The sequence below is a fragment of the Peromyscus californicus genome, unplaced genomic scaffold, assembly GCF_007827085.1.
Source record: "Peromyscus californicus insignis strain IS unplaced genomic scaffold, ASM782708v3 Scaffold_24__1_contigs__length_46423439, whole genome shotgun sequence".
NCBI lineage: Eukaryota > Metazoa > Chordata > Mammalia > Rodentia > Cricetidae > Peromyscus > Peromyscus californicus.
This window is the reverse complement of record NW_026294535.1, coordinates 39,494,080-39,595,763: the sequence shown is the minus strand read 5'-3', so window position 1 is coordinate 39,595,763 and position 101,684 is coordinate 39,494,080. Positions and strand designations below refer to the sequence as shown.

The following is a 101,684-nucleotide window of genomic DNA, read 5'->3' as shown; positions in this document are numbered from 1 at the left end:
ATAGATTTTTCACTTAACGTTACTGTATGTGCCCACCTAAATTTGAGAACATAACCTTTAGTGGGGAGGTATAATATTCTACTATACTGTAGCTTACCCAGTCTTCTATTTTCCCCCATAGGTTACTTTTATTTTGTTAGATGCTTAGCCAGGAAAGGGCTTTCTGAGGGGGTTTCCTAGCTCCTCTCCTGATACTCTCTTATTAATTGTGGCTGGCTGACAGACTGAATTGCGTCCTTAATTTGCTCTCCTGGTGTGTCGTCTGTTCACCCTTAACTGTGAGCCTCGTGAGCAGGAGAGATGGTTCAGTGGCTCAGAGCACTGGTTTCAGGCTAGGGAGGTGCCCCACTGTGTTAAGGCATTTGCTGCCAAGCCTGATGAGACTTGAGTTCAATCCCCAGGCCCTGCATGGTAGGAGAGCACCAGCTCCTGCAAGCTGTCCTCTGACCTGCACAAGTGAGCTGTGGCTTGTACGCACATTCATAATAATAATAAATAAAAGACTAAAAAAAAAAAAAAAAAGACAGAGCAGGGGTTGCTCTTCCAGGAGACCGATTCAATTCCTAGCACCCACATAGCAATTCACAATCATCTGATCCCCACTTCAGTGGTAAATTCATCTTCATTATAGTGTCATAGTTCAGTGTGTCTGTCGTCCTACACACACACACACACACACACACACACACACACACACACATACACACACACAAATGCACATTTATTTACATTTATTATAAGTGTAAATTTATATAAATGTACAAATAGGCCTTTGGACTCTTGTTAGCATGCCTTTAGGTTACTATAAATGTCTATGATTGGTGAATTAAAAGATAGTCCTGATTGAAGGTTTGGTGCTGATTCTAATTTTTAATTGTGGTTTGAAAATACATAACAAAAGCTGGGTGTGGTGGCAGCAGATCTCCGTGTTTGAGGCCTGACTGGTCTACATAGAGAACTCTGGGCCGGCTAGGGCTACAAAATGAGACCCTAGCTCAAAACATAAAATCATAAGGGGTCTGGAGAAATGGCTCAGCAGTTAAGTGTATTGCTCTTGCAGAGGACCGACCGGAGGTTGGCTCCTAGAATCCATGTTGGGCACTTAACAATCCCCTCTAACTCTAACTCTAAGGAACATGGCATTTACACATAAATACTTCTTTTTAATGAATAACAAGATTCACTGTTCTAAGTGTTGTATACGATTTGGGTTATGAGTATGTTCACAGTGTTACACAACAGCTATCTAGAGTGTTTTTATCTCATAAAACTAACTCTATACCCATTGGACAATAACTCCCAGTTCCCCCACACACCCCCATTCTGTTCTATGGCCGGTACCATTACACTTCTGTTTATATAAATGTGAATACTTCAGATATACCTTGCATAAGTGCACTCATGTAATATTGCCTCATTTATACTGGCTCACTGCATTAGCATCATGTCTTTGAGTTTCAGCCATGTTACATATAGCACATGATAGAATTCCTTCTCTGTAAGACTATAATAATATTCCTTTGTATCTATAGATGTTGCATTTTCCTGAAAATCTATTTGTGAATGGACATATGTGCTGCTTCAGCTGGCTGCTTTTGCTGATAATGCCTCATGACGTTATGCACGCCTCTCCTCAGGGCCTTGCACGTAACTCATCAGGAAATATACCCGGAGTAGGACTGATGGGTCGAGCCTACGGTAGTTTTATTTTTAGCCTAGCTCGGTGGTGGGAGGCTTGCCTAGCAAGTGCAGAGCCTTGGGTTTGGTCTTCAGCTCAAAAATAGAACTAACAAACAAAAAGAACACCAACTTCAGCTGCATAGAGAGAGATCTCTGAACGGAACTCCCAGGCTGCAGAGCTGGTGGCCGTGAACTGCTGTGTCTGCTGTAAGTGTGACCCCTCTTTGGTGGCCTGTACAGAGAAGTGACCTCTATGGGGATACTGAGGCGCTGCTGGTCAATTTCCTGGACTGCCGCACCTCGTCTCTAAACGTACCACTTGCATGCTGCCTTCATATCTTTGCCTCTCTGTTCTGGTTTATTGGTCCTTTGTGATTACGTGCACAGTGGTCAGGGATGAAGATGGGAACTCATCCCACAAGTGTCTTGTGCTCATCGGTTTTAGTTATCTGGGCTGAGGAACACCAACTGAGAAAATGCCTCCATCAGATGACCTGGAGACAGGTCTGTGGGACATTTTCTTCATTAGTGCTTGACGTGGGGAGGGCTCAGCTCACTGTGAGTGGGCCACCCCTACGCACGAGATCCTGAGTCCTATAAGAAAGCAGGCTGTGCAAGCCATGGCGGGCAAGCCAGTATAAGCAGCACCCCTCCATGGCCTCGGTATCAGCTCCTGCCTCCAGGTTCCTGTCTTGAGATCCTGCCCTGCCTTCATAACAGACTAGGACTGTAAACTGACATAAATCCTTTCCTCCCCAAGTTACTTTTAGTCACGGTGTTTTATCACTGCAATAGAAACCTAAGTAGGACATTGCCCTACCCTGTTTCTGGGTCAGGTTAAATAAACACGGCTTGTCTAAGAAGACATCATCGCATGCCCTGATCAAATCATGTCCTAAGTGGCTCCCTTACTTGCAAGATAACTGCCCAAGATTCTGCTGAGGTGAATAGACTCCAGGGCAATATATTGATAAGATCAACTCTTTGCCAGGCAAATGAATACTCCTGTCTCCTTTCTCTGGCTACGAAACCTTTCCTGTAGAGTCTCCTTATTCCTTCTAATGATTGCCTTTTGTGAATCACCCAGTCTCGTGTACAAAGAAGCTAGCCACGCCTTTTCTAGAAACTGTTTTTGCAAAGTGACCACCTCCAACTTCACCCTTGCTTAAATTCTGACTTTTGTCACTACTTTCGGATTTTGTAATTAAACAGTGTCTGGAGGAAGGGGGCCTCTGAAATTTTCCTTTGTTGCCTTGATATTTCTTACAGATGCACTCTAATGGGAGAAAGACCTCCATTTCAGAGACAAAACTATTCACTCTCTCTTGGATCAGCAGTATGTCCTTTTTTTTTTCCTGTTTTTTTTTTTTTTTCCAAGACAGGATTTCTCTGTGTAGCTTTGGAGCTTGTCCTGTAGACCAGGCTGGTCTCGAACTCACAGAGATCCCCTGCCTCTGCCTCCCAAGTGCTGGGACTAAAGACGTGTGCCACCACTATCCAGCAACAGTATGCCCTTTAAGGCATACGTTTTTGTGTATGCATGTTCCTGAAATGAAAATAATAAAAGAAGTGTTCCCTCTCTTTGGTCATGGGGCCAAATAATTCCTGAGAATAATATCTGTTCTCTGTAATGATTCCTGTTTATGACAGTAACAAGAAATCCACAGCACCCACAGAGCAATTTCCTTCAGAGGTGGTGCTCCTGGTTTCCACCTTGAGCCCAGGAACACCTAACGCTGAAGGAGGTGAGTTCCGATTCCATGGATTCCCATTTCATGAGAGGCTAATTGTTGTGAATATGCCACTGTGTCATTAGGAATTGTCCTCGTCGTTAAGAACTGCAGCACGGTCTGTGTACTCAGAGCTCTGGGGCCTGGAGGGATCTGTCCACCTGAGCAAAAGGAACTACCCAATACCAGGATGAGGTCATATAGGCAGGGAGTGCCCAGGAAGAAGGAAGTCAGCAATGTGGAGTCTGGTGATACACACACACACAAACACACACACACACACACACACACACACACACACACACACACACACACACACACTGAAGTCTAGTTCAGAATTGGGGACTCAAAATTACATACAGAGGGGTGTGGAGAGATGCCTCAAGGGGCAAAAATGCTTCCTGAGCAAGAATGAGGACCTGAGTTTGAATCCAAGCATCTGCTTTTAAAAAGCCAGGCATGGCTGCTGTGCCTGTAACCCCAGGTTACAGGGAGAGGGCAACAAAAAGATTCCAGGAGCCGGCTGGCCAGACAGCCTAGCCAAAATGGCAAGTTTCAGGTTCCGTGGGAGGGAATTAGGTGGAGAGAGAGACAGAGCAGGTCACCAAACATCCTCCTATGGTCCTCCATCCACATGCTCATGGGGCCGCATATTTACCCACACCCGTGTACACACACGCACGCACCACACACACAGCTTCCACGCACAAACACGTTACGTTTTTTTTTTTTTTTTTTTTTTTTTTTTGGTTTTTCGAGACAGGGTTTTTCTGTGTAGCTTTGCGCCTTTCCTGGAACTCACTTGGTAGTCCAGGCTGGCCTCGAACTCACAGAGATCCGCCTGGCTCTGCCTCCCGAGTGCTGGGATTAAAGGCGTGCGCCACCACCGCCCGGCACGTTACGTTTTTTTGTCAAAACATTTTCAGCACCCTAGGGTTTTGCTTTCTTTTTTCCTTCTTTCTCCTTTTTGTTTTGTTTTTGAGACACGTCTCATTATGTAGCCTTGGCTGTCCCGAAGTTCACTGTGTAGACCAGGCTGGCCTCAAACTCATAGACATCTGCCTCCCTCTGCTCCCTGGCTGCTGGGATGTGAAAGGTGTGTGCCAGCCGGCCCGGTTTAATAATCTTCCTTTCTTTTAATTACTCTTTTAGATATAAAACTGACGACAGGACAGTGCATAAGTATGGGCAATCACTTATTCCCGAGAACTCACTTTTAGGCGGCATCTTGCCTAACTGGGGCCACTTTCAGACAGGTAGTGTTAGGACGAGAAAGCTGGCTGGAGAGATGGCTCAGTAGTCAAGAGCACTTGCTGCTCTTGCATAGAACCTGGGTTCACTTTCCAGCACCCACATGGTGGCACATAGCCATCCACAACTCCGATTCCAGGGGATCCGATGCTCTCTTCTGACATGATGCACATACGTACATGCAGGGAAAACACTCATAGAGATAAAATACAGTAAGTAAATCTTTAAATATTAAAAAAAATAGAGAAAGCTAATTTTTCCTGAATTGTAGGTTGGCACCAACAGAGACTAGAAGATGAGCAAAACTTGCCTTGAATGGATTTTAAATTATTAGAATACAATTCTGTGGTTATATTTGTCTTTGGCAAAAGAGAAGGCAGGCGATCAGGGTTTTTATGTTCAGATGTTCACGTCATTACATCGAGAACCCACATTGCAAGGAATTTTCAAGACTGGCTATTCCCAGGTGTCTGTAGCCCCAAATCTCTACAAATTTGTTCTTTTTTCTTTCTTTTTTTAAAATTTATTTTTCATCCTGGCATGATCAGACTCCAGACAACCTGGGAATTGAACCCAGTTCCTCTGGAACATCTGTCAGTACTCTTAACCGCTGAGCCATCTCTCTCCTCAGTCTCTACACATTTGTAAGATGGGTTTCAGGGGAAATTTCTTTATTTATTATCCTTGACTTAAAAGAAGCTTACTTTGCTATGCTATGTCCTAACTCACAATATCTGTTTGCCTTTGAATGTACTGAAGGCGACACTATAAAAAAAGCTCAATATGTTTGGATAATATAGCCAGGAAATTCAATGAAATTCCTCATGTGTTTGGAAACCTATTAGCCAGCCAAAGAATTAAGGTCCTTCACTCCAAAGAATGGGAGTTTACTTTGGTATACAGATGATCCTATTCACAGTCTCATAAAATTAGAATTTGATAAAAGAACTATTCAAGTTTTGTTTCTGAACGTTTCAGGACAAAACCCATCTTCACGGAAAACTCAAATATCTCCCAAAAGGTAAAATATTTAGGACATACACTAACTCTAGTTAGCAGGCTCTAGAGTCTAGGTCAGTGGTTCTCAACCTTCCTAACGCTTCAACCCTTTAATACGGTTCCTCGTGGTGTGCTGACCCGCAACCATAAAATTATTTCGTTGCTACTTCATAACTATAATTTTGAAACTATTATAAGTTGTAAATACTTGATATGTAAGATATCTGATATGTGACCCCCATGACCCCTCCTAGGGGTCATGACCCAAAGGTTGAGATCCACTAGTCTAGATTAATGGACTTTGACCTCTGGAAGAAAGGAAGCCCTCTCAAATATAAGACCATGTGCTTGTTAAAAGACCCCCCAATCGATGTTCTGTAAGGAAGCCCAATAAACTTATTAGTTCCCCAGAGTGGGATCTACTTTGGTGGAATTGTGCCTTAGTTTGTGGTTGGAGCCTTAAAGTCAGGGTAGACATTGCTTCTGTCTCCTCTTGGGAAGGACTTTTAGCAACAGCTTGACATGATGACTTTCAGAGATAGTTACGTATCTGTTGTTGTTGTTGTTGTTGTTGTTGTTTCATTTCCCTGGTGCTAAGTTTAAGAATGTATTTGAGTGAGGCTGTGTTACCACAGGGGAGTTGAGGACAAATGATTCACTCATGTCTAAATATCCTTAACTATCACATTCTGGGCTGCGTAACTGTGATGGATGAGCTAGCCTGCCTAGGCAAAGTGATGTCAGGACCAGTACAGTTCTGTGTATATAAGCCCGGTAATAGCTGAAGAAGATTCCAGAATGCCTGACGTCATGTATTGCAGAAGGCATGAATATTTGGACGGTTTAGAAGCTTGTACTTCCATCTCTCCGCTGATATTATATTCTTGTGTTTATCTCATAATCTCAATGTGCAAACTCAAGTAGTGGCTATGGCGTAACACGTCTGTTAATCTGCAATGTCCACTGGTATTTGTCAACGTGGGGTTTTATGGGCAATACAAGTAGGGTAGTGGTAATTGAGACTGTTGCTGTGAATCGATCACTGAGAGAATAAATTGAAGAGTGCAGAGAATGGAATTCTGGGAAACACCAGTATCTAAGATGTAGGTGGGGGAAAAAAAAGCATTAATGATGTTCAAACCTGAAGAATTGAACAAATAGAAAATTAGGTTGGATAACAATTGCATGCCGTCCTTCGGTCGAGACAGATGTTTCAGAATGACAGTAGACAAGTTTCTCTGTTAAAGGTGAGTACTTCCTCATTGTGAGACAGATAAAAGTCCAGGGACTAGTGGCAGCTAGTGGGTGCCTGGGGAGGGGTGTCATGGGAGGGGTGTCGTCATTTTCTTCAGTGATGAACCTACAAGAAAGTAGCCTATGCTCATACAAGCAATTTTAATTCAGACACACACACACACACACACACACACACACACACACACACACACCCGCTATGAAAATTAGAGAGAACTTTTTGGGAAAAACGTTTCAGCAGAGGGAGAAAGAATGAGAGACTCAGTCAGGGTAATGGGGACAGAAATGACTAAAACTTACTACACACTTGTATGAAACTGTCAAAGAATAAATAATTAAAATAAAATATTCATAAAAGCAATCAGGAAAAAAGGTGGACTTCCTATTTTCAACGAGATGAGTGAATATAAATAAATTTAAAAACCTACCTCACTGATAATTATGTTTGGAAGTCAATGAAAAACTTCGTCCGAGTGATGACCACTAAAGAGTCTTTATTTAGCTCTGGATAGGCAGAGGCAGATGGATCTTTGTGCGTTTGAGGCCAGCCTCATCAACATGGTGAGTTCCAGAATAGCCAGAGCTACATAGTGAGGCTCTGTCTCAAAGAAAAACCAAAAATTGCAACTTGATTTCCTCAACTCTACAGAGATGTTAAAGATGAAAGAAAATTATTTTCAGTCAATTGTGCCAAAGCTATTCATAATAAAACCTCAGACCCTTGTGTCAGAATCTGTATTAGTGGTTCAGGTCCTAGATTATTTCAGAAAAACCCCTGGCCCCTCAAGAGTCGTGTGTCATGGATTTCATCTGAGTGAGTTCCTCTTTCTCTCCGGACACTGAGACTTGGAAACACAAAGCTTATACTGTGAAGCTGCTAAACTTCTCGCAAGTTGTACAATGGACACAAAAGATGAAAACTAGTATCCTGGGAGTTCTCCACTTCTACCCCATCTGCCAACTCTCTCCTCCTGCTGATGCAGAAACAAAGCTCTCACCTCAAAGAGAGTTAAGACCTAGCTTGTTCTGAAGCCAGATATAAATGACCAAGACCAGGAACATAGATGCTTGCCCCAAATACCATGATCCAACATAGCAGAATTTTCATTAAGATTTATAGTAACAAAGCAAAGAAAGTCATAAATCATGGTATTTAAAAAAATGCATTGGTGCAGTGGTTGTCAACCTTCCTGTTGATGTGACCCTTTAACACAGTTCCTCAAGTTGTGGTGACCCCCCAACCATAACACTATTTTCATTGCCACTTCATAACTGTTATTCTGCTACTTTTATGAATCACAATGTAAATATCTGTTTTCTGATGGTCTTAGGTGACCCCTATGAAAGGGGTCGAAATTCAGAGGTCGAGAATAGCTTCATTAGTGGCAACACTAGGTAAGTGAGTTACAGCAAAAGAGGAAAGCTTCTGTTACTCGCCTCAGACACTGGCTGATAGTGATCACCTGTGGGTTGCTGGCAGTTAGGAATCTGGTGGCACATTCCAAAAAAGGTTTTGCTTGATAGTCAAGTCACAAGGATGTTCGGTCAAACAAAGATGACCACAAATGGCTGTTGGGGGTGTGTGTGTGTGTCGGGGGGTGGGGTGGGGTGGGGGCAGATAATCAAGATAATTTGGTTCCGGACCGGCAACATTCCAGTTCCTCACAACCAAGGAGTTCCAGTCAGTTTTATAATCCTTAACACAGACACAGCTTCCTTCCCTTCCAATTTCAATCCACACAAACTGGCTTTGCTCATCAGAACAACAACCCGAAATTACTTTTTGCTTCCTGCTTATTTTGCAACGGAGAAATGTCTTGGGTTAAAAAAAAAAAATAGACAAACCTGGATCTTTTGAAAAAGCACACAAGTAGCTTTTGCCTTATATTTATGTGGCACTATCATGTACCAATTACCGTATATAGTGTACCAGGCATCATTCTAGGCGATGGAGACACACCAAGAAATAAGGGGGCAAACAACAGAAACAAAGCGAAATAAAACACATAAAAGGGAAGTCCAACTTGCTTGAAACTGTCGGCGAAGAAAAACAAGTGTGTGTGTGTGTGTGTGTGTGTGTGTGTGTGTGTGTGTGTGTGTGTGTGTGATCTTGTCTCGTAACAGATAAGGGGGAAAAAGGGGGACTCCTCCGCAGTTAAATGAACCAAAGGCGCTTTGTACAACTCCGCAGGTCCTCAGGGAAAAAGGTAGGAGCAAGAGGTTGATTTGTGTTACAAGGCGGGGAGATCCAAGGCGGCAGAAGTGAGGGAGGGACGAGACAAATTCATTCAAAATGCAGCAAATATTCATAAGCAGGAGAGAATGGAACACAAAAGCATACGCACAGAGAACCCCCCACCCCCCCCACCCCGAGGAGGAGCATCCCCAGCTCTCTCCAGGTTACCCCCAGCCAGGGCAGAGGAAGCAGGACGCGCCTGCGCAGCTGTGCCGGCCACCTGCGTGGACGCCGGGGGGCGGGGTCCTGGCTCCCCAGCTGGAGCTGGTCCAGGCTCCCGGGCTCCGGGCCCCGCCCCCTCCAGCGGCTCGCCTCGGGATTGGCCCGGGCGGGGGCGGGGCCCGGAGCCCGGAAGTGCGGCTGACGTGTCCGGGGGACCGCGCTCGGAATTGTGGGCGACTCGGCTAATGGCGTCGGCGAGTCTGGGCAGCCGGGGAGGGCATCGCTGACGCTTCTGGCCAGCTCGGCCGGTGACGCCCGCCGTGGCCGGGCCCCGCGGCGGCGGGAGGGACCTGCCCTCCTGGTGGGCTCCCGAGCCGGTGCCGGTGGAGCCTCGCGGGGCGGCACGGCGGCGGCGGCGGCGGCGGCGGCCGGATCTCGGCGAGCAGCCGTCGGTGGTGCGGGGCGGCGGAGGCTGTCGGGCACGCCTCGGGGGCGCAGCCCAGGCCCGGCCGTGCGCCCGCCGAGCCCTGGGCTCGGGCTGCCGCGGAAGGCGGAGGGGCCGCCGGCTCGCTGCCCGCCTCCCCGGGAGCTGACAGTGCCAGCTAGCTTGGTCGTGCGCTTCCCCGACCGCCTAGGACCTGGGGGGTGGGAGGGGGAACCATGTCCGGCACCAACAGCCCCGAGGCTGTGAAGAAGCTGCTGGAGAACATGCAGAGCGACTTGCGGGCCTTGTCACTAGAATGCAAGAAGAAATTCCCACCTGTCAAGGAGGTATGTAGGCTTCAGACGACGTCAGGGGCAAACGCAAGCGAGCGAGCGCTCCCGGGTCCTATCAGACCCGTTGCTCCATTCCCCCCAGCCCTATGCCTAATTTTCCATTCCGCCAGCAGGTTTCAGTCGGTGATTGTCTGACCAATGAACGCGCTTTGTAAGTTTCCTTTGAGAGTTCTAAGGGGATGCGATCTCTTCCTTTCTCCTGTCGTGTTTATTTCGGAATGAAGTTCCTGGAGTGAGCCGATTTGGTGAATTGAGTCAGGTGTATGGCTGCTAAAAATTAGAATCCGCCACTGTGGCGGAATCTGTGCTCCACACGTACATGTACATAATGTGTGTTTATCACTCACTGGGAAACATTTCCTTCTTGACTGTTATTCAGCTTAACTCTCTGTCTTAATAAACTAGAGCACATAATTTACCGCAAATGGTCAAGGCCTACAGTAACTGTCTTAGGCCGTCTACAAGCAATATTCTAGTGGGAAGCTTTGGTTTGGATTAAAAACAAATGCACCTGAATATAGCTTCTTGGGTCCTTGAGTTTTGTTTTTGTTTTGTTTTGTTTTGTTTTTTCAGCCATAGAATAGAGTTAAAATGTGCTTTTATAAGATTATGGGAGGCCAGGCGTGGTGGCCGAACTTTTCTTCCCAGCACTCAGAGACAAGCGGATCTCTGTGAGTTAGAGAGAGGACACCAGGACAGCCAGGGCTACTTAAAGAGACCTTGACTTAAAAAACCAAAATGATGATGATGATGATGATGGAAAATCCCCAAAAGAATATCAGTAAAAAAAGCTCAGCTTAAAATATGCTTATAAAACTTTCCAAATACTGAATTGAAAATTTTAATTTAATCACTATTTAATTCAGCCATCCCTGACCTTTTTTTCCTCTTAAGATTTTCGTTGAAATATTTTAAAAACTGTGTCCTTTCACATTTTGGAAATAATGGCGTTTAGGGGGCTGGAGAGCTAGCTCAGCGGTTAAGAGCACTTGTTGCTCTTCCAGAGGTCCTGGATTGAACTCTCAGCACTGACATGGTGGCTCACAACCATCTGTAATTCCAATTTCAAGGGATCCAACCCCCTCTTCTGGCCTCTGAAGACACCAGGCATACACATGGTGCACAAACATACCATATAGGCAAATCGCTCATATACATAAGACAATAATGAATTGTTCACATCTTAGATGGTCTTTTAATAAAAAACCTGGAGCAAGATGTCAGGGTGAAAATTGAAAGATCAGAGAATCAGAGCAGTAAGCCACTAGTTCTAACCTCTACAAAATCCTCAGCCTAAAGAGAATGAGTTCCTGTTTGCTCATGCCTTATATACCTCTCTCTGCTCAGACATTCCTGGGATTAAAGGCATGTATGCTTCCCAGTACTGGGATTAAAGGTGTGTGCCACCACTGCCTGACTTCTGTGTCTAATCTAGTGGCTGGCTCTGTCCTCTGATCCTCAGACAAGCTTTATTAGGGTACACAATATATCACCACAATGAATAAATCTAAAAAAAATTAAAAAATAAGAAATAATGTAGCTCAATGATGCTGTAAAAGTAGTTAATTTTTATTCCTAGTGAATATTGCTTAGCATACCTGCAGTTTAACATACTATTTACTATTAAAAATTACCAAGTGAGTTCATATTTTTCCACTTAAAACTATATTTATCCTTATTATAAAAAGTTTTATAATTAGAACTTGACTGGTAAAGTTTATAATTTAGACTTCTAAGGAATCTTTAACTTTTCTGTGAGTGACTTGCAGAACCTGTCTTCAACAAATTCCAGTTTCTTTAATGAGCTGCTACTCAGAATAAAGACCAGATGTATCACTTTGAGGAAGATACTATGTTTTATTTCAGATAACCACTAATTAGCTTTGGTGTTTATTTCTTTGTTGTTTCTATATCATTTGTCTGTTGAAAGTTATAGCAAGTAATTTTAAAGAATTAGGGTGTTTTACCAGGTGTTATGGGTCACACCTGTAATTCCAGCACCCAGGAAGATGGGCATGAGTTTGAGACCAAACTAGAGGCTATGGAGTGAAATCCTGTTGAGACATCTCCTCCCCTGAACACACACACACACACACACACACACACACACACACACACACACACACACACACGAGACGGGGTTGGGGGGGAGGGAGAGAGGAAGAGAATTTTTATTGTAAAAAATTTTCTTGTTTTGAAAACATCAAATCCTAATTTATTAAGAACTGTGACTTGCTGGGTGGTGGTGGTACACACCTTTAATCCCAGCACTTGGGAGGCAGAGGTAGGCGGATCTCTATGAATTTGAGGCCAGCCTTGTCTACAGAGTGAGTTCCAGGACAGGCTCCAGAGCTACCCAGAGAAACCCTGTCTCAAAAAAACAAACAAACAAAAAAAGGTCTGTAATTCCTCTGTTTTGTAGGCCTCTGGGTTACCCTAAGAATTTAGCTGCTACATACTGTGGTATTTTTATTGGAAAAAAACACTCAACGTTCCAACATGTAACTTACAAAGTTCTAGAACTCACTCTATTCCTAATCCCGGCACTTTGATTGATTAATTTTTATTTAATCACTGGCCAGAGAGCTCCACAGTAATTGCTCCTAGCCTTTGCAGTAATGGCAAGAATCATTGTGACTGTCACTAATAGTGATCTTGTCTCTGGTTCATGTTCCATAAGGATATGCTGAGTGAGAATTTTTACTTGGTTAAGGGCACTGCTGCCCTTCCAGAGGCCCAGGCTTGATTCCCAGCACCCATGATGACCCTGAGCTCTCTGTAGCTCTAATTCAAGGAGACCGGATGCCCTCTCTGGCCTTCCCCAGCACCAGGCACACGAGATGCACACACAGGCAGACTCGGATTGTCTGTCAGGCCTGCTGATAAGCACCTTTACTACGGAGCCGTCTTTAGGCTTCTCCTCTCTGTACTGGCATAGACTTGGTAAAGCATAAATGACGAGCCGTGTTTCCAGGCCGTGTGCTTTCAAGCTTTTTGCTATTCATTGGCACTCTGGCTAAGGCTTGTGTCTAAACCAGAGGTTGGTTCCCTGGGGCATAGTTCTCCAGTGCAGAGTTCTTGTTCTGTGTCAGTTGGTGGCTGCTAAGACCCGGTGACAGAATGCCTTTTATTGCCATGGGAGGGTTTTATGTGTGTTTGTTCTTTCGTTTGGGATCTGAGGCTGAGGTCTTGGCTCTCTGGGTGGATTTCGACTTCATTTTCAGGACCATTCACAGTGAAGAATGGAGGTTGGATAATGTAGCCATGCTTGGCTGTGAGCTGTTTTGGTGTAGTATTTTTAGTGCACTGCTATTTCCTCCTTGGTAGGTGTTCTTTCTCTCCTAAGTATAATAGAATAAATTCATGCTTTATATATTGAAATACATAAGAATAGAGACAAGTACTTAAGTATTTGCATTATGCTGATTACTTCATGGCACTGTGCTTTGATGACATAGGAATAAAAGACACTGTCTATGACTTAAAATCATCTTGAGTCCTTTTTCTCTCTCTTCTGTGAGATAGCTTATTGTTAACCAAGTCCAAAGTAGATTGTGCTAATAGTTAAAGTCTAGAGCAATTATTAGTCTAGTAAGTGCAAAACATGGCAAAAGCAAGCAGAAATAGAAACTACCTTGATTTTCATGAAGTTAACTGGATTAAATAAAATATAACCTTTACAACATACCACTTTAAATATTTTATAACTCAGCACACCCAGACTCTAGCATTTAGAAGGCCGAGGCAGGAGAATCTCAAGTTCAACACCAGACTGAGCTACATCACAAGATTCCATCTCAGAAGAAAAAGGAGCCAGGTGTAGTGTGACCACAGCACTTGGGAGGCAGAGGCAGGCAGTTCTGAGTTTGAGGCCAGTCTGCTCTACAGTTTCAGGCCAGCCTGGGCTACATGTCAAGACACTGTCTCAAAGAAAAAAGAAGAGAATAAAATAAATCAGTACTTCATTTTACACATGAGGAGGTTCAGAGGGGCTCAGTAAGATAGTAGAGCTGGGATGTGGAGGGACTGGATGTGATTCCATGTGTACCCATCTCTAAATCCCCTCTCCCCATCACAGCACCCCACAAATGCCGCTGTTCCCATTACCTGACCGTGTCATTACTTTCTGCTGCTGACCGTTCCTTCCCCCTTGAAGCTTTCTCATTTGATTTTTGTAGCACACTGTTCATGTGTCTCCCGTCTCGGGAGTCCTGTTCTTTATGTGTGAGTGTATCCTGGTTCGTCTTCAAACCTTGCTTCGTGCTCTTCCCTGTGTACTGCCTGCTGCCCTTGCTATTGGCCTCAGCATGATACCAGTGGCTCTCTCTGTGCCGTGCATCCTGGTTTCCTTGTGAGCTTACATCTGTGTTTGCATCAGCCCGTGTGGCACCTTTACCAGAAGATCTTCCGCACGGTGCACATGCAAAGAACTTCTTGTCATGGAGCTCTGCTCTGTTAAAACCAGCCCTTGCTCCCCAGCCCTTTGACTTGTTACTGGTGGTTCTCACTGTTACTTCTCCTACTCCTGACTGGCTGGCTTTTCTCTCTCAATGCTTTCTGTAATTTCTGGATTTTCTTTTCTTCTTCTCTATTTTCTCATGTACTATCCCTACACCAGATTTTAATTTTATGTCTGACTTTTGATGCATATCAATGACGTAAGCAAATTAAATTAGCACCCTTAGCACTCACTCAGAAACTCTTGGTTGCTACCATGTGATTATTAAATTTCTTGGGATGGCATTTCATACCTTGTTATCTTCCTAACTTTCCTCTCTGGCTTCCTCATCCTTACCCACTCTATTTAGGCAATGATCATGTGATCACGTGGAGTCTTCAGAGGTGCCCTTGCTTCACCTTTCATTCTGAGGTTACTGTTACTAGTGTGGAATTGACTCCTCCCCCCCCACACCCCCAGTTAGAATTCTATCATGTATTAATCCTACCTGAAATCCTTCCCAACCCGTTTATCATTTAAGTGAACTAAATTCACAGGTAATTTTCTGATTTCATTCTTCGTCTGCTCATTCATTCATGAGATAATTTTAAACACTTAACTCTGTCCAAATGGGAGCTGGGTGTTGGGTAAAAGCTCCTCCCAGGCTGAAAGCCTTCTCTGTCTAGTGCGTTCCTCTGCATTTTTTTTCTTTTTTAACTTAAGCTTATTGTGTAAGCTATTTCCTATAACTCTTACATTTTATCTTCTATTATAGTTTTGAGTTTTTCCCCCTTTTATAAGTAAATCCTAAAGGATCTCTATTTCATCTTATCTATCTTTCTAGCCAGTGCTAACTAGATCCTTTATTGAAGTTTAAAATTTTAGGAAAAGGATGGGAAAGAGAAAGGCATACCACATGAATATTTTTAGCCATCTACATATGCCCTGCTTTCCAGTCTTCCATTTAACATATTAAAGAAAGTCTATTTCTTAGAAACCATGGGTTTGGAGTAAAATGTCATATGTGGTTTTTGAAACCATAGTTGTAGACTAGTTGAATGTCATGGAAGAATATTTTATTTGTTTCAAAGTAGTAATTCTTTTATAAGCATATTGTCCTCTAGGGGATATTCTATATCTTTTCAATACGGCTTAGTGTGTATTTGACTTTGCGTCTTAGCATTTACCTGACATGGAAAAACTCTCCAGGGCATCCCCATGCTTCCTTTGTGTCTCATGAATACTTTGTATTATCTAAGTTGACAGTAAGTTAAATTTCACATTTTTTCACTTTCATTTCAGTGGTGTGGTCTATGAATAATTAATTTGGGATTCTGAAATTTTTGTTCTAATTTTAGATTGTTTTTCTCATGAGTTGCAGAAGATATATTTATTAAAAGCAGAAGCATGAGTTTTTATGATAGGAAGCAGCATGTAAAGCCACTTGTTTTTTAGACAGTCATGTATCCCAGACAGGCCTGGAACTCCTGATCCTCCTACTTCCATCTCCCGCCTGTTGGGATTGTAGACATGTGCCACCATGCCTGATTTATAAACCTTAAAAAAACTAATCAGTAGTACTTGTAGTAATTGGCATGTTTATTCCTTCTGTAGCATACATTGTTTCCTTCCTTCATTGGTAGTCTACATTCTTCACCCAGAACCTTCTGGATTTAGATGAACTAATTAATTCCTATTCACTGAGTGCTCTGGTTTGCTTAATCTAGTTTGAATAATCTCTGATAAGTAAAAAAAAAATACCACTGGTAGTGGGTAACTCCACCAATGCAATAAGCCAATCAAGATTCAAGTCTAAAGTCTCGATTGTAATCTGAGCAAAGCATTCCCAGATGATGTCAGGGGAAGAGGGGACCACCAGGCTACCACCAGGCTACTTCCAAGTGGGGAGCCTTAAATACCCTGGGGGTCGGGGGGACGGGCTGCTTGGCTGGCTTTCTTTGGGTGGGATCTGGAATAGGAGGAGCTGATGGAACATCTGGATGGAGCTTGGAATGGGGCTCTAGCTCGAGACTCCCAACATCCCCCACTTTGGGGCTGGAGAAATGGCTCAGTGGTTAAGAGTACTTGTTGCTCTTGCACTTAGGTTTGGTTCCCTGCATCTACATGGTAGTTTACAACCACCTGTAACTCCAGTTCCAAGGTTTCCAACACCCTCTTCTGACCTCTGTAGGTATACATTCTGGCAAAACACTTACACACATTTAAAAAGAAATTTCACCTCTCCCCGATGCTGCACAACTCACATAATGCTAATGCATACTCCTAGTTAAAAACGGGCTGGGGCTTCTATGTCAGAATCTACGGAAAGAGACTCTGCTCTCTTTGTAGGTAGTGTCATAGGAATTCTGAGGTGTTGAGTAGCTGCAGTTCTTTTGTTGCTAAGATTGGAGACAGCTTGAGAATGAACCCATCACACAACAGGCCGGAACCAAGAGGAAAGTGACAGAAATAAACTAGATCTGGTAACCTTGTGAATCTGGGGGTCAGAGAGCCAGTAAATCCCCTCCTCTTTCCCACTTTTTAAGTGGGTTCCAATTTCCGTACTATGTTAACTTTTCATTTAGAAACCTTATTATATAGCTACTTCTTTTAAAGACAGTGTGGTAAGCATTAGTAATATAAGGGCTTTTACTAGACTAACAGCCCTACTACTAAACAGATAGAGTAACATTCCCAGTTGTATAACAGATATAGTAACATTCCCAGTTGTATCCCCTGGAACTGGAGTTACAGATGGTTTTGTTGAACTCAGGTCCTCTGCAAGAATAGCCACTGCTCTTAACTGCTCACTCATTTCTCCAGTCCTGTTTGTTGTTGTTTTGTTTCAAGCTAGTGTCTCACGTGTAGCCTAACCTGGCTTAGAACTGGCTGCGGTCCAGCCTCTTAGTGAGTGTAGGGTTAGCCACCACACCCAGCGGAGATGCTTTCCTCACACCTCTAAGCCTTTGTGAGTAGATGGAGACCTGTCTCTGGAGACCTCATTTTCCACATTTTCTAGATTAGGTAGGCTATGCTAGGGTTAGTGGGGCATGACATAAGACTACAGTAGTTGGGGCCAGGGGACCTTGATAGATGTGTTTTGCAAATAAACATTTTTGTAAAAATTTCTAGCAATACATGTTATCAATGAGAATAATAATTCCAAGTACTTTACTGGATAATAATTTAGTTGTAAAAACTGGAGAATGATGAAGTAGGTCTAATATTAATATCTAAAATAGCAAATAGCCTTTTTTGGTGATTCCTTGAATTTAGGGATGATTTTTTTTCTTGTTCCCTTTGTGTGTGTGTGTGTGAGTGTGATGTTCATGTACGCTCATGACCTGAGTTTAGATCAGAGCACCCACATTAGGTGTCTCAACAGCACTTGTAACTCCAGCTCCAAGTGACCAGTGCTTTCCTCTGGCCTGTGGTTCCCCAGAAACACACACACACATGAATGAAAGGAAATAAATCTTTAAAATATAGAGAGGAAGAAATAGGACTGGCCCCGTTAGTTTAAGGCGGTGCTTGGTCTCGGGGATTTGGGGTTTGAGGTGGAGAGGGGAGGTGTGCGCAAAGAGGGCAAGAAATCTTGTTCTTCTCGTTGGTTTTCTTGTCTGAATATGGAATTCGGTACAGTGCTCAGGTGTTCCAGGTCTGCCTCAAGGCAGAGCGGGGCATCAAGTAAAGCGCAGTTTGCATGTCAGAAACCCAGATGACTGCAGTTTGTTATGTTTCGTGCATGTCTCAAACTGGACTCTAATGTTTTAAGAATAAAGATGATAGTGACTATTTGAGCTTTTCATTTTGTTTTTATTTTTCACACCATAATTTATGTTTATAATAAGTTTTATTTTCTAATTATTTTTCTTTCTACAGGCTGCTGAATCTGGAATAATAAAAGTTAAAACAATAGCTGCAAGAAACACCGAAATTTTGGCAGGTAATTTTTTGCATATAAATTCAATAATTAGTGACAATTTTACTATTAGTTAAAGTAGACCCTTAAAAGAAAGCCATCAGTTTTTTGTAGCATCATCTTTCTGTGCCCTCATGTGTTATTCATGATACAGGACATGTGACTGTCCCTAAACTGTGAACTGGTTACATCTCCTAGAGATGAACACTGTGGCGCACGCCTTTAATCCACCAGCACTGGGAGCCAGAGGCAGGGGGATCGCTGTGAGTTTGAGGCCAGCCTGGTCTACAGAGAGAGTTCCAGGACAGCCAGGGCTACACAAAGAAACCTTATTCACAAAAAACTAAAAAAAAATTTAAAAAATGTTTTTTTTTAATTAAATAAAAACTCCTTGAAATGAGAAGTCTAATAAAAGCTACCAGTTCCTTAGAGTGAAGAATTTTCTTTTTAAGAGATTTATTTATTTGTGTGTAGTATTCTGCCTGCATGTATGCCTGCACAATAGAAGAGGGCATCGGATCCCGTTTTAGATGGTCGTGAGCCACCATGTGGTTGCTGGGAATTGAACTCAGAACCCCTGAAAGAACAGACAGTGCTCTTAATCCCCATGAATAATTTTCTTACTTCACCTATTTTTAAAAATAATTTATTTAAATTTATTTTATGTACATTGGTGTGGAGGTGGCAGATCCCCTGGAACTGGAGTTACAGACAGCTGTGAGCTGCCATGCAGGTGCTGGGAATTGAACCTGGGTCCTCTGGAAGAGCAGCCAGTGCTCTTAACCACTGAGCCATGTAGCTGGAGTTTTCCTGCCTGGCCCACAGTCAGGACAAATCTCTCTCACCTGCCAGTCCCACAGCCGCTCAAACCCGACCAAATAAACACAGAGACTTATATTGGTTACAAACTGTATGGCCATGGCAGGCTTCTTGCTAACTGTTCCTACAGCTTAAATTAATCCATTTCCATTAATCTATGCCTTGCCACGTGGCTCGTGGCTTACCGGCATCTTCACATGCTGTTTGTCATCGTGGCAGCTGGCAGTGTCTCTCTGACTCAGCCTTCCACTTCCCAGCTTTATTCTCCTTCTTGTCCCGCCTACACTTCCTGCCTAGCCAATGGCCAATCAGTGTTTTATTTATTGACTAATTAGCAACACATTTGCCATACAGAACATCCCACAGCACTTCCCCCATTTTTTTTTCAAAAAGGAAGGTTTTAACCTTAACAAAGTAAAATTACATATAATTTGGGAATTTGGGCGTAGCTTCTCTTACTACTTCCTGCTGGAGGGGGGCGCTGTATCTTATGGGGAAACAAAGAAAATTTTAGGATTATGGAATAGTCCATGAGGCTGTATTGTCTGAGCCAGATGCCTTCAAACTGTTCTGGATGTTGGATCATCTGGGCCATGGTGTCATCAAAGACCTTTCAGGGGGTCTTGGCTGGTCAAACCTGATGTATCTTAATCTGGAACAAATCCAAAGCCTCTGGCTTTCTGTGGAAACAAAAGCAGAGTCTCCTTTCCAAAGTAACATATCCTTATATTCAAATTTTGAAGGCAAGGTACCTTTAAAATATACATTTTGGCATAACTCAACAGCTTTTACAATCAAATGTTTTTCTGCAGTTAAAAGTCCCAAAGACAACACAATGCAGATTCTCTGTGTAATATCCATTTTTACGTGGCTTATTTTTTATACTACCTTTACTGTCTTTTTAAAGACTTTATTTTTTAAAACTATGTATTTGTTTCTATAACTCTATATATCACCTTTTTTGTCTCTTTCAAGCCTACATATCTTTTTTTTTTTTTTTTTTTTTTTTTAAAGATTTATTTATTTATTATGTATACAGCATGTATGTCTGCAGGCCAGAAGAGGGCACCAGATCTCATTACAGATGGTTGTGAGCCACCATGTGGTTGCTGGGAATTGAACTCAGGACCTCTGGAAGAGCAGTCAGTGCTCTTAACCTCTGAGCCATCTCTCCAGCCCCGCCTACATATCTTTTACACACATTGTAAACTATTACATCTGAATCTGTCTTATTGTGAATCTATTGCTTTAAACTGCAGCAGCTGTGGCTGCTGGCTCCACCCACCTCAGCGTCCCAGCATGATGGTGGTTTACCACGAGCTCTGGGAGCTACCGGGGGTCTATGCTTTTAGCCAAGCAGCAAGTAGCCCAGAAACCCTTTTTTGTTTTGCACTAGCAAAGGCTAAATCCACCATGTAGCTTAATGTGCCACTTGCAGAGGCCTCATTCCCGCCATACTGCAGGTCGAGCACGCACTCTAGGAACCCACCAGTAGCTCAAACAGGCAGCTGCCGCTCCTCTGAGAGAGACAATTAGGAAGCTGTTTTTAGCTCCGTTTTAGAATCTTTTTTTCTCAGTTTTTAGGTGGAAACTCTTGCCACCACGTTGGACGCCATTTGTAGCTGGAGTTTTCCTGCCTGGCCCACAGTCAGGACAAATCTCTCTCACCTGCCAGTCCCACAGCCGCTCAAACCCGACCAAATAAACACAGAGACTTATATTGGTTACAAACTGTATGGCCATGGCAGGCTTCTTGCTAACTGTTCCTACAGCTTAAATTAATCCATTTCCATTAATCTATGCCTTGCCACGTGGCTCGTGGCTTACCGGCATCTTCACATGCTGTTTGTCATCGTGGCAGCTGGCAGTGTCTCTCTGACTCAGCCTTCCACTTCCCAGCTTTATTCTCCTTCTTGTCCCGCCTACACTTCCTGCCTAGCCAATGGCCAATCAGTGTTTTATTTATTGACTAATTAGCAACACATTTGCCATACAGAACATCCCACAGCAGAGCCATCTCTCCAGCCCCTTACTCCACTTTTCTTTCTTCCCACCCCTACCACTCAGCTGACACACTTTACCCCTAGAAAGTATTCACTTACTATTTCTGCGCTGTATTGATTGACAGGTTGGTGCTGAACACATCCTCCAAACTGTTTCTGTAGTAGAATGAGACAGTTTATAAAGTAGTGCTGTGTACATAAGTAAAGACATACATTCTGAGTCCTGGGACCAAGACCGTCATCGGGAGATAGCAAAGCAAGAACACGGAGAGTTGGCCTGTTTCGTGTCTCCGGTCTTTATTGGACTTGGTTTTCAGGAGGGATTTTTGAGCTTCTCTGTGACATGGCTTCCCTTTTCCCACCTGCTCTTTCCTCTGTGGTCCTTCTGTCCTTGCCACAGTAATGATGACGGATGAGGTGGACTGAAAGTCTTCTAGGGGAGTGTCATTGTCTTACTTGATGGCTCGGCAGAGAAGGATGCAGAGGTCAAGGTCTTGCTGAGCATCGGATGGGATCTGAATCCGGGGTGTTTGCAGAGTGCCAGGGTTTTCTCACTGCCTACCTCTCTCAGTGCTCCGTGTTCCACCACTGCTTGCTTCCCGAGGCCCACTGTCTTCCAACTCCCTCGGTGCCTTGCCTCTCAGCTAGCATACGAGAAAGGCAGTCTTGGTCACACAGTTTAAATATTATACTCTAACATAAACTTGAAATTTAAAACATTAAGAATTCCTAATTTAGCTGGGTGGTGGTGGCACATGCCTTTAGTCCCAGAAATCCCAGCACTCAGGAGGCAGAGGCAGGCAGATCTCTGTGAGTTTGAGACCAGCCTGGTCTACAGAGCGAGATCCAGGACAAGCACCAAAACTACACAGAGAAACTCTGTCTCGAGGAAAAAAAATAAATAAAATCCTTATTTAGAGATGTCATCCCATTACCAAATGAAATAAAGACCTTGGAAAAGAGTAGATCTCCTTTGGGCTTCTCAGCTTGACTAGAAACTTGTCGTTAGGGTTAGTTTTCCTAAATCGTGTCTTTCTCCCATAGTTTCTCCCTTGTTATCTAACAGTTTATTAAAACTACCAAGTAGTTTGTGACACTCTGACAGCAGGGATATGCTGTCCGGGTGTGTGGAGGAGGGTGGCAGTGTGCAGGGTAAACGCAGCTGTATGTGTTTGGGACGGGAAGAGTGGGCAAGTAGGTTTTGGGAGGTGCATGTTGGGTGGGCTGACAACTTATTCTCTGTGAAGAAGTGCATGTTTAAAGGTAATTTATGACCTGGAGACTTATTACAGTTGAATCAAAGTATCATTGAAAAATATTTACCTTTGCTAATATCATTGCTTATATTATAACAAATCCTTAATAATTCTCCAACAGTAGTTTTCATTGATCTTATAACTGATAGAAGAACTTCAGAGAATCACTATGTATTCTAGTATTCTATACAGAGTGAAATATCTCGTTAATTAAGCTGAAGGAAGAATAAGACATTTTAGAGTCATGGAGATGGCTTCGAGGTTGAGGTGCTTGCCCCAGGCCTGAGGAATTTGGTTCCATTCTTAAGACTCACGTGGTGAAAGGAAAGAACAGACTATTGCAAATTTTGTCTTACTTCCATATGTGTGCTGTTGCAAGCACAGACCCCTACACACACACACACACACACACACACACGCACACACACACACACACACACACACTTATAAATAAATGCAATGCAATTCTTAAAGAGTAAGACATGTTAATATATAGCTAGATTCTTGATTACTTTGTAATACATGTAGCCATATTTCACATCACAGATCTTTACACTTTGATCTCCGTATTCTCCAAAGCCAGCTATTAAAGGAGATACATTAACATTTAAACTTCACCTTAGCATTTTTAAACCAGTTGGTACCTACAGATAGAGACAGATACCTTGTCATTTTGAAATCAGAGGTTCTTATAGCTGGTCAGTATATAGTTTCTAAATTACCTAGTTAGTTCAGAATACAGTTAATACTGAGAGAATGTTTTATTTTAATTCCCTGAGAAGTTTTTATTTCTTTATAAACCATGAAATTATGAGATACTAATTTTGTCCTGCAACAAATGCCAGTGATTCCAAACAGTTGAGGGCAGGCCAGTGAGCCAGAATGTTGAGTCCCATCTATGTTTCTCTATGTTTAGAAACCGTGAAGAGCTGTGGTGAAGATAGAATTTGGATCATCAAACCTACTAATGATGCCAGCACCATGTCTAGTCAGCTGTAGTTGCTTAGCTTCAGGGGAAGGTGACTTGCATTTCAGGATCGGTCTTCTTTGCCTTACCTCCCGCTCCTTCCTCAGCATCCTCTTTAATGTTTACTTCTCTTTGTTTTCACTGCTGACATGAGTGGGAATGCTATGCCAGGTAATGTCAGCACTGGTCACACGCGGAGATCTTTATCTGCTCCTTTCTTAGAGCCTCGAGGATGAGAGAGAACAGCGGAAAGGTTTGCAGTTATAGCCAAATGCGTCATCCTACCCTTGACTGCTGTGTGACAAATTATTTAGTATCCTAGATTATAAGCTACTAGAAACCAAGAAGGCACGTGTAACCTACAAATTATATATTCTGTTTTTAGTGTGTATTTTTAGCAGGAAATCTACGAAGTCATAATATCTTTAAAAGTTATATATTTAACTCTTAACCCAAACCCTAATAGTTACATCTATCATGTCTGCTTTCAACTACTGTCAGTATACATGTAAAAACTTAATCATTATCTGTGATTTGTGTTCATTTCTCATAGTTTTTTCTTATCTTTTCCTGTCTACATAGCCTTAATCACTAAAGAGTCTATGAGTAGAAATGAGTAAATATACTTCAGAATTTTTTCTGACATAAAAAGTAATTTATTTGTTTTAGTATAGTTTTATCAGTATATGCATTTGTGATGTCTTTAAAGTTTTTTATTTTATGTGTATGAATGTTTTACCTGCATGTATGTATATGTACCATGTGCATACCTGGTGCCCAAGGAAGCCAGAGGAGGGCATTGGATCCCCTGGAACTGTAGTTAGAGGCATTGTGAGTCACCATTTGGGGAACTGAGCTGAAGTCTGAACTGTTGAGCCATCTCTTGAGCTCTATACTTGTCTTACATCTGTAGACTGGGTCATGCAGCAGTGTAGTCTTAATAAGGAAGTCATTGCAGAGACTCACAGGAGGAAGAAGATGGCTGCTGTCCTTCCTCCGTGGTCTCCACTCACGGCGTCGTTCATCTGTTCACTCTTCTCGTTTCCCTTTGCCAGAAACTTCCCTTCTAAGATGACGTCTTTCTAGAATTGGAGCCAGCATCTCGTTCTTCCTTAGATTGTATTATTTATCACATTACATGGGAATACTAAATCCCTCCTTAGTGTAGGCTTCAATTGCATCATGTAATGTAACGGAGTCTCTTAGAGTTGCCTCTAGTGTGGTGGTTTGTTTTTGTTTGTTTGTTTGTTTGTTTGTTTGTTTGGTTAGTTGGTTGGTTTGTTTTGTTTTGTTTTGTTTTGTTTTCTCTCTGTAGTCCTCACTGTTCTGGGACTCCCTTTGTAGACCAGGCTAGCCTCAAACTCAGAGATCTGCCTGTCTTTGCCTCCCGAGTGCTGGGGTTAAAGGCGTGTGCCACCACTGCTTGACTTCTAGCTTATTTTTCTAACATTTTAATTTATGTTACAATTATTTTAAGTGCATAAACTTTGTCATCTTTAGTTTATAAAAACTAAATAACAACAAATATAGGGATATCCCCTACACACATAGGTTTCTTCTTTCTTTTTTGGACCTAGTATCTTGCTGTGCGTTAATCTGTTATAGTCTGGTACTGTGATACTGTACACCAGATGCCAAGATGAAAATATATAAGGATTGTTAACAGCAGCTTAGGGGAAGCACCTAAGCAAGTTTGGAAATCTAAAGCTGGGTCATAAAGCCTAGGGAGTTTTAGCCAGACAAATGTAGTTTTGGATGGCTTAACAAACTCATGAGGCCTAAACCAGCCTGATGTTACTTGGGTATGCACGGGCATCATCGTCTGATCATAAAGTCTGAAAAACGACTTTCTCTGTTCTCATTGCCTTCGGACTTGTTGTGAAGTCCCCCATTGTCAAAAAAGGCTCATGTGGTACTAGTCAGACTGCTATGTCACAGGTAGATGTAGCTGGAAGAAAGGCAGAACTGTTGGTAGTAAGTGTGGACAAGATTTAGGGGCCAGATCTTGATGCCTAGCACTGGTTTTAAGAGCAACAAAAGAAAACAAAGTATGTGCTGTTTAGTGGATTCCAGAAGTGCAAAGTCTGACTGCAACAAATCTTACTGTCCTGAGATTGCTCACAGCATTTCCTCCAAGAACTACAAGATCACTGTGGGAGGAGCAGCCCTGCTGGTCTCACAGTCGCCACCCATCCCTAACAAAGAAAATGAAGATGCCTCATGCACACTGCATCTGTGCTTAAGTGCTGGGGGGTGTCTGCGACCATCATGGCCAGCAGAGGAAGGATCAGTGGGAAGCAAAAAGGCAGTTCAGTCCAGTACAACTAAGCAGCTGGTATGGGTTCAAACTTCGGGAGTTTAGTCCTCAGTAGTTTATTTCAGGTGGGTTTAAACACAACACAATTTGGTGAAAACTTTGCTGGTGATAATTAACTCAATCCAGTGTGCACCATAAAACTTAAGATGTGACTACAGCAAACTCATCCTATGAAGCTAACACTACCCTGGCTAAGAACTGCACATAAGGATCAATGAAAACACTCTTGTCCAGTTTCTCTGGTGGACATAGAAGCAAATGTTCTCAATGAAATATAAACCAAATAAACAAAGACTAGAAGGAACACATTTCAACCGAATTAAGGCGATCTGTGACAGTCTTAGCACCAACACTGTGCTAACAGTTCCTCTAAAGTTGGGAACCAGGCCGGGATGCCCGCTCTTTCCTTTCCACTTCCATTCAATCAGTATAGTTCTCAAAATCGTAGAGCAAGAAGCCAGGAGAAAGAACTAAAAGGGATACAAATAGGAAAGAAAGAAGTCAAAATAGCCTTATTTGCAGATGCCATGACTTTATACTAAAATGAGACCCTAAGTATTCCACCAGAAAACTCTCAGATCTGGTAGGAAACTTCAAAGTAATAGTGTGGGGAGTGGAGGAAGCTTTGAGGGGATGTGTAAACGTCAGAGGAGTTAGGAAGGTTGACCAGTGGGTGGTCAAAGCGACAATGGTAATTCTTCTCCCAGAAGACCGCAGTGGGACTGCCTACACTCCAAGACTGCCCAGCAAGACTGTGACTAACCAGCCATACCCTGTGCTGTTCATAGTAAACACGCAGAGGTTCCTGGTTGCTACATACTTGGTGATGCTCCGGCAGAGTGACCATGGCCCATCTGCTCCCAACTTGTCTGTCTGTCCTTCCTTCCCTACAAATTCCCATTCAGACACTGATGTCTTGCTGTTTTGTTTGTTTGTTTGTTTTTGTTTTTGAGACCTCACTAAGTTTAACTAAGCTCCTCTGTATGACCATGGATTTGGAACGTGGTACGCAATGGAAGACATCATTGCTGTCCCTCCTCCAGAATCCGTCAGGAGCCAGTACTTCTCCATGGAGGGTAGGGGCACGTGCACCCCTCCCTAAGCCATGCTGGACTTTTGACAGGCCCAGTCTTTTTTTTTTTTTTTTCCTTCGGTTTTTCAAGACAGGGTTTCTCTGTGTAGTTTTGTTGCCTGTCCTGGAACTCCCTCTCTAGACTGTAGCCCAGGCTGGCCTCGAACTCACAGAGATCCGCCTGGCTGTGCCTCCCGAGTGCTGGGATTAAAGGCGTGTGCCACCACCGCTTGGCAACAGGCCCAGTCTTGTGTGGGCTATTGCAGGAGCCACAGATTCTGTGTAACAGCCTTGCCTGCGCTGGCTGTGCCGCCATGCCCAGAAGGCGGCATTTAGCAGCCCTTTCACCCTAGAGTCCTCTCACTTCCTTCCTCCCCATCTTCTGCAGTGATCCCCGAGCCTTGGAAGCAGTATTATAAGTGACCTGTTAGGACTGCGTACTCAACAGTCACAGTCATGTCTCTGTATTCACTGTCGTTTGTTGCATAGAGTGGCTGGGAGTGAGTAGCATTTGTCGGTAGTTATAAATATTTGGAAGATGGCTTAGCATCATGACAGATGAGCTCATCAGCAATAGCTAAGTTCACTGCTAGGCCCCAACTGGATAATAAAATGTGGTACAGAATGCACAATGAAATTTTGTTCAGCTATAAAGAGAAATGAAACTATAAAATTTACAGGTAAATTAATAGAGAGGGCCAAGACGGTCAGAGTACAGAGAATGAGTGACTGTGACATCCATCCCTAAATAACACTTATGTATCACACCCTCTTCCCACTGCACTCAGGAAACATTGTAGAAGAGGAAGAAGTACTGTAAGAACCAGGGGTTGGGGAAGGCTGTTGTGAAAATGTCCTCTGGAAACAACAGGGCCGTTGTACTCATGAGCTCTCAGTGGCTGTGGTTGTCAGCATAAGATAGATGTACATAGGATCAAGCCAGTCAGAAACCTCACATGGCTGCAGGAGGGACTCAGGAAGCCCCACCCTACCTGAAGGGTGTGGGCAGTTGAAGGCGCCATACAAGCTCAGTGTTTTTCAGGGAAGTACTCTCTGTTCGGTTGCCCATGCTCCAGTGGGTGCTCTTACATCCAGGACATAAAGACAGCGCTGATTTGAACCAGTGGACTATGAAAAGAGGTATGAAGTTGGGAGGGGAACAGGAAAAGGGGGAATTTAGGAGGAGTTGGAGAGAGTGGAGGGTTGATATTATCAAAACAAACAAAAACAAAACAAAATGTTGTATACATGTATGAAATTCTCAAAGTCTTAATTTAAAATGAAAGAATATAAAACTAAAATTTATTTGACAGGATACATAACTATTGTAAAAAATATCATGGATAAATGTCAAAAATACTAAGTAAAACAGGAATAAAAAAACTAACCACAAATTGCAAGTAAATGGATGGAAACTAGAAAAAAATTGTATTGCATGAGGTAACCCAGCCTCAGAAAGACAAATGCCACATGTTCTGTCTCTCCTGGATCCTAGCTTCAGATCTTTAGACTTGTGTGTTTAACCTGAGGTGTCTGCATAAGGCGCTGGTTCTCAACCTTCCTAATGCTTCGACCCTTTAATCCAGTGCCTCTTGTTGTGGTAACCCCAACCGTAAAAGTATTTCTTTGCTGCTTCATAACTGTTATTTTGCTACTGTTAGGAATTATAATGTAAATATCTGTGTTTTCTGGTGGTTTTAGGAGACTCCTGTGGAAGGGCCACTCAACCCATAGATTGAGAGTCGCTGGCTGGTATAAGGGAACTAAAAAGAGTTCATTTGGGTGGAGGTTGCCTTAAGGGAGGGAGGATAGCTGAACATAGATGATATGAAAACAGATGAAGAGTTTGGGGAGTGGGGTGCAAAGCGGACATGGGGAAGAAAGAGATCAGGGTGAGCACAACTAAGGCTGCATGAAAAACCCATATGGAAACCTGCCGCTGGTAAGGCGGTTGGAAAACAGCAGTTGGGAGAGTCCGAGGGAGATTCCTGAATGTCTAGGTACCATCACTTCTAAAACCCCCAGTGCCAGGCGTGAGGAGCTCCTTATGAGTTGTTTGTCAGGGAGTCCACAGAACAACACAAGCTCGTGCCGCTGGCTCTGCTTGCCCACCAGAGCTGGTTGATAACGATGGTGAAATACCACACACTTCGGTTGTGATGTGTAAGGAAATCAAGTGGAGCTGAGCTGGACGCTTCTCTTCTGGCTAGCTGTCATAGTGCAGGAAGGTGCAGCAGAGGCTGCTGGGCAGAAAAGTCATCCATGGTCTCATCCTGCTGTGACTCCTGCAGTCCAGAATGCCAGTCTTCCAGGCAGGACATAACCTAACGCTGCTCTAGCGGCACGACTGTTAAGGGTGAAATCAACTCTTCTCTGATTGAATTGGAGACTTGCTCCCTCCGAGGGAGTTCACACCTGATACTGCCAACACCACAAGAAAGAAACAGTGGCTGAGGTGATTTTCACTTTCAGTGGTGATTATCAATGACTTTTCTGAGTTCTTTTGAAAAAAATGCTTATGACTCAGATATACATGTAGTTAATTAGTGAGTTTTGTTTCCTTGAAAACAGACTCCTAAGTTTAATGTTCTCTACTTAGAATTCCATGTTACTTATTCAGTTTCTCTGAATGTGACAAACTTGTTTTATTTGTCTTTTTTTGCCTTTAAGCAAGTTTTTAATTTCATGTAATAAATTTAATTGGTTAATTGAATTCAATTATATGAATTCTATATTTTTGTTGCTACTTTAAAACTTGTAGAGTTGGTAGAAGTTAATATTTGGAATAAAAGTTTGTGTATTCAAGTAGTTAATTTAAAGCTCTCTTTCCATAATAAGAATAATGCTATCGTTGTTAAAAAAAATGTGTTTATTTCTTAAAGAAATTAGAGCTAATTCATAGCATATACAAATAATCTAGAGTGCTAGTGAACTGTGGAAGACATGATGTACATAGGATTTAATAATTCTTGCTGCTCTATAATACGAATTCTTATTATTTCCCTCCTGTACAACATGAAGAAATGGTAATTTCTGAACTTGTGAGAATCCATGTCCTCAAAGAGTATCTGGCAGGTGGGGAAGGCCCCCACAGTTCCATGGTAGAAAAACCTGGGAAGCCTTTGGTGAGGTGGAGACTGTACTGTCTGAAGTACTTGAACTCTTGTTACTTGTTTCTATTTGAATGTTTATTTTACATCAAAAGAATCGTCATAGATTGTAAATATGTAGACAAATATTTTTCCTTATGACTAGATCCAATAATTTACCTTACATGTTTTCTGAATCAAGCATTAAAAGAAAACAGCTCAGAAGTTGTGCAGCCTTTCCTAATGGGGTGTGGGACCAAGGAACCGAAGATCACTCAGCTGTGCTTGGCCGCCATTCAGAGACTCATGTCACATGAAGTGGTGTCTGAGGTAGTGTGAAGAATTTATCTGAACTGCCTATTCAGAGTCGTAGCAATGGCTTTCATGCGGATGGGTGAAGCATGTCTGATGTGTACTGTGAAGCAGGTTTATGAAAGCAGAAAAATAACTTAAAAATAATGTTAGCATTAAAGATTAAATATATTTCATTGAGTTACCTGTAACCTAAGAGAGCATTGTTCAGTAGTACACCTGCTGATTTTAGGATCAAGCCAATTTTCAGTGTCACAGAATAGTTATTTAATATAGTTCATATTTTAAAATGGAGATTATCTGAATTGATAATGTGTTGCTCATTAATGTATTTTGTTTCTATCTGATTTGATGATGGAAAATAAGAACAAATATTACTATGAACATCTTCTCCATCATCTCTCAGATCTGAGTTGATTTTGTGCTCCATCTTCTGATTCACAGACTGCTGCTGGAAACATAATTAACATGCTTTGGCAGCTGATGGAAAACAGCCTTGAAGAACTTAAGCTGCTTCAAACAGTTCTTGTTCTTTTAACAACCAACACAGTAGTTCATGACGAGGCACTGTCCAAGGTAAGGAACATATTGAATTGGTATTTATAAATGCTTAGAGGTAGTGTTTGAATAAGCTGACTAAAAGAGAAAGCCTGGTGCCTTGGAATGAAGAGCAGCTAACTTCTCCGCAGTGATTGTGATGGAGCCATCCGTGCCTCCACATTAGGGGGCATCACCTTGTGGTGCTTGACCAACCTCTATAACTATAGGATTTATTTTAGTATGCTACCTTGTTGAAAATGAAATGTTTGCTGCTCAAATTCAAGTACCAACGTATAATACAAAATCGATCAGCATGAAAGCTCCTGTGTGGCAACATGATGTGCTCTTAGGTTGAAGTACAGCGTGATCGTGCCATTTAAAAATGGAATGTAAGAGCTCTGGAGAGATGGCTCAGTGGTTAAGTGGTTAAGAGTACTGGTTGTGCTGGGCAGTGGTGGTGCATGCCTTTAATCCTGGTACTTGGGGGGCAGAGGCAGGTGGAGCTCTGTGAGTTCTGGGACAGCCAGGGTTACAGAAAGGAAAAAAAAAGAGTACTAGTTGCTTTTGCAGAGGCCAAGGGTTGGTACCCAGTACCCTCTCTGGCCTCCTCAGGCACCAGGCTCTCAGGCAGTGTACTTACATGCAGGCAAAGCACTCAGACACATAAAATAAAAATAAATCTTTTAAAACTTTTGATATAAGTTGATAAGGCACAGCGTTTTATATTTTTCCAAGAGCGACATATTTTCAACTATTAAACTCTTAGAAGATCTTTGTGATACCGGTGTGCACAACCATTTCTTAGAGTTTGAATTTCATGGTCCATGAACCATAAAAGAGTCACAGGGTAGAGGAGAACAGTCACAGGTGTCTGACAAAGGTCACACGTGTTCTTCTAAAGAGCTTTAAAGTATTATCTGGGGCAGAATAACCTGGTGAAGAATTGACAGATTCTCAAGACACTTCATGGCAAGGAGCTCAGCGACAAGCTGATGCATGGCGACAAGCCGATGCATGGCAGAGGCTCCTGACCTCCGTTATTTGCCGGTGCCATGAGAACGGTCATCACAGCCATCAGGACAGTGACACTCTGTAAACGCCACCAGTCCAAATACTGCCGAGGACAGAATAGTTCTGAAATCACTCATCAGAATTACAGATTGTAAGTCTACTTTAGAAAAGTAGCGGTTTCTTAAAAATAAATAAACCTGGGTTACCCTGGGACCTAGCCATGCCATTCAAGGTATTTATTCAATGTAAATGAAAATGTCTTCACAGAGACAAACTTATAGTTGAATATTCATAGCAGCCTAATTCAAAGTAGGCTAACTGAAACTATTCAAATGTCCGTCAGCAGATGAATGGTTAGGCGTAGGTGGAATCTCCTCAGTAATAGACAGGGAACTCCTGCTGATACACAGGACAGCACACACACACTCATGAATAGGGTTCTAAAGGAAAGACGCCAGACCATAATACATGAATATTTTATATGAAGTTGTAGAAAATGCTGAGTGGTCAATAGTGGAAAAAACAATCAGACAGCTAGCTCTCCATGGGCAGGGAGAGGAAGAATGGACCGTGGAGATGATGCACAAGGAAATGCTGGGGTGATCAAAATGGGTCAGGGAGAGGAAGCAATGGACCGTGGAGATGATGCACAAGGAAATGCTGGGGTGATCAAAATGGGTCAGGGAGAGGAAGAATGGACCGTGGAGATGCACAAGGAAATGCTGGGGTGATCAAAATGGGTCAGGGAGAGCTCATGAAATGATATGCCTTTAAGGAGTACAACTTAGTGTATAGAAAGTTTCCTAAAGTTGCTTTTTAAAGAGAAAAGTGTGGCACCTTTTTAATAATAGTACACTTTTATTTATTTTAGTTTAGTCATTGACATAGTACTTCTCTAACGATTTAGTGATGGGATAAACATGAATACTTGAAGCCGGGCGGTGGTGGCGCACGCCTTTAATCCCAGCACTCGGGAGGCAGAGCCAGGCGGATCTCTGTGAGTTCGAGGCCAGCCTGGGCTACCAAGTGAGTTCCAGGAAAGGCGCAAAGCTACACAGAGAAACCCTGTCTCGAAAAACAAAACAAAACAAAACAAAAAAAAACAAAAACAAAAAAAACAAAAAAACATGAATACTTGAGCAAGGCATTCTGGGAAAATAAAGCATGACACACTATTGTGCACATTAAATGAACCACATTTGGAAAGACACATTTCAAACTGTTTTGGCTAATCTTATTTGGCTGTGGACTTTTATAGTTTTATTTTCTAAGAAGGTGGAACTTTTAGAGTCTAACTGAACAACTTCTTTTACCGTGTCCATCTGATCGCTAACATCCGTGCTCCTCAGTCTGACTCACACTGAGGAATTGTTTTGCAGGCCATTGTTCTTTGTTTCCGACTCCACTTCACCAAGGACAACATCACAAACAACACAGCTGCTGCTACGGTGCGGCAGGTGGTGACCGTCGTCTTCGAGAGGATGGTGGCCGAAGACGAGCAACGCAAAGGTGACGTGTGACCTGGCTCCTCCTGTTTGCGAGCGGGTTCTTATGTGCAGGATTGAATTTTCACTCATCGTTACCTTTCACCCTGTGAGCTGTAATGCCCCAAAGCTAGAAAATTTACCCGGTATAGTCCTTTGGAGACAAATGGACTGGTGCACACCTGTCACCCTAGCCTCAGCAGGACCCCAGGTTTGAGGCCAGCAAGATACAGTCTCAAAGAAACACAAAACACCCGAAAACTTATACACACATATACACACATGATATAACTCATACATACATACAGTGTGAGAATTAGCTCTTGTTTTCTACCATGTGGATCCTTGGCATCAGCCACCTTTGCCCATAGGCTATGTTATCAGCCCAGAGAATGGTACACATCGTATTAGTGGTTTTTGTTTTGTTTTGTTTTGTTTTGTTTTGTTTTAAATATGCTGTGAGCCCGGAAAACCCACTGTAGCTGATTCTTAGCTGGCGCAGCCCATGACTCACGGCTGCAGTGGCAGATCAAGAAGTTAACCCTTCGGAAGCTGGTAAAAGGCAGAGGAGATGGTTATGTAGTGAGCTTTATGTTGGATGTTTATTACAGATTTAGCGGTCATGTGATAAAGGGGCTAAAAATAAGAGACCGGGAAAATCAAATGTGTAAATAAAAATAATAAGCTTATTAAAATGCATGTAAGAAAATGAAGAGTGATTCTTATGGTACTCTATATAAAAATATCAGTTTTTCACTTTGGAGACATAGTTCTGAAATTACTAGATTATGGTTGTATGGAAAGGATGGATTTTAAACAGGGTGTATGATTGTTAAAGGTCATTATGAACTCCTGTTCCTGGATTATGGTTGTGTAGAAAGGATGGATTTTAAACAGGATATATGATTGCTAAAGGTCGTTATGAGCTCCCGTTCCTGGATTATGGTTGTGTAGAAAGGATGGATTTTAAACAGGGTATATGATTGCTAAAGGTCGTTATTAACTCCTGTTCCTGGATTGTGGTTGTGTAGAAAGGATGGATTTTTTTTTTTTTTTTTTTTTTTTTTTTTTTTTTTAAGAGGGCACCAGATCTCATTACAGATGGTTGTGAGCCACCATGTGGTTGCTGGGAATTGAACTCAGGATCTCTGGAAGAACAGCCAGTGCTCTTAACCTCTGAGCCATCTCTCCCGCCCGAAAGGATGGATTTTAAACAGGGTGTATGATTGCTAAAGGCCGTTATGAACTCCCGTTCCTGGATTATGGTTGTATGAAAGGGATTGATTTTGAACAGGGTGTATGATTGCTAAAGGTCGTTATTAACTCCCATTCCTGCCTATTTTGATTGCAGACATAGAGCCGCCAGTGCTGGTCCAAGGAAACAGTAACAGGAGGTCTGTCAGCACCCTGAAGCCTTGTGCTAAAGATGCATACATGCTCTTCCAGGTATTTTGGCTGACAAAAGTCATTTCTATTGAAGCATGGAGTTTGTGGGGGGGAGGGTTTGTTTTAGAATTTATGTCTGATATAATTTTTAATGCAAAAATATTAACTATGTCAAAATTAGTATTCAAGTATTTCTAAAGACTGAAGAAAGACCTCTGCATCTGCTGTATGCCTGACCAACATGTCAAATGCTGTGACTCACTGTAAGGAAGTGAAATTAAACTTGGAAATGGAAAAATAGATATATTCGGGATGATTAATTCTACAGAAACATTCCCTTAATGAGAAAAGTTTAAGTAATAAATTTACTGTCTACTTAATGTAATCTGATACACAAATACCTTACATGAGTTGGCATGACTAGATCATTCTAAGCAGAGTAAGACTAGGAGTTTATTCTTTATTAAAATAACATTAATGCTTGTCTATAGTTATCTGCTTATTGTCTATAGTTACATGCTTCTATAGAGGTTTGCTAAAATCTTTTGAATGTATTATTTATCAAAATTTGAGTTACTGATGCTTAATTTTTAGGAAAAATAGATTTGTTTTGCTTCAGTTTTATAATCTGTGAGTTGTGGAAAGCATATTTTATTGTATACATGATATTGTTTGATTATTTCCCAGGACCTTTGTCAGTTGGTTAATGCTGACGCCCCTTACTGGCTAGTAGGCATGACTGAAATGACTCGGACATTTGGCCTTGAGTTGCTAGAGTCAGTCCTCAATGACTTTCCACAAGTCTTTCTACAAGTAAGCCGATTGCTATTATCTTGTCACAGAATTAATGTTAGTTTTTCATAGGTATTGGTCAAGAAATCAGCATGTCTTTTTCCATGTTAGAAGATGCAAAGACATAGCCTTGGGCTTTAGACCAGACTGCTTTGTGAGATTTGGTTGTTCTTTCTATGAGAGTTTAAGGTACATTTTTCTTGGTGGTGTTTTTTGTTCTTTTTTGACAAGGTTTTACAAGTGTAACTGCCTCAGTCTCCTGAACACTGGGGTTACAGTCATAATTTTGATTTAGTGTTTGTCTGTCTCTTCCTGTCATCCTGTCTTACTGTCTTCCTGTCTGTCTCTTCCTGTCTTTCTGTCTGTCTCTTCCTGTCCTCCTGTCTGTCTCATCCTGTCTTCCTGTCTTCCTGCTTTCCTGTCATCTTGTCTTCCTGCCTTCTTGTCTTCCTCTCTTCCTGTCTTGTCTTTCTGTCTTCCTGTCTTGTCTTTCTGTCTTCTTGTCTTTCTGCCTTCCTGTCTTTCTTGCCCCCAGCATTTTAAAATTTTATTATTAGAATAAATCTTAGAAACTTTTTTAGACAGACAACTCACAATTGGAGTTGTGAAAGTAAACCATTTCTTTTTCTTTTCTTTTTTTAAATTTACATGGGTGTTTTGCCTGTGTGTACATTTGTGTACCACATGCATGCAGTGTTCATGGAGGCCAGAAGAGGGCATCAGATCTGTAACAGGAGGTACAGATGGTTGTTAGCCACTATGTGGGTGCTGGGAATCAAACCTGGACTCAGAATCAAAATAAAAAATCAGAATCAGAGCTGGTGCTGTTAAACAGTGAAATTACCTCTCCAGCCCCCAAAATAAGGCATTTCTTAAAAGAACCTTCTTGAAATATTTCCAATTTGGGTTTAGTCCATTTAAGAACAGTGCACATTTCAAACCTGTGTGTAAATTATGACAAGGGCCACATGAGACCTTACTGCTGACTTATTGGCAATGTTCAGATTCTGGGAGAGGGGCAGGCATCATACCCAGTTGTATCCCCAATCGTGAGCGTCCAGTCTCTAACTGACGCTCTCAAACCCAGATTGCACAAATGGTGCTAGTTAAACTCTCAGGGAAACAAGCAAAGAAAAGGAAAAACAATGACTATGGGAAAGAGGTTTGTAAGGAAAGGGGAGGCATGGCGAAGGTAGGAGGGAAGGAAATAGGAGAAGTTGGGAGAGTCAGCAGAAGGCAGTATATACATTATATACATTATATACAAGTTGTCAGAGCAAACTTAGTAAGAAAAACGTAACTCAGTAAATTAGATTATTTACGATGATTCCATTTTTTTTGTTAGTGTGACTGTGCTTTAGAAGTATTACCACAAACTAAGTCAATTCCTCTTTTCCTTTGCAAATAGCATCAAGAATTCAGTTTCCTCCTCAAGGAGAGGGTGTGCCCGCTTGTGATCAAGCTCTTTTCTCCAAATATAAAGTTCAGACAAGGCTCCAGCACTTCCTCTTCTCCAGCACCAGTCGAAAAACCGTATTTCCCCATCTGCATGCGTTTGCTGAGAGTGGTGTCTGTCCTGATCAAGCAGTTCTACAGCCTGTTGGTAAGTGTTGGCTTCCAGACACGTTTGCACATGTTTGCATGCAGTGGGTGCTAGCGTCCTGTCTCTCTGACAACTCACAGGAGGGAAGACTCACTCTTTGGCTCGGGATTTCAAAGGTTTTGGTCCTTAGCCAGCTGATTGTATTATTGGGGCCTGAGTTAGGCAGACATGTCGTGGTTGTGGGGATGTCACAAAGGCTGCTCGCCTCATGGGAGCCAGGAAGCAGTGATCATGTCTATGGCCTCGGGCCTCCTCCATCTCCCCGTTTATTCCATCTGGGTCCTGGCTTTGGTTGGAGGTGTCACCCACGTGCAAGGTGAACTCTCTTCCTTAGTTAATCCTCCTCGGGACCCTCACACAGGTACCCAAACGTGTACCCCATGAACACCCTAGGTGTTTATTAATTCAATCAAGTTAACAGTGGAAACTAGCATCAGGTCGTTTTTAGATAAAACACTCTCTCACACACACACACACACACACACACACACACACACACACACACATTAGAATATTATATATGTTAGAATACATATATATGTGTGTGTGTGTATATACATACATACATATATATATATATATATATGCACCTTTTAATTGTGTATGGCAGTGAAGATACAATGATGCTAGTACAATTTGACGTTGCTTCCATGATTGCTGCCGAGGCATTTACTGTTCCAACGCCATTGCTTTTGTGCTATCAGATCGAGTGTTAACTACATTGAAGAACAAGTCCGAACAGTGTTATGAAACTGTCTGACCTCCAGTACCCCACACATGGTCTCAGGCAGCTCCAAGGTGCTCCACAACCACTTTGTCCCCACTATTCACTAGCTCATCTTTTCAGGTAGCTCAGAGGCGTTATCGTCAGTTAGTTCTCTTCACGTACGGGAGTGAATAGAGGAAACTACTAAAAGAAGTTTGCTTCTTTTAACTCTGACCTGGGTCCACGTTTGCCTTTTGGGTCACTAACAGTGTTTGCATCGATCCTTTTTCCTTTAAGGTGCCTTAAGGAGTTTATAAAAATTCATCAATTCTAACTTAAAGTGGCTACCATAGCTCTAGTCTGACCTTGATTTCTTGCCTTTAGGAAGGAAAGAATGGGTTTTTAATTATTTATCCAATTTAATCTTTCACTTTTTTTTCCTTTTTTTCTCAAGACAGGGTTTCTCTGTGTAACAATGCTGGCTGTCCTGAAACTTGCTCTGTAGTCCAGGCTGGCCTCGAACTCACAGAGATCCACCTGCCTCTGCTTCCCGAGTGCTGGGATTAAAGTTGTACGCCACCACACCTGCTCCCTTTCACTTATTTTTTAATTTCACTTTTTGTGTGTGTTTGTGGTGTATTGTGTTATGTCAGTGTGTATGGTGTGTGTGTGTGTGTGCAGGTCAGAGACTGACATGAGGTATCTCCCTCTGCCTCCCTCTACCTTATCTTTCGATAAGGATCTCGCACTGAACCTGGGCCTAGAAAATCCGGCTAGGCTGGCAGCCTCCCCATCCCCAGGGATCCACCTGTCCTACCACCCCAGTGCTGAGTAGAGACATGACGTGAGCCACTGCACCCTGCTTGTTCATGTAGGTACGGGTGATTGAACTCGGGTCCTCACGGCTCCCTCGGCAAGCACTGTACTGACTGAGTCAGCTCACTGGCCCCACCTTCACTCCTTTACTGACGTCTTTCTAAAAAGATTTGTCACTGACAGATGCTAGTGGTCGCCGTGAGTGCATGATTCTGTCAAACATTTACCTGATGTCTGAATTTCCACCTGCGTAATTTTGACTGTTTTCTTTTCTAAGACAGCATCTCCTGTACCCCAGACCAGTTTGGAGCTCATTGTGTAGCTTATGATGACCTTGAACTCCTGACCCTCCTCCATTTCTTAGGAAGTTGTTGCTGCTTCTGTTATCCTCATGGTTCTGTCCTGCTTTCAAGCACCTATTGAAGATACTGAAAGGCATTAGAAAACACCAGTAGCTAAGGCCTGGGACTAAAGGACTTCATTTATTTGAGTCACAGTCTCACTATGTATTCCTGGCTGTCCTGGAATTAGATATGCAGACCAGGCTGGCCTTGAACTCACAGAGATCCAAATGTCTTCCCTCCTGATTGCTGAGGCTAAAATCTTGAAGGCTATTTTATTTCCCCAATTTCTTGCCTCATTTTGGGGCATCCACAGCTGAAACATCAGTTCCTAGCTGCACTCAGCAAGAATCCATTTGATTTAGTAATTTCAAAGTCAGTTTCACTTTTACCTTCCATAGTTCCTGCTGTTTACCTGACACAGGAGTAACCATCTACCTTTACACTGTTCATTTTTGTTCATCATTCAGTCGTCATGCATGTAATGAGTAATGGGTGGTGTGCTTTAGCCAGTATTTATCTTATAAAGAAGTTGTTAAGAATAAAGTCTGCACTGGAGGCTGGAGAGATGGCTTAGCAGTTAGGTATACCTTGTGCTCTTCCAGAGGACCCAGGTTCATTTTGCCGCATCTGTATGAGAGCTCACGATTGTCTGTGACTCCAAGTCCAGGGGATCCGATGCTCTCTTCTGGCTACTACCGACAGCATGCATGCATGTGGTACACAGACATACATGTAAGTAAAACACTTATACACATAAAATTAAAAGACAAGAAAAAGTGTGTCACTAACAGCAGTGAGAACTGGTGCTCAGTAAAGCCGCAGCGGGCCTGTGCTAATGCCTCACCTGCCTGCGTTTGTGTGTCTGTCAGCGGCTGCAGGTTTCTCGTTGTTTTCCTGTTCTCTTTTGGTTTGTGAGACAGGGTCTTGCTGTTGGAGCCCAGGCTGGCTCCTCCCTCTCCTTCCTGAATGCTGGGATTTTAGACTTGTACCATCACACCAAACTGCCTCTTTGCTGTTTAGGCATCCAGTTGTCTGCACATGCAGCGTATTGCTGAAGGACGGATCATACATCTGTTGGCAGTTTGCAGGACTAGAGATGGCAAGACACTGTACTACATTTTCCAGAAGTAAGGGTTACAGGTAGCAGGTCTGTTAGCAGATCATCAGTGCTACAGGTATAGAGTTAGAGAAACTGTGGTTGTTTCCAGCTAACTTTTCTCATTCTCCATTTTATCCCGGTTACTGTTAAGATGATGTGACAGTGTTATTATCATTTCTTTTTGACTCAATGAAATGTTTAAAAATCCTGTTCTTTTTAGGTAACCGAGTGTGAAATATTTCTGTCACTTCTGGTGAAGTTTCTGGACGCAGATAAGCCACAGTGGCTTCGAGCTGTTGCAGTGGAGTCGATACACAGGCTCTGTGTGCAGCCTCAGTTGTTAAGGTAAAGTTACAGCAATATTCTGTTAGATGGCTAGCTTGAGAACCGCTGAGTTAAGAAGAGCTGAGTACCTATTCGAATGTTTTAGAGAGGCTTACCAAAGAAAATGGTGTGTTTGTGTGTATGCCACACCAGGTGGAAGCTTGGGAAAGGACTGGGAGAGATCAGTTACTAAGCAAATACAGTCAATATTTATTTATTTTTTTTCTTTTTTGTTGTTGTTGTTGTTGTTTTGTTTTGACTTGATTCTAAGCCTTTGTCTCTAATCCAAATTAGAGAAACCACTCAGGTGTGATGAGTGACACCAAATATGGGATTGTAACTACTAAGCAATATTATTTGCTTTTAAAATGTGCATATTATGTACATTAAAATGCTTTTCCAGAAACGTTTAAAATTATTTCTCAGGTCATTTTGTCAGTCGTATGACATGAAGCAGCACTCCACCAAGGTTTTCCGCGACATCGTGAACGCGCTGGGGTCTTTCATCCAGTCCTTGTTTCTCGTCCCTCCGACTGGAAACACCGCCACAGCCAACCAAGCTGGTAATGTGCAGACTTGTCTTCATTTTCTCTCTTGGTTTACAGTACTCCCTGTTAGAGAAATCTTGTGCCTCTACAAACTTAAAGCACCCAAGTACATCGAGAGTAAAGATTTTTAAAATATTAAAGATTAATTTGACCATGGAAAACTTACCATGGAAAACTAGTTTATTTTCTTTTCCAGAATAGATTTTCTTCTCTGATATACTTTTATTTCCTTTGATTTCATAAGGGCGAATGTTTAGATGCTATTCTTCGTTTTAGAAAAAGTCTTTGTTGGATTCTTTTAGAGAGTCTGGACTCACGTGATTTGAGTTTGTTTGGGAATGAGTGTATGGCTTCTCCTCTCCCTCTATCGTCTTCCACTGTGACTGAGCTTTTACTCCCCTTTCCAGAAGAGCTCTAATATAAAGTAGTGAAGAGTGTGGTTTTCTCTCTTCTTACGACTGTGTATGTGTTCATACATGTGCAGGCACAGGCCCGTGTATGTGTGTCTGTGTGTGGATAGGCCAGAGGTCAGCCTTGGTGGTTATTCCCCAGGACTGTCCACCTTGTGTTTTGAGAGAGTTCTCTTACTGGGACCTGGGGCTCGTTGCGTAGGCTGGGCTGGCAGGCTAGCAAGTCACTGGGACACGTCTATTCCTGCAGCTTTGTTGTGGGTACTGGGGAGTGAACTCAGACACTCCTCTGTCTGTTTATCCATCAGTTTATTCATATCGGAGCTTCTCTGTTAAGTTGCTGGATGTTGTTCATTTACTATGAGGTTCAGTATAAACTAACTTTCACTATTTTCTTTGAGACATACGTATAAAACTGTGGTACTTAGGACCAAACTGAGGTCCCCATGCTTTTGTGACAAATGCTTTATCAATAGAGCTATCTGCCTAGGCTCTCTAGTAATTTTTATATTTAGAAAATGTAGTGTTTTAAGGGAATAAACTCTCTGGGTAGAAGAGAATTACGAACGTCATTTGTAGGTATCACATTGTTTTGATAGCACTGGGTCTTTATGTCTGAGTAGGAGTTGGAATTCATTGACTTGTAATCAACTCCTAAATTGGTGTCTTTGCTTTTCCTCCTAATCTAACAGGAAATAACAATGCCGGCGGCCCAGCCTCAGCACCAGCTAGCTCAGGAGTGGTGGGGATAGGTGGGGGTGTCACTCTGCTGCCAGCGTTCGAATACAGAGGAACTTGGATACCTATCCTGACGGTCACAGTTCAAGGCAGCGCGAAAGCCACCTAGTAAGTAGGAGCAACGTTGTTTTATGATGAATAATACCACTGAAGATGATACTTAAAACACTTCTGTCTGGACTATATTTCACATTGGTAATACATTTTGGAGCTTATTTTCTTTTGTCATATTCTAAGAATTTTAATCAGGACTAAATTTTGTTTTCTTCTATTTGTAGGCTGTTAATAGCATTATAAAGCAGAAATATGACTTACTTACCTAAGAATTGACTCAGTTGTCATACATAGCTTCTTATAAATCATGTATATGACATGATTTTTAGACCTCTTGGTCATAGTTCTTCCAGAATTGAATTCCCTTTGGCAAATTCATCTTTATTTAAACTAATTTCTTCAATATATGAGATGGAAGTTGTTGTATAGGTAAACTTCAGGACTCTCTATGAGAGAGAAATTAGTTTCAATATATAGGAAGTCAGTGAGGTCCTTTTCTCTTCCGGTTATTCTAGTCATCGTGTTTTATTCAGCAACAAGAACAAACTAGGACGTGTGTTAGGTCTCTGTCATACACGGGTGTAGCTAGAGTTTTTCTGCCTGGCCCACAGTCAGGACAAATCTCTCTCACCTGCTAGTCCCACAGCCGCTCAGACCCGACCAAGTAAACACAGAGACTTATATTGCTTACAAACTGTATGGCCATGGCAGGCTTCTTGCTAACTTTTCTTACAGCTTAAATTAATCCATTTCCATTAATCTATACCTTGCCACATGGCTTGTGGCTTACCGGCATCTTCACATGCTGTTTCTCATCGTGGCGGCTGGCAGCGTCTCTCTGACTCAGCCTTCCACTTCCCAGCTTTATTCTCCTCCTTGTCCCGCCTACACTTCCTGCCTAGCCAATGGCCAATCAGTGTTTTATTTATTGACTAATCAGCAACACATTTGCCATACAGAACATCCCACAGCACACGGGATCCGCTGTTTTAAGCTGTCCTTTTGCACAGGCTGGGGAGCACACTAGTGTGACATTTTGATGGAGTCACTTCACTTAGTTTTTAATAGTGCTTTTGGTGTATCTAACAAGCTGTTGCATAATCTATCATAAAGTTTTATGCCTGTATCTCTAGGAGTTTTGGAATTTCTTTTACATTTACATCATTGATTCATTTCAAGCTAGTTTTATATATAAGAGATAGGGGTCTAACATCTCTTTTTCTTTGGATGTGAAGATAATTATTCCAATACCATTAATTCTTTCTAGTTGAACTATTCATTCTTTGTGTTGTTAGCTCGAGAAATAAGCATTTAGAGGGATTCAGAACCATAATTCCTCATTTGTCCTGATTTAGAACATAAGATTTATTGTCTTGCCTTCTGAACAATTTCTCCAATGTAGAAGATTTGAGCCTGACACAGACGTCCCTCAGTGTTACTTTTACTGTTGGCCGACTGACTCTGAGGCCACATGTGATCTGGGTATCTCAGTTATGTTTCTCTGATGTAAAATCATCTTCCTCTTTGTAGATTGTTTTGTTTTATTTATCATTTATGGTACTTTATTTTAAATGTAAGAGTTTGAGAAGCATTGTATTCTGTCTTCATATATTTTATGCTAGTTTTTCTGTCTCATATCAAAAAATAGTGAGGATATCAGTACATCTCAAGGAGAGTTATGGTAGCAGCCAGGCCTTCATTTTTCTAGTCATTTTTTTACATAAAAGAGAATACATTTGTGTGTGTGTGTGTGTGTGTGTGTGTGTGTGTGTGTGTGTGTGTGTGTGTGCGCGCGCGTGTGTAGGCATATATGTGGAGGTTGGAGGACAGCTTGCAAGAGTCGGTTCCCTCCTCCATTACGTGGGTCCAAGGGATCCAACTCAGATCCTCAGGCTTGGCAGCAAGCACCTGTTATCCACGTAGCCATTTCTCCAGCCCCTCTCATCAGTTTAAAATACTGAAGAGGGAGCCTTCTCTGACTGAAGCAAGCTCAGTAATGTCCCTTTATTTTTGTCTTCTGTTAGTAAGTTTTAGAGTCTACAACTTATGGAAATAGCTTTCTATGTTATCTTTCCTGTGTCTTCTCATTAGTGCCTTACTTTTTTGTGATTTCAGCCTAGAGATGCTGGACAAAGTTGAACCTCCAACCATACCAGAAGGCTATGCCATGTCTGTGGCATTCCACTGTCTGTTGGATCTTGTCCGTGGAATCACCACTATGATCGAAGGAGAGTTAGGAGAGGCTGAAACAGAGTGCCCTGCTGTCCCTGAAGGAGCAAACTCACAGTCTTCAGAGCATCGAGATGGGCAGTCAGTGTCAGACCAGGCAGATAAGGAGACAGGTATGCACATTCTCTACCTGTCACTGTTACTTTTCAGTAATGTGAAATAGTGTTCCTGTGTTATCATTTACTCTCATTCCCCGTTATTAGCGCTTTATCATGCTGATCTTGCCTTCTCCTTGTTTGTGTACATGTCACTATCCTTTCTCCTGAACTATTTGAGATTAAGTTCCTGACAGGATGCTGCACCACCCCCTAACACTTGGATGTGCATTTCTAAAACTGCCGGTCATCTTCCCCATTCTGATGCAGTCACTAGCAGAAATCAGGGTCAATCGAGTATTTCATCTCCATCTAGATCTTATCAAATTTGTCAGTTGTCGCAGTGTTTTGCTTTTTTTTTTGTGGTCCCTTGTTTGTTGAATTTATTGCTATATGTGGATATTTTCCTACAATGTAGAACACTGTAGCTGGAAGTTTTCCTGTGTCCCGCCTGGTCTTGTAGCCGCTCAGACCCAAATAAACACACAAAGGCTTATATCAATTACGGATTGCACGGCCATGGCCAATGGCTCAGTTTTCTTTCTAGCTAGCTCTTGTAACTAAACTCAGCCCATTTCTATTCATCTGTATGTTGACACTTGTGTTCCGTGGCTTTACCTGTTGCCATTACATGCTGCTCCCTGGACAGCGGGATGGCGTCTCCCCTGCCTCTCCTTTCTCTCACTATCTCCCTTGGATTTTCCCACCTGGCTCTTCCTGCCCTGCCATAGGCCAAACAGCTTTATTTATCAACCAATCAGAGCAACACATATTTACAGTGTACAGAAAGGCATCCCACAGCAGAACACCGTTCTTTAGTTCTTGTTTTATATGACCTTGACATTTTTAGAAGGATATATCCCAAAATGATTTGTTCATTTCTAAGATTAGCACAGGGCAATTATTGTGTTTAATTTAGCTACTGATTTGATTTATCAATATGTGAAGATGCAAAAATACCAGTTTGTATCATTTTTGGAGATGTTCACTTTTGAATAAAACTAGATTTTTATTGACTCCAAAGAATTATAATCAGTGGCCATCAGTTTTTGGTGTGATGCTCAGAGTGAGGCTTTTGAAGCTGGATGATATTCTTTTGACATTTTGGATGTTCTCTTGGTGCTCCTTATAATTTAACACTACAGAATTTTCTGCCCTGATCTCAGATGTTTCTTGTCCAGCCCAAATGTCAGTCAGTTTTCCAAGGAGCCCTGGTGGATAGTATTGAGACTGACAGTGGGCACGAGGTGTGCTTCTTGCTACTTGGCAAAGAGGTACATGTACCACAAGTCTGGATTTGAAAATATCTGCTTCCTTATATTAAAGGCATCACCCCAGCTTCTCTAGTCCCCATCCATTTCTACAGAGTCAGTTTTAACTTTACATATTTGTAAATCCTATCTCCAACAATGAGGTACCCAATGCCATTTTATTCATGTGTTGACTGACTTGCTTGATTCTCAACAGATATAACAGTATTCTAGCTGAGCAAGTATTTTAGATGGTAGTCTGCACTAATTTCCAGTTGATCTCACAGATGGACAGTTTGGTCTATTGAAGGGATAGGGAGGAGGAAGTGGAGTTATGTATCTTTAAAAAGATATTAGTTAACTGAGGTATTGAAGTATCTTTTAATATATTTTTTGTTGTTGTTGTTTGTTTTTTCGAGACAGGGTTTCTCTGTGTAGCTTTGGAGCCTATCCTGGAACTCGCTCTGTAGACCAGACTGGCCTCGAATTCATAGAGATCCGCCTGGCTCTGCCTCCCAAGTGCTGGGATTAAAGGTGTGTGACATCACCGCCCAGCTAATACATTTTGTTTTGTTTTGTTTTTTGAGACAGCGTTTCTCTGTAGCTTTGGAACCTATCCTGGATCTCACTCTGTAGACCAGGCTGGCCTCTAACTCACAGAGATCTGCCTTGTCTCTTCCCCCTTGAGTGCTGGGATTAAAAGTGTGCGCCACCACTGCTCTAATACAATATATGTTTTAAAACAACTTAACTTTCAGACTTTTTATTGTGAAACTATCACAGATTCTGCATTTTCATCATTTGGATATTTTAGATATTAGTGTTTGTGTCTAATAACTGGGTTGTTAGTAGAATATTTGAATTTTATAGATGACAGTTGATTGTAGCAGGCATAACATGATTAAGTGTTGTGTTTCCTTTTCAGTTAGTAGAGCTGTTTGGGAAGAGATGGTGAGCGCCTGCTGGTGTGGTCTTCTCGCTGCGCTCTCCCTCCTTCTTGATGCCAGGTACTAAGTCTTCGTAAGTTTTCTGTTAGGTCATCGCAGTTCAAACCAGCACAAAAGTTCATTCCACTTGTCCGCAGAATGTATTTCCTACCTGAGTTTTCTGTATGATTAGAACTTTGTTGCTTATCTTTAATTTCATGCGCAGTATTATAATTTGTGTGCACACTGTCATGATGAAATTAGGATAATTACCCTTGCCATCGCTGTATCATTTCTTAAAAACGGTGCTTTGTCGCTCCCCCTTGGCGCCGCGTTTGCTCTGAATTCCCACAGGAATTGTCATCATGCTTTAATCCAAAATGCATTTTCAGATTACAGAACCCTTGTCGCATGCCACGCCTTACCACGGCTTCTGCAATGATGATATTTGCTTGATGTTTCTCCTGAGATTTAACTGATTTCAAGATGTTTGATGACAGGTGTGGTAGTTCCTGCCTGTAATCCCAGCACTTAGAAGGCTGAGGCAGGTGAATCACAAGGAGTTGGAGGCCAGCCTGGACTACAGACCTTGTCTCAAAACAAAATAAATAAATAAAGTGCTTGGTATTTTCAGTGAAATCTTTAAGTTCCCGATCTTTCTTCCAGCTGTGTGTGCATCACAGCACATAGTTCTGCTTTTTAGATATCCGGTTAGTAGGTTAAAATTGCATGCTAAGTCTGTTGGTTTTAGCTTTCCTTAAAACCTCACTGACTATGTAAGCCCACATCTTGTTTTAAAGTGTAACCTAAAATAAATTAATCAGATAAACAAAATGCTTTATCTTTTCAGCACAGATGAGGCTGCCACCGAGAATATTTTAAAAGCTGAACTAACTATGGCTGCTCTGTGTGGAAGACTGGGCCTTGTGACTTCAAGGGACGCTTTTATCACTGCAATCTGCAAAGGCTCCTTGCCTCCACACTATGCTCTCACCGTGCTGAATGCCACCACTGCGGCTACACTTTCCAATAAATGTAAGCGGTAAACTGCACAGCTTTCTCTCTGTCTAATGGGATGACAGGAAGTGGGAGTTCAGGCCCCCGCTGTTCTGTGCATTGATTGTCGCCTCTGGCAGCTAGCTTCCTGCCTTCCTGTTCTGTCCACCTCTTCAAAACAGTTCTGTTTTGGTTTGGGTTGGTTTTGATTTTGATTTTGTTTTTTTTTGAGACAGGCTTTCTCTGTGTAGCCCTGGCTAACCTGGAACCGTCTGTAGGCCAGGCTGGCCTTTAACTCACAGAGACCCACCTGCCTCTGCCTCCCAAGTGCTGGGATTAAAGGCGTGCACCACCTCCTGGCTAAAACAGTTCTTTCATCTCTTTAAAAGGGAAGAGAGAAGATGTGACTTGGGGTCACTGGGCCTTTATGTCTCTCCTCCCATTGTGGCCATTAGCAAACATCCCCTCTTTTCTGCTCTGCACTGAAAAAAGGGTGGAGAGAAGAGGAACATAGCGATAGCAACTTTAAGTCATGATTATGCAGAGAAAATAGTGTAATTCCAGCATTCCTCTGTAAACTATAACACATTGTTGAAGTGATGATTGCTGTTTTTCTATTTCCAACCACTTACATTCTAACCACTAACATTCAAAAATCAATTTTCTTGGCTAATACCTTGAAAACACTGTTTATTTATATGTATGTATATTTAAATGTAATATAGCTTACATTTAATATACATATATTTCAATGTGACACTCAGATTTCACACTCAAAATTTATTTGCCTTTAACTAGAAAAGTACACATAGATACATGTTTAAAATAGTTAATGTGTCCTAATTCTGTTTTACTTATAAATGAGCTGCCAAGTTTAATAATTTTAACAATTTATGTAGAAATTATTTCATATTTGCTTCTTTTAGTCTTTACACCTTATGAGTTTTCAGATGTTTGCATGCATCTGGATAAATAGTACTGCTGCTTAATTGTTATGGTTGAACTTTATTCAAATTAATGTTTTATAGTATAAAACAATATAACGTTACCTTGAAAGAACTGAAAGCAGTATCTTGCATTCAGGCTTTCCTTTGTGTTCTAGCATATTCTATCCAGGGCCACAGTGTCATGATGATAAGTCCGTCTAGTGAATCCCACCAGCAGGTTGTGGCAGTGGGTCAACCTCTAGCAGTCCAGCCTCAAGGAACAGTAATGGTAATGCAGTTGGGGTGTTGGGGCTTAATTTGGTTACCAATGAACGATCAATGAGACTGTCATACTTTTTTTTTTTTTTTGTACTTGCCAAGTGTTATTACTTAGTTTCTTTTACCTGGAGGATGTTCCAGAACAAACTAGTTATCTATTTTCTTGACATTATCATAACCAACATAATAATACAACTTCTTTTGCACATCTGTATGTTTATGTGGTGTGCATTCACATGTGTATACATATGTTGGCACATATGTATAGGCCATCAAGTGTGTACATGTGTTTGTGTGTGTCTTCCTCTGCTGCCCCACATTATTACTGATTCAGGGTTTCTAACTGTCTTGAATGAGGAGCTCTCCTGCTAGTTTGGGTCGCCCAGTCTCCATCTCCCCATGGCTGGAGTTATAGGCAGGTCACCATGCCCTCCCAACATGTGTGTGGATTATTGGGATCTGAACTCTAGCTCTCATACTCACATGGCAAACATTTTACTCAATGAACCATCTCCCCAGCTCTGATAACACAACTTTAATTAAGCAAACCATCCAAACTTACTTTCTTAGTCTTCTTGGCTTTTATTTAAGACAGTCTCTGAACATGCTGCTTTGATTTTGAAGACTCTAGAGCAGTTGCTGCAAATCTGTCTTTTTCCACATAGCTGACTTCCAAGAACATCCAGTGCATGAGGACTCTACTCAACTTGGCGCACTGCCATGGCGCTGTGCTCGGGACATCGTGGCAGCTTGTCTTGGCAACTCTGCAGGTGCGTTGTAGCGTCAGGTGCTAGACTGATGGTCGCTAACAACTGAACATGCCTGTTGGTCCTGCAGGCCGGCCTGATAAATAGTGCAAAAAAGGAGACGATGAGAAGGAGTAAAACCAGGAAGTAATGGACTACTTATAATGCCCTATCTACTGCTTCTGCATGCTATAATTATTTTATATGAATGGTGCTAATTACTTTGATTTTAATTATTAGTAAACTACCCATTTTAATTTTTATTGCTAGATATTGCTACTGATTTTAGTTATTAGAATTTTTATAATTTTATAAACTTGTTTTAATTGTCAGCATCTTGTATGGATTCTGGGACTAAAGCCTAGTGGTGGTGGCGCCTTGAAGCCTGGAAGAGCTGTAGAAGGACCTAGTACAGTAAGTGACAGCCCTTCCTATCCAGTGGGCGCTTCTTAAAATGAGCTGGCTTTCTGGAACCTAGGGCCTATGCTGAGACATTTTGCTCAGCCTTGGTGTAGGGAAGAGGGGACTGGACCTGCCTCAACTGAATCTACCAGGCCGAGCTGAATCCCCAGGGGAAACCTTGCCTGGGAGGATTTGGGGGGAAGGTTGGGGGGTGGGAGGAGGGAGGACAGGGGAATCCACGGCTGATATGTAAAATTAAATTAATTATAAAATAAAATAAAAAAAACAAAATACAAACAAACAAAAAGTCACACTTTACATTTGACTTGGTCTTTCCTTTAGGTTCTAACAACAGCAGTGATGACAGATTTGCCAGTGATTTCCAACATACTTTCAAGGCTTTTTGAAAGCTCACAGTAAGTCTGTGTTTTAAATCGACAGCCACATTGTTCCTAGCTGTATATTTGAGATGAAATTGTCTTTTTCCTTTTCATTTTAGGTATCTTGATGACGTATCTTTGCATCATTTAATCAATGCACTTTGTTCCTTATCTCTAGAAGCAATGGATATGGCCTATGGAAATAATAAGGTGTGGTGATTTACATTTCCTTCTAGTCCTACACGGTGTATATGTGACCTTAGTGCTTGACTGGCGGCACTGGTGCTTTGGTAACAGTGGCCTGTCAGTGTTGACCATTTGTAGAAGGAGGAATGAAGAGGGCATGATGTAGCTTGTGATCTGTCGAAGTATATGATAGAATTTAAAATGATGTCCCTTTTTTCTTATGTGCTGAATAGTTTTAGTATTTTATAAATAATGCAACCGAGTTTTTATAGCTAGCTTTCATAAAATATCTTGATAGTGTTTGTATTTGGCATTTATGATTTGGGTAATGCGAGATTGCGGTTAGGAAAAGTGTGTGGCAGGTTTGGGTGACTGTGCTGTGCAGCCATCACAGGAATGGAAAACCCAAAGCTCACTCTTTGTTTCGGAAGCCAGCGAGTCTCCCCACCTCGAGTTAAACGTTTTCATTGCCCATCAATTAAGTAGAATAGGACTTCTTTCAGGTAAGTGTAGAACAGTACTTCTGATACTGGCATTCACGAACATCCCTTTCCATACTCCATTTTTTCTGTGACATTTATAAAGCACAGGAAAATTTGAGTCTAGTCATATTTTAGAAATTGTTATTTTAAATGAACTGTGTTTGAGGCTAACAGCATTCAGTAGTAAAGTACTTGCCTACACTGTGGGAGGCCTTGGGTTTTATTCCATTAACACAAAAATAAATACAGAAAAAGTGAATCAGAAAATAAGAAATAGTTATTAGTTGAGAGAGTGACTCATGGTACTTGTCTAATGGGCATGAGGTCCTAGCACTGTAAAACATGAATGAAGTCCTTTGTACATTTTGAAAATGGTATGTGTATATGTTCATTCATTCAGGTGCCCTTAGAATCAGAAGGTAGTAGTGTGGCTAAACTGCAATCCTCTTCAGGAGCAGCCAACACACTTAACCAATGAGCCATCTCTCCAGCCCCCTTTCTACATTTAAAAATAAGTATAGTTTGATCACTTCCAAATATATAAAGACAATTCAGTTTTTTTGTTTTTGTTTTTGTTTTTTTTTTTACTCAGAAAACCCCTACCTGTGCCTCTATGCCTCTAAGTTGAGGTATACGCCCTATTTTCCCCCCAACAATTGTGCAGTTTTTTCTGTATCAGATATTTTTGAACCTTATTTATTTGTATTTTATGACCATTAGTGTTTTGCCTACATTTTGTGTCTGTGTGAGGGTGTTGGATCCCCTGGAACAGGAGTTACAGACAGTTGTGGGCTGCCATGTGGATGCTGGGAATTGAACCCAAGTCCTCTGGAAGAACAGCCAGTGCTCTTAACCACTGAGCCATCTCTCCAGCTCCGACAATTCAGTTTTTTAATAATAACTATACAGCCTCAAACTCTGTTGTCTCCGAAGTTCTTAATTATCGTTGTTGCTCTGTGGCTCGTCTCTTCTCTCCTGGAGCCGAGCAGTAGCTCAGGTGGTAGAGTGCTTGCCGTGTGTGCACGAGACCAGACTGTCCTTGGCATCACACAAAAGCAGGTATTGGCGCTGCACACCTATAATCCTGTGCTTGGGAGATGCAGGCAGCAAAATCTGAAGTTCAAGTCCATAGTCAGTTAGATCTGACTATGAAGTCCAGGTTAGTCCAGGTCAGCCACAAAACAAGCAAGCAGAAGTTCTTACTAGGGACAAGAGAGTTAGCTAAGAGGTTAAGAGCACTGGCTGCTCTTCCAGAGGACCCAGCTTTGCTTCCTAGCACCCACATGGTGGCTCACAACCATCTTTAACTCCTGTATCGAGATCAAAGTTCTTTTCTAGTTTTCTTGGGCACTGCATTCACATGATGAACAGACATATATGCAGTACCCAAAGACATACAAAAATAAAAATAAGGGGGCTGGAGAGATGGCTCAGAGGTTAAGAGCACTGCTTGTTCTTCCAAAGGTCCTGAGTTCAATTCCCAGCAACCACATGGTGGCTTACAACCATCTGTAATGAGATCTGGTGCCCTCTTCTGGCCTGCAGGGATATGTGCAGACAGAACACTGTATCCATAATAAATAAATAAATCTTTAAAAAAAATAAAATAAAAAAAAAAAACAGAAAAAGTTCTTATTAGAGTATGGTTTATATATCATATATCTAGTTAACGACATGAACACTCAGGTGTTTGAAATATGTTTTATTAGTTGTTCCAAATCCAGGCAAGAATAACATTAAATACAATAGTAAACTAATCAGTTTATTGATATCTTGAAAAATGTTACATCTTGAAATTAAATTTCAACACAAAACTATAATATTTTAATAGAGTACCAGATGAAATCCAAGCAAATCTGCAGTGCTTTGTGAATTGTTTCTGTTTGATAAACACATCATGCTTATTTACATATCTGACACTTGACTATGAGATATAAAGAAAATAAGAGGTTTCCAGTTCAAAAGGGAATTGGAGACTATGGAATGAAAATAAAACTTTTATAAAATGTGTAAGTCAAAGAGTCCTGGGTTCTGTTTCCATCACAAAATAATATTCAAGTATAAGTTTCATAAAAATATATAAGATAGACTTTAAAAATGTCCGACATGGACAAGACATCCTTGTCTCCCTTTTTTGCTGAACTATATCTCTAGTCTTTCTTCCCAGTAGATTTGTTATAGTTCTTAAAGAATCCTCAAACTTTTTTTTTTTGTTTTTTGGTTTTTTTTGATGTTTCAAGACATGGTTTCTCCGTGTAGCCCTGGCTGTCCTGGATCTCGCTTCGTAGACCAGGCAGGCCTTGAACTCACAGAGATCTGCCTGCCTCTGCCTCCTGAGTGCTGGGATTAAAAGCAAGTGCTATCACTGCCCGGCAAGAACCCTCGAATTTTAAAGATGCTAACTGCTTAGGGGTACATTCAGAGTGCAGAGCATCAGTTTAGGTGGCGATGCAGACTCATTTTTTTTTTTTTTTTTTTTTTTTTTTTTTTTTTTTGGTTTTTCGAGACAGGGTTTCTCTGTGTAGCTTTGCGCCTCTCCTGGAACTCACTTGGTAGCCCAGGCTGGCCTCGAACTCACAGAGATCCGCCTGGCTCTGCCTCCCGAGTGCTGGGATTAAAGGCGTGTGCCACCACCGCCCGGCCGCAGACTCATTTTTAAAAGGCCAGTTCCTTATCTATATATAGTATATAGATGACCATGGTTTGTTTTTTTGCTTTTTTTAAGATTAAACTTTTATTCATTATGTTTCATCTTCTATTTGAAGGACAAAATCTAAACCTAAACTCTTTTTTAAAAAGTCTCATATTCTTGCATGATTAGTTTATTGCAATATTGGAAAAATTACATTAAAATATTTGAGTAGAAGCTGGATGGTGGTGGTGCACGCCTTTTATCCCAGCACTTGGGAGGCAGAGGCAGGCAGATCTCTGTGAGTTTGAGGCCAGCGTGGTCTACAGAGTGAGTTCCAGGAAAGGCACAAAGCTACACAGAGAAACCCTGTCTCGAAAAACCAAAACAAAAAACAAACAAACAAAAAAAATAGAGTAGAATATAAAACTCATGGAACTTGAGTTAAAGCTTCTTTTGTAAAAAGTCTTTAGGTATGAATCCAGGACATCAGTATGTTCTTGTAACTGCTGCAGATGATTGTTGTGTATATCCCGTTTCATGAAGAGGAAGGAAAAGTAGTAGTACAAGGAGTCCTCACTTGGGAAGACTCACCTTCACCATGTACTTTCTGACATGATCTAGTTTATATACTGTTCTCTCCATTTCACACATCAAAAATTTCAGTAGATACTGTAGTTGACATAGTCAGTGACCTAATCAAGGTGAGACAGCAGGCATTTAAAACTCGTTAGGTATCAGTCTTACCCTTCTACCATAGTTCTCCATAAACATGAACCTTCTACCATAATTCTTAGGGGACCTATTAGATTAGCTCATGTACCAGTTGTCCTAAAATCTCAGTGTAACTTAATTTACAGCTTCCATTAGGAAAGAAAAAGATACTATTAAACATTTTTCATGTTACAAATGTTTTCAGTACCATAAAATGTTAGTATAGAAATTCTTTTTAAAAATTGGATTTGTAGGTCTTTAAGGTCTATAGCTTATTCACATTTTGTGCCAGTATGATTTTGGGGTAACTTGAAGAGCTGTTTTGAGTGGCAAAAAGACTTGCCTTATGGCAATAGGTTCTGTTATATCTACTGCCGACTTTATATAGAGAGACTAATCATAACTTAATCATAGTATTGTTCTATTTTATTCACAGCTAGTTCTCAGAGTTCCTTTAACATATCAAAATGTAATATGTTTCCTCCTTAGGAACCATCTCTCTTTGCTGTTGCCAAACTGTTAGAAACTGGTCTAGTTAATATGCACAGAATAGAGATTTTATGGAGACCTCTAACTGGCCATCTGCTTGAGGTGAACTCTCTTTCTTAAATGCTGTTTATTTCTGCTGATAAAGGTGTGTCCATTGATCTTATGATTCAACATAACGACAGACTGCCTCTCCCCTCCCCTTCCTTGCCCCTTATATTTTAAGACTGTAGTTGTGCAGTAACTAGCATGGGGAAGGGTTAATCAAATAAAAATGGTAAAGGTTTAGCTTGTGAAATACCATGTTATCAGCTGTCTGTTGGGAATGGTTTCCTTTGATGACAGGATCTTGATTCACCCAATTTCAGGTGTTTCTGAAAGTTTGAAGTTTGGGATGAGAGTGAGTCACAGATAGACCTTGTTCCCAGGTTTGCTACAATGGAGGTAGCGTGAGAGAAAAAAAGCTGTTTTGCTGCCACTAAATCATAGGTAGTGAGAGAATTTTATCTAGCTACATCTCTTCTTCCACTTGCAGCCTTGATAATTAGCTGGTGTTTAACTCCAGCTGCTTCCGTTGGTACAGCGTTTGGGGGCCATAGTCATTTAATGCCATTTTAGAAACCTGAGAAAGAGAACTATTCTTCCTAAAATTTTACCCATTTTATTGGAATTAAATTTATCCATAAAGGATATGTGCAGATTTCTCTATGATTAAACCATCTTATCAGGTGAGATTAGGCTCAAGACAGTGTGCCAACGGTCATATCAAATGTTCAAGTCCTGGGTTCAGTCCCTTGCACCAATTTGGGGGGACTACAAAAGCAGCAGCAGCCAACCCTTGGGCGACGCTTGCTTCTGTTTCCTCTGGTGACGTAATTCCTGCAGTCGTGGACTCCTTCCTCTCCTGTGACTTGTTTCAGTTTCATCTTTTGTCTTTTGTCTTTCTCTCTACTGCCTCCCCTTGCCTTTATTCAGAAGGTAAGCTTACAGAAAATTCTGGATATAATTTTTCTTTTACTCTTTACTGAATATATGATATTTTTAAGTCGTAAAATGTCTACAAAGCTGTAATATAGCATTGGTTTTCCTGTTCTCAAGTTACTGCATGTTTCTTACCTGACGTATACAATGAAATGTAATCTTACCGTACGTACATTTCTCCAGGTGTGCCAGCATCCAAACTCTCGAATGAGAGAATGGGGAGCCGAAGCCCTGACGTCCCTCATTAAAGCGGGGCTGACCTTTAACCACGAGCCTCCACTTTCACAGAACCAGGTAAAGACGGTGTTGAACGATCACTCGCACATGTCATTGTATGTCAGGGGCATCTCCTGATACTGTAGTGTAAATCTTCTTGGGTGAGGCAGGGCCTGAGGGACCCCGGCTGGCCTCCCGTCCTCACCTCCCAAGTGCTGGGATTTTAAGGTGTGTGCCACCAAGCCAATATCTAAAACAGAATTCTTAAACAGTATTCTATTTGACTTGTGGGCTGTGGACTGCTTTTCAATGCTAACAGTTTTAGGATGGTCTTCATGAAAACATTTCCATGATGCTGAATGAAGTTAAATTTCCTGGAGCTATTCTCCAGTCTGCAGATAGCCCTCTTGAAGAAGGGCTAAAGTTTCTCTGGGGCCTCCTCTGCCTGTCCCCACCGCCGCCATCCCTCACACAGGGACTGAGCAGGGGCAGAAGCAGCGAGTACAGTGAAGCAGGTTGTGGTATGGTGTGCATCTGCACGGGGGCGCTTGTTGTGGAGGCCAGCGGCGGATCCTGGATGTCTTCCCTCACACTGCCACTTCTCTGGTGAGACGGTCTCGGTGCGTCTGCAGCTCGCCACGCCAGCCACACTGCTCTGTCCACCCCACCAGTGCCAGGGCTACAGATGACTGTGTGCCGGCCTCTCTCTGTGGTGCTGGGGTTCTGAACTCAGGTCCCCATGCCTACCCTGCCAGGCTTTTACCCACGAGCATCTCCCCAGCTCCAGGAAAGCAGATTCTATTTGTAAATCATTTTCATACGTTCAGAATTCTCCCTTGTGCTTATTTCCTGTCCTTTCTTTACCGTCCATGTATATTTTACAGTTTGGTTTTGAAAGTTCACTGAAGTAACACTGTTTCAAGACCGAGTAAAACAAGCAGCTAATAGCTATTACCATTCCCTTATCATCTTACTGTCCTGTGAGTGTGTTCTGCAGTGAGCTGGGCACGCCGTTGTTGAATATAGGCGCTAGCACAGCATCTTTGGCACCCAGACAGACCTGTGCTCTTGTGGGGCTGGCAGTTGAGTGCTTCCTGTTTCTGTGCTACGGCTTGAAGGGTTTGTCTCGTTTGTTTCCTCTCTTCCTGGTGCGAAGGACTGAGCTGCAGCTGTGCCCGTGCTGGGCTGTTACGGCTCCGGCTCCGACACTCAGCGGCAGCCAGCGCTCTCGAAGCTTGAGGACAGGCTCTCGCTGGAGTCCTGCCATCTTTGCCTCCTGAGCACTGAAACTGTGGACACACGCTTCCAAACCTGGCTCGGATTGGAGGCTTTAAAAATATGTAAACTAATGACTGACAAAATGGCTCAGTGGGTGAAGGGGATTGCCATTGATTCTGAGTCCCTGGATTCAATCCCCAGGCCTACGCGGTGTAAGGAGAGGTCTGGCTTCCACAAGCTGACCTCCACATGTGTGCTGTGGCACATGCTCATGCATACTAAATAAGTAGTAATAAAACCGTTTAAACTCACTTTCTATACGCTTTATTATTCTCAGTGTCTGCTCAACGCCCAGTGCACAGTGAAAACTTAAGAAGTATTTGTTTAGTAAATTAACCACATAAAATAAAAATTGGAGAGAAGAAAATTAAAATGAAGTGCTTTTTAGATGCTGAAAGGGATAAAACAGAGTACTTTTTATCCCAACAAATTTTATGGCTTAACAATAATTCTTATTAAAGCATATAATTTCAAATTTTTATAGTTTTTTATATCATACTTGAGAATTTTACATCTAATTACATGCTATACGTATATAAAGTAAGTGAAAGATAATACTAGATATTGGGAATTGTTTTTTTTTTTCTTCAAATGTAGCTAAAGTTATATTTCTTTTGGTGATGTTCATCTCTAGTAGGTCTAAGAAGTAAGGTAACTCCACTTTTATTTAACATACTGAAGATTGGTTTGTTTTCCCCCTTTACTTAAAAGCAGAGATAAGCCTGGCGGTGGTGGCGCACGCCTTTTATCCCAGCACTTGGGAGGCAGAGGCAGGTGGATCTCTGTGAGTTCGAGGTCAGCCTGGGCTACAGAGAGAGATCCAGGACAGGCACCAAAACTACACAGAGAAACCCTGTCTCGGAAAAAAAAAAAAAAAAGAAAAAGGCAGAGCTAAGTGACAAACCTCCAAAGATTCCTGCTGGAGAAATGCTAGCCTGTGTTCTGTTAGTGGGAACCTTTGTGTTTACTACAGTACTGTGAGTGGAGCTGAGTCGACCTCAGAGGGAGCAGCAGAGAAAAGTGGTGCACTCTGCAGTCCCAGCACTGAGGACACTGAGGTGCACGGTCACCTGACCCAAGGCTTCTAGACCAACTGAGGCGGCATCCAGTCGGCATTGCCAAAGGACCAAAGTGAGGCGGGCCGGCTGTGAGGAGGCCGTCTTTGCTCCTCCTGTCTTCTCCTAATTCCCTTCTTGTCCCTTCTAGAGACTGCAGCTGCTTTTGTTGAACCCGCTAAAGGAGATGTCCAGTATTAACCATCCGGATATCCGACTCAAGCAATTAGAATGTGTGCTGCAGATTCTGCAGAGTCAGGGGGACAGTCTCGGGCCTGGATGGCCTTTAGTTCTTGGAGTCATGGGAGCAATCAGAAACGACCAAGGGTGAGTGTTGGAGATGGATGCCCAACATGTAAGAGAGTCAGAAGGGGTCCGTCCTGCTCATGTCCAGGATTTACCATAACCTACCATAAACTATTAGCGCTGGGAACGCTCAAGTATTGTTTTGCTTTTAAAAGGATAGGAGATATGCTGTTTTAGGACATTTATATTAGATATAAGATCTTATTATAAGATAAACAAGCCAACCTAACATAACAGATCTAAAGGACCACATATATTAAGAAGTCTTAAAAATTGCTTTAAAATGACTTTATTCATTTGTTTCTTAAACATTTATTCTGTTTAGTATATCCCAAATACTGAGCTTCTCAGCTGTTGTGAGTACACAAATAAAGAACCACTACCTAGAATACAAGTGGACTACAAGTAAGAAAGCACTTTACCACAAAAGAAAGCTCTGGTGGTAAGGGTGGAGCCAGAGCTATAAATTCTTAGAAATGACTTCGTGTGCTTTTAAAAGCTGTTTGCATTTACCTTGAGTATATCTGGGGGGCATTTTAGGGGAGTGACATAATTTAATCAGATATGCAGTTGACAGAAGTAGTGACAGGTGCTCTCTTAGAAGTAAGAGATATTGGAGGGATTACAGTGGACTCTGGAGGCAAAGGAGAAATGGCAGTCTAGAACAATCCTCAGGTCTCTGAGGGAAACTTGTGAATGTGATGCCATTAGATAAACAGGGAATCCAGAGGGAACGTTTGAATGGGATTTAGGGTTTTGCTTAATTTAGGATAGAACACCAGTAGAGCGGATTAGCAAGTACTGGATATGTTTGTCTGAGATTCTGCAATATCACACACACAGTCTTCTCTTAGTGACAAGCATAGTTGAGGTTTGGTTTGGTTTGAGACAGGGTTTCTCTGTATACCCATGGCTGTCCTGGAACTATCTCTGTAGACCAGCCTGGCCCTGAACTAACAGAGATCTCCCTGCCTCTGCCTCCCCAGTACTGGGATTAAAGGAGTGTACCACGATGCCCAGCTATTGTTGAGTTTTATATTAAAACTATTGAGAAAAAACGGGGGCTGGAGAGACGGCTTGGCAGTTAAGAGCACTGGCTGCTCTTCCAGAGGTCCTGAGTTCAATTCCCAGCAACCACATGGTGGCTCACAAACCATCCGTAATGAGATCTGGTGCCCTCTTCTGGCCTGCAGTCATACATGTTTATACACAGTAAATAAATAAATCTTTAAAAAAAAAAAAACTATTGAGAAAATTAATAAAACTAGTAGAGAAAATTAATATTTAAGCATTTGTAATAGTAAATTTCTTTAAAAGTATAACATATTGGAATGATTAAAGTAAAAAGGACCAATTTACATCAAGTTGAAGTTGATCTTCTCAACTCAATGCAGTTTACAAAGTAGGATGTATCCTATAAGGATGAAATGAATTGATATGCGTTCAGTACTTAGAAACTCTATAGCATATTGGAAGCTTGATAATTAGTAATTATTATTTTTCCATTACATTATTTGCCACTTGTTCTAGTTTCTTTTCTATTGCTGGGATAAACACCATAACCAAAAGTCACTTGAGGAGTAAAGCATTCTTTGGCTTAACACTTCCCAGTTATCGTCCATCAGGAAGTCAAGGCAGGATCTAAAGTAGTAACTGGAGGAATTCTGCACACTGGGTTGCCTTCTTCCTTGTTCAAATTCTAGAGTAAAAGTTAGCTTGTTTGAGATTATTGTAGGTGTGTTTTCTCACACCTTTCTTTTAAATGTGCATTATCTGTTTCTTCTGTGTTTTCAGAGAATCACTAATAAGAACTGCCTTCCAGTGTCTTCAGTTGGTTGTGACAGATTTCCTACCAACAATGCCTTGTTCTTGCCTACAGATAGTTGTAGATGTTGCAGGTAGCTTTGGACTTCATAACCAAGAACTTAATATTAGCTTAACTTCAATAGGCTTATTGGTAAGTATCATTGCTTTTCTTTTTTTTTTTTTTTTTTTTTTGGTTTTTCGAGACAGGGTTTCTCTGTGTAGCTTTGCGCCTTTTCCTGGAACTCACTTGGTAGCCCAGGCTGGCCTCGAACTCACAGAGATCCGCCTGGCTCTGCCTCCCGAGTGCTGGGATTAAAGGCGTGCGCCACCACCGCCCGGCTCATTGCTTTTCTTATGATATCATTTTTAAATGACAGTTATGCAGTAAGCAGTGACTACTTAAAAGTGCAAACATCCTCCACAGGGAATTAAGTAATCTCAGAAACAAACCATCAGTAGCAGGACATTTGCATGTTTGCTGCTATACTGAGCTTTAAAATTCGTGAGAGAGGACTTAGTGAGATAATCAGCATAGATGTATAAAGGAGGCTCGTGATTTGACGTTAGTGTGCAGATGTAGGGATCTTAAATAACTTTAGTAACATTTTATTATTAACTAATAACTAGTTAGACACAGGAGACAGCATATGATAGTGGAGGCTCTGAGGACAGGCATGTTTGTATTGGTTATTGAATTATTGACACGTGAGTCTTATTTTACATGTCGTGAGTATAGAGGTAGTATATTAGGGTATTGCAAGTATTATACATGAAGTAAATATGAAGAGAATTGCCCCCAATATTTGTAGTTTATCTAAGGAAATTGGACTCTCTTATCTGTTGTTAAAATTCAGAAAGTTTATAAAGCCGAACTTAAATTTCTCTCATAAGTTAGTTAAGTACTATTTGAAGGTAATTGTTTAAAATCTTCTAAATGCTATTATAACTCAGAAGTCCCATAAAATTGGACTTTAAATGTCTCACACAAAGTAAGTAAGTTAGTGTTTTTCTATAAAAAAAGAAGTGAGCATGGGAGAGAGTGTAATCTGTTACATACAAACCTGTTGCCAAAGAGCAGCTGTTAGTTGAGGGCTCAGTTACCCCGACACCCTCCTTGACTGTGTTTCCATCATTGGCCCCATCATTAATTCACATACTTTACTATCGTTGAGAATGAGGTCTTTGGTGTATGTTAAGCAGTTCTTTTTGTATGAAATTATAAATTATTAAGTGATACTAAGGAATTTTGTTGTGTTGCTAATGTATTGTTTTATAGTTAACAATTATAATGACTAGGTACTATGTGTATCAACACATTGAAATTCATTATTCTATATATAATAGAAAATTTTCATAATAAAAAGTACAGGACATTAATAAAAGTTAAGGCTAAGACAAAATAATTAGCCACATTTTCTTGAAATTTGAGACACTAATAAGAGAAATATTTTTATTAAGCCTATTCTGAAGTTTAAACAAAATTTGTGATTAAAGTTACATTTTTATACTTTTCTTTTTAGTGGAATATTTCAGATTATTTTTTCCAAAGAGGGGAAACTATCGAAAAAGAGTTAAATAAAGAAGAGGCAGCCCAGCAGAAGCAGGCGGAGGAGAAAGGCGTGTCTCTAAATCGGCCATTCCACCCCGCACCCCCATTTGATTGCCTATGGCTGTGTCTTTATGCGAAACTCGGGGAGCTTTGTGTGGACCCGCGCCCTGCTGTGCGGAAGAGTGCGGGCCAGACTCTGTTTTCCACGATTGGTGCGCATGGGACCTTACTGCAGCACTCAACCTGGCACACGGTTATCTGGAAGGTACTGTGAGGTGGTTTGGGCTGGTGGCTTTTAGTTGACATGTGTTTTTACAGTACACCTCCTCTTCCAAGTACATGAGTCGGCTTTTTAAAGAGTCATTCCCATGAATTTGTCATTATTTTTACTCTGTGTGTGTGTGCATGTGTGCGCACACGTGTGTGTGTGTGTGTGTGTGTGTGGGTGGGTGTGTGTACGTGTCTGTGTGTGTCTGTGTCTGTGTGTGTGTCTGTGTGTGGGTGTGTATGTGAGTGTGTGTGTGTGTGTATGTGTGTGTGTCTCTGTATGTGAGTGTCTCTGTGTGTGTGTGTCTGTGTGTGTAAGTGTGTGTGTGTGTGTATGTGAGTGTCTCTGTGTGAGTATGTGTGTGTGTGTATGTGAGTGTCTCTGTTTGAGTGTATGTGTATGTGAGTGTGTCTCTGTATGTGAGTGTCTCTGTGTGTGTGTCTGTGTGTGTGTGTGTGTGTGCGCACACAGGAACATGGGCACCCACAGAGACTTGGGGTTTCTGTCTCTGCCCCTCTTCCACTCTGCTCTTCCTGGTGAATCAGCCCCCCCCCCCCCATTCCTAAAAGCAGCGTGTAACCACCTTGGTTGTCCTCTTCCCCCTCCTTCTCTTTCCTCTCCTGTCCTTCCTTCCTTCTTTCCTTTCTTGTTGCTCTGCTGGGAATGGAACCCAGGACGTTGTGTCTAGCATTATTAATTTATCTTCTTGGAAGTTTTCTGTTTAATAAAGCACGCCTCCTCTGCTTCTCTGCTGGATGCGCCCCCTCCCCATCCCATTTGTTCTGATTTTCCTTTAAGTGTGACATTCACCAAGTGCTGACTGTTCTTCCAATACTTTACTGAGTCCTTTAGTCCTCAGCTCAGTCTGGGCATCTCCATAATAATACTTTTTATGGCCCTTCGTCCTTGTCTCTAGTATTTATTACCCCATAGATGTTCCACAGAGAACAAGTCTTAGCTGATGTTCTCTCCGGTTAGTTTTACTTTTTCATAGTCTGTGATCTTAAGGATAAGTTTAAAATACATGGTTGCCTATTTTAGTCAGTTTCCTCTAATTTATGTAGATTTAATGAAATTGTTACCTATTTTTATAACTTCTAGGGGGTTTTGCCATTACTTAAGCTGTGCCATCAATGGCCTTTTTATGACCTTTAAAATAAATATCTAGGTACTCTTTCATCTACTGGACCGAGTTCGAGAATCTTCTACAACTGCAGACAAAGAGAAGATTGAGTCCGGAGGTGGAAATATTTTAATTCATCACTCAAGAGACACAGCAGAGAAACAGTGGGCTGAGACGTGGGTGTTAACGTTGGCTGGCGTGGCAAGAATCTTCAATACCAGACGATACTTACTGCAGCCGCTAGGTGCGTAAGTGTTTCTTTTTCTGGTTATACAAGTTAGTTATGTTAAAAGAAATTCGGAACACTCATAGGAGATTCTTTGGGACTTGATATATAGTACTACTTCCCAAGAATAATCAGTCTTAACTATATATAGCCTTTGTGTGTGGTGGGTTCATGTTCATTTCATTGAGGGAAAATAATGCCTACATCCTTTGGACTAGCCTGCAAGGGTATAGTGATGAGCAGAATACATGCAATGTTGAACTTGAGAGAAGGGCCATAATTATGCCCATAAATGCAACATGGCTACAGTGATAAATACCACAAAGGAAGTTAGGGTGCTGTAGGTTTCAATTTAGAGTAGATGGGTGGAGCCTCTAGTGGCTCCCTGAGAACTCAGTGTTTTTACCTGAGAAATGCAGTGTACATAAGAGTTCATCAGGTCGGGTAAGATGCAGTGAGCATGGCCTCACAGACACATAGATGAAAGACTGTAGAGGAGTAGTGAAGACTAGCATACTTGAAGGTCTGACACGGGGAATGATTCTCAAGGAGGTGTACGCGTAGTAAGAGGTCTGACCATGTTAAATGTGTTTAGCACTTAGACCTCATCCTAGCAGCAGATAAAAACCAAGAAATAATGAGTTTTAAACTCTAAAGTGACTTGATCATATTTTTGGTTCAAAAAGATCACTCTGGTTGGAGAGAGAGAGAGAGAGAGAGAGAGAGAGAGAGAGAGAGAGAGAGAGAGAGAGAAAGAAAGAGAGTTAAATGGCATAGCAGACTGGTGAGGAACCATACAAATTGGTGGTTCTAAAGCACGACCAAGTTTATGGCTAATTTTATAGGAAACATTTGGTAATTATGGAGACTTTCTTATTGTGCTATGGAGGGATGAGAACTGCTGTCACCTGGAGTACAGGGGCAAGGAATGATGATATACACACTAGAGTGTCCAAGACAATGCCCCAAATAAAGACCGTCCCATTAGGATTGGCGGTGTGTAGCTGGAGTTTTCTCTCCGGGTCCTGCCAAGCCCTGGCAGGCTGACAGCCCACTTATAAAATAAACACACAGACGCTTATATTATTTACAAACTGTATGGCTGTGGCAGGCTTCTTGCTAACTGTTCTTATATCTTAAATTGACTCATTTTTATAAATCTATACCTTGCCACGTGGCTCATGGCTTACCGGCATCTTCACATTGCTACTTGTCATGGCAGTGGCTGGCAGTGTCTCTCTCACTCAGCCTTCCACTTCCCAGAATTCTCCTCTGTCCTTGTCCCGCCTATACTTCCTGCCTGGCTACTAGCCAATCAGTGTTTTATTTATACAGAACGATATCCACAGCAGCGGTTTGAGGCTGAGAACCCAAGGGCAGGTTGTAATGCTTTTGGTGTTGGTGGCAGTGTTAGAGACAGTGGTACTGTTGGACGATCAGTGGTGTGGGAGAGGTCTGCACACCTGTGTGTGTGAGTGCGTGCACTTGGGTCCCGAGGGTCAGCGGACAACGCAGGGTATCCGCTGTCACTCTCTGTCTCTGCCCACAGTGCTGAGGTCGCAGGCTCCTATGCAGCCACATCTAGTTTTCATACAGTGGTGGGATTTGAACTCCTGTCTTCATGCTCGCCCAGCACGCACTCTGAGACTATAAAGCCCACGCCACTGCGCCTCTTTGGTTTTGTTTGCTTTGTTTTCCAATATGGACACTAGAGATTAAACTCAGGTCCTCACACTTGCATGGCAAGCGCTTCCCCAATGAGCCATTTCCCAGTCCCCTCGGTGGTTTTGAGACAGGGTCTCTATGTAGCCCTGGATGTCCTGGAACTCACTCTGTAGACCAGGCTGCCTCTACCTCTCAAGTGCTGGTATTAAAGGCGTGTGCTACCACACCCAGTGCATTTTTGTTTAATTTAGGTTTTTCTCTCTGTGTGTAATTTACATATGATGGAATATACAAAGCATCACTGTTAACACCTGTGCTGACTTTATGCCAGCAGACATGCCCTGCTAAGTATTGCTTTACATTTTTAAATGAAAATATATATATAGGAGGCAGCTCAGGTGGCTTGGATAATTTTTATAATGTAAACACTAAGGAATTTGCTTTTAATGGACCCATGTCCAACATATAATTATACATAGACTTTTAGAAAGCTAACTTACTGGTTGGTGTTTTTTCATGTTTGTTTATTTATTGTGTGTATGTGGTGGGGAGCATGCATACATGCCATAGCACATGTGTGGAAGACAGAGGAAAAGTTGGAGGAGTTAGTCCTCTCCTTCTGCTATGTGGCCCATGGGAATTGAACTCTGGTCTTCCAGCTTGGTGGCAAGCTTCTTATCACCCATCTTGCAGCCAACAAACATTCTTCTTTTGACTCTATGATGCATTTTATCCTAATAAGCCATTACTGTTGTAGAAAACGTGTCTAAGAAAACTTAGAGCTCTAAATTTATTGTAACATGAAAACCAAAGTATAAAATCAGAATTTTGTGCAGTATGAATGACGTAGATCATTTTAAACATTTAGATGGTAAATCATATAGCATACTGTTAAGTTTTAACTTCTCCAGAGATTAAGAGTGAGAGCATCTTAGGCTAGAGATACAGTTCAGTGGTAGAGGACTTGCCTACCATACACGAGAACATTAGTTCAGTACCTAATCCTGAAAGCGGGGGGTGAATTATTACTAAAAGTGAATGGAGAGTAGACGTGTCACTGACAGCTTTTGTTTCACCCTCCTGCACTTTTATTCTGTTCTCCGTAGGTAAAAGTAAGTAAAATCTCTACACAGAGGTATGTTCCCTACTTAACATATACATACCTCTGTGTAGACATTTTCTATTATTGCTGTGTTACGGTATTTTGTTTGTTTGGATTTTTTGGTTTTTGTTTCTTTAGTTTTTGTTTTTCTGAGACAGGGTTTCTCTGTGTAGCCCCGGCTGTCCTGGAACGCTCTCTGTAGATCAGGCTGGCCTCGAACTCAGGGATCCACCTCTCTGTGCTGGGATTAGAGTGCTGGGACTAAAAGCATTTGCCGCCACCACCAACTGGCTGTGCTGTTGTCTTTTTAATTTGCGTTTGTATTGCTTGTGCACAGAGGACGTGTGTGGACATTCTGCTCAGCATGTGGAAGTCAGAGGAGAGCTTTGGGGGCTGATTTTCTCCTGGTGCCTGTTTGACACAGGCCTCTCGTTTCTGCCACTCACTGCACGCAGGGTAACTGGCCTGCCTCTACCTGATGTCTTTAGTGAGCGTCCGCATACAGTAGCAGGCAACCCAGCAGGCTTTGGGTCACAGAGGCGGGCTACCCAGCCGGCTTTGGGTCACAGAGGCGGGCTACCCAGCCGGCTTTGGGTCACAGAGGCGGGCTACCCATCAGGCTTTGGGTCACAGAGGCGGGCTACCCAGCCGGCTTTGGGTCACAGAGGCGGGCTACCCATCAGGCTTTGGGTCACAGAGGCGGGCTACCCATCAGGCTTTGGGTCACAGAGGCGGGCTACCCAGCCGGCTTTGGGTCACAGAGGCGGGCTACCCAGCCGGCTTTGGGTCACAGAGGCGGGCTACCCAGCCGGCTTTGGGTCACAGAGGCGGGCTACCCATCAGGCTTTGGGTCACAGAGGCGGGCTACCCAGCCGGCTTTGGGTCACAGAGGCGGGCTACCCATCAGGCTTTGGGTCACAGAGGCGGGCTACCCATCAGGCTTTGGGTCACAGAGGCGGGCTACCCATCAGGCTTTGGGTCACAGAGGCGGGCTACCCAGCAGGCTTTGGGTCACAGAGGCGGGCTACCCATCAGGCTTTGGGTCACAGAGGCGGGCTACCCATCAGGCTTTGGGTCATAGAGGCGGGCTACCCATCAGGCTTTGGGTCACAGAGGCGGGCTACCCAGCAGGCTTTGGGTCACAGAGGCGGGCTACCCATCAGGCTTTGGGTCATAGAGGCGGGCTACCCATCAGGCTTTGGGTCACAGAGGCGGGCTACCCATCAGGCTTTGGGTCATAGAGGCGGGCTACCCATCAGGCTTTGGGTCACAGAGGCGGGCTACCCAGCAGGCTTTGGGTCACAGAGGCGGGCTACCCATCAGGCTTTGGGTCACAGAGGCGGGCTACCCATCAGGCTTTGGGTCACAGAGGCGGGCTACCCATCAGGCTTTGGGTCACAGAGGCGGGCTACCCATCAGGCTTTGGGTCACAGAGGCGGGCTACCCAGCCGGCTTTGGGTCACAGAGGCGGGCTACCCAGCCGGCTTTGGGTCACAGAGGCGGGCTACCCAGCCGGCTTTGGGTCACAGAGGCGGGCTACCCAGCCGGCTTTGGGTCACAGAGGCGGGCTACCCAGCCGGCTTTGGGTCACAGAGGCGGGCTACCCATCAGGCTTTGGGTCACAGAGGCGGGCTACCCAGCCGGCTTTGGGTCACAGAGGCGGGCTACCCAGCCGGCTTTGGGTCACAGAGGCGGGCTACCCAGCCGGCTTTGGGTCACAGAGGCGGGCTACCCATCAGGCTTTGGGTCACAGAGGCGGGCTACCCAGCCGGCTTTGGGTCACAGAGGCGGGCTACCCGTCAGGCTTTGGGTCACAGAGGCGGGCTACCCAGCAGGCTTTGGGTCACAGAGGCGGGCTACCCAGCCGGCTTTGGGTCACAGAGGCGGGCTACCCATCAGGCTTTGTGGTTCTGGGGATGGAACTCCTTGAGGCTTGTATGGCAGGTGCCTTTCCTCTGAGCCATCTTGCCAGGCCCTAATTCATGGTTTTAATACCTCAGAACCTAATTACATTCTTTTGAGTTTGATGTCAATTTAAACAGAAAATAAAAAAATATGCTCCAAAGTGTCTAAGAGTATGTGGTCATTTTTGTGGTAATTGGTTTCCACCCCTTTTCTTGACACAGGAGACTTTTCAAGAGCTTGGGATGTTCTTCTTGACCACATTCAGTCAGCCGCACTCAGCAAAAACAATGAAGTGTCCCTGGCTGCTCTGAAGAGCTTCCAGGAAATCTTACAGATTGTGTCCCCTGTCAGAGACTCGGAGAAGCCTGAGACACCACCTGTAGTTAATGTGCCTGTGCCCGTCCTTATAGGAAGCATTGCAGGCCCAGGCCTGAACAGGCCGTTTGTCAGAACAGATTCCATTGGAGAAAAACTTGGGAGGTACAGTTCTGAGCCACCCGTAGTGACTGATGAGCTTGAAGATTTGAACCTCTGGTGGGCTGCCTGGAATACCTGGTATAGAATTGGTTCTGAAAGCACAAAGCCACCTATTACTTTTGATAAGCTGACCTTTATTCCCAGCCAGCCTTTCCTCACAGCTTTAATTCAGATCTTCCCAGCTCTCTACCAGCACATAAAAGCTGGCTTCAACATGGACGACTTACAGAAGTTGGGAGTCATATTGCACAGTGCTGTTTCGGTCCCGATCAGTTCAGATGCATCCCCTTTCATCCTTCCGTCTTATACTGAAGCAGTTCTAACAAGTTTACAAGAAGCTGTGCTTACAGCTTTAGATGTTCTCCAAAAGGTAAACAAGAGTGAATATGGTTTTCTGGATTTTTTTTATTTTGCAGTAAGATTCATAAGATAAATTCAGATTTTTTGAGATTGCTGTGTATGTATACTTTGGGATTCATTTAAGATTGTCAGGATTTTAAAAACTTACTCCTTCTGATATTTTCAAAATAAGTAATTCAGGTCTGTTTTCATTTGTTAAGAAGGTCCTTGTGTCCTCTAATTTCAGTTGACTTAAAGTTAATTCTGGGACTGGAGAGACGGCACAGGGGTTAAAAACATTGCCTGGGATTGGGAATCTTCCAGGAGACCCAGGTTCAACTCCCAGCACCCACATAGCAGGCTACAGCTCTCTGTAACTCCAGTTCCGAGGTTGACACCTTCACACAGACATACATGCAGGCAAAACACCAATCAATGCTCATTTAAAAGAAAAAAAAAAAAAGAATGCAGTATAAAGTTAATTCTGAAATTATTGGTAGCCTATACTAAGACACAAGGGTAAGCATGTAAAAGTATTTTTCTTACTGCAGCTTTAAAATGTATATTTTTAGCTGTGTATTTTGTTTTCTACAACAACAAATTACAGATTTAAACAGATCTAAAAATCTTTGAATAAATTCAGATTGGGAAGAAAGATCATATCAAAATGAAAGCGGTTTTAGATTATTGAGGAAGTTGATTCTACAGTTCATAACTACCAAAATCTTAAACAAAGGCTAACAGGGTGGTCGAGCAGGTAAAGGAGCTTACTTTCAAGCCTGCCTGTGGTCCACCTCCCACATACATGCCATGGGACGAGTGTATGTACACACTTATAAATGTGTTGGTCGGGTAGTGGCATATGCCTTTCATCCCAGCACTCTGGAAACAGAGCCAGGTGGATCTCTGTGAGTTCAAAACCAGCCTGATCTACAGAGGGAATTCCAGGACAGGCTCCAAAGCTACACAGAGAAACCCTATCTCAAAAGAAAGAAAAGAAAAAGTGTTAAAATAAAAAGAAAAGCTGAACAAAATCGGGTGTAATAATTCCTGTGACCCCAGCACTTGGAAGTCTGAGGCAGGGAGGCTCACATGAAGTTTAAGCCCAGCCTTAGCTACAGTATGAAACTCTACCTCAAGAAACAAACACTAACAGAAAAGGCCAATTCAGGAATCAGCCATTTCAGCACAGTGTCGGAGACGAGAGGGAGCCAGGTTCTGCTGTCCAAGCTCATCCGTGCGCTGTCATCCCTGTTGTCTAGGTAACTGATGGCTTTCTACCCAGCTGGGATGGTGAAAATGCCAGTGATGTTTCTAATGGCCATGGTATCCATAAACTGCCTCTGGAGACACTCAGGCCAAGCAACAGTCCTTTATCTCTGTAACCTTCGTTGTAGTGTAGAAGGAACAAACTGTGAACAAACTCGAAATCTAAGATAATCTGACACTCAAAGATTGGTTGAGGGGCATGAATTTTCACAACTGAAATCAAAATAAGTTTTAAAAGTTTTCATTGAGGAAAAAATACAGTTCATCCAACTTTTCCCCTCTGATTAAATAGCACAAATACATTGTTTATGCATTTCCCTAAAGTGAATAAAAAAAGGTTTTCTACCCAAAAAAAGTACTCATTTAGAGAACTCCCAGATTCTTGAATTCATAACTACATACCCAGGTTTGTCACACATGCATAGAGGGCAATAAAGAACAATACATACACTCTTTATTTTTCAAGGTGAAACTTGAGATTTTACTTTTTAATAACTCTACTTTAGCAGAAAAAGAACAAATACTCATTGTGGCTATGAGGAATTAGTTCTGATCTCTGACTCTGAAAACAAAATATAACACCATTCCCAAACTTCAAAACTTGTTTATATCACTAAAATAATTTTGCTTGAGTTTTTTAAAGGTTGATTTGTTTTTCAAATATAATGCCTATGAACATATATAGACAGGCATAGGCAGCAATCAGCTGTTGTGTCATGAACAGATAGCACTTAGAGTGAAGTCAGCTTCATCTTGACCTAATGCTGGCCTCATGGCTGCACTGTGGCAGATCTCAGACACTGCACCTCAGCATTACCTGGCACTTGTCTTAATATGCTAGCCCTTTCCCTCCCCCTTCTGTGTTAAAGAATAAATCACACGTCATTAAAATTGTGTTTAACCTGACTGAACACTTTCAGGTTGCCTTTTACTTAATCATTGTTTAAATACCTTGAATTCCAAGTGTGAAAAGATGCATACTGCACGAGACGGTCCGGTTCTTAGGACTGTTTGGGTGAGCAAATGAGTGCACAGGGAAGAACTTTCTGGAGCTCACACTATGCATCCTAATGTTTACTCATTGCTTCGTAGGCCATCTGTGTCGGACCAGAGAACATGCAGATAATGTACCCAGCTATATTTGACCAGTTGCTGGCCTTTGTAGAGTTTTCCTGTAAACCTCCGCAGTACGGACAGCTGGAGACAAAGCACATTGCAAATGCAAAATACAATCAGGTAGTTTACAAATTGTGTTTATCCTATGATGAGTCCTGGCTTGTAAGTGAGATCCAATGAAGGCAAACTTTGGGTACTAAGAAAAGGGAGTTTTCATTCTTACTCTTGTCTGTTACAGCGTAGAAATGGTACTGAGAAACCGTGTCTGTGATCCTTTTCTTCTTGTTCATGTCTCTCCTCTCCCGGATGGCCCTCCTGAAAGTTTGCCCCGCACATCCCTTGTTTCTTCAGAAATGAAAGTTCCACTGTACCTCTTTCTTGACTCCCTCATTCCTCTGTAAAATGGCCTGTAAATCTCTGAGACTAACCTCACCTTCAAATAGATATCAAATAGATATGCAAGATGAAGAAATCTGTATGTACTCAATAAGTTGTCCATTGCTGGTGTGAAATTTAGTTGGATTTTTATATAAATTTTCATAGCCTTAGTTGGCAGATTATATCTTCATTTTTGACTTAGAACAAAAGTAAATTTTTGAATGCATGTACATGCTGATTTTCTTCACTCAACATAAAAATTATAATTATATATAGCCCGAAAGTAGTTTTAATATGTATTAATTTTTCTCATTCTATTTGTCTTGCATCACAATGGAATCACAATAGATCCAACTATTTGCACCGGTGAGTTAAATTTCCTAAACTGTCCTAACCTACTGGCAACAAGTAAAGCCCATCTTCCCAGTCCTGACAGAATGCTCTCTGTGCTTCCCCAGTAGTTGTAACTTCTGCCTGGCTGAAAATGATTTTTATGAAGTACATATGTTTTTGAAACCTTTGCATGTAATATGATCTGATCTAGAACCAAGGCCTGAACTTGTAAGGAAAAGGAGCTTTCTTTTCAAAAACAATATCGTTTCCTTCAGTCCCATTACCTTTAACTCCATGTGAAAATATTACTTTCTAGGCGGAATGGGTAGCTTTGAATTATGTACCATTTGCTGAAAGATCTTTGGAAGTAGTTGTGGATTTGTACCAAAAAACAGCCTGTCATAAAGCAGTGGTGAGCGAGAAAGTCCTCCAGAGTATAATTAAGGTAGTGTATCTTTTTTATCTCTCTAATTTTATTTGATATTATAAAATCATTGAAATTTCTCTTTAGGCGATATATTGGAATAAATAAAAACATTGTTACTTATAGTGACTTCAAATGCATGCATTGTATTTAGCAACCCCCCTTTTTTTTAATCTATGAGATACTTTGGGGTGGGGTGTCACAGTCCTAGAGATTAATCCCATAGCCTCTCAAATGCCAGGCAGATGCTGTTCTGCTAACTATATCTCCAGCCTAGTAAGGTCTTTCTTCACAGTGGATTCATTATGTGTCTTAAAGAATCCTCAACTCTTGAGGATGCTTAATGGTCAGGGATGCACTCAGAGCATCAGCTTAACTGGTGATGCAGACTCACTTTTAAAAGGCCAGTTCCTTGTGTATATAGTATATAGATGGCCATGTTGGTTTTGTTTAAGTTTAAACTCTGTTCATTATGTTTCTTCTTCTATTTGAAGGACAAATCTAAACCTAAACTTTTAAGTTTTATATTGTTACGTGGTTAATTTATTGCACTATTAGAAAAAGTACATTAAAATATTTGAGTAGAATATAAAACTCAAGGAATTTTAGGTATGAAACTTGAAAGTAGTGGTATTCAGGTTGCTAGCTCTCCCCTAAGCACTGGGGAAATATTTGCAGTACTGACCTCTTTTGAACAGAGACGCATCTGAACAAAATTCCGTCCTGCTGGGAGAAGCAGGGAAGGATAGCTGGGGATGGCGTGAATGCGGGCGGCATGGTTGCGGCACATATGTAACCAGCACTCAGGAGGCTGAGACAGGAGACAGACAGAGGCTGAATCCAACCTGAGCTACGTCAGGGAGACTGTGTGTCCATTAAAATCCCGTGTAGCCTTCAGAGCTGGAGTTAGCTCGGTGGTACTGGGCATTCTAGCATATAAAAGCCCTGTTCCAAACAGAATGAAGTGTGTCTTTCTAGGAAGTAGGCTTTGGGGACTGTGCCTGTGAATCCGTCTTTCTTAGTCTTTTCAGTGACGCTAACTGCAATGCTGTTTTTTTCAGTCTTGTTGGTGTTTTGTTTTGAGTGCAGCTGTGTGTGTTATCTTAACTGTCTTCCTCTTCAGACTCTCAGGGTTCCTCTCAGTTTGAAGTACTCCTGCCCTTCTGAAAGCACATGGAAGCTGGCGGTAGCGTCTCTCCTCAAAGTCCTTTCCATTGGGCTGCCTGTCGCTCGACAGCACGCTGCTTCTGGGAAGTTTGACAGCATGTGGCCGGAACTAGCCAGCACGCTCGAAGACTTCCTCTTCACTAAAAGGTCAGCTCATTGATCCAAAGTGAAGAGCCTTTAAAGAACTGTTGAGATCTGGGTTGACAGTCACTGACTGCACACACTGGACGGGCACTTGTGTGCTCCTTACTGTGTCGCTGCTCTTACCTGGTAACTGACAGCTAGAGGAGGAAGGGGGTTTACAGGTCACTGTGCTGGAAAGACCAGTGCCTGATGCAGAGGCCTTGGTGCTTAGCCTGTGTCCTTTGAAGGCCTGCTCACCATCTAGCTGTAGTGTAAAACTGTACAGATACCTCTAAACCTGATTGCTTTGGTGCTGTGGATGCATGTAATATAAAAGAAAGTAAGATAAAGCAGTTCAAAGGAGGCCTTGCCTTTGCCTGAGGTGCGATGGCAGATGTGTTCTTAGGCACTACAGCCTCAGTGTTCCCCTCTGTTGACTGGGTTTGCAGTGAGGACCCACGAGAGGAATGCAGACGAAGCTCCTGCAGACACTGGCTGAGTCCAGCTGCTGTTGTAACAGTTGTTCTGTTCTCAGTTGTTCTCAGTGGTTTCAATTTGTGACCATCTTGCGCTTCATGAAGCAGAAAGTCCACCTTGATTCTTTCAGAACTATTGATTTCTCTGTTCCTGCTGTAAGAAGTTGGTTTTAGAAAATCTAAATTAGGCTTTTTCTCTATGGATGTTCTCTTCTTACATTTACTGTAAAGGATTTAATGCATTATATTACAAATTAATGGGCTTGATTGAGGGTCTTTTATGTCACGATCAGCATAAAGAAATTCAGGTGTGCCGGGGGGTGGTGGTGGTGGTGTACACCTTTAATCCCAGCACTTGGGAGGCAGAGCCAGGTGGATCTCTGTGAGTTCGAGGCCAGCCTGGGCTACATAGTGAGTTCCAGGACAGGCTCCAAAACTACATAGAGAAACCCTGTCTTGAAAAAAAGAAATTCAGGTGTACTCTCAATGTTGAGTTTAGTTGTGGATGGTATTATCTATAACCCTTTCTTTTTTATACATCATACCAAGAGAAGTTTAGTTTTACTGATGTTCAGTTCAAGATTGGAGTGTTTTAACAAATCATTTACACTAACTACTTGAATTTAAAAGTGTATTTTTTTTAAGTGTACTGTGATGTCTCAGCCTAAGGAGGAAGAGCTAATGTTTTATCCTTTGAATACTGTTTATCTCTTTTCTGTTTGTTTGTTCAGGAAATGTTTTACCTTTAAAAACCAAATCTTTTTTTTTTCTTCCTTAGCATACCTCCAGATAATCTTTCCATTCAAGAATTTCAAAGAAATGAAAGTATTGATGTTGAAGTAAGCAACCTTAGAAAAATTTCCTGGTTTTTACTATATTTGAGGATTGTAAATGGAATTTGAAGACTTTAAATTTTTTTCATTTTAGTAGGGGAAGGGCACGTGTGTGATGTATGCATGCCTCTCTCTGTCTCCCTGTGTGTGCCTGGATGTAGGTCAGAGGACAACTTGGGGAATCTTCTGCTTTGACTTAGTTCTGTACCCACTGAGCCATCCTGCCCCCGTGAAGTTTTAGCTTTGAAGACTGGGTTGGTGAAGGAGTTGGGCTCTATTGTCTTTAAGTGAGGTAGCTTATCGTTTAAGTAAATCAAATCCATGGTTTTCAGGTGTAGACTTGAGAGTGTAGGCATCTTCATATATCTAGCAAGTGTTGCCGTTACTATTTTAAAACTTGGATGAGCTATTCTTTTCCTTTCAAGGATAAAATAAACTTTATGTCAGGATAAGGTGTTTGACAAAAATGAGTATAACTAGTTTCTCATAGTTTATAATTTCTGATTATAAAAAGTAAGTTTAATCTTAATCTTGGATATTTTATTTTAGCGTGGGTGAGTTTCAGTTTTTCTGTATATTTACAGTTGGAATGAAGATCAATATGTGATAAAATTGTAGTGTAGTAACCTTAGCGTCAGTGGTCAGGTTGTACAGTAACAGTCAATGTTCCTGTAGTGCGGTAACCTTAGCGTCAGTGGTCAGGTTGTAGAGTAACAGTCAATGTTCCTGTAGTGCGGTAACCTTAGCGTCAGTGGTCAGGTTGTACAGTAACAGTCAATGTTCCTGTAGTGCGGTAACCTTAGCGTCAGTGGTCAGGTTGTACAGTAACAGTCAATGTTCCTGTAGTGTAGTAACCTTAGCGTCAGTGGTCAGGTTGTACACTAACAGTCAATGTTCCTGTAGTGCGGTAACCTTAGCGTCAGTGGTCAGGTTGTAGAGTAACAGTCAATGTTCCTGTAGTGCGGTAACCTTAGCGTCAGTGGTCAGGTTGTACAGTAACAGTCAATGTTCCTGTAGTGCAGTAACCTTAGCGTCAGTGGTCAGGTTGTAGAGTAACAGTCAATGTTCCTGTAGTGCGGTAACCTTAGCGTCAGTGGTCAGGTTGTACAGTAACAGTCAATGTTCCTGTAGCAGTAACCTTAGCGTCAGTGGTCAGGTTGTACAGTAACAGTCAATGTTCCTGTAGTGTAGTAACCTTAGCGTCAGTGGTCAGGTTGTACAGTAACAGTCAATGTTCCTGTAGTGCAGTAACCTTAGCGTCAGTGGTCAGGTTGTACAGTAACAGTCAATGTTCCTGTAGCAGTAACCTTAGCGTCAGTGGTCAGGTTGTACAGTAACAGTCAATGTTCCTGTAGTGTAGTAACCTTAGCGTCAGTGGTCACGTTGTACAGTAACAGTCAATGTTCCTGTAGTGCAGTAACCTTAGCGTCAGTGGTCAGGTTGTAGAGTAACAGTCAATGTTCCTGTAGTGCGGTAACCTTAGCGTCAGTGGTCAGGTTGTAGAGTAACAGTCAATGTTCCTGTAGTGCAGTAACCTTAGCGTCAGTGGTCAGGTTGTAGAGTAACAGTCAATGTTCCTGTACTGCAGTAACCTTAGCGTCAGTGGTCAGGTTGTACAGTAACAGTCAGACATTCCTGTACTGCAGTAACCTTAGCATCAGTGGTCAGGTTGTACAGTAACAGTCAGACATTCCTGTAGTGCGGTAACCTTAGCGTCAGTGGTCAGGTTGTACAGTAACAGTCAATGTTCCTGTAGTGCGGTAACCTTAGCGTCAGTGGTCAGGTTGTAGAGTAACAGTCAATGTTCCTGTAGTGCGGTAACCTTAGCGTCAGTGGTCAGGTTGTAGAGTAACAGTCAATGTTCCTGTAGTGCAGTAACCTTAGCGTCAGTGGTCAGGTTGTACAGTAACAGTCAGACATTCCTGTAGTGCGGTAACCTTAGCGTCAGTGGTCAGGTTGTACAGTAACAGTCAGACATTCCTGTAGTGCGGTAACCTTAGCGTCAGTGGTCAGGTTGTAGAGTAACAGTCAATGTTCCTGTAGTGTGGTAACCTTAGCGTCAGTGGTCAGGTTGTACAGTAACAGTCAATGTTCCTGTAGTGCGGTAACCTTAGCGTCAGTCGTCAGGTTGTACAGTAACAGTCAATGTTCCTGTAGTGCGGTAACCTTAGCGTCAGTGGTCAGGTTGTACAGTAACAGTCAATGTTCCTGTAGTGTGGTAACCTTAGCGTCAGTGGTCAGGTTATAGAGTAACAGTCAATGTTCCTGTAGTGCGGTAACCTTAGCGTCAGTGGTCAGGTTGTAGAGTAACAGTCAATGTTCCTGTAGTGCGGTAACCTTAGCGTCAGTGGTCAGGTTGTACAGTAACAGTCAATGTTCCTGTACTGCGGTAACCTTAGTGTCAGTGGTCAGGTTGTACAGTAACAGTCAATGTTCCTGTACTGCAGTAACCTTAGCGTCAGTGGTCAGATTGTACAGTAACAGTCAATGTTCCTGTAGTGCGGTAACCTTAGCGTCAGTGGTCAGGTTGTACAGTAACAGTCAATGTTCCTGTAGTGCGGTAACCTTAGCGTCAGTGGTCAGGTTGTAGAGTAACAGTCAATGTTCCTGTAGTGCGGTAACCTTAGCGTCAGTGGTCAGGTTGTACAGTAACAGTCAATGTTCCTGTAGTGCGGTAACCTTAGCGTCAGTGGTCAGGTTGTAGAGTAACAGTCAATGTTCCTGTAGTGCGGTAACCTTAGCGTCAGTGGTCAGGTTGTAGAGTAACAGTCAATGTTCCTGTAGTGCGGTAACCTTAGCGTCAGTGGTCAGGTTGTACAGTAACAGTCAATGTTCCTGTACTGCAGTAACCTTAGCGTCAGTGGTCAGGTTGTACAGTAACAGTCAATGTTCCTGTAGTGCGGTAACCTTAGCGTCAGTGGTCAGGTTGTACAGTAACAGTCAATGTTCCTGTAGTGCGTTAACCTTAGCGTCAGTGGTCAGGTTGTAGAGTAACAGTCAATGTTCCTGTAGTGCGGTAACCTTAGCGTCAGTGGTCAGGTTGTACAGTAACAGTCAATGTTCCTGTAGTGCGGTAACCTTAGCGTCAGTGGTCAGGTTGTACAGTAACAGTCAATGTTCCTGTAGTGCGGTAACCTTAGCGTCAGTGGTCAGGTTGTAGAGTAACAGTCAATGTTTCTGTACTGCAGTAACCTTAGCGTCAGTGGTCAGGTTGTAGAGTAACAGTCAATGTTCCTGTAGTGCGGTAACCTTAGCGTCAGTGGTCAGGTTGTAGAGTAACAGTCAATGTTCCTGTAGTGCAGTAACCTTAGCGTCAGTGGTCAGGTTGTACTGTAACAGTCAATGTTCCTGTAGTGCAGTAACCTTAGCATCAGTGGTCAGGTTGTAGAGTAACAGTCAATGTTCCTGTAGTGTGGTAACCTTAGCGTCAGTGGTCAGGTTGTACAGTAACAGTCAATGTTCCTGTAGTGCAGTAACCTTAGCATCAGTGGTCAGGTTGTAGAGTAACAGTCAATGTTCCTGTAGTGCAGTAACCTTAGCGTCAGTGGTCAGGTTGTACTGTAACAGTCAATGTTCCTGTAGTGCAGTAACCTTAGCGTCAGTGGTCAGGTTGTAGAGTAACAGTCAATGTTAGTAGTACGGTAACCTTAGCGTCAGTGGTCAGGTTGTACAGTAACAGTCAGACATTCCTGTAGTGCGGTAACCTTAGCGTCAGTGGTCAGGTTGTACAGGAACAGTCAATGTTCCTGTACTGCAGTAACCTTAGCGTCAGTGGTCAGGTTGTACAGTAACAGTCAGACATTCCTGTAGTGCGGTAACCTTAGCGTCAGTGGTCAGGTTGTACAGTAACAGTCAATGTTCCTGTAGTGTGGTAACCTTAGCGTCAGTGGTCAGGTTGTACAGTAACAGTCAATGTTCCTGTAGTGCGGTAACCTTAGCGTCAGTGGTCAGGTTGTAGAGTAACAGTCAATGTTCCTGTAGTGCGGTAACCTTAGCGTCAGTGGTCAGGTTGTACTGTAACAGTCAATGTTCCTGTAGTGTGGTAACCTTAGCGTCAGTGGTCAGGTTGTAGAGTAACAGTCAATGTTCCTGTAGTGCGTTAACCTTAGCGTCAGTGGTCAGGTTGTACAGTAACAGTCAATGTTCCTGTAGTGCGGTAACCTTAGCGTCAGTGGTCAGGTTGTAGAGTAACAGTCAATGTTCCTGTACTGCAGTAACCTTAGCGTCAGTGGTCAGGTTGTACAGTAACAGTCAATGTTCCTGTAGTGTAGTAACCTTAGCGTCAGTGGTCAGGTTGTACAGTAACAGTCAATGTTCCTGTAGTGCGGTAACCTTAGCGTCAGTGGTCAGGTTGTACTGTAACAGTCAATGTTCCTATAGTGTGGTAACCTTAGCGTCAGTGGTCAGGTTGTAGAGTAACAGTCAATGTTCCTGTAGTGTGGTAACCTTAGCGTCAGTGGTCAGGTTGTAGAGTAACAGTCAATGTTCCTGTAGTGCGGTAACCTTAGCGTCAGTGGTCAGATTGTACAGGAACAGTCAATGTTCCTGTAGTGCGGTAACCTTAGCGTCAGTGGTCAGGTTGTAGAGTAACAGTCAATGTTCCTGTAGTGCGGTAACCTTAGCGTCAGTGGTCAGGTTGTACAGGAACAGTCAATGTTCCTGTAGTATAGAAATCAGGGAAGGTTCTTTAATTTCTTAAAAAATAAAATTTAACTTTTACTCTAGAAATTATTCTCCGTTGGTCTCTTTTGATGAAAAGGAAATGTTTGACTCCCCTGTTGTTTCAGGTTGTTCAGCTTATCAGTGCAGAGATACTCCCATACGCCAATCTCATTCCTAAAGCGTTTGTGGGCCAGATGATGACCATGCTCAACAGGGGCTCCATCCACTCCCAGTCGTCCTCGTTTACAGGTGTGTGGCTTCAGAGGCCTTCACGGGGGTAAGGCGCATGAAGTGCTTTTGAAGAAGCTGGGAGGGTGTGTCTGATCCTCTGTTTAAATATAAACCGGAGAATGGGAGGTCACTCTGAGGGTGTGGTGTACCTTTATGAGGGGAATGTCGCTCTGATGAAGTAAGTTCCTAACGAAGTCACAGGCTGACAGAGGTCACTCGTTCTGTGGTAAAGACTGTGGTGTAAACGAACACCCTGTCACTTAGGACGTCGGCTCTTTAGGGGAAACCATGCCGGGAAGGTGCTGCGCTCCTCAGTGTTTCTGACACAGGTGCACAGGGTTGAAGGAGGAGATGGGCTCTCTCACTGAAACGCTCCCGTAGTCATAGGACTGGAAACCAAGAACCAACATGCTCCTTTCATTGTGGTATCACATCTTAATTTGAGCTGCTACCTAAATTGTGTTTTGTTATTATTTCTCTCTATTAAAATATGTATCCAAATCTCAGATGTAATTGTGACATCATAATGTGATTTTTTTTTCTGTGAGATTATTTAGAAATTATACATTTCTGCAGTATATATCCTTAATCCCAGCATTTACTACATCCAGGAATAATCTGATACTTAAAGACCATTTGCACAGTTTGGCCTCTAGATGGCTCTCCTACTGCTTACAAGATGCTAGATGTTTTCCCGCTTACTCATCAATTTACAAAAATTAGCCTGTAAGTTAATGAGCATGGGAATTTCAGAGAAAAAGAATTATGTGGACTTAATTTTTACATCATACTTATATTGAAAATGCTAGATGTTTTGATAAAGGAAAATTAAAAATGAGGTATAACTACTCTAGCTAGCTAAGCACTGAGTTATGAGGTGTGCTCTAGTCCTAGACTTCTTTCTGGCAGTCTCAGTGCTGTTTCTGTGTGACGCGCCAACACCGAAAGGCACCTGCACACCCTTCTAGGGACTCTTTCTGCATGAAGCACACGTCCCTCAGCTTTACCTGGAGCTTTTCTATAAACACACACGGAGAGAAAGTCCATGCTAAACACGTTCCCGTGATGACTTGGTTCTCGGCTCTTTAGCATCATGGCCAAAGTTCACAGACTCTAGAAGGAAAGGCCAAAACCAGTGAGTAAATAAAAGAAACTGAGTTTCTTTGTGTAAGATTCAAGAGGGAGAAGAGCCTGTCACCGTCATGGCGGGGAAGTGTGGCAGCAGCAGCATGACGACTGGAACAAGCTGAGAGCTCACATCTGGAACCCCAGGCTCAGCATTGAGAGTGAGAGCAGGAGCTAGACAGGGAGGGGGGCCTGACTGAGAGCCTGAGAGGAGGGAGAGCGAGAGCACACTGCGGTGGCACGGGCCTTTGAAACCTCAGTGTCCACCCCAGTGACACACTGCGTCCAGCCAATGGTGCTTCCAGCTGGGGACCAAGCGTTCACATGTCACAACAGGTGACTGACATCTGATACTGCATCTTCCAGGAAGAACAGAGGAGAAATGTAGACAAGGAAATTTCTGAAGACATTATCTTCACATTAGAAATGAGAACCCAGGACCAAAACAGTGAAAGGTAAAAGGCCCTTAGCAAGTCGTATCAGAAGATATCAACATACTTACAATAAAACGATGTTAAAAATGTCAGAGACAAAATCTGGAAGTCCTCCATAGGAACTGCATGCTTCCCAAAGACTTGTCATGGCAGCTAAAAATGGAGTTCTCCCCATGGAGTGCATGCCTAGGCATGCTGGGCAAGTCTGAGTACAGAAGAGGAATTCTCGTACTTGAACAGAAGGGATGTCATGTTGCCAGGGTTTTTGCCTCAGACAGGGCAGGACAGGAGAGTTCCCATTTCCCACTGCTGCTCCAGAGCAGTGGGAGGGAGATGCTGGGAGCCACACCCAAGTACCACGATAAAATAATGGCATCTTCAAAAGATCTACAGAATTTACCTTCCATTCACCCTTTCCTAGGAAGCCACTGCAGAATATCTCTATGAGAACAAGAGGAAACCAGGAAAATGGAAGGCTTGCGTTCTGGAAGTGTGGCCTGAGGGAGGATGGGGTCAGCCAAGGGCTGCTCGCAGGTCATGGCTAGACGGCAAGATTAGAGAAGAACAGGTTCATGTTCCAGAAGAGTCTGCTGCTAGGAAAGGAGAAAAGATAATAAAGACAGAAAAGGCAATTCATTGTGACTTCTGATTTATAGTGAACTCTTGAGAAGTTTGGTGAAGTTTGGTTACTGTTGTTTAAGGTGGGGTTCCAGGTACCCCAGGCTAGCCTCAAAATAATACATAGCTTCAAACTTCCTATTTAACCTCGAATGACCTTGATCTTCTTTCTCCTGCTGGAGTTACAGACATATGCCACCATGTCCACTTTATGTGATACTGGGGATTGAAGCTGGAAACCAAACTCAGGGCCTTATGCATGCTAGCCAAGCATTCTGCCAGTCACGAGACATTCCTTGCCGTTGAGACTCACTTATAGTGTTTTCAAAAGGGAAAAAGATGAGAAAACGGTTGGAGCCAACAGGTGTTTCCCACCAAGCCTGATGACCCGAGTTCCTCACCAGAACCACATGGTGAAAGGAGAGAGCCCTGACTCATGCACGTTGTAGTCTGATTTCTATATGCACACTGTGGCGTGTGTAGACACACACACACTGAATACAGTAAAATCAAGAAAGAAAATGCCGATTATGGACAACCTTATTTTTCACATTCCAAGAAGGAAAATTGTTTTGTTTTTTTTTTAACTAAATATTATTAACTAGGTTGTTTATCAATGCTTTTCATCCAACTAAGGGTATGTTTTTTATTCCTCGCTTGCTAGACTCATTCTTAGCATGCACTTTAACATTTTATTAACAATCAAATATTGTTAATTTTACAGAAGCAGAGATTGACATTCGTTTGAGAGAAGAATTTTCTAAAATGTGTTTTGAAACGTTGCTGCAGTTTTCCTTCAGTAACAAAGTCACAACACCCCAGGAAGGCTACATCTCACGGATGGCGCTCTCGGTGCTGTTAAAGAGGTCTCAGGATGTCCTGCATCGCTACATAGAGGACGAAAGGCTTAGTGGAAAGTGCCCTCTCCCAAGGTACATGTCTAATTAAGAAGGAAATACACTGAGATCATAGTTAGTCACAAAGACGGCTCGAAAACCAAGAGATTTCCTAAGTGAGCTTGATGAACCTGAGGTGGTTGATAATAGAATCACCCTTTACAGTCTAAGTGTTCATAGGCTTTGTTGCATATACATATGGTTTTTTTTTAAAATAATTATGCTATTTCAGGCCTCTCTTGGAGATTAAGAAATATGTGATACATGTATTAAATTATGTTTAGAACCTGAAAAAAAAAATTAAACCAGAAAATAGATCCTCTGCCCGAGGTTTTTGCATAAGGACTTGTGGATTTGTGTGAAAATACGATCTTTTTCTCTAAAGAGAAAATAAGAGATTAAATCGCTTCCCAGGGTTATCTTTGATTGTCACTTCTTCATATCTATTCCCTGGTCCTCTCTTAAATCTCCATGTCTTCTAATCTGCCTAACAAAAGCCCTTGCTCCTAAGCTGACCCCTTCTTGGATGCTCAACTTGTGTTCATGGCAGGGTCTTCAGGGCTAAATCACACTGGAGCAATAGAGAGAATTCAGCAAAGGATGTAATCGTAATTCTTTTAAATGTAAAAACAAGTTTAAGTCAAAGCAAATAGGAAATACAAGCACATAGAGATACCCAAGTTAGGAGAGTCAGGAGACCACTCTGTGATTGGGTACGGGTACAGAGGCTGGCCACATCCACAAGTCCAAGTCCATGCACTCTTGTCTCCTTATCAGTTTCTGAAGTTGGACCTGACCTGACAAAGGATACAGGTTTTCTTTTTAAGTGTTCAAATGTTATTTACCAGATTGCCTACTACAGGTTCATACCAGTTTAGATTTCCCCAGAAGTATATGAATGCCTTTTCCTCAGTCTCCAGCATCTTAAAATTCTTTACTCATTTAGTGTTTATTTTATAGTTTTCTAATTTGATGAATGAAAGTCACAAAATCACATTTTTTAAAATGACCAATACTTATTAACCATCTGCAATCTTGAAATTTAAATTTCTGGATCATAAATTATAGGTCTCTACCTTCAAATGTATACACAAAAACATTCCATTGACAGCGTGCTAGTAATTTGATTATGGAGACAATTAAAAATTGGTTAATTAAAGTTGATTCCTGATATGTGCATGAGGGAGACAAAGCTGCTTTGAGTGAATATTATATTAGATCATAATATTATTCAGAAAATACCTTTCCTTCATTTTCTGTGTTGAATATTTAACTAGCTCGTTTAGTATTTCTTTTAAAATTTATTTTTGTTAGTATTATTTATGTGTTGGTATGCAGGCATTGGTACACGTGCCTGAGGAGACCAGAGGTGTTAGTCTCCTGAAGCTAGAACAACAGATAGGCAGTTGTGAGCCATCTCTCCCGCTTTCCCGCTTTATCTCATTTGAGCTCTGTTGATGGTCTTCTGATGAAGTTGTTTCATTCTGTGCTGCAGTATTACGTGTTTTGTATATGCAACATTTCAACATCAAATTGCTTGCAAAGAAAGTTTGATGTCTAGGGATGTAGTTCAGTCATTGGTTGAGTACTTGACCTGTGTTCAGTCCCCAAAACTACATAAACAGGGCCTGATAGTGAGGTCTCTAATCTCAGCAGTCAAGAAATTGAGGCAGGAGGATCAGAAGTTCAAGGTCGTCCTCAGTTACAGGTTTGACATCAGCCTGGGGAATGTGTGAGATCCTGTCTCAAATTAAAAAAAAGAAAGAAAGACTTGAAGTAGGGCCCTGTACAGTACTGGGAAGGCCTTGCTCACCATGGGATTATAGATCTGACCAGTGGTAGAAGGGACCGTAGAGCAAAACAGCCATTCCTGTTGGGGCAAAGGAAAGAGCCAGGGTGTTCTTTTGGGCCCATCTGTCCTTATTATGTGCTTATTCTTTATGTTAAATGTTGCTACTTAAGCAATCTCAGAATTAATTTCAGGCACGTTTCATGATAGTCATATGAAAATATCAATAAATAAATGAAAAACACTTGAGTATCATTGCAATTTTAGCAGCATTATAAAATATGTATCATTTTAATAAAGTATTAAAAGTATCTTTTTCATGTAGCCTTTGGCAAATTTCTGTTAATATTAGTTAGAAAACAAACAAAAATCATGTTGTAGAAAAGTTTTGAAAGCATGTGTTATAAAGTATTATAATTGTAAATAGTTGCACGGACTGTCTTGTAAATGTAGACTTCTCAAGAGTTGACTCACTCCCTCCCCTTTCATTGATAATTCTGGTAAGAGTAGCTACAAATTAGATTCGTATCTGGAACACAGGTATTTGTGATTGTTTTTGCTTTTCAGGGGGCCCGCCACCCTGCTCCCAAATAAATCACACATGGAGACTTATTCTTAATTATAAATGCCTAGTCTTAGCTTGGCTTGTTTCTAGCCAGCTTTTCTTAACTTTAAATTATCCTATCTTTGGCCTCGGGGTTTTTATCTTTCTCTATTCCTGTGTTTATTTATTTGTTTGTTTGTTTGTTTCTTCTTTCTCTGGCTTGCTGTGTAGCTGGGTGGCTGGCCCCTGAAGTCCTCCTCTTTGCTCTCTCCTTCTGTCTTCTTTTCCTCCCAGATTTCTCTTTCTATTTCTTCTCTCTGCCTGCCAGCCCCACCTATCCTTTCTCCTGCCTGGCTATTTGCTGGTCAGTTCTGTATTAGACCATCAGGTGTTTTAGACAAGCACAGTAACACAGCTTTACATAGTTAAAGAAATGCAACAGAAACAAAAGTAACACACCTTAAAATAGTATTCCCCAACAGGTATTTACATGTATTGTTATTAATATGTGTTTGATGATTTTTCCTTTTGTAAGAATTTAATATTCTTTCATTTTATTGTATTCAATATTTTTCCAAAATATATCTATTTGTACAAACATTCTGGGGGAAAAATACTCAGTGTATCTTTAAAATCCTAAAGGAAATCATCTCTTATCTATTTCAGGCAACAAGTAACAGAAATCATATTTGTTTTAAAAGCAGTCAGTACTCTCATTGATTCGCTCAAGAAAACTCAGCCTGAGAACGGTAAGTGCTTAAAACTTGGTTATCCTACGAGACACTGCACAGGCATCCTTCCTGTTAGTGTGCTTTGTGTTACTGCTACGTAGCCGAGCTTCAGAACGCCACCGCCATTGTGACGACAAAACTCAGGGCCCTCCCGGTGTCAGTTCCATAAAAGGACTTTTCAGTGTTTGCTCTTTAGATTAGATGTCCTATTTTTAAAAAACGTGGTGGGCCAGCAAGACAACCTGAGTTTGGCTCCAGAACAAAGAGAAGAGGACTGAGTGCACAGAGTTGTCCTCTGACTACCGTGCATCCTTACACACGCGTACCAGACACACAGTGATAAACAAAGTTACAGATGATTTGATTTGTATGTGAACAGTGCTTGAAGAACAACATCTGGGCTGCTGTCTGCCCTCTTCATACATGTACACCTGCACACACGTACACCTTTAAAACAGTTCAATGTTGGAATTAGGAACTTATGAAGGGAATTTTTTAATTTGATGTAACCATAAGTTCTAATGATATATTAGAAAAGTATAATAAGCTTTATTAAGAAAGAAGAAAAAAATAAAAATGCCAGCCTTCCTAGCAGAATTATGTTGGATTGCACATAGCTGTCCAAGCCTGATGCAGGCTCCATGTCTATTTAAACTTTTTATTATTGTCTTCCTGTAGTTTTGTTGCTGGAAATAAAGCATTTGGAGACTCCTGTTTGTTGGGAGGGATTTTGTTTTTATTATTTTACTTGATGGTAAATTTTTGAGTAGGCACTATTAATACACATAAATTAAAAATATAAAAACAGCAGGTGATGAGGTGCTTTCTGGGTAAGGGCACTTGCCACCAAGTCTGAGAACTTGAGTTCAGTAACAGAAACCACATGATAGGAGGAGAAAACCGACTCCTTCAGGCTGCCCTCTGACCTCCAAGTGCCTGTCGTGATGCACACGCTGAATGAGTGCTGAAATATGTGTGTGTGTGTGTGTGTGTGTGTGTGTGTGTGTGTGTGTGTGTGTGTGTTTACTACTACTTGATTTTTAATCATTTGTGCTTCTCTCTAGAAGTTTATCATATAAATACAAAAGACATACTCCAGTAACCCCCAGTTTTCTATGCAAACAAATAACATGTTCCCTGTTTATAACCACTTTTTTCTTATTTTTCTTCACCTAACAAACATGTATATTCTTCCATATCAATGCATAAATCTCTTTAATATTCTTTTTATAGTTTGGCATTTTTGAAACAGAATCTCATAACTCAGGCTGGCCTTGAACTACTACATCTGCAGTCAAGGCTAACCTTGAATTACTAGTCTTTTCTCCTTTACCTCCCAAGCCCTGGGTTACAGATACGTGCTGTCCACCTGGCTTCCTGGTAAAGAGTTCCTCAGAGGTTACAGCAGGCTCTAGAACAGACTGCGAGAACCTGAGGAGACTCCCACAAGAGTTATGTCAGGGGTCCGCTTGAAGGATCTCCTCTAGTAAGCCAAGAATTGGGTCCTAATTGGGCTGTTGATTGACAGTGGAGCTAGTCTGGACTTGTTTGCTGCTTGGTGGGCAGTAGCAAGTGCCTGGAGGGCAGCTGGGCAGCAGTGCTTGGAGCTGGGGCAGCGGTGCTTGGCTTCCGTTTGTTTTTCAGTTCCTTTTCTGACTTCTTTTAAGCCGACCCCCACCCCAAGCAAAAGCAAAAAGGACTCTGGTGTGGATTCTTCTTTTATTATTATTCCATTTTATTTACTGTGTGTGTAGAGGAGAGGTGTGCACTGCCACACCCACATGTGCAGGTCAGATGAAAGCTGCAGGGAGTTGGTTCACTTCTTCCACCCCGTGGGTCCTAGGGATCACACTCAGTGTGGAAGGTGAATAGTGAGTAGTGTGAACCATGCTACATGGAAAAAATCCCATAAGCATCTTCACTTTGGAAACCCTGGATTAGATAAATTTGAGTATGCCCTTTTACTCTAAGCCTTTAGTGAATTCATATGAATTATTGGTCTTTAAGAGGAGAGATATATGTGATGTCTACCAAGCTTGTTTAACCAGGAACTTATTTCGGAAGTTGAGAGAGACTATGTTAAACTCATTTCCTTATTTCACATCAGGAGAACTGAGATACCGACTTGACCACAATACCAAGCACTACCTTATTTCAGGGAAAAACTTGTCACCAGCTAATAAAAACAGAATAATAATAAAAGTGTTTTGAGCCAGGTGTGGTGACATGTGCTTTTTATCCCAGCACTCAGGAGGCAGAGGCAGGTGGATCTCTGAGTTCGAGGTCAGCCTGGGCTACAGAGCGAGATCCAGGACAGTCAGGACTACACAGAGAAACCCTGTCTTAAGAACCAGGCCCCCCATAAAAGGGAGTGTTTTGTACATTTTCATAGTATTCTTTATTGTATGCTCCTTGCCCCAAACTGGAGACTTGCTCCATGCAATAACATGACATCTGTCAGCAGGTTTTATGTGGAGACTGAGCACTCTACAAAGTCCTTACCAGAGAATAAGATGGAGGGCCTAGTCTGGGTAACTGGGTGAGACACTGTCTCAGACTAAAAGGTGGAAAAGATTAGTGGTACAATACTTGCTTGCATGTACAAGTACTTGGAAAAAATCCAGCAAACAACAGAAAGCATAAATGTCATATGTGATCTTCAGTATAAGCAAGTTACTGGATAAGATGAGCCATTCTGGCCCACCTGATGAGAAGCGCCCGTTTGGTAGACATGGTGAGGAAACATGGTGATGTACACTAGAGGTTAGCAAGCACTATGAGAAGACCAGGTCTGTGCAGTGATTGAAATTATAATCAGTATCAAGGGCATTACTGAGAGACTCCTGGGAAGATATTTTAGTAGGCAACTGAATAAAAAATGTTTTCTAATTGTTCTTGACATGTACACTATATTTTCTGGCAGCTATATAGAAAATAATGATTTGGATTATTTTGTTACCTTGTTAACTTCCAAGTTTTCACAAATTGAAGCATCATTTAAAATGTTTTTTTTTAATCTGTTGGTATTAGTGAGTCTATACTCACTGATCGTTTCTTTCTCTTCCTTTTTGAAGATTTTACTTACTTTTGTCTATGTGTGTGACTGTTTTGTCTGCATGTGTTTATGTACACCTCTTTTGTGTGTGGTACCTGAGGAGGCCAGAAGAGGGCATTGGATTCCCCTGGAGCTGAAGTTAGAAATGGCTATTACCAGCCACGTGGGTGCTGAGAACCAAACCCAGGTCCTCTGCAAGAGCAGCCAGTGCTCTTAACCACTAAGCCATCTCTCCAGCCCCTTACCTACTTTCTTACCTAATTTCTAAGTACATAATACTATATTAACTCTTCTTTTTCATACTTTATTATATATCAGGAAATCTTACAAAATGTAAAAATGAAAAGACGTTTACAGAACCATTTCTGTTACAGTTTTTAAATTTGTGTTTATGTAAATTGGGTGACTGCTGTTTATATCCACTCTGTTTAGAGATTTTTATACTTTTTATATTACAGTTGATGGAAATACCTGGGCACAAGTCATTGCCTTATACCCAACTTTGGTAGAATGTATCACGTGTTCATCCTCAGAAGTCTGTTCTGCTCTTAAAGAGGCACTAGTTCCCTTTAAGGATTTCATGCAGCCACCAGCATCCAAAGTTCAGAATGGAGAATCTTGACCAGCTGCAGTCGTGTGAAGGAAGACGATATCCTAAGGAGCGTTGGCTCCTGAGGCGTCAAAAGAAGGACGTTTCTTCCTGAAGTAATTCCTGGCAGCTGCGCTTGTCTTCTCTGAACTGAAGTAATTATCTGGGTCAGTCATTCATAGAAAAGCATCCACGTCAACAAAGGCTCCTGGAGGAATCGCAGCCTTGTAATGAGTGATACTGATGGGAGGGATAGTGAATTCTACGTCATACCTGCTACCATAGCTTCAGTTGGTGATTTAAAAGTGAGCTTATGTACAGTGTGTGGTGTGTGTGTCATGATGTGCTTTTTAAAAAGGAAGAAAAGGTATTTCCATTCAGATTTTTGAGGCTGGTGTTTTGCACCCTTTTCAAGTACAGAATTGTACTAACGTTTTATGCAAGGTGGTACTGTAACATTCCATATTATCTACAACCAGCCTTTGTGAACAAAGGGAACTGATATACTGTGTGTATAATAAATGGTACAGTTCTGTATAAAATAGTTGCATTTATTTAAAATTTAAAAATATTGATGATGTTTAATGCTTGAAGCCGTATTTATTATTAATACAAAATTATTTGCTTACATTTTTACTTCTGATTTGCCTTCTTCTGGGGGCAGATACGCTTATGGTGTAATCACACAGTTCGCTTCATGCTTTTTCCGTGCATTGTCAGTGACCTGTACACCTCTGACCTGAGGATCATGTGAACAAGCAGAAGTTGTGATCTGCTGACTTTGCACCTTGGAAACACAGGTTGTAACGTAATACACTGAGATACATTGTAGCACGATGACCTAATCATACCTCATTTCTTTAAGCCTCTCTCTAAGCTTTCACGTGTCTGTTTTTATATTTGCTGTCTGAATTTTAAAGACTTTTCATATTTTATATTTCTGCTGATTTTTCCTATGGTATTTGTCACTGTCTTTGACAAGGCAAGATGATCGAGATTTCATGAAACTTTGCCTGTGAGGTGTTTTCATTTCTGTGCTTCCTTTTCTGAGTTCCTTTCAAGAAACAGCACTGGGCTAGCCCACAGTATAAACTACGTGTCACGGGCAAGTGCTAACCCACAGTATAAAGCATATGCCGTGGGCAAGCGCTTACCACAGTATAAACCACGTGCCACGTGCAAGTGAGTGAGCGGAGGGAGGCAGCCGGCATTTCGCAGCGCAGTGAGTTTACTGTGGGAAAGCAGAGCACTCGCCGTTAGGGAGCATATGATCTGTCTCTTACAAAACTGACTTTGACCTAGCTCACTCTGTTTTTTATTTAATTAATTATACTGTTGTAATCTTTTTCTTCCAAGTTAAAATTTCATTTCACAGATCCTGAAAACATGAAAAATGTTGAAAACATTGCTATTAATAAGAAATGATAGTGGGGTTGATATTATTTTAATGCACTAGAAAGCTTCTGACTTTAACAAGATTTATAAATTCTGGGCTCTCCAGAATAATCATAAAACTATAAGGAGATATTAAAGTTGAGTAATCAATGAGATACAATTTTGAGGCTATTTTAATTATATAATGATTTAATTTGCACTATATTCTGTATACGTGTGGTAAGGCCTATTTTGAAGGAGTATTATTTTTATTCACATGAATCAATGAATTTCTATTTTATTATTTCATGTAAGGTTAAGGTAAAACATGGTATTTCATAGACTGTGCTGTCAATGTTTTCTTAAAGGTGTAAGAAAATGACTCAAGCCGTGTATTTTTTATATTTTGATATATTCACTTGTGGATTTAAAAATAGGGATATCACTGATAAAGTATCAAAATAATAAGGGTGGCAACATTTTCAAAATATTGCCCTGACTTTATATAAAGTGAAAGTGTTTGCTCATAACAGATCAATTGCAGTCTGAATGATTATTCTCCAGTGAAGGTTATCTGTAAGTCAAGGGTCTAAAGCATACAGTTATATAAACTAAATAACTTGAGCTAACACAGTATTAGCTTTCAGTACCAATGTCATGCCGTATAGTTTTAAAACATAAAATGTGATGAGTGTGTTAATGTACAGTAATTAATGACAGTCTCAATGTCAAGCAAGTGGGCCACTCCCTCCGTGGACTAATTGACCGGCTTCTCCCCCAAATTTCTCTCAACTCCCAAGGAGTCACTACTGTAATTAATGCCTCGAGGTCACACATTCTTCTCAGCTACATTTTCTAATATGTGCTGGTCCCAGACAGATCAATCCATTGTCCTTGCTCTGTAAGTATGAAGTGGGTTCTTGAGTCACTACAATAACTGGGCTTCATGGAGTTACCAGATTCAACCATGAAGCACTAGGTTCAAACCCATCGCCCCCCAATTCCAGTGCAATGAGTTTTAAATCTCATAGTGAGTTTTCACTGCCGACCATCTCTGTTAGAGACTGTTGAACACAGGGTGTGCCAACGACTGGATGATCACAGAGGTTTCAGTGTGATTGTGTACTACATAGATCACCTTTGGAATCTAGTAGTGTCTTATTTCTTTATGATTCATTTCAAAGTTCTGTTGGTTTTACTTCATGAATTTTGCATAACATTTATTAAAAGCCTATCATGTGCCAAAAGGAAAAAATTTGTCATTAAGTCTGACAAAAAAAATGCTTTTAACTTGCTTATCTTTGTATTACATTAACATTTATGTTCTCACCTGTTTCCCCATATGGTTATTGAGTGAACAGCTGCTACATTCTTTAAATTATATATAGCATCAGAAGAAAACAGTGTATAATTTAGTTTATTTATGTTATCCTAGTGAATAACATTCACTTTAAGTAGCAGCCAGTAACAGTCATTTGTCCTTTCTTCTACAATGTTAAGAGTGTTGCGTTAGTTGTCAGTTTGGTACCAACTAGTCCTAGGTGAGCATTTGGCCAATGGTCAGCTAAGAAGCCAAGAGTGAATTAGCATACACTGTTGAACAGTGCCAGAAAACATCAGAAATGCATCCCCTCTAATGAAATGTTCATGACAGTCATGTCAGTAAAAGGCACTCTTTTATATACTCCTCAGACATAGACTCATTCATGTGGATAGCCGAATTTTTAAGAGTTGGCTAAGGGCCACTAAGGCAGGACACTTTCAGGAAATACCTACCTTTGATTGCCATGGGACTGAACTGGAAATCAAGATCCCAAATAGATTAATGTCCAGGTTCAGATTACTGCGGTTTATAGATTTTTTTTTTTTTAGAAAACTACCACAGAGGGAGACAAAAATGGTCTCTTCAAAAGCATGACTAGCATCCTAGAATGTTCCTTCCCACTTAACTAGATTTGGCATTTTGGATATACTCTGAATTACAATTTGCAACACTTAGGGCTATAAGACTGTCTTTATTAGACTGATCTATGGGTTTTTTAAAATTATTCATGAGAACAGGCATTACATGACATGTTGTATTACTGACTTACGTATCAGTGGATAAATAGTTTTAATACTTTATGGTCATTTGAATTAAAATTTTTTATCTGGAGAGAAGAGTGGTGCTTTTATTTTAATGTTCTTTTGTAAATGGGAAAGAAAGTTGTCATTGTATCTTAATTTACATGCAAACCCTTTTGGGGGACTTAGATTAAGTCCAGTCGTTTTTACTGTATTAGCAGTGTTGGTTTTAAAGAGCCGTGTGGACAAGCTGGGTGTAGGGGCTCATGCCTGTAAACCCAGCAGGACTACACAGGAAGGCCTTGCTCAGGAAGCAAACAAGAAGAGCTGAGGTAAGCCCCCCTTGACTGGGAATACTCTGCGATCTTGCAGGGACCAGCTGCGAGTCTGCCTCCTGATTTATCGTTAAGTAATTCTCCAAAGCTGCTGTTTCTGTTTCTAAAACAGTGATGCTCGCAGGTTACTGAGTCTTCAGAATAACGCTCAATGTGAGTGTGGACTTGACTTCATATGGACATTCTTGGGCCCTTATTCAGGCTGTTTGATAAAGCACTGTTACATCCAAAGAGTGTTTCACCGTTTTTCTTCCCCTTTTCTTAAGCATCCCTTTCAGTCCCTCCAGTTTAAATGATGTGTTACCTTTCTTTCTCCTAATGTTCCTCTCTTTGTTCCTCTTTGTCCCCATTCCCATCCATCTCTTCTTTCATGATGAGATTCAGAGTGATAGACACTGGTGACAGCTTCCCGTGAAGTGTGGTGACAGAAGTGCCTTCCTCTTCGACCGCGTTGCCTTTTGGTTAAGGTGAAGTTCCCTGCCTGCCGTCTTAGAAGGATGGAACACTTTTGTAAAGTAGTTTACGACTATCGCCTGCCGTATTTCTGAGTCCATGGTTCTGCTGCCAAGACCCAGGATGGGATTGCTATAAATAAGTGGATTCAGTAGCTCAACTCGGAACAGTTATGTCGTTGCCATGTTGTGAATAGCAGAACGATGTCACTTTTCTTCAAGAGGGGAGTTAAAATTTGCAGGTCCTTTTGTTGTGTTTTGGGGAGAGGGGTTGTTTTGCCTTTGTTTGGGGAGGCGAACAGTGTGCTGATAGGTTTGTGTCATCTCAATCCTACTCACTGATAATTGCATTACTTGCTTTCAGGAAGTATTCCAGGCACCATCTCACTTTTGTTCCATCTGTTTCTATTTTTCTATTACAAAGCAGTCATTTGGGCTCTGGAGAGATGGATCGGCAATTAAAAAGCACTGACTACTCTGCCAGAGGACCTTGGTTCAGTTCCCAGCACCTACATGGCAGCTCACAACCATCTAACTCCAGTTCCAGGGGATCCGATGCCCTCCTGAGGTTTCCATGACCATCATGCACTCCAGTGGTGAACAGTCATCCCTGCAGGCAAAATTCCCAAACACATAAAGTTAAATACATATCTATTAGTAATTTTGATGTAAGACCAGATGTTTTATCATATTTCTGAGTACTCCCAGAGTATTTGGTGTCCACTGTTGCTTATGGTGACACAGAGAGGCCTTGAAACATCCTTTATTACACTGTTGAGAATGAGTAGACCCTCAAGTCAGAAAAGGGGAATTTCTGAATTTTGAGATCATTTTCAGTCGGTACAAATATTACCTTAAGCTTCATTTTAAACTAAAACTCAGTAAATAGGGTAGTGTTAGGTCCGGGGTCATGCAATAACGGGGGACAGACCATCAAAGTCTATTAAGCCAGAAGCAGACTTTATTCCAGAAAAAAAATAAAAATAAAAATAAAAAAATCACCAAGGGGCAACAAAAGCTTATCAGCTAGTTGAGACCACAGCCAATGTTCTGGGGCTGTGGCACTGGATGTGGGTACTGGCCCCCTTTTATAGTATCAGGCGCAGGGTGCATGCTGGGAGTCATGTAGAAACATCAGGCATGGGATGCATGCTAGGAGTCATGTAGAAACAACTATTAAAAGTTAACTTCAGTCCAGGCAGTTGTTGGCTATAAAGGGCAAGGGGGTTAACCGTTAACCCCTGGCTGTTGATGGAGGAGCTGGCTGTAAAGTAGAGAGCCATTGTTAAAAGTTAACCTTTAGAGCTGATGACTGTCAGTTTCTGTCTCTTAAGCTTATAATTTTATATTTCTATATTCCTGGATCTTTCAGTAGCTAAAGCAAGAAATCCACAGAGTCTGCTCAAAGGGCAAAGGGATTTATTAAAGAAAGGAAAACTCATAAGACAGAACAGAGGAATTGTCTCAGGGTCCTGGAAAGGTGAGGCATGTTCCCATTCTGTTCTGCCTAAAACTGTCCCAGCATGCAAGTCCCATCAAGGAGAGAAGAGGGTGGCCTACTGTGTCTCAGGTTTTAAGGGTAGCCCCAAGCCATGCCCCAGGGGCAGGTACTTCAAGGTCATAGGTAGTTAGGACAGTTACCTGCTACATCTCTGGGGGTGGTACTTCAGGGTCAAGACAGAACAGCTGACCACTACAGGTAGCCATGGAAGAGCTCTTAAATCGTCATTTGCAAAACCGCTGTAACATGATAGCAGTACTACTTATTGTGAAGTCTTAGTAGATGGAAGAGAAACTTGAAAGAGCTACTGTTATAGTCTTACTCTACTTCTCTAGGAAAATAAAATATTAAGATCTAGACCTAACTGCAAATTTCATTTTCTTTCCAGCACTTACTCCCTGTGTGTCATAGTTTTAACACATAGCATCCAACTCCTGTCTCACGGCAGTTACCATATGGTGTTTATGTCAGACTGGATATTTTATCTAATTTTGTAAGATTCCTGTCTTAGCTCCCAACACGATTCTTGAAAGTAATACCATACCACTTTTTCTATACATTCTTACAATCTCTATGTTGCTGAGCTATATTGGTTATGTAATACAGTCAGGAAAGTTTCTTGGCTTCAAGTCCAAATCTTTGTAATCTAGGGTAGGTGTTTCTTCAGAGCTATATAGTTAAACACTGAGTACGTAGATCCTCAGTTAGCTTCCCATAACCACTAAGATGATCTTACATGTTTAATCCCAGTCATACTAGTTAACCTCAACCAAAATGTCCTCGATGAGTTTGTTTCAGATCTGACTGGTGAGCCGATCTTTCTCTAGTATACTTTGTGTTTGCTTTCCTGTCCCCATTAGGGTCAGGAACATCGCTGATCCCCTCATCATTTATGACTGGTGATTTTGTATGCTTACAATGCGTGATGCAAATGGCCAATTTGGGGAAAAGTATAAGATTAAATAAAGGAGAAATGTTTTTGAAAAACTTGTTAAAGCTATTGATAAATAAAATGGAAAAAAAATGAATGTACAGTTGGAAAGACCTAACGTATCTGTCCATAGTTTTGAAAGGAAATAGATTCGAAGCTTTGAGTGAGAATTCTAGGTCCAGTTAAAAGCACAGTCCTTGTGTAGATTAGATTTGAGGGGGCACATTTGGGGAGCAGTGGTGAACTTAAGACCTTGTGCCTGCTAAGTGAACTAGTGCTCTCCCTGGTCTGGCTTGGGCCCTTTGAAACTTTGAGAGTGTTGCTGTTAATTTGGGGCAGCTGTTTTGAGACTGTCTGTATTTATCAGTGTTAAGCCATCTCTCCACAGTGCTAAGAAATTGTTTCAAATTTTCTTTTTTAACAAGACATTCAAATGTGGCCTCTGATCTTCCAGAAGATGAAACAGGAAAATCACTTGAACCTAGAGAATCTCACTTGAAATTCTGATTCAAGGCAGGGAGGGAAAAAAGTAAATATTCCTGCTTTGAGAAGTAAAAATGTGACAAAATTCCCATATTAGTGTGTACTGCATTCAGATCCAGTAACTTGTATTTCCTGGTTCAAAAAGCTGCCACTGTGGAGTACTTGAGGAGTCTCGGGTTCCCTCGGGTTCCTCTTCCCTCAGGCCTCCCAGGAGGAGGTTAGGATTGTGCTCACTCTACACAAGTTCAGAGATCACTTTCTGGAGTGACCATCTAAACCAGCATGGCTCCCTTCAAGATCTGCTCTTTGAGCTACAATATGGTTGCTAGTAAAAATGTTTCGTTGTGTTAATATCTTACTGAAATAAACTGAAAATATTTTGAGGCAATTGCTGTTTCTGTGACTATGCCTTTGGGATAAATATATATGAATGTTCATAAGAACTTCAAATACTGAGGAGAAATTGTGTGAGAACTCCTTCTGCGTGAGCTGCCCGGGGTCTTTTCAACTGGCCCAAGTTTCAAATATTGTATCTGTTTAAAGTATCTGGTTTGTTGTTTGCTTTAAGAGGCTGTATTATGTCAGCAAGAGCACGATGGTTAGAGTCTTCATAAATTCAGTTCTGTTGTTGGCTGAGTATGTGACCTGAGCAAATAAGTCAACCTGTTTTGGTGTTCTTGAAATGGAATTAATAGTGATGATTAATGCATAGAGTTATTTGATAGAATTTTACAAGGAATGTGAGAAATCTCTGTGCTTGCCTATGGCAACTTTTAGGTTGTGATAGAACTAAAACAAGCTGGATACACATAGTTCAGGAAATGGGCAGGGGCCAGAGCATCCTCTTGCTTGTCCTGGACTGTCCAGACAGCCATCAGGTATGAACCTGTGTGTCCTTGTCATGTCACAAGAGTCACTAGGGGGTTTTGTGTCTAGATGAGAAAACCTAGTGCCTCAAATGTTGCTGAATAGAAGACGACTACGTAATCAAGTTCTGGTGTGTCAGTAACACTTGAGTCCCTGTCTCTACCCTTCAGCATTTACAGGGAATATAGTTCTTCCCCAAGTGCGCAGAAATACAGTAAAAGATGAGATTACTAAGTCGCCTATGATTCAGGTTAATACTGCTATTAATATTCCAAAAGAAATGATAAGGCTCAGTGGTGAATATAGAATTTAAAGTGAGTCTTAATGTCTAGAAGACTGTCTAAACTAAAGGATGTGTGGGGAGATACAGGGAAACATACAGTAGAGTGTACTTTTTTTTTTTTTGAAGATTTTTATTCTGTGTATATGGGGGATGTGTGCACATGAGTGCAGGTGCCTGAGGAGTTCAGAAGGCTTCCTATTCCCTGGACTGTGAGCCACCCAGTGTAAGTGCCGAGAACCAAATTTGGGTCCTCTGCTACGGCAAAGCTTGCTGTCAAATGCCGAGCCGTCTGTATGCAAAGGTGTGTGTTTTGGGTAGAAACAGTAGCAGTGAGTTTTGGGGTGTGTGTGTGTGTGTGTCTTGGGTGGGGTGGCTTCGAGGAATTGAAACCTAATCATTAAATTTGAAATCCAAAAATAACTTGGAATGATACAGATTGACCGTTTAACCGAAATGAAGCAGATATATCTATGGTTACATGTAGAATATAGGAGACAGAGCGTAGGGGAACTAGAAAGGTGTTAGTTTCCCTGCTCAGGTGATGATAAGGTTTGCTGAGAGGACTCATATTTGAAAGGAGGCTTAAAGCCAAGGTGGTGCACACCCGTCATCCATCCTACCACTTCAGAGGCAGATGAAAATAGACGCAGGTTCCAAGCAAGACAGGACTACATAGTGAGAAAATGTCCCAAACCAAACAACAAAGGAGTTAGGGTGCCTTGGGCCGAGTCTACGGATTTGGATATTAATGATGAGGAATAGCTGTGTGGATGATTATATTGATGTCAGATTGTCGGAAATAAGTGATAAAGTTGTGCAACGGCTGGGCCGAGTTTAGTTGGAAACTTTGTTCTGTCAAATCTGTATACCTTTCAGACCAAATGCACACTTGATGCCCACTTTCAAAAAAAAAAAAAACCTATGCTGCAATGGCCAACAACGAACTTGTTAGTCAAGATAACTTGATCAACTGTGCAATGCATTAGTAGTGGTACAGTACCACAGAACCCTGTCAGATGGTCAGAGTTTTCTATAAGTATCAGTGTTTCAGGCAATAAGTTAGCACTTAATTACAAGTGTGTTACACATGCACGCAAATATAAAAATATTAATTGGAAATCATTCAAATTACCATTTGCAGTGGCTCTAAAAGCCTAAGATTAGTATAATACTGAAATGTGTCAGTAGCATATCCAGGCATGAAGTTTGAATATGTACATATATTATGAAACATATATAGGGGGGTTGGTAAATTCGAAAATTGGTACTTCAAGAAATTACTTGGGTCCTGTATACCTTGTAATGAAGCTAATGTGTGGTATTATGGGCTTCGGGATCTGTTATGCTAAATTGTATTGGGGGAGGGGGTTGGGGAGCTAAATTGGATTGGGGGGCAGGGGTCTCAAAAAAGAAATGTAGGTTGTTAGTATGCGTTGTTGCCAAATTCTGCTCCGAATGTTAGCTCTCCAGTTGCTGTGAAAGAAACAAAGTCTACGGAAAGTTCCAAGGATACAACTGAACACGGTCTTTAATTGTTCTTTATTTCTGTCGTGTGTACTGTGGGTTTTCAGCAACTTCATGACTCATGGGATTGCCAAATACTATAAATAAAGAGGATAGCCAGATACATTTGAATTTCAGATATCATCCTCCTTTTGGTATACAGAATCTGCATATTCAAAAACGAGGGGGGGGGCATTTATGTGGAATTCCAGTTTAGCTAGACATCTGTATCTTAGGTGACAAACCTTAGTGACTTCTGAAAAAAAAACAAACCTTTAAATAAGAAGCAAAAATAAAAGTTATCCGGGCCACGCACGCGGAGGTGACTCGCCCTTGCAGTCGGCCCCGCTTCCCGGGTTTGGCTTAAAAAAAACAAAACAAAACCGGGGGAGAAGGCAAACGCCCCAAGTCCCAGGAGCCTGCGCACTGCGCGAGCCGAGCGCGGCTTTTCCCGCCAGTTTCGGGCGCCGGCCGTGAGCGGCGCCGGCCGCGGGGTGGAGCGCCGCGGGGTGGAGCGCCGCGGGCCGTCCCGCCCGGCCGCGGGGGAAGGAGGTGCCGGAAACTTTCCCCGCCGGCCGCGGACGACGTGTCCGCCGCGCGCCGCCATCTTGACGGCGGAGGCCGGAGCGCGGGGGGGCTCGGCGGGGCTGGCCGAGCGGACGGAGACGGCCCGAGGCCCGAGGCCCCGGCGCTCCCCGAGGAGAGAAGCGCGGCTCCCCGCCCGACCGCCCGCTCTCCGCCCCGCCCCGCCCCGCTTCTCCGGGGAGCCGCCAGGCTCGGCGGGGCGGAGAGCGGGGGCGCGGGGGGCCCCGGATGTAAGATGGCGGCGGGCGGGGGCCGGAGGCCGGGCGGCGGCGGCGGCGGCGGGCGGTCACGTGGCGGGGGCCGCGCGCTCCCGGGCTCTTTAAGGGAGCTCTATGGTTGGCCGGGACGCAGTGGAGCCGGAGCGCGGGCCGGGGGCGCGTGCCGAGCGGGGCCGGCTGGCCCACCCGCACACTCCGGTGTGGCGGCGACGTCCGCGGGGACTTCCGGGGTGCGCCGCGGGGCGGGGAGGGACGGAGGGAGGGAGGGACGGAGGAGGAGGGCGGGCGCGGCTTGGCGGCGGAGCCCGCAGAACCCCGGCGTCCCTCGGCGCGGGCGGGCGGGCGGGCTGCTCCGCTGCGCTCCGGCGAGGAGGGCGCGGCCGGCCCCCGGGAACCGCCGCCGCCGCCGCCGCGCTCAGCCGAGCTCGGGCGTGCGGGTTGCGGGGTGTGCGAGCCGCCGGCTGCGGACAGGAGCAGGAGGAGCAGCAGGAGGAGGACGTGTCCCGCCGGCTCCCCCAACACCATGGCCCTGGCTGAGGTAGTAGTTTGTGCTGTTGGTCGGGCTGTGACATTGCCCGCTGTGGAGATAACTGCGCAAGCTACTGCCTTGCTAGTGCTGGTGATGCTCAGCGCCGCCGGAGGACAATGGCCGGGGACGGGCGGGCGGGCGGGCGGTGGGTAGGGTAGGGTAGGGGGGATCCCCTTTGTGTGCCGGGGGGCCGCGGGGACAGCCCGGCGGGCGCTCGGGAACCGTTAGCCACCCGCCCGCAGGCGGGACCGAGCGCGGCCCCGAGGCGTGGGCGAGCCGAGCGTGGGGCTCGCTCCTCCGGAGAGCAGGAGTGCGGGCGTGCGGGCGGCCACGCAACTTTCCGCCGCCGGCAACGGTTGTAACTAGTGCGAGCCGGGAGCGGGGTGTCGGTCGGGTTCCGTTCCTGAGGTGTGGGGTCGGAGTGGGTGGGGGTGCTGCTCTGCTCCTGCCGTCGCTGCGGTTCCAAACTTTCATCTTTTCACGGGTTTTCTTTCTTTTTTTTTTTTCCTTTTGGATCTGGGTTACATTCTGTGACCGCTAAGTTTCAGAGTTGCGTTTAAAATGTGAAGTCTCCAGCAACGGAGAGTTTCCGTTTCAATTGTTTC

General features: G+C 42.4%; 1 protein-coding gene across 3 annotated transcripts; it reads left to right on the top strand.

The window, feature by feature from the left end:
* Positions 1-9,780: 9,780 nt before the first annotated feature.
* On the top strand, positions 9,781-91,866 carry Mon2 (MON2 homolog, regulator of endosome-to-Golgi trafficking). Of its 3 annotated transcripts, XM_052753489.1 has the most exons (35): positions 9,781-10,083; positions 18,410-18,473; positions 30,175-30,302; positions 30,729-30,860; positions 33,215-33,344; positions 34,671-34,765; positions 35,393-35,518; positions 36,906-37,100; positions 40,286-40,410; positions 40,816-40,952; positions 42,040-42,193; positions 44,255-44,481; positions 46,639-46,720; positions 47,490-47,674; positions 48,738-48,850; positions 49,506-49,610; positions 49,920-50,000; positions 50,331-50,404; positions 50,488-50,578; positions 54,869-54,970; positions 56,030-56,140; positions 58,547-58,722; positions 60,496-60,658; positions 62,028-62,321; positions 63,493-63,691; positions 68,567-69,192; positions 71,523-71,666; positions 72,273-72,290; positions 72,574-72,702; positions 73,805-73,995; positions 75,226-75,286; positions 80,068-80,191; positions 83,075-83,282; positions 86,246-86,328; positions 89,824-91,866. In XM_052753489.1, exons 1-35 carry the CDS (start codon positions 9,973-9,975, stop codon positions 89,985-89,987), a joined length of 5,148 nt encoding a protein of 1,715 aa, XP_052609449.1. In that variant the 5' UTR covers positions 9,781-9,972; the 3' UTR covers positions 89,988-91,866. The 3 variants fall into 3 exon arrangements, with proteins under 3 accessions (XP_052609449.1, XP_052609452.1, XP_052609450.1); XM_052753492.1 differs by lacking the exon at positions 18,410-18,473; XM_052753490.1 differs by lacking the exon at positions 72,273-72,290.
* The last annotated feature ends 9,818 nt before the right edge of the window (positions 91,867-101,684 follow it).

What these genes read in the sequence shown, in the direction of transcription:
- Mon2 (XM_052753489.1), top strand. Translation starts at nt 9,973, where the DNA reads ATGTCCGGCACCAACAGCCCCGAGGCTGTGAAGAAGCTGCTGGAGAAC. An exon ending in TTCCACAAGTCTTTCTACAA is followed by an intron (nt 35,519 to 36,905) that starts GTAAGCCGATTG and finishes CTTTGCAAATAG; the next exon opens with CATCAAGAATTCAGTTTCCT. An exon ending in GGCTACACTTTCCAATAAAT is followed by an intron (nt 47,675 to 48,737) that starts GTAAGCGGTAAA and finishes TTTGTGTTCTAG; the next exon opens with CATATTCTATCCAGGGCCAC.